This window comes from Coenobita brevimanus, chromosome 100, assembly GCF_032717465.1.
Source record: "Coenobita brevimanus isolate Jiangsu-jjx chromosome 100, ASM3271746v2, whole genome shotgun sequence".
NCBI lineage: Eukaryota > Metazoa > Arthropoda > Malacostraca > Decapoda > Coenobitidae > Coenobita > Coenobita brevimanus.
Window position 1 is genome coordinate 64,382,435 of NC_137053.1, and position 125,213 is coordinate 64,507,647.

Genomic DNA, 125,213 nt, shown 5'->3' on the forward strand with positions numbered 1-125,213 from the left:
GCAGTAGAAGCACCTTACCAAATCAGTTCTCCTTCCTGATAGTCTATTTTTCTGATTACCGGTACTTCTGGGGTGGTAAATAAACACTTCATGTGAAACCTGTTTCCCCATTGCTGAAAGCTATGTTCTGCTGTGTCAACGCTTTTGATTTGTCAGCGTAATGACGGAAAGGAGAGTCCTAACCTAAGTGTTTACATAAACCTAACCTAACCTAGCCTAACTGTACCTAATAAAATAACCCAATCTAATCTAATTTAACCTAACCTAACCTAACCCAACCCAACCTAACCAAGCATCCAGTTGGGAAACAAAATACACTTTTCAGTGCATAGAGTAAGATTCTTTTATTAAACTGAATATAAACAATCGTAGGTAGGCTATGGCTTAATGAACGTGATGATCAGAAGTGGGAAATTTTTCATCAGGAAAAGGTAATTTATCATCCTGAAAACAGTCAGAAAACTACAGAAAACAGTCTGGAGGAATGTGAACTGAAATGGTAAGGTCATCCCACTGCCTCAAATAAAGTGTATATTTAGGGTACCGAAATAAAAAACACTGAAACTTGAAAATGCAATCAGAAAATACTTTAAAAATCCCATGAAGAACTATAGTAAGGAAAATAATAGAGGAAACTGCACAAAAAGGTGGTCCTATGTCTTCTTAAGGACTACCAAATAGAGTTGTGAGCTACCATTTTCATTTCAAGCAAAGTGTTACTTCAGTCGTGAAGTTGGCATATGTGTGTGTGTGTGTGTGTGTGTGTGTGTGTGTGTGTGTGTGTGTGCGTGAGGCGGGTCTGCTCAGCCAGACAGACCGGGTTTACATAACTTAGGCCACTTCTAAACTACATAAAACCATCTGGCAGGTACCAAGAATAAACTACAGATGGTTGCGCTTTCAATCATATTCAAAGCTACAGGAGAATGTTGTTAGACCTCAAAGACAGGCAACTTCTCAGCTCAACAGTGGCTGGGAGGCATCAAGAACATGAAATTTGTGTTGCTGTCAAAATGCTAACTTGTGTCCCATTGTACTGTAGCAAGAAGAAATAGTTTTCAGGAATTATCAAAGGGACAGAGACTATTTATAACCCTTCTGAGGGATAGGGACTATGTTTAACATTTACATGATGAAAGGCAACTCCCATACTCAGTAACACGGTCTGGAGGCAGCAAGAGTATGACTGATGACATCTGTGTGGTGGGTAAAAGGTTAACTAGTGTCCTACCATGTACTGTAACATGGAAAGAATGTAATTTTGAGTCGGTTATTATAACGAAGGGTTTGAGGAAATGTTAACCATTAACCTTTACATGGCGAAAGGCAGCGCCTGTACTACACAAAATGGTTGTGATGCAGCAAAAATATGACAGATGAAGCCTACTGTAGCTGGACGTCAAACTGTTAACCAGTGTCCAAGTCCATCATGTTTATCCTGCCACTGGCCACTACATTTTCAGATCAAAACAAATCTCACACTACATTACCCACTGGCATCAAAGGACTGTCCTGTCACCCAGCAGCTGCAACGGACGTCATCAGTCTGACTCAGACTACAGGAGACATTTTAAGTGGGGAAATGTAACATCCTATCTGGCCTACTACGGAAAATGACGAGATAAGAGCACTGAAGGACTTGGACCACTCTGCTTTTTCAAGGATGCTCACTATTTTAAGCTTAGTCTTGCTCTCCTCAGGGGCTGATTCACCTTAACCACACCATACTTGCCTTACTATAACCGATCTATCCGGATGGCCGCCCTCTTTACACAAAAATCCTGTGCAAGTAAAATTTTTTTTCCTAAAATAAAGACAATTCGGATGTTTCGCTCCCTTCCATTACACTTGCTACGAAATACACACCGTTGCCATATCTCAATCTCAATCCCAGCCCAGCCAACACGGACACAGTGGGTGCTCAATTATATATTCTTCGTAAATAGTTAATTGAGATGGAAATCTGATATCATTGCATGTTTCATGCAAATTTAAAAATACAAAATTATTTTTGTGTGATGAATTCATGCAATGATGCCTAAAAGCGCCAAGGAAAAAATTATGGTACTTATTTGTGAATCCTAATATCCACAGTATTTGGATGTTTATATTGTTACTATAGTAAAAATAAGATTAATCAAACTGTGCATGTAGACGCTAAATGCAAATATAAACTCAGGATAACATTCCTATGTACTTGCATGGATTCTTAGGTATAAACTAATATCATGAATTATCAACTGCCTGTTGCATTTGTGTATATTTACTTAGGTATCCTTAAACAATTATACAAAATGCATAATCCACTACACTACTTTTATATGCGCAAGGCCGTACTACGGTTCGAGCGGCAAACTTAAAATATTATTTAAGACTTACCAGAATATTTATCTACATTACTTAATAATGTTGTTTTTGAGATTAACGAAAAGTTATCACAAACTGATGAAGTTTAAACTGTCTTCGGTTTTGCTCAGTTGTTCACTGCTGTTATTATCTAATCTTCCAGGTTCAGGAACAGCAAGCATACAGTACATATATTCCAGTATGCAGCCTTACTTTAAATGGAAATGCAATATTATGTTTCCCTACTTATGGCTTACAGCTAAGAATTTATGCTAGAAGGGGTAACCATGTGCACTTTGTAACCACTGATTGGACTACATATGTACATTTGCTGAAGGAGGTGTTTGGCAAGACCTGCCAATGTAGTGTACTCTGTATGCTTTTACAACAATAAACATTTCAGTTCAGTTCCTCATTCATGTACCCCTCCACCTCATCCTCTGTCTCCCCCTCCCCCTCCTGCTAACCCATATACACTCTTGGTCATTATCTCATTCTTCACTCTCCACTTCAGCAAACCATCTCAGAGTACCTGTAACACTTTCCAACACATTTGTGGCCAAGAGTTGTGTGTGTGTGTGTGTGTGTGTGTGTGTGATGATCAGTTAAGTCTAGCACATTATTTGGCAATAAACATGTGCACAAGTAAAGAAGGATTGTGGTGTTCATGTTGATGTGACTGGAGATGTTAAGAGCAATACTTTGAGATGGTGACCATGTGGAGAGGATGGAGAATGAAAGACTGACTAGATCAGTGTACAGTATATGAGTAAGGTGAAACAGGAGACTAAGGGTGAGATGCAGGGATGATGTGGAGAGATAAACTAGAGAGTGGTGTGTGATCTGGAGGGAAAGCAGCTAAATGGCAGATGACAGAGTGACATGGAGGTGATTTGTCTGTGGTTACTCCTAAAGGGATTAATATGTCTGGTAACTGATAAATAAATCCATTTGGTACTCTTTTTATGACTAAACTTCAGTACCACATGGTGGCAGAACACACAAAAATATTGTACACCCATCCACTGTCTCAAGTTGTGTCCCTGCTTTCTAATGAGAACCACTGCTGGTGTCATAAATGACAATTGCAGAAACATTTTGAGACTCACCAGGATAACCATCACACAATGCTTTCACCAGTCCTCAACCCCATCATCAAAGTTAAATATAGATTCAATGTTAGGAAATGGCCATTGCAGTGCCTATGTAGGTTATTCATCATAAGCCTTCTCCTATAGTGTCCCTCTCACTTGATCCCTGAACCTGTATTCAGCTTATCAATCATTCCTTCAAGCAAATCCTGCTCCAGAGACATCCTTATTCCTGACAATGCCTTAAATACCCTGCTAACTGCAGTACTCTTTCTCGCCTCTCCTTCTACAACCGCTCTCCTTACTCATCCCTTCCACCCATTATTGATCAACATCAAACTCCAATCTCCAATGCAACCTGTCCCAATTACATCCTAACATCCTACGACATCATGTAATCCACCTGTCCTTTCACTCTGCTGGAATCAGTCCAATGTCTGCAAGTAACTGACCCACAGGCTAAGTGCATTTTGTCCTTTAACCTTATTGTACTTTGTTAATGTTATCTCCAGACAACTTGATTCAGTTTTGGATAAACTTTTTAAAAGGAGGGTGATACATAGACCTTTAATGAACTCCTTCAGTTTTAGTGGTTAAAAAAAAAGAAAATTTCTGGTGGTAGCATTAAAATGAAAAATATGCCATTGGAATAAAAGGATTAATACCTACCTGGACCTAGTAGACAAACACGTCCTCCACACAGCCTGAGAGTCAGTCATAAGCACAGTACAGTCAGAAACATAAGTTTGCCTCTTACAAGATTTCCCCCTTTTAATTTTCACTCTCCTCTGCTGGTCAAATATTCCAAGCTTAGAGAAACTTGGCATGTTTCTCTGGCCATAAATCAATCCCTTTCATATAATGCAGTGGTTCTCAACTTGTTTCAGGCCATGGACCACCAGCCCAATTAAAAAAAAATATCGTGGACCATTTCATTTTTGAGTAATGATAAACAAAGCATAGACAACAAACGTTTTTGGTTAGAAATATATTTCTAATGAACAGAAGTTCGAGAAATGATATAAAATAGTAGACAGCTGACATTTTGGTCTGAAATATATTTCTTCCAAACATAATTTCCAGGAAATACATGAATACTTCTCTAACATTTTGCTGTGAAATTTATTTCTAACAAACATGAAATTATGTAGGAGTATACAACCAACATTTTTCTTTGCAACCAGACTTTTGGATTCTCTTCTCACTGACAAGCTTTTTAATGTTAGGAGTGGTACTTGGTAATGCATAATGAATATCGCTTTCCACTGCAAGCCGATTCCTCTGTTTGGACTTAATGTGCAACAAACATGAAAATCTGCTCTCACACATGGAAGCTGATGCAAATGGCAGAAGACATCTGACTGCATGTGTTGACAGATCTGGGTAAGTATCAGTCATACTGGAATAATCAATAGGATTAATACAATAAACTGAATGGCCAATTATTTATTTTGATAAAATTTTTCGTACTGAATTTTCAATAAATTTAAAAATATATGCACCAATCTCCAGTTTATTACCAAATACAGTGAACGTCCTGTGGACCACCCAAAAAGTCACCATGGACCACTTGAGAAACACTGATATAATGTATCAAGGAAGAAGGTGACTGACACGTCCAAATTGTGAAGCAGATGCAACAACTGCTCACCAGAATTGGCATTAAATACTGTGCTGCATATTTGTGCAGCTTGCCTCTCCCTAAAATCCGCAAATTATCCAATATTTCTTCACTGTCTTACATATGCCAGTAATGGAACACATTCTTGCCATTTGTCTTTCTCAGAATATCTATCCATCTATCTCATGCCAGACACCTTAATCCCATAAAGGGTGGCCACAAACAAGTCGCCTCCATGTAGCCTTGTCCCCAGGCATTTAACTGCCTTGCTCCCAGCTCACACCCCCTTCTCTCATATAACTCTCCACTCCATCCCTCCATCTCATCCTTGGCCTCCCCCTCCCTCTCCCCTCTCCACCTCACTCACATACACTTTCTTCATCAATCTCTCACTCTCCACCCTTCCACCAACCCATTCAGTCAGAAGATGTACTGTACTGTTAATTACTCTACTGTACTACCAAACAGCTCAGGGGAAAGATTTGCAACTGATAAAGGTCTGACACAGACTACATAAGTTTGTTTTCACATAACAGAACTGGGTCACTCCCACACTTTGCATGTGCACCAGTGGTGGTTGTATGAGATTTGGTAAGTCTTAAGCTGACACATACATGACTTCCCTTTGGTCACCAGTTTGCTAGTCAAATTGACTCTCCAGTCTGGCCAACAACTAAACTGAAAGGGGTTACGGATCTTTGTTGGGTTAAACATGCAATAACTACTTCACTATGTGGGGTCTCTGAAAAGCTTAATCAAATCTTCTTTTGGCAGCAAGAAGAAAGTAAAAGCAAAAGGTTAACTGGTCTACCTAATGAACAAGCCCCTGTTTTTCCCATCCTTAGCCCACATAGTGTCATGGATTTTATTTCCTTTTTTCTTGCCATCTCTTTGTGATTTTATTTTGCTTAGGATAAGCTTTTTAGGTTGGAGGGGTCAGATATAGCCATACTAGACCCCTTCCATGAAATTTTTTTTTTAGTTGGATAGATAGATAGAATAAAACCGTTGCGTAGCAGCAAGAAAACTATATAGGGTGCCACCAAGACTCATGGAGTTAGTGACTATAATCATTTTACTCTAACCTGGTCTAAAATTGTGATCTCTCCATCTTGAATGCCGAGTTGTAAGAAGAGAACTGGCATGGTCCTAGTTGCGAACTGCTGTAGAAAGGATGTAGAGCCAGAGCACTACACTAAATGAAACAAACAACAAAAGGACAAAAATCAGGAACAAGTTAAGGTGAAAGAACAATAACAGCAGCCTGGACTGTGCCCTATTTGTACCCGTAACCATTTCAAATGGAGTTCCAACTTACCTGGCTCTTTTCGTCATACCTACAATAAGACTTTGGTATATTTGGGGGATGTGTTTAGAATACTGTATTGGACTTCAGTATAACTGGCTCTGTAAACTGTGAGAAAATGGCAATTTTTTCACCCGCGATATTTCTGTAAATTTCTGTGGACTTGTAAAAACGAAAAAAAGAAAAAAGAAAAGAAAAGGCAATATATAACAAGAGCTTACTATAACTCTTCCTCTAATTTGGTGTATCTTATTTTGGGGTGAAGAGAAGATGAAAAGGGGTGCAAGGAACAGCATGGTGGAATAAAGGGGATTAATCCACGAGCTAGACCTCATCAGATCATATAGCCCTGCTAGGGTTACAAGAGAGCGCTACCTCTCACAGCACAGCAGCCACCGGGAGGGACGCGAACTCGCAACCTCATGATTATGAGCCCAACACCCTACCACCGAGCTACCGCGTTCCCCATGATGGAATGAAGAGGTGAGACAGGCTGTGCCATAAAAGAAGAAAGCATATAGTGAATGAATGAGAAACAGGGGCATGGAAGAAGTTGAGAGACAGAAGAGAGAGTTATATGTAGAGAGGAAGTGAGAGGTGAAAAGATTAGTAGGAGAGAGTAAGAAGAGAGTGGATGAGGAATTTGGAAGGAATTTGAGTGTAAAGTGGAGAGAATGTAAAGAATATGTTTTGGAAAGAGGTAAAGAGAATTAGATAGGGTGCCAAAGAAGTTAGTTGGGGAGTGAAAAATAAAAATGATAGATTACTAGTGGACAAGGGAGAAAAAGTGAGCAGAAGGAGAGAACACTTTAAGGAATTGTTGAACACAGAGAATGAAAGTAATGCGAGTGTAAGTGGCTGGAGAATGGCTGGGAGATGGAGGGATGTGAGAAGAGAGCAAGAAATCAGTGGGATGGAAGTTGTGGAAGCGGTGAAGAAAGTTAAAATGGGGAAAGCCCCAGGAATTGATGGACTGTGTGATGAAATGCTGAAGCATGGGGGAGAGACAGTAGTAGAATGGATGTGGAAGATGCGTAGATTGGCCTGGGAGGAAGGTAAAGTCCCGGAGGATTGGAAGTCAAGAATAATTATTCCCCTGTACAAAGGAAAAAGGGAAAAAGAAGTACTGTATGTGGTAATCATAGGGGTATTTGTTTTCTTAGTGTAATAGGAAAAGTATATGGCAGTACAGTATACTTATTGGTAGAGTTAGGGAAATAACAGAGAAATTAGTTGGAGAAGAGCAGGGAGGTTGTAGGAAGGGAAGAGGTTGTGTAGATCAGACATTCATTCTTAGATCTTTTAGTGGAAGCGTTTCTAGAGAAGAGAAAGAAGTTGTATGTGGCCTTCATGGATTTGGAGAAAGCATATGACAGGGTGGATAGACAAGAATTGTGGAAAGTATTAAGAATATATGGAGTAGATGGGAAGTTGTTAAATACCAAGAAGAGTATGTATGCGGGTGCTATGGCTGCAGTGTATGTGGATAGTGAACTGAGTGAATTTTTCTATTTGAAAGTTGGATTGAAACAGGGATGTGTCATGTCTCCAGGTTGTTCAATCTATATATGGATGGGACTATAAAAGATATAAGGGAGGGCAGTGGATGTTGGAGCAGCTCTAACAAGAGAGGGCAGTGTTTGGAAACTCCCTGTACTGTTGTTTGCAGATGATATTGTGTTGTTAAGTGAAGACAAAGGGGAGCTGCAAGGCTTGGTGGATGAGTCTGGGAGAGTGTTTGAGAGATGGAATCTAAAGGTGAATGTAGGGAAGAGTAAAGTTATGGTCTTTGAGAGAAGTGAAGTTATTGAATGCACAGTGAGATTGGATGAGGGGGAAATGGAAAATGTGAGTGCGTATAAGTACTTGGGTAGCGTGATGAGCAAGGATGGAAGTTTAGAGGGTGAAGTGCTTGAAAGGGTACAACAAGGAAGAAAGATTGCTAGTTCCTTGAAAGCAGTGATAGGAAACAGGGAAGTGAGCATGGAAGTGAAAAAGTTACTACATGACAGTATTGTGAAAGCAACTCTAATACATGGAAGTGAGGCTTGGACTGAAGCTTGGACCTTGTTGGAGGGACAGAAGTCAAGAGTAACAGCAGTGGAAATGAGCTATTTGAGAGAAGCATGTGGAGTTGCATGGAGAGACAGACTGACAAATGAGGAAGTGAGGGAGTGTTGTGGTGTGGATGTGATAGGAAGCATTAGGAGAAACACACTGAGGTGGTTTGGCCATGTGGAGAGGATGGAGAGTGAGGGACTGATGAGAAGAGTGTATGTGAATGAGGTGGAGGGGGGGAGAGGGAGAGGAAGGCCAAGGATGAGATGGAGGGATGGAATGGAATGGTACAGTATATGGGATAGGGGGGAGTGAGCTGGTAGCAGGGCAACATGAAGGCGAGTTGTTTGTGGCCACCCCTTACAGGATTAAGGTGTCTGGCAATAGACAGATAGACAGATTATTTTTTTTCCCCTCCACTGGACTTCTTCAGTCAGTCTTACCTCAATACCCTATCCTGTTGCTCCAGTATTGTCAGTCTGATGGCATTTTTTTTTTTCTCTGTTTCTTGGTGGATATATTCAGCTCTTGGGAGGTACCTTGTACTGAAACAATAAATGAAAGCTATATCTGACCCCTTCAGTGCAAACAGCTTATACAGCAGTCTCTCTTAAGTTGCACAGGGTAGTATGAAGACAGCAAGAATAAAATGAAAAACATTTCATCAGAGTGTAGGGGTCAAAACGCAACACCTGTTGCACTGTAACATTACAAATTGAGCAACTCTCAAATGCAGCACTTCTTTGATTTTCCCAGGTATACCTAGTGATTCCATGGCTGAGAACCCTCTGAATGTGGAATGTATTTTACCATTGAGAGATTATCCTTTTAAGTGTGGAAGCAATCATTACTTGATTTCCCTCTGACAAATTAGGATGCCCATCACCCACTCACTTGATGTAGTGCTACCATTAAGTGAATCTAATCAAAATGAAACACATCAACAAGTCCTTTGTAAGGCCACACCCAGCATATTGTATTAACTTCACCATCCTCAGTAACAATTTGTAAACCATCTTGAGGGAGAGTGATGGCCTGAAATAACTCTTCCCTGTAATGATCAAATTCAAATCAGGAATGGATGTTTATAATCGAGGCGACGTAAGTGAAATTCATTGCTGGTTTTGGCATCTGCGTTTAGCTTGCAGTCCATTATACATCAGGTGTATCGTGGGTAATCTCAGAATGAGGTTTCTTAAGCGGAAACATGGCATCATTCGATGTGCTATGATGTGCACTGGGTATGTTTTAAGTATTTATATTTCATAAATATAAACCAAACAAGCATCCACATTGAACACCTTAATTGTATTGGGTTTTAAATGTTAGGGAGCATTGTTGCACTGACATGAATGTGCTGGAGAGTGTCAGAAGTACCCTGAGATGTTTTGGTCAGGTGGTACAAATCAAGAATGACAGATTGAGTGAAATGGAGGAGGAGACTGTGGATGAGGTGGAGAGATGGAGTGAAGAGGTGTATGAATGAGGGTAGGATGAGCTGGGGGGGGGAGGGCTGTCTGAAGGTGGAGTACACAGAGATGTGAAGGCAATTTGTTTAAGGCCACTTCCTCTGGGATCAAGGCTCACTGCTATAGACAGACAGCTTGTCATTATGAGTGAGATGCTACTGGCCTTTTACAGTGGTGTTACCAAAAAAGGAAAAATCTTAGAGAGCTAATACAAGGTTAAATGAACTTTAATATCATGATATAATATACACATTTGGGATACCTATGATTATATCTATCAATCACTCCCACTTTGACTTTCTTTGCATTAAAGACTGACTACCATCTTCTGCTATTGCTATATAAGTTTTGGATTCTTGGTACTGAGCTTTCATATATGCTAAATATGCTGCGCTACAAAGAATAGCAACTCCACCAAAGGCCATCACTGCCAAATTCTGAAAAACAGGGTAAACAATATTAATTTAATGGACAAATAAGAAAATTGGGCTGTAGGTATAATACGGTATGCTAAAATACTGTAACTCATCATCATTATCATCATTCTCGCCCCCTTTATTACCCCACTTAAGAATGGAGTGAGGCTGGATCCAGAAACAAGAAAAGAGAAATTACATCCATCCATCCATCCATCACCCAATCCTACATTGCCCAATGAGGAGCGTAGGAGCCCGGGGCTAGGCAAGTTGGTCCAGACATTTAAGAAGAGAGTGACCAGCCTAACTCATCCCTGAGTGGCATTATGTGAGCAATAACCCCAACCACTCCTTGGATATAAACCTTAACTGGCTCAATCCGCTTGGAGCACCATAATTACCCACTAAACCACCAGGCGCCATAATTTGGTTATATGGTCACCTTCCAGCGTAGTAAATGGTGTCCTGGTGTACAGGAAACCATTCGGCTTGTCACTCAGTGCTGAGTCACCCACAGGCAGAAGGAACAGGAAAGAATGAAGGACAGAAAGACAAAAGAGGGAGTGTAAAGTTACCTGTAGGCAGAAGGATGTAGAAAGAATGAAGTAAAGAAAGACAGAAGAGGAAGGAAGAAACAAAGGGAGGAGAGGAAAGGGCAGACACCCGAGAGCAGCACTACATCGAGTGAGTGGATGGTGGGCGCCCCCACCTACCACAAAATTGAGAAAACTATCAACAGAATGCCTTTTGAAACTGTCCACTCATATCCTAAAATAAGGTTTATAATGTGATTGTAGCAAACTCTAAACTTACTGGTTTTACATATAATTCAAAGTTGACTGCCTTAAAGACTCCAGTTGTTCTTACTGACTTTATGCCATCACCCGGAACTGGCTCAGAAGGATGTCTGTGTGTGGAGCTGACCCCTTCTGGTACACTATTTTTTCCTCCCATGGCTGACCCTGGAAATGCATCATCATCATCATCCTGACCTCTTTTTCCCATCAAGGAATAAAGTGAGGTAACACCCACAACAGCAAAGAAAAACACAACAGAGGAAGAACTGATAGTATACCCAGTAAAATGGGCCACATTCATGCTTTCACCATGCAAGTCCCAAAAATCCTACCGCCATCTCACAAGAGTGATCATATAGTACCTTCACTTAAACAAAGTCAGTTTGCCTAAAAGTGTTTCCTCCACAAACACTGATATATAAATGTAGTCTGATAGAAAAGTATGTGACCTTTAACTGGTAAAAAAAAAAAAAAAAAAAAAAAAAAAAAAGTTCAGATTTCAATGTGGCCTTCAAAGCATGCCCCTTGGGACTCAACACACAGCCCAGTGGTCCTTCCATTGCTGGAAACATTTTATGAAGTCAGGTTTGGGGACTGGCAACAAGATCTCTGTCACATTTGCCCTTGTCTCATTTGTATTCTCAAATGTTGAACCCTTCAGTGGCATCTTCAGTTTAGGAAAGAGCCATAACTCACAGGAAGCCATGTCAGGAGAGCAGGGAACTTGCTGGACCTGTGTTTGGCCAAAAAGTCCTGGAAGAGATGTGTTGTGTAGGCTGGGGCACTATCCTGGTGGAGTTTACAGTCCTTCGTCTCCCACAACTCTCATCTCTTGCAATGCACTGCATTCCATATGCGGTGGAAAACACCCTCGTAGTACACTTATTGACTGTTTGGCCTTCTAAAGCATACTCATAATGAACAACGAGTGGAAGGCCTGCCAGAACGCTTGTCACTCTCCACTGACACTTAGCCATTTTTTAAGTGATTGTACCAGTATTTAATTTAAGTAACACCCACAGTTTTATCACCAAAAGCCTGCTGAATCTTCCAAATGGTTTCACACTGCATGTACCAAGTTTCTGACAACATCTGATGCAATAACACTGCTCGATTCACTTGGTCACTGCAGCACAAAATGAAAATGTGATGAGCATGAAGAATATGTCCTCAAACACAAGCTTCTTGGCAGTGTCTGGGCTGTGTGGCAGCACTGAACATATCTGAGCATGTGCATAACAATTCAAGATCACATTCCACTAAGTTGCATCCCCTTGCTGCAACTGGTTACTGAGAGAAAAAAAAGGTTGAATACTTCTCAATCAGACCTCATATAACACAGAAGGCACTATTTAGGTCCTCAAAGCTACTGCAGCATAAGCATAGCCACCACACAGTCAGTGAGCACAAATGTGACCAAATATGGCATTACTGTCACTGTGCAGATGTATATCCCACAAAACAGGCCATGCGACTGCTCTGAGGTTCACTGGTGTGAGGTGGTGATGTGGAGTGATGGTCTAAGTGTTAGTGTGGGATGAGGGTGTAGGTCACGGTGTGGGATGATGGTCTTAGTGTTAGTGAGGGAGTACGGTCTTGGTGCTGATGTGATATGATGGTGTGGGTCATGGTGTGGGACATTGATATGGGGTAATGGTCTAAATCAGTGCCATTCAACCGTTAGCCCATGGACCAAATCCAGCCCTTGAGCCTTTTTTTTTTTTTTTTTTTTGGCCCTTTGGTCAACTCAGAAGAATGAAAATAAACATGTAAACAAGCATAAAACAGAATGTTTTGCATTTTCCTTTTTACTGTATTTACGTATTTAGCAGAAAATGTAAGTGCAAACAATACATGAATTTCTAGTTTCTTTCTGAGTGTAAATGTTTAGATAGAGGGGAAAATACAGTAAAAGCTTGATATAATGAATGCTTGAGAAAACAGAACGACTTTTTTCCGCAAGGTACTCGCAACATACCGGAAGTTTTCCTTTCTGTTGCAAGGCGTCGAGTTTCCGTAACGGAAACAAGTCATTATTATTGTAGGTTCTGACTGCTCTGTGTGTATCATTCTGGCTAGCATAGGCAGCATGTGTGTGTGTGTGTGTGTGTGTGTGTGTGTGTGTGTGTGTGTGTGTGTGTGTGTGTGTGTGTGTGTGTGTGTGTAGCAAAAGAAGCTATTTAGTAGCAACTGTGTATAGGCTTAAGGTCCTGAGTTAGGGAAGAAATATCGGAAAAATAGCAAATTTCCGGAAAATTCCATTCCACCTATGGTTTGGGAACGGAGGCTTGAAAAAGTGGAATATTTGATAAAATGAAATAGTGGTTGGCTGAACTATTCCATTACAGTATATCAAGCTTTTACTGTATACTGTACAGGTAAAATAATGTATGGCCTTTTTGTTAATGTGGGTTTCATAATTCGGCCCTACTTCTAAAGTACATTGGAGCCCTGTGATTAACAGCATCAATGTTAGCGGTTTCATGGTTAGCGGTGGCATGCAAATATTCCCAAACACATGGTTTTGCACGAAGACCCCTCTGTTTGCAGCGAGAAAAACATAAACAAACCACATGCACAGAAAGTGCACACACCAACAGTGTCTGCTGCAGAAAATGTTGGAGTAGGAGGAGGACAATATGAACAGCAGCAGCCAGCAGAACAGCAAAAAGAATACAACGAAACTCCAACAACGTCATCACTTTCATCGTGGCTGCTCACTCTCAAGAATTTGCAGGAGGAAGTCAACTTAGCAGAGTTTGCCAGCAAGTATGAATGCCTGTTCCATGTTTCTGCATTAGCAGAGCTGGTAAATACTTTGTTCAATGAGAATGTGAATGCAAGACAGATAGCTCTGATATCCCGCTACCTTAGCAGACCCCGGGAAGTGGAAGAGGTGGAAGGCCCCGTGCAAGCAGCAGGGGCAGCTGAGCATGGAGCACAATCCAGTGAAGATGCCAACATGGATCTGCTCAAGGATAAGGAGATCTCTGGGTTTGTGCAGGAGCAGCAGACAGAAGTGATGCAGCACAGGATGGATGTGCTGCGTGGAGTGGCAGAGGCAACAGTGACAGAGGAGGGTATAGGTGCCAGAGATCTGCCTCAGAAATTAAACCTCCATCACTTTCATTAAGCATCTCACTCCAGCCTTCCAAGAGAGTTTCCTTGCCTATTACGCTATGTACTTTATATTAAAACTAGTTTCTGTTCAATGTGATCAGTAAATTTTCTATCTATCTATCTACTGCCAGACGCCATAATCCCGTAAGGGGTGGCCATTTGACTTTGAGTTATTTGTTTTACAGGGAGGGGCTATAAATGGCTTTTAAGGGGAGTTGGCATGGGACCTGGAACCAATTAGCCTATTTCCCATAAGATCAATGCCTATCATGGTTCGTGGTGCTTTTCACAGAACCAATTAGGTGCAAAACACAGGGCTCCGCTGTAGTTAAATAGCCCTGGTCTAAGTGCTAGTGTGGGATGATGGTGTGCATCATGGTGCGAGAGTGGCATGATGGTCTTAGTGCTCATGTGGGATTATGGTTTTAGTGTTGGTCTGGTATGATGGTGTGAGTCATGGTGTGGGTCATGGTGTGATTCATGGTGTGGATCATGGTGTGAGTCATAGTGTGGGGCGAAGGTGTGAGATGACAGCCTAACTGTTGATGCGGGATGAAGGTGTGAGTGATGGTTGAAGCGTTGGTGTGGGGAGATGGTCTGGGTGATGATATGGGGTGAGTGCAAGATAATGGTGTGGTTTTGGCAACAGTGTGAGGTGACTGTGTGGGATAAGGGTGTAGTTTGGATGATGGTGTGGTCCCTGTTTGGTATATCTAAGGCAAGTCTGAGGTGGTCAAGGCAGGCTTGGGGGTGGTGGTGTCATAAGTGGTAACAGTGGGGTCCTGATCATAAGCCATTTTTCCCACAGGCCCTCTGTCTGTCCAAGTAACTTTATTCAGTAGATTTTCAAACAGGAGGGGTTAAACACAGTCTTCATTATCTCCTCTACTTCTAGAGCACTGTCCGAAGAGATGTAAAATCATCTGGGTATAGATAGAATAAAATAAAAAAAGTATCACCAGTCTACAAAGTCAACACACACATGGGTGAGGCAGTTATGAAATGAAGCCAAGGATCAGAGTGCCTAATGCTTCCTAAAAGCTCTCAGTTATTAACAGTACTGTAGTTTAACAGTTGTCGCCCCAAAGTCTATTCACAATATGTGCCATTTAGGCATACACACCTCAATTCAACTACAGTTCAAGAGAAGAAGACTTTTCTGTGAAAAAAGAGGTGATAACAGAGAGGAATACGTGGCTGCCAAACATGGGGCTTGAAAAGAGATACTGTATACTGGGCAAAATCCAAGTCTCAGAGACTTTTACTGGATAACATAATTAACAATGAAAGGAAGGATGTGGTATTTCAGGTGACAAATCAAATGAAGTGGGAAAACAGGAATATTATAGGAGGGCAGTGTGTGAAGACTGATGAAGGAAAGGTAGTGGTGGACAGTGAGGACATTAAAGACACATAGAGAAAGGATTAATACTGGTTGCTAAATGAGGAGTTTGACTAGAACAGGGAAGGTTTGGAGTGAGTGGATCCAGTGTTTAGCCCTTGGCCTTTGATTGATGCTACTTCTGTGATCAGACCAATAGGCAGGATGCAATTTTTTTTTTTATGTGAGGCAGAAGGAACCAAAGGCTGTGAGCCCGCAATTATCGTTCCTTCCGAGAGAAAAACAAAATACAAGAGAGAGCCAAATTCAAGATCTGATCATTTCAAGATGCCTGGACACACTGCATTTAAAAGACTGGAGATCATAGGAAGCAGGAAATACAGACAGAGGGAGACAGTTCCAGAGTTGACCTGTTGCATAAATGAAGGACTGGGAGTAACGGTTAACTCTTGCATTAGACAGCCGGACAGAAAAGGGATGAGAGTTTGCTGCTAGATGGGTCCTACGCGCCTATTGTAGAGGTGGAGGAAAGCATGCAGACAGTTCAGAGGAGCAGTGACCACTGAAGTAGCGATAGAAAAGAGATAAAGATGCAACAGTGCGGCGAAGAGACAGAGGTTGAAGGGAGTCAGTAAGAGGACGAGAGTTAATGAAACGAAAAGCCTTTGACTCCACCCTATTGAGAAGAGCTGTACCGGGTATGTGGGGAGCCTCTCCACACATGAGAGTTGTACTCCACACAGGGGCGGATAAAACCCTGTATAGTCAACAATTGTGCAGGGGTAAAGAAGGAACGAAGTCGGCTTAGCACACCTAATCTCTTGGAAGCAGATTTTACAAATGTAATATGATCTTTCCAAGAGAAGTCCTGAGTAAATGAAACCCCAAGCATGTTCAAGGATGATGCAGGATTAAGCTGAATATTATTAAACAATAGTAGGTATACCTGTGGAAGATTTTGTCAGGTTGATAGGTGTAAAAACTGAGTCATTGAAACATTAAAAACAACCAGATTATTTTTACCCCAGTCAGAGATACGAGCCAAGTCAGACATTAGGTGTGCCATAGCCTCATCCCTTTTTTGCTGCAGTAACTGCTGAGATGGACGTTGCGGGAACTGAATGGAAAGGTGAAGGATGGAAACATCAGCATGAGAGTGGATAGGGTTAGATGTACAGCTTAGAAGGTCACTGATGAATAAAAGGAAAAGAGTTGGTGATAAGACAGAGCCCTGAGGAACACCACTGTTAATAGATCTAGGAGAAGAACGATGGCCGTCTACAACAGTGGCTATAGAACAACCAGAGAGGAAGCTATAGATGAAGGCACAGACAGAAGGATAAAAACCATAAGAAGGCAGTGTGGAAATTAAAGATTTATGCCAGACTCGACTGAAAGCCTTTGAGATGTCAAGTGCAATGGCAAAGCTTTTGCCAAAGTCCCAAAAGGAGGATGGATGACCAAGAGTCTGAAAGGTAGGTGAGAAGATCGCCAGTGGAGCGTCCCTGACGGAACCCATACTGACGATCAGAAAGAAGGTTGCGATAGGAAAGATGCTTTAATATTTTTCTATTAAGAACTGACTTGAAAATTTTTGAGATACAGGATGTTAAAGCAATTGGATGATAGTTAGAGGGTTGGGAATGGTCACCATTCTTTGGGAATGGTTGACTGAGAGCAAATTTCCAGCAAGAAGGAAAGGTACAAGTTGATAGACCAAGGCAAAAGAGTTTGCCTAAGCAGGGTGTAAGCACAGAAGCACAGTTCTTGAGAACAACAGGAGGGACTCCATCAGGCCCATATGCCTTATTAGTACTGAGGACTGTGATGGCAGAAAATACATCAGCTGAAGAAATTTTAATGTCACCCATGAGGAAGTCAGAGGCAGGAAGTGATGGAGGAACAGCACCGGAATCGTCTAAGGTGGAATTGGAGGAGAAAGTCTGAGTGAAGAGACCTGCTTTATCAGTAGAATAAAATAGCTACAAAGCCATCAGAGTAGACAAGAGGAGGGAAGGATAATGAGGTAAAGTTGTTAGAAAGGTTTTTGGCAAGGTGGCAGAAAGAGCGGGAAGAATTCGAGTTGGAGAGTTGAGAACATTTAGTATGGATGAATTTATCTTTAGCAAAGCGAAGAACAGACTTAGCATGATTTCAGGCAGAAACGTATAAAAGATGTGATTCAGGGGTGGGTTGGCTCCGGTACCTTTTATAGGCCCTCTCCTTGTTGGACAAGGCAGCTGGTGTGCCTGGATTGACAATCGAAATGCTGATGGCCTCAGGAGATACAGAAGTGGGTTTAGTTAGTGATCTGATAAATTCAGTCATATGTGAGTGTGTTGTCACAGATGACTTGCTGAAGGGTGTGACTGTCTATCCATCCATCCATCATCCAATCCTGCATTGCCTCATGAGGAGAGTATGAGCCTGGGGCTAGGCAAGTTGATCCAGACATTTAAGATGAGAGTGACCAGCCTCACTCATCCCAGAGTGACACTAGGTGAGCAATAAACCCCAACCATCCCTTGGATATAAACCTTCACCAGCTCAATCCGACTGGAGCACCACAATTACCCACTAAGCCACCAGGCACCATAATTTGGGTATATGGTTATCACCCAGCACAGTAAATGGTTTCCTGCTGTACAGGAAACCATTCAGCTTGCCCCTCAGTGTAGTCACCCACAGGCAGAAGGAACAGGAAAGAATGAAGGAAAGAAAGACAAAAGAGGGAGTGTAAAGTTACCCGTAGGCAGAAGGACAAGGAAAGAATGAAGTATAGAAAGACGGAAGAAGAAGGAAGGAAAGGAGGAAGGAGAGGAAAGGGCAGACACCCAAACGCCCAAGAGCAGCACTACACAGAGTGTAAATGTGTATAAAGATAAAGGTAATGCCCTGGAAAGAGGAAATTACAGACATAAAACTTTTGGACCAGACAATGAAGATAATGGAGAGAGTCCTAGAAGGTAAGATAAGGAAAAGAATGAATGCTAATGAGATGCAGTATGGGTTTATGCCAGGCAAAGGGATCAATGATGCTATATTAATTGTCTGACAGCTTCAGGAAAAATTTATAGAAAAGAAAAGGGTGCTGTACTTTGTTTTTGTTCTTTTGAAGAAGGACTCTGACAGAAATGCTCGGGAGGTGGTGAAGTGGGCAATGAGAAAGCTTGGGATTGAGAAGTGACTGGTTAGAGTGGTTATGGCTATGCACGTGGGCGTTTGCACCTACGTGAGAGTGACTGGAGATCTGAGTGATGAGTTTTCCATGAATGCTGGCATGCAGAAGGGGTCAGTCTTGAGCCCCTTTTCGTTTGTCATGGCGCTTAACCCCTTGGCTGCGTAGAGAATTCCTGAATTGCCAATCGACATACTGCGTCGTCTATTCTGGAAGAGTCTCATGAAATATTGTGAACTTTTTGGTTACTTTTTGCACCTACTGCACAGAGGATTCTCAAATTTCAACAGTTTAGAATTCGATGATTCAAATTTAGAAGAGTTTTTTAGTGGTCCACCTACCTAACTTTTTGATGCAAAATCGTGTATTTCGATGCTCTCGGGGACCTCATAAACAGAAACAGTCAAATATCATCACCTTCTTCAGGCCAATTACTAGGGTGTTGCAAGATATAACCATCCAAGAGGGTGAGGAGGAAGATGTTGACACTGCAGATGTCCAGATACTTGAGGATGATTATCATTTTGAAGGATTCGGGTTGGATACCTCCACAGAGGAGGCTACTTCAACTAAGTAGCCCGCCCCTGCCACACACCACCAACACCAGCCAGCCAAGTGATAATATTCCCTAACCCCAGGTTAGTACTGTACAGTTTGCTGTAGCTACTGTAATAAAAACTGTGACAGGATACTGACAAACTGTAACAAATTTTGCTGCATTCTAAACTACAGTACAGTATGGCAATACAGTACAGTGCAGAACTACAGTTACGTAACCACATTTATAGTTCATAAAGTTTACAGGGAGTGTGGGCAAAAAATCATGATTTTATGTAGTGAAGTTGGGAGGCCTTGGACCCAAACTAATTTTTCCCATAAGAAGTTCAATTTAAATTTCGAAGTTTTGAAATCTGATGCGATTTTTTGGTACATATCCCCATCGAAATTTGAGAATCCACTGTATGCTTATGCTTGATGAAGGGATCATAATCTGTCAATGTGGAGTGTAAACTTTGTCTGACTAAAATGTTATCATGTTTGGTTAGGTATAAGTGGGTCAAAACGCATGATGAAAACACGATTTTTTAAAACTGGTTTTCCCACACCAAGGACATAGGAAATGTTTAGAGCAGTCGCAGCTTAAAGCTCTCTCACATGACTTCAGAAATGAACATTCATGGAAGAAGTTGTATGCAGAAGATTTAGTGCTGATTGCAGAAAACGAATGGGAGGTGGAGGAGAGATATAGGCAATGCAGAGAAGGGATGCAGCACAAAGGTTTAGAAGTGAATGTGGATAAAATAAAAGTGATGATATCTATGGCTGATAGCAGTACTGTTAAAGCAGAGGCAGTGCGGCAATGTGCAGTTTGCCACGTGGGTATGGGAAGTAACTACATCTTGTGCAGTGTTTATGACAAGTGGCTGCATAAGAGGTGTAGTGGCATTAGAGGCAGACTGTGAAATAATGCTGATTTCTTATGTGCAGTGTCAAAGAGAGTGTGTATAGATTGTCTGGTGTGAAAGTAATGATCATCCTGGAGAGTCTCTGAAGTGTGTGGAAGAGTTATGTTATTTGGGGGACATGTTATGTGCTGGAGGTGAGGTTAGAGTTGGCTCTCTGGCTAGCATAAGGAGTGGTTGGAGGAAGGTCTGGGGGCTGTTGAGGGGTCTCCCTCCACACTAAGGGCAGTTTGTATGCAGCATGTGTTAGGAGCATAATGCTGCATGGTAGTGAGACCTGAGCTGTAAGAGAAGAGGATAATCATAGGCTGAAACATACAGAAATGATAAAGATTAGATAGACATATAGTGCATTGTTGACTGTGAGGCCTGAGGGGACTAAGATTACAACTGAAGAATTGAGGAAGGATGGGACTGGAATGTATTGGTGTTGTACTGAGGAGAGGTAGCCTGAGATGGTTTGGGCACGTTGAGAGGATGGAGGACGACAACTGGGTGTGGAAGGTGAGAAGTGTGAACACCAGGGGTAGGGCTGTGAGAATCTATCTATCTATCTATTGCCAGATGCCTTAATCCTATAAGGGGTGGCCACAAACAAATCGCCTTCATGTTGCCCTGTCCCCTGCAATTTCACTGCCCTGCTCACACCCCCCTCTCCCATATACTGTACCATTCCACTCCATCCCTCCATCTCATCCTTGGCCTCCCCCTCCCTCTCCCCCCCTCCACCTCACTCACATACACTCTCCCCATCAGTCTCTCATATACCTCTCCACTCCATCCCTCCATCTCATCCTTGACCTCCCCCTCCCTCTCCCCCCTCCACCTCACTCACATACACTCTCCCCATCAGTCTTTCGTTGTCCATCTTCTCCATATTCTCCCAATGCTTCCTATCACATCCACATCCACACTACAATGCTCCTTCACTTCCTCATTTGTCAGTCTGTCTCCCCATGTGACTCCACAAGCTCCTCTCAAATAGCTCATTTCCACTGCTCTCACTCTTGACTTCTGTCCCTCCAACAAGGTCCAAGCTTCACTTCCATATGTTAGAGTTGGTATCACAATACTGTCATATAGTAACTTTTTCACTTCCATGCTCACCTCCCTGTTTCTTATCACTGCTTTCAAGGAACCAGCAATATTTCTTCCTTGTTGTACCCTTTCAAGCACTACACCCTCTAAACTTCCATCTTTACTCATCACACTACCCAAGCACTTAAATGCACTCACATTTTCCATTTCCCCCTCATCCAACCTCACTGTACTTTCACTGACTTCATTTCTCTCGAAGACCATAACATTACTCTTCCCTACATTCTCCTTCAGATTCTGTTTCTTACATACTGTACCAAACTCATCCACCAAGCCTTGCAGCTCCCCTTCGTCTTCACTTAACAACACAGTATCATCTGCAAAACAACAGTACAGGAGTTTCCAAACACTGCCCTCTCTCGTTACACCTGCTTCAACATCCGCTGCCCTACCTTGTATCTCTTTTATAACCCCATCCATATACAGACTGAACAGCCATGAGGACATGATACGTCCCTGTTTCAATCCAACCTTCAAATACAAAAATTCACTCAGTTCACTTTCTATATCCACTGCAGCCTTAGCACCCTCACACATACTCTTCAAGACATTCAACAATTTCCCATCTATTCCATATATTCTTAATACTTTCCACAATCCTTGTCTATCCACCCTGTCATATGCCTTCTCCAAATCCATGAAGGTTGCAAGAACGAGACAGAAAATGGTATGAGGTCATAGAGTGTGGCCTCAGGGATGAGTCTACAAAGGGAGGCTGCCAGAGATCAAGCAGCATGGACAGCCACCATTAGGTGAGCAAGACCGATACATGCAAGCATGTTGGAGTATTTATAAATGATACGATTGTTCTCTGAAAGTGTAGGAAGACAAAGGCATTAATTTCAGTGTACTGTATGCTCGCTGAATGTTCTCCTCCACTTCTGTGGAACTTTGTTGCTTTAACTCTTTCAATGGACCTAATAGCTATAGATTGTTACAGAAGAGATAAAACACTCATCTGTCTTTGAGAACAAGAATTTCATTTATTTCCAAAGCTGGTCTTTGGAACATGCTTCCCCTGATTAGTTTCCCCCCAAACTTCAACCTACAGTTGTTTAAGTCTAATGGTTACAGAATTTTTTGTTATAAATGGAGAACACCTAGAATATGGTGATCATCATCCACTCACTTGATGTGGTGCTGCCTACCTCTTCCTTCACCTTCATCATTCTTTTTCTGTATCTGCTCTCCTCTCTTCCTATTTCTTTGATCTTTCCTGTCACTTTTTACTACTCATCTTTCCTTTTCAGTTGGATTTACATTGAGTGGCAAGCATAATGGTTTCCTGTAAACCAGGAAACCATTTGCAGTGCTGGGTGGTAACCATACAACCAACCCACATGTGTTCCTGACATATCAACAGGTGGGTTGGTGGAGGGTTTGTGTCCCTCCCCATAAAACAACTAACTCAAAGACATGGCTATCCCTTAAAAGGATTATGGCATCTGGCTATAGATAGATTTATTTGCACTGAAAAAAAATGTCTTAAATCAAATCAGATCAGTGGAGCCATGGTCTCCTCTTAAGAAACCCCCATATTGAACTTGGTCACAGTACAATTGATATTTTCTATGGACTGAAGAGCAAAAAACATATGGCAAATAGGCTAATTTCTTCTGAACAGTTACTGAAAATTGTGGTGAAAAAGAAATGTTAAATGTGTAATAATGTACGCAACATTGTCCGAGTCCTTTCTGCCATAGTGATTATGTACCGTAAATAATAAGAGCGCCTAATGTGGGGCCTGGTTTGGAATACAGTACTGTTCTTAGCTACTTGGTGGTAGGTGGTGGCAACCATCATCCACTCACTTGATGTAATGTTGTCTACTTCTTCCTTCACCTTTATCACTCTATTTCTGTGTCTGCCCTCCTCTCTTCCTATTTCTTCCATCTTTTTTGTGATATTTTATTACTCTTCTTTCCTTTTCAGGTGGCTTTACATTGAGTAACAGGACTAATGGTTTCTTGTAAGCCAGGAAACCATTTATAATGCTAGGTGGTAACCTTATAACCAACTCATAAGTGTTCCCTACACGTTAACAACTGGGTTGGCAATGGGTTAATGTCCCTCTCTAAAAAGCCATTAACTCAAAGACAAACAGCCACCCCTTATGGGATTATGGCATCTGCCTATGGATAGACAGATAGATAGACATAGATGTTCATTAAAAAAAAAAAAAAAAAAAATCAGTCAGGAAGAACCAATATTGACCATCTCAGACTGCCATGCAAATATGACCTCCCCTGGGTGTGACTGATGATCTCAACATTGAGGACTAGCAAGACCTGCATTCAGTATCATTCTAAAGCAATCTTTGAACTAGCTGAAATGGAGAAGTGCTTTCTCATTAGAGTGCTCTAGAAGTGAAAGGAATCTGTCCTATAAGGTTCCACTAATTCATGGCTAAAGTAAGGATTACAGAGCCAAGTTTAGCATTCACTAAGCCTTGTTTGAAAACAGGAAAATTACACATTTTACAGACTGAGTTCTAATCTTGCATCTCTGAACAAAGGATGGTGGTTGGGTTGTGAGAAGATGTCTTTGCTCATGAAAAACCTCTTTCATACCTTTTATAGTTGGTTTCCGTATTACTTTATCTAGCTCAAAAAGCCTAGTTATCCTATATGTATAGCACTGTAAGGGATAATTTCTTACAAGCCGTGCCATCTGGTACTGTATTTCATATTACTGTACAGCATTTGTCAACATCGTAATTCACCATCAGAAGCACTGGGCTGGGCTACACCTATACATTTAAGGCAATAATGACATTCCCTGCCGCCAAGACCCAAGCGGCAATGCCAGCAAATAACCTCTACTTCCACCCCATTTCAAGTGCCCTGCCATTAGTCCAGAAATCAAAGGCATAAATGACCAGTCCCTCTTCCCTGAAGGGAATTTGGTGAATAAGCCCAACAATTCTTATTAGTAGACTGGGCTAATGAGCTGGAGTCACAAGCGCAACAGCCTCTTCCACAGCATCATCATTGTGAATCATTATTCCGTGCATGATCCTCCCAGGCCACCTTCCCCAACGACCTCGGCGGCAACGGAGAGCCTGCCGTTTCGCGTTTCCAGTGGGAGAGGGGCACTCATGTTTACTCACCAGTTAATAAATTCTCTCCAAAATATTTTCAGACCTAATGATTCCTCTGAGCTGAATGGACTCATCTGATAGTGGACAGGATGAGTGGGACAGTGGACACCTGTGTGTGAAACTGTGATTGAAGTTGGCATCTTAGCAAGTTTTTTTTTTTTTTGTCCCAAATTGACAAAATAGATATAAAACTAATACAAACTAATGTGTAAATATTAATCCAGATAATTCTGGAGTAGATACAGCAGTAGTCTGTGGCAGTTCTCATCACTGAAAGGAACCAACTTTCTGCTTCCTCTATGTATAGTGTAAACATTGGTAGAGCGCGGGGAACTTGTCCAGAAGTACTCCCGGGTAAGGTGAAGGTAGATTTTATCGTTATAATTCTTTGTTCTTATGACAATGCCACCTGTTAGTGCTTCATATTAAAGTTCTGCAGAGAAAGAAAGTCAGACAGCAGCCGTTCTAGCTTTGAGGCAGTCGTGAAACGTCATAAGAGGATAAATTGTTAGGGCAAACGAACTTCTAAGACATTTTATGGCAAGTAAAATCATGTAACGGTTGATTGTTATTTTAATATTAATTTGAACGGTAAATGAGGCCCTGCACGCCACAAGGGGCAAGCGCCATGCCAGCTGAAACCTGTTAATTTATTTTCCACTTGCTGCTCTCTCAAACATTACCCTGTGACTGCACAAAGTCGCTTTGCTCATTTCTGATTAGTGCAGTAAGGGTGAAAGTCTGAAGTGAGAAAAGCGACTTTGTGCAGTCATATGGTAGTGCTAGAGGGAACAGCTGGTGGAAAAAGACAGATTTCAGATGGTATGGCACTTTTGCTCCTTGTGGCGTGCAGGGCCTCAAACGTGAACGACAGTGACACAAGAGATTCAAGCTGTTTTTCTTACAGACCTACGTTCTCAAGGGAAATAATTTTAGTACTGTACTAGAAACATCCCAGGGGTATAACTTTAGAAGTAACCAACGTTACCGATTTTCATTATATTACATCCCTGAACAATTCTAACTAAGACTTACCTTTTAAGCCTAGTTTGAGTTGGGGGAGCGAATTTTGTAGGGTTAGTCATGTAGTGATAAGAAACAGGGAAGAATAATAGTAAAAAAAAACATTGGTTACTTCTAAAAATTTACCAGCTATTATTTTACAAGTGGACAATATGCAGTTTTGGAATTTTAGCACCATTATCGTATAGTATAGTCCCTAAGGATCACAAATAACCCCCATTACCCCATTTGGAAATTGCTTATTACTCCCCTAAGATAGGTTAGGTATGTTGGGTTTGGTTTGGTTAGTTTTATTGTGTTCAGTGAGGGGCATTTCCGACAAAAATGAAGGTCAGAAACATTCGAATCGCATCAAAAACTGCCAGAAAAATATATTGCACTACCTGGGGGGTGTATTGTCCACTTGTAAAAATTTACCAGAAGCCTAATGGGTAGCGCTGAAAGCTAATTGGGGGGCTTCACCCTCCAAATCCCCCAGTGCCTACCCAACAGTGCAAACTAAAATGTGCAATATGTAAAACTTGCATCAAAACAGTATATTGTGTGCAGAGTTTGTTAATCATGGCACAATCATCACATGACTGTGTGATGGCAAAGGTAGGTGTGATCATAAAGCAAATCTTTATATAAATCATGCATCCATTAAACTAGAGGGCAGAGGCCCCCCAAGGGAGGAATCACTCCAGCTGTGAGCTGATACATATCTAGCAGTATTCGGAATGTGACCTTGACCTACTTTCACCAATTTTGAATTTGTCTGAGATATTCATCCCAACTACACACCTGCAAAATTTTGTGATGATATCTTGAGCAGTTGCGAAGTTATAGTGCTAACAGACAGACAGACAACCTGAAAACAATGCCAGCTTTGCTATCACAGCTAGTAAATACAATACAGGTTAGTATAAAAGCGCATGGGAATTAAATTAAATCACCTCAGAGTCCATAAAGTATTAGATTTGCACAGTATTACATACACTAATGGAACCTCCTATCTACAAACCTATTTAAAAAGACCAATATGAACATTAATCTACAAAAAACAGTAAAGGATTATGTCAACACTTTAGTCCAAAAGGAACTTTGGAAGTACTGCATCATTGTAGTACATAATTAATAATCGAACTTCATTGACACTGCTGCATATTTTTTTTTTTTTTTTTTTTTTTTTTTTTTTTTTTTTAAAGCAAAAGCTTGATGATTTTTTTCAGTTAAGGGCAATCCCTACCAAAGGGTTCTGGTAATGTTTCATTATAATTTGATTGCAGTTGTAACCCTTGTGTGAGTAAGGAGCCATGAAGTGTACCATCCCAGAAATTTCTTGGCACAACCGTGACCCAGTTTTGGCAGTGGACATCCAGCCCGACACACAGGATGGTGTGTGTCGTCTTGCCACTGCCGGCACAGACACACATGTGGTGGTAGGTTACTTTCTGGCCCTGGTGCTCTTTCACAACCTTGGTAGCTGATCTGCTGTACCAGTGCTAGAGAGGGACTCCTTCATGTGGTGGCACTGATATAATCAGGTGGCTCAGCTGCCTGGTTAAACAAGCATCTCTGAGCTACATTAAGTTGTAAATATACCCTTCCCAGTCCCCCCAAAGGATTTTCAATTGCAGGAGCAGGGCAGTCAGGGGGTTTGCATTGGTACCTCTCAGGGTAGCTACCCACTTGGCCTCCCCCCCCCCCCTTTTTTTTTCTCCATAGTCTAACTCCCCCTATTTTAATTTTCTTTAATATGGGCCAGAATAGTTATTTCTGTTTAAACTTGCATTTTTTTAATCTGTTGATTAAATTTACAAATTACATAAGCACTGTAAATGAATACAGTATTATAAAAAAATGTAATCATTATTACAGTATTTAATTTTAGACACTGAAAAGTTTGTTGCACATAAAGTTAAATTTTATAAAGTATTTTCTTAGAAGTGACTTGTTGAAAATGGCATACAGTAATATGCAGGGTGTGTACTGTAATACATTATCATTGTACAGTACTGTATTTCTCAACATTTTATGGCACTTATTGTACAGTACTCTATTACAAAAAATTTACAACAACCAATGAGTCTAAATTTTAGAAACTAATCAAACACTGTATTTCATAACTGTTTTTGTTTCTTGCAGTAAACACATCAACATCATCTATAAATAATACACACAGTGGATTGATATTCATAACTAAGCATACATGCTGTATAGTAAAGTATTTTCATCACCAAAACCTGGGATTTGCCTTTTTTTTTTTTTTTTTTTTTTTTTTTAATAATATGAATAAGAACCAGGTTGAAAAAAAAAAAGAAGAAGTCAGTTTAAGCTTGCAGTCTTCTGGGTTCATGTTCCACTTGAGCCTAAATTAATGCTGCTTGGATATGTGCTGTAGCACAGTATTGTGAAAACAGTAAGTCCCCTGTATAGAGCTGGATCACCACTTATGTAATTGTAAGAAGCAAACATTGCAGCACCTAAGCAAAAATGCTTATTAAGATGAGGGGTGCTTGCGTTGAGTAGAAACACGAGGTACAGTACTTGGAGATTCTTTGGTTAGGGCTGCCTCTCACAGGATATAACATCAGCTAATAGATAGATAGGTAGATCAAATATACAATTGGTGTATTGACAGATCTGGCAGTTGCGGGTGTTGGACAACGGTGGTGTGAGTGTGGAGGCACTAAGTGACCTCACCCGTCACACCCGCGCTGTAAATACCATCCGATTTTCACCCAATGGAGAGTTCCTTGCTTCAGCCGATGATGGTGAGGTCCCTCTGGATATTATTTCTATCTTCATCATCATCATCTTTGGTGCCTTTGCTCTCTCCTGGGAATCCCTGAATGGAATGGTCATGACAGTTGCCTTGAGGTTTCTTTAATTTCACACACCTCTCCTTCATTATCTCAAACATTCCTCTTCCACTTCTTTCTGTTTCACCAAGATAATGCTCCACTTTTTTTTTTTAATATAGTAATGATTACTGGTAACCATTTACAGTCACATAAGGTTCCTCCTGGGCTGAATAAAATCATGCAGCTGTAGCAAAAGTTATGATTAAAATTGTCATTGTAGTGAATGAGTTATTAGAGGTTGTTTTTAATCCCTTCATTCAAGGAAGTTACCCATCAGCTTAATGAAATCTAATTGTGGTTGCATAAATAATAGGCTAGTGAAAAATTATCATTGTCTTGTTATAAAAAAAGACACAAGGTAGGTCAGTGGATGTTGGAGTGGCCCTAATGAGAGAAGGCAGTGTTTGGAAACTTCCTGTACTGTTGTTTGCAGTTGATACTAAAATGTTAACCCGTGGATTGCGAGCCACAGCTCAGGCTGTGCTGGCCGTGCATCACCGCTAACTACTCCACCCCTACACAAAGTTACACATGGTGCTACCCTCTTTCCAGGGTATCACCCTTCCCCTTGTACACATTTATGGTTACAATGATGATTGAATTAATTCTAAGACTTCTGTGACTCAGCTGAATGAATTCATTTGGCACTACTTGGATTAGAGTATTAAAGCTGTCCTAGTCATGAGAGGGTTTGTGTGTATCACTGCAGTATTGTTGGTGTTACTCCCAATAATACTGTAATGAGACTGTTTTATCCCCCTCAGTCTGATGATGCGTTTTTAGTTTGATTCTCGCCATCTCTAGTCAGTTTTACTCGGCTTTTGGGTGACTTTGAACTGGAGCGGTTAGGTACAGTCTTCATTACCTCTCCACTGCAAGAATTCTGCTTAAATCTGAATAAAATGGTCTGTAGGTACAGTAGGAATAACAAATAATTTAAATGTCACCAGGTTGAAAGGGTTAAATAAGGAGTGACTGAGGACGTCCACTCCTGGCAGAGGATGTTTTGATCCTCTTGTTTCATCAGTAGGGAGAGTGTAGGGGAATATTTGTGGAGTTATCCAGTAAAAAAAATAATAATAATAACAAAAATAATATGAAATAGATGCCCCAGGCTCAGTGGACTAAACTGAGACAAACTATTACACCTTTTCTCCTGGCAGAGGGTGCGGTGATCCTCTGGCGTCGTCAGGAGGGGGACTGTGGGGGGTTGTTTGAGGAGGGAGGCAGTGAGGGGGGTGAGAATAAGGAGCACTGGGGTGTGGCCAAGGTGTTACGTGGCCACCTCGAGGATGTCTATGATCTTGCCTGGTCTCGCTGCTCACAGTTCCTCATCTCTGGCTCCGTTGACAACACTGCCATACTCTGGGACATTGCTAAAGGTATGCTGCTCTTAATCATCAATGTTTTCATCATTGTCTTAGTCCTCTTCTACCTCATCATCCTGACCTTGTTTCCCACCTAAACCATACTCTGGGACATTGCTAAAGGTATGCTGCTTTAAATCATCATTGTTGTTATTTATAATTCTCTGATTCCTCTTCCTCTTCTTCATCATCCTGAACTTGTTTCCCACCTAAGGGTGGAGTGAGATAGGGTCCAGAAAACAAGTGAAGAGAAAGTACTGAAGTGGGTGAACACTCAACATCATGCTCATCCATACAAATCTGGTACTTCACAAGCTGTATTCTTATGTGCTTTAAGCCTTCAGCACCTCGTCCTAAGTTATATACTGTATTTATTTTGTGTGGTACACTTCATAATCATCTAGCATGTTCATTATATGACTACCAGTGAAGTATATATAGGATACTGTAATATAAATTTTACCCATTGTCTGGCACTGTTTAATGAACCATAAACTTTTACAGGGAAAAGCACAGCTCTGCTAAGTGAACACAAAGGTTTTGTGCAGGGTGTCTCTTGGGACCCACTGGGATACTATGTGGCAACACTCTGCTCAGACAGGTTTGCTTTGTCGCATTTACTGTACATGTGCTCTACTCTGCACTCTAATTTGACGTAAAATTATAATTTCTGTATTTTGAATACAGTAAAACCTCCATATAACGGACTTCAGTAAACCGGAATTCGCTTTTATCGGACTTGAGGAGCTACCGGACTAAATTCCTATATACCGGAAAAAGTCTGATAAAGCCAGAAGCAGTCCGGACTGCCTGACCACTTCAGCTATGTTCACCACAATGCGGTAAATAAAAGACATGTTTATCAATGTAAGGTACAGTATTATTATATATATTATACCATTTGTTTAATGTTGTGAAGTTATAACACAGTACAGTACCGCAGTGGTAGTCAAAACAGTTTAAAAACCGTTCATGTGATCCGGACTAACGTCTGATATACTGTATCGGAAAAAGTCCGGGTTAGCAGTGGGAAGTCTGGATGTTGCTTTTATCGGAATTTCCCTTTTTTCGGAATGGCTTGGGCCCCAATTAGTATGTTATAGTGAGGTCTTACTGTACAGTAATCCCTTTAAGACCCAGATGCCCAAGTCTCATACATTTTGGGCTTGGGTCCTTGGACACCAAAAATGGCCAAAAAACATCAAAATGGAAAAAAAAAGTCAATATGTGTTCATCCCTACCGGTACTTTAAATTCGCCGCGCAGTGACGAACAGCTGTGTTTTGGCGCGTAGTAAAGCCCCCCTGCATCTTCCCCTCCCCAGTTCCAGTTTACCTTCTGTCGTGACTTTACTCTTGTCGCCATGGCTGTCACGTGCTCATTTTTGTGAATAAAGAGGGAACAAACTGCAATACCTCGCCACTAGACCACATGGGAATTTACAGTATTGTGCAGTGTTAAGAAATTAGAATTCAGAGTGCAAAGGATTAAGTGCAGAGTGCATCACTGGCATGTTGCAATTGGCATGGTGCAAGTAAGAACAGAATGTGCAGTGTTAAACAATTATAATTCACAATGCAAAGGATTAAGTGCAGCACAACACAGGATTACTGTACTTGCTTCAAGTGCACCTCCACCACTGTTAGAGCCTTAGAGGAGGTGCATTAATCTTTGTACCCTGTACACTGCTAAATATATTCCATACTCACATCTAATTTCTCATTCTCTGGTTCCTTTTCATTTATTTCATGATTTCTGTCCCTTATTTGTGTGCGTAGGGTCTTAAATAAATGCTGTGCATGTCCAGTAGTGAGTTATTTAGGTGGCTTTCAAAGTTGGGTTGGGGGTCTATAAGTACCTGTCCAGGGGCATTTTCCCCAAGTCCTGGACATGCCTTGGCTCTATTATGACGGATCTTGGAGGGATTACTGAGTTTTGTTGTTGGATTAAACTAAAATATGATGCCAGTTAGAAAGAAGTGTTGTGGAAGAGATGCAGAACCATAGCAATGTTCTGGCACTGAACTATGTGAATTAAGCTATAAAAAGACAAAAATATGGGTCAAGTTAAGGTGTAAAAACTATACCTTGACTTAAGTTGTCCTTCCTTGCACTGTCTTACCCTCTGTCATTGTGTTACATACATTACACTGTGCTGTTCCACACGACATTACCTTAAAACAGGTTCCTTGAGGGAAGTATATTGCCTTACTTTGTGTTATGCCTTACACTCTTCCATTAAGTGAGGGAAATACCCATACCTTGCTTTACCTCATTGTTGCATACATTATTACGATGCATTCATATCATATTGTATCGTTTATAAAGGCCCCAGCATGCTTACATGCACTGGCCTTAGTCACCTATCGACAGCTGTCCACGCTGCTTGATCTTTGGCAGCCTCTGTATTCAGTCCCTTATCCTTAAGGTCCACTCTGTGAACCCATCCCAAGGCTTTGTAGGTGTACCTCGTGCAGCCCTACTCACAGTGTTCACACTTCTCACCTTCTGCACCCAATTGTCATCCTCTGTCCTCTTAACATGCCCAAACTATCTCAATCTTCCCCTTGTCATCACAACAAATACATTCAAGTCCCATCCTTCCTCTCAACACTTCTGTCGCAATCCTAGCCCCCCCTCCCCCAGGCCTTGCGTTCAAAGACGCTCTGCACATCCAACTAATCATTGTCATTTCTGTACATTTGAGCCTACAAATATCCTCTTCTTTACTGCCAAGGTCTCACTGTCATACAGCATTACACTCCTAAGACATGGCGCATTCATTCGTTCGTTCATTTTTTATGTCTCCAACAAGCTTGCATGCATCAGCCTGAGTCGCCTGATGGCAGCTTTCCATGCCGCTCGATCTCTGTTAGCTTCCCTGTTCAGTCCCATATCTCTGAGGTCACACTCAGTGACCTAGTTCCAGGTCTTTTTCGGTCAGCCTCTCGCAACCCTACCCCTAACATTAACACTTCTCACTTTCTGCAAACAGTTATCATCCCCTATCCTCTCCACTTGCCCAAACCATTTCAATGTACCTCTCCTCATCACAGCACCAATACACTCCAGTTCTATCCCACCCCTCAACTCTTGCATCATAAACATTACATTACATTAGGGTAATACCTGTACATTACCTTACCATGCTATTAAAGGAATAATAGTTGTACAGTAGAAAATGGACCATCTTTACCTCTACATTATATACCTTACCTTGTCATTAAAGGAATACTGTAATAGTTGTACAGTAGAAAATGGGTCATCTTTAACTAGCTTTAGCCATTGATATCAAAGGTACCCTTTACAGTTCTATCCTACCCAGTACTTAGCATTTCTGACCTTGTTTATCTCCCCCAGATGCTGCCGAATCTACAGCATAACCAACAAGAAGATAGTAAACAAGATCTACAAGGCCTCCCTCCCCACACTTGATGAGAAAGAAAATATTACTGAAAAGGTGTGCCATTATTTTCTCTTTAGAATTATTGTTTGAAATTATTAATAATTTCAGTTGTTAATAGGACTTCAGGGCTTGAATGGTGGAGTACAGAGGGTGGATAGGATACAAAATAATGTGATTCATGAAAGATGTGGAGTGAGGAAGTCAGTGGACACCAGAATCGAGGAGAGTGTACTGAGATGGTATGATCATGTGGAGAGAATGGATAACAATAGAGTAGTGAAAAAGGTATATCTGAGTTAATTTGAAGGAGGGAGGAGGTGAGGTAGGCCAAGGAGGAGGTGGAGAGATATGGTGGATGGGTGTGTGAGGAAGAGAGGTTTGGAAGTCGGTGAGGCTAGGGAACTGACAAGAGATCGAGCTGGCTGGATGAATATTGTAAGGAGAACTGCATGATCAGGGATTTGGCACCCCTTTTTAACATAGCAGCGTCCAGATTGACTAAGTCGGATACGTTTATGTGAAGCTACAGAATGTGGTGAATGTTTTTGGCATATATGATAGAGCCATGATTCCGGGGGCTTGAATGATGAGTGAATGGAAGCGTGGGCCGGTGTGGCTCATTGGATTGGACAAATTTGGGCTGTCTGGACATTGCTACTTCTCACCTTACCCTAGGGTGGGAAAGAAGGTCCGAATGATGATGATGATGATGAATGGTGAGTGAATGGAGGTGTGGCTAATTCAGTTGGGTAAATTTTGGTTAGTACGGTATATTGTTCTGTCAGGTTTTTTCTGGCTCTCCAGACCCTACCTCATCCCATCTTGAGGTGGGAGAGGAGGTCTGGATGATGGTCACAATTATGATGATGGTGATTATGATGATGATATGATAATGATCATCATCATCATCATCTTTTCCTTACTCCATGTTAGTGTCTGACTCTGGGTTAGGCTGATGAAGATAATGTTTGTATTCCACATAGCATAGAAGGCTTTGTAGCATCTTAGCAGTTTAATCTGCTTAGTACACATAATCATTCTCTTACGAGTTTACCATTGTTATATCAAGGTGCTGAAGAGGAATGCCTTCACATGGTGGCATCAGTACTATTGGGTGGCCCCACTGCCCAGTTATATAAATGTTCCTCAATCTCCTCCATATCCCCCAAAAGGAGGATGGTGGACTATAGAAGATTGGCACACCTTGCAGTCCACTGGGTTCATGTCTAGATAAGGCTGGGTTTGCAACTACTCTACTACTGCTAATGTCAGTACGGGCATAGGTAACATCAGTAACATACAAGAAGATATAGAGGTGTAATGTACAGAATAAATGGCTAAAGAAGTCTTTATATCTATCTATAGCCAGATGCCATAATCCTGTAAGGGATGTCCACAAAAAAAAAAATCGCTTCCATGTCTCCCTATCCCCTGCCAGATACCTCTGTGCTTATCCCTCCATCCCTGTTTACCTCACTCACCCAGAGTCATCTACTCAGGCTCTCACTCTTCATCCTCAGCACATGGCCAGACCATCTCAAAATATTTCTTTTAATACTTTCAGTCATCCATATCAGCACCTCAGCCCTCCTTTACATCTTCATTTGTCTCTCTATCCATGTGAGTGCACATGCTTCTCTCAGATAACTCATTTCCACAGCTCTCATCCTTCACCAGTCCTTCCAGTGGGTTCCAAGCTTCTTTTCCATATGTTGTGCTAGTGTTTTGACACTAATCCCTGCATTATTATTGGAACAGTCTCCCTTTGTTACCCAGTTTACTTGCCTGGTTGTGAAGTTGTCAGAACACCGTAATTGGAGTAATGGCCTTGTATAGGCTCCATTTCCATGAGGTGACAGGAGGTTCTTTGATCTTACAATGCCATCAAGAGGAGTAGGCTGGTCATCTGCTTTTAACCCCTTCATTCCAGTGGCATATTTCTCATTATATTCTTGCTGCTTTAAGACAGTTTTATTGCCCTTAGGATTGGTTTTACAGATTGGAGGAATTAGATATAATAGAGTACCTGTATTGCCTTCATTAACCTCTTCAGTATGATAACTTCCCAGGTTGATGAAAATGGCCTGGGAGTGGAGAGTAAAAAAAAAAAAAAACCATCACTGGAAGTTGTGAGTGCAATGAAGAAAGTCAAAATGGGGAAAACCCCTGGAATTGATGGAGTGTGTGGTGAAATGCTGAAGCATGGAGGAGAGATAGTAGTAGAATGGATGTGCAGATTGGCTTGGGGGGAAGGTAAAGTCCCAGATGATGGGAAGTCAGGTATAATTATACCCCTGTACCAAGGAAAAGGGGAAAAAGAAGTGTGTGGTAATCACAGGGGCATTTGTCTCCAAAGGGTAATAGGAAAAGTATGTGGTAGGATACTTATTGACAGAGTTAGAGAAATAACAGAGGAATTAGTTGGAGAAGAACAGGGAGGTTTTAGGAAGGGAAGAGGTTGTGTGGATCAAATATTCATTCTTAGGTCTTTAGTGGAAAAGTTTCTAGAGAAGGGAAAGAAGTTATACGCAGCTTTCGTGGAGTTGGAGAAAGCATATGACAGGGTGAATAGACAAGGATTGTGGAAAGTATTAAGAATATATGGAGTAGATGGGAGGTTGCTGAATGCCATGAAGAGTATGTATGAGGGTGCCAAGGCTGCAGTGCGTGTGGAAAGTGAACTGAGTGAATTTTTCTGTTTGAAGGTTGGATTGAATCAGGGATGTGTTATGTCTCAATGGTTGTTCAGTCTGTACGTGGATGGGGTTATAAAAGAGATACAAGGTGGGGCAGTGGATGCTGGAGCAGCCCTATTGAGAGAGGGCAGTGTGTTTAAACTCCTTGTACTGTTGTTTGCAGATGATACTGTGTTGTTAAGTGAAGACAGAGGGGAACTGCAGGGCTTGGTGAATGAGTTTGGGAGAGTGTGTAAGAAACGGACTCTAAAGGTGAATTTAGGGAAGAGTAAAGTTATGATCTTCGAGAGAAATGAAGTCAGTGAATGTACAGTGAGGCTGGATGAGAAGGAAATGGAAATGGAAAATGTGAGTGCATTTAAGTGGAGGGATGGAGTTGAGAGGTATATGAGGGAGGGGGGGGGTGAGTTGGGGGGAGGGGAGTCAAATGGTGGGTGACAGAGTGACTTGGAGGCGTTTTGTCTGCGGCCACCCTTTGCGGGATTAGGGCGTCGGGCTATAGATAGATAGATATAGATTTAAGTACTTGGGTAGTTTGATAAGTAAGGATGGAAACATAGAGGGTGAAGTGCTTGAAAGGGTACAACAAAGAAGAAAGGTTGCTGGTTCTTTGAAAGCAGTGATAAGAAAGAGGGAAGTGAGCATGGAAGTGAAAAAGTTACTGCATGATATTATTGTGATACCAACTCTGACGTATGGAAGTGAAGCTTGGACCATGTTGGAGGGACACAAGTCAAGAGTGAGGGTGGTGGAAATACATTATTTGAGAGTAGCATGTGGAGTCACATGGAAAGACAGACTGATAAATAAGGAAGTGAAGGAGCATTGTGCTGTGGATGTGGATGTAATAAGAAGTGTCAGGAGAAACACGCTGAGGTGGTTTGGCCATGTGAAGAGGATGGAGAGTGAAAGACTGATGAGGAGAGTGTATGTGAGTGAGGTGGAAGAGGGAGGGGGAGGCCAAGGATGAGATGAAGGGATGGAGTGGGGATGTGGGCTCGTTGCCTTTGGTTCCTTCTTCCTCATATTTATAAAAAAAAAGAAAAAAAGGGGGGGGGTGAGCTGGGAGCAGGGCAGTGAAATGGGAGGGGACAGGGCGACGTGGAGGCAATTTGTTTGGGGCCATCCCTTATGGAATTAAGGCATCTGGCAGTAGATAGATAGATAGATAGATCACTAGATTCAAGGGATTAAGTGTATTGGACCACAGTATTGTATCCTCAAGACTGTACACTTTGAAGAAGGGAAAACTTGAATGTGTGTTACCATCACTGTTAATGTTTCAGCCAACTCGCCTATTTTACGATGATACACTTAAGTCATTCTGCCGCCGCCTATCATTCTCACCTGATGGGGAGTTGTTGCTGACACCCTCTGGTATCCTGGAGAATGAAGCAGCACCCACCACCAATGGAACCTATGTCTTCACCAGGAATAACATGAACAAGTAAGTGATGCACACTTTGTAAATTATGTGCATACATATACAGTAAACCTCACTTATCCACTGTAATTCAGCCAAGTCCTCTGCTGAATAACATGAAATGCCAGATATTGCATAGTACCTCCCGCTCAACTCAACAGTTGGCTTTGAGTGGGATATTGTGTTTTTATCCGTCTTGATCTTCTATCCTAAAAACTTTCCCATCAGTAAATGATGAAATATAAGCTTAAAATACAATAAAATAATGATACAGTACAGTAATACTGCACCGGTTGGCTACCGATTATGAGCCAGGTGATCTGCCTCAATGCTGGCTATTGCATAGCCCGTCCCGTTTCAGTGCCAGACATTGCTTTAATAGAGCCTAGCCAGCAGCTCCGGATAGTGCATTGAGCTGGATATTGCCATGACAGATAACTGAGAGTTTACTGTATGGTAGATCACTGATTCACAGCTTGGGGGGTGCATCACCCTAGGGGGACATGAGGAATCAGAAAAAATAGTTGGTTGTTTGAACAGTGTGTGTGTGTGTGTGTGTGTGTGTCACGATGAACTGTTGATTTGTGTTTGTATCACAATGAGTTATTGATGTCTGTGTGTATCATGATGAACTAATGATGTATATTCAATACTGTATTCATATTCTGTCTGTTTTGGCCTTCAAAACACATTTTTCTTTAATAAGTAGATTTCTTTACTTCATGTCTGTCGCCTGGTCATCTGCTTGCCTTTTTTCTAATAAGGTTGTTTTGAAGACAGGTCAAACCATCCATCCATCCATCCGTCATGCAATCCTATGCTGCCCCATAAGGAACGTAGGAGCCCCGGGCTAGGCAAGTTGGTCCTAACATTTAAGATAAGAGTGACCAGCCTCACTCATCCCTGAGCGTCAGCACGTGACCAATAAACCCCAACCACCCCTCGGATATAAACCTACACTGGCTTAATCCGATAGGAGCACCTTAATTACCCGCTAAACCACCGGGCGTCATAATTTAGTTATATGGTTACCATCCACCGTAGTAAATGGTTTCCTGGTGTACAGGAAACCATTTGGCATGCCACTCAGTGTAGAGTCACCCACAGGCAGAAGGAAAAGGAAAGAGTGAAGGAAAGAAAGACAGAAGAGGGAGTGTAAAGTCACCCATAGGCAGATGGAAGGGGATAGAATGAAGGAAAGAAAGACAGAAGAGGAAGGAAGGAAGAGAGGAAAGGGCAGACACCCAAAGCAACACCACATTGAGTGAGTGGATGGTGAATGCCCCTACCTACACCTCTCTCAGATCAAACCCCTGTTAAAATATACAGTGAAGGTCTCTCAACCTCCCTCTGTCCCTCAGAAAGGGGTATAATGAATTCCAGAAGGGCTGATGCATACTGTATTCAGCTGGATTAATGTCCACTTGAACCAGCAGCAAATATAAGTATAATAATTCTGAAATAAGTTTTCAGAGTCAGATATTGGCAGGAAGCAGGTGGTGGGTGGTGAATATGTTGACCAAGGCTAGGGGCACTTGTGAATATGTGAACCAAGGCTAAGAGAAGCATGGCCCCAAAAAAGTTGCGAACCAGTGCAATAGACTGTACATATCAATCTCTCTCTCTCTCTCTCTCTAAGATATTATGTCTCTAGGGTTTCATTTGTCTCTCTCTTAGGAAAGAGCACCTCAACTTTGTTGGCCTTCATCCTCACAATCCAATACACCACACTGACTTGCAATGAGAATAGTCAGATCTTGACTGATCTAATTGGGATGCAAATCAGAGAAGAGAAACCTTCATTGGAGTGCCTACATTCTGTTGTGCTGTAGGAGGTTACATCTTGCAACACAAGTGCAGGGCTATGAAGTTCCCATATGCATTACTAGTGCCTTTACAAGGAACGGAGGTTTTCATCCCATTTGTCAACATTTGCTACATGTAAGAAATCTCAGGATATTGTTAGTACTGGCTTTACCCCTTTTCCAGGGATATGTTTATTTGATATCAGATTTTAACATCTAGATGATACCAGTATGTGTTACTTTGCTGGTCATTTACCCTTAAATGTTTTGGACTTCTATAGCCTAGCCTGAGGTCTTTACACCTTAAAATGTATTGGCTGTTAACTGTAATTGTTTTTTCCAGGCCGGCGCTGTATCTTCCAACCAAGGATAAGTATACTCTTGCTGTCAGATTCTGTCCCATCCTCTTCCAGCTCAGACACAACCCTTACACCTCACTAGAGGTTAGTATTATATTTGTCATTTTAACTTGCCCTAAAAGTGCTATCTCTGCATCTTGAATGTCTAGCTGTAAGAATAGATAAACTCAAGTCACAAAGATGAGCTAAGGAAAACATGTAGACCCATAACATTGTCTTTTCTGTTACCGAGCTATGTAAAAGAAGTTGTAAAAGGCTTGGTTGAATGAAAGTCCTATTTATGAGGTAGGAATGAGTCTCTTTGGTTACTACAGTACTTAAGTCAGTTCTCCTGGATGAGTACATTTGGACTTCATCTGAACTCTAATCTGAGTACACATGACCATCAAATGAGCTGAAAGTGGCTAGGGATTTTTGTTAGGTTGGAATAAATACACTGTTACAACCCCATAAATAGGGTGCAAGTCATGAGGAGTGGGAGGAACAAGCCAACCTGTTCCAGTTGCCGTACCGGATGATCTTTGCAGTGGCCACACAGAATGCAGTGCTGCTGTATGACACACAGCAGCCTGTACCTTTTGCCAAGCTGTCCAACATCCACTACACCCGCCTCAGTGACATTGCATGGTGAGAGAACACACATTTTGTATAACTGGAAATTTTTAAATCAGTGATGATGATGGACCAATCCTAAGATAAATTAGTGTGACAGTACGGTAATAGGAATATAAATGTCACTTCAATATTTTCATGTCTACAAGTGGTTAACCCCTTCAGTCATAGGAAATCATTTATATATTTTTTCCTACAGTCATAGGAAATCATTTATATATTTCCGGACGGGAGAAACTTTGAACTAGGAGGGTTAGATAATGCTTTCACTGTCCCCTTCATTTCAAGAGATCTTGTGTAAGATGAATAAAATCAACTGGAGGTAGCACAAGAATGTGATTGTTGCATCAGGCTCATGTGAGCATGAACCCAGTGGACAGTAGGCTGAAGTTGCCCTGCTCCTGCAGTCCATTTTCCTCCTCTCAGGGAATAGGAAGAAAGTTGAGGGACATTTGCATAACTGGGCAGCTATGTTGCCTGGTTGTACTGGTGCCATCTTGTGAAGGCATTTATCTGCAGCACAAGCACAAGAATAAACCTGACTCATCACATGACTCTAGGGTTTAAGTAGAATTCACTTTTGCATGGCAGGTCATCGGATGGAAGCCTGTTAGTGGTGTCCTCAACCGACGGGTATTGTTCTCTGGTGTCCTTCTCACCAGGGGAGCTGGGGGAGGTGTATCAGAGCAAGCCAGGGGAGGACCAGCACATTGCCACACTCACACACCAGGGAACACCCACCAAGGACATGGAGGCAGCAGAGAGGGATGCAAGCAAGAAAGTGTTGGCAGTAGAGAAGGAGGCAGGCAAGGAAGAGGAGAAGTCAGAGAGGGAGGCAGACAAAGAAGCTAAGAGCAAAACAGACCAAGAAATATCAGTACCTGTAGAAGACACACCCCAAAAACCTCTGGTCATCAGGAGGGACGGGGAAGGGTATGTTATACATTTTGGAAATTATACACAAACCCTTCGAAGCCCCCCTTCCCCCCCCCACCTCACTCCCCCTTTTATTACCCGTGTTGCAAAATGAGCGGAGTGGTAATGTTTTTAGTTGTGAGGTTGACTGGCTGGCTTTGTTTGTGTGTGTTTTTCATTTAGAATTGCGTCAAATCAGAAATGGAGGTGCAAAATTATGTGCCGAGGAAAAACTTTACAGCTACGAGATGGCTTTTATAGAAGCAACATCCAGACAGCTCAAGTTTGTCCAGTCCAATGGGCCACACTTCCTTTCACTCATCATTCAAGCCCCCAGAATCCTGGCTCTATTTGATATGCCAAAAGCATTCACCACATTATTAATGTTTTTTGTGGTAGGTGGGGGCACTCACCATCCACTCACTCAATGTACTGCTGCTCTCAGGTGTCTGCCCTTTCCTTTCCTCCCTCCATTCCTTCCTTCCTCATCTGTCTTTCTTTACTTCATTCCTTCCACGTCCTTCTGCCTATGGGTGACTTTACATTCCCTCTTTTGTCTTTCTTTCCTTCATTCTTTCCTCTTCCTTCTGCCTGTGGGTGACTCAACACTTGAGTGACAAACCAAATGGTTTCCTGTACACCAAGAAATCATTTATTACGCTGGGTGGTAATCATAAAACCAAATTATGGCACTTGGTGGTTTAGTGGGTAATCACAGCACTCCAATTGGATTGAGCTGGTGAAGGTTTATATCCAAGGGGTGGTTGGGGTTATTGCTCATGTAATGCTACTCAGAAATGAGTGAGGCTGGTCACTCTCATCTAATGTCAGGACCAACTTGCCTAGCCCCGGGCTCCTACACTCCTCATGGGGCAACGTAGGATTGGATGATGGATGGATTATTATTACTGCTGTTATTGTTGATATTATTTCTCTTACTTTTTTTTTTTTTCTACCTCACACCATAAAAGGGTGGGAAAAGAAGTATGGATGATGATGATGACTTATATTATAATTATTATTATTAATTATTATAATTTTCATTGCTATTATTATTGTTATTATTAGTTGTTGTTGTGTTGGTGTCATTACAGTATTATTATTCTATTATTATAATTCCAGGAGTAAACCGGGGAAACGAGTGGCATTGATCACACTCTCAGGACCCGGGCACAAGGAAGAAGATTGTGGCATGACTGATTCACCCCAGTCACGATCACAGGTCAGTCAGCCCTTTCATGGTCAGGACAACTCTTGTATTTCATTCCGGTTAACATTAGGGAGCCTTATTCAGCAGAGTGTGAGTTATAGGAAGCTGAGAGTGTATCATTAACCCTCTTATTGTCAAGCAACTTGAGTATTTTATTTTAGCTAGGGCCAGGTAATTTTATTCCATTGAGAAGTGTGTGTGTGTGTGTGTGTGTGTGTGTGTGTGTGTGTGTGTGTGTGTGTGTGTGTGTGCATGCTTACAAGTGTATGCATGCAGGCAAGAAGGAACCAAAGGGTAGAAGCCTGCAAGATTGTTCTCTCCAAGAAAAAATAAAAATAACATAACAGAGAGCCAAATTTAAGATCTGTTTGAGATGCCTGGTATTGTATTATGGCTAATGACAGACAGTTTTATTCAGCAAAGAGTGAGTTATAGGATCCTGATAGCACTGAGGTGCTTTGTCTGTTTGAGCCATTATGGTGAGTACGCTTGCCATAATTCATGCACCACTATGAAGTCATCTTCTGGTCTTTCATGCTTACTACTGCCTTTGGCCTCACATTCTTATACTTTCTTTTAGTCACTAGTAATATCTATTGCTCTATTCATATCTTTTTATATCATCATCCAATCCTATGTTGCCCTATGAGGAGCATACAAGCCCGGGGCTAAGCAAGTTGGTTCTGATAGTTAAGATGAGAGTGACCAGCCTAACTCATCCCTAAGTGGCATTACATGAGCAGTAAACCCCAACTGTCCCATGGATATAAACCTGCACCAGCTCAGTCCAATTGGAGTGCCCCAATTACCTACTAGGCCACTAGGCGCCATAATTTGGTTAAATTGTTACCACCCAGCATAGTAAATGGTTTACTGATGTACAGGAAACCATTTGGAAGGAGGAGAGGAAAGGGCAGACACCCAAAGCAGCACTACATCGAGTGATTGGGTGGTGAGCGCCCTCACCTAGAGCCACCTGGTTATATTAGTTCCACCACAGGAATGCATCTCCTCTCCAGCATCCAGTAGAGTTGTTATGGTGGCAGCTGAGAGGCTTAGAAATTTTTTGTTGTAGCCACCCTGTAGACTTGGGGGCTAGGTGTAAGGGGATGTAATTATGAAGTATCTTAGTCATTCCATAAGATAGACAAGCCTCCATACCAGATTACCATCATCAGAAATGTTTTGCTTTTCATATTGTTTAATTTTTTATATTGTTGCCAGGTATTGATAATAATTTAATTTGATATTGTTTACTTGAAAAGGTTATGTTAGCTGTATGTGTGAAGACAAAAGAATAAACAAACAATGGTATGCACAACTAATTCTTAAGAATGTTTGTAAATATAGAACCAGCCAATAGATATGTAGATAGACTGACAGAAAGAGCACTCAGACTAATGCTTTCACATTAACATAGCAGAGATTTTTGTCCTTTTCCAGACTATTTCCCAAACCTGGATGGAAAAATAAGACAAAAATGCAATTCTCTATCCCTTTTATGGCACTCCTTTGCGACTAGCACTATGTTCTTGTGTTAATTTCTTGCTTTCAGCATTCATGATAGAGAGAGAGCAAGTTTAAGTAAAAAGTGAATTTATATCGTTTTGGTGTCTTTCTTTCCTTCATTCTTTCCTCGTCCTTCTGCTCACAGGTGACTTTACACTCCCTCTTTTGTCTTTCCTTCCTTCATTCTATCTTGTTCCTTCTGCCTATGGGTGACTCTACAGGGAGTGACAAGCCAAATGGTTTCCTGTACACCAGGAAACCATTTACTACACTGGTTGGTAACCATATAACCAAAGTTTGGCGCCTGGTGGTTTAGTGGGTAATTACAGTGCTCCAATCGGATTGAACCGGTGAAGGTTTATATCCAAGGAGTGGTTGGGGTTTATTGCTCATGTAATGCCACTCAGGGATGAGTGAGGCTAGTCACTTTCATCTTAAATGTCTGGACCAACTTGACTAGCCCCAGACTTCTACGCTCCTCATGGGGCAACGTAGAATTGGATGATGGATGGATGGAATCATCAATTAAGACAGAGAGATGGAGGTGGAAGATTAGGTGAAACAGATGTTTAAGGCAGACATCACCACTGCTGCCAGTAGATAGGGTGATGGATAAAAAAGTCATCATCATCATCATCTCCATTGCCATGTTCTCTCCTGGGAGCCCCTGAACAGATAGCCAACTCGAATTCTTCCCGCTCCTTCTGGTACCTTGCCAAAAACCTTTCTAACAACTTTACCTCATCATCCTTCCCTCCTCTTTTCTACTCTGATGGTTCTGTAGTTATTTCTTCTACTGATAAAGCAGATCTCTTCGCACAAACTTTCTCCTCCAATTCTACCTTAGACGATTCCGGTGCTGTTCCTCCACCACTTCCTGCCTCTGACTTCCTCCTGGCTGACATTAAAATTTCTTCAGCTGATGTATTTCTGCCATCACTGGCCTCAATACTAACAAGGCATATGGGCCTGATGGAGTCCCTCCTGTTGTTCTCAAGAACTGTGCTTCTGTGCTTACACCCTGCCTAGGCAAACTCTTTTGCCTTTGTCTGTCAACTTGTACCTTTCCTTCTTGCTCGAAGTTTGCTCTCATTCAGTCAGTCCCAAAGAAGGGTGACCACTCCCAACCCTCCAACTATCGTCCAGTTGCTTTAATGTCCTGTATTTCAAAAGTTTTCGAGTCAATTCTCAATAGAAAAATTTTAAGGCATCTTTCCAATCACAACCTCCTTTCTGATTGTCAGTACGGGTTCCGTCAGGGACACTCCACTTGTGATCTTCTCACCTACCTTTCAGACCCCTGGTCATCCTCCTTTCGGGACTTTGGCGAAAGCTTTGCCATTGCACTTGACATCTCAAAGGTTTTCGATCGAGTCTGGCATAAATCTTTAATTTCCAAACTGCCCTCTTACGGTTTCTATCCCTCTATCTGTGTCTTCATCGCTAACTTCCTTTCTGGTCGTTCTATAGCCGCTGTTGTAGATGGCCATCGTTCTTCTCCTAGATCTATCAACAGTGGTGTTCCCTCAGGGCTCTGTCCTATCACCAACTCTCTTCCTTCTATTCATCAATGACCTTCTAAGCTATACATCTAATCTTGTCCACTCATACGCTGATGACTCCACCCTTCACCTTTCCATTCGGTTCCCGCAATGCCCATCTCAGCAGTTACTTCAACAAACAAGGGATGAGGCTATGGCACACCTAATGTCTGACTTGGCTCGTATCTCTGACTGGGGTAAAAATAATCTTGTTTGTAATGCATCAAAGACTCAGTTCTTACACCTATCAACCCGTCAAAATCTTCCACAGGTATACCTACTATTGTTTAATAATATTCAGCTTAATCCTGCATCATCCTTGAACATGCTTGAGGTTTCATTTACTCAGGACTTATCTTGGAAAGATCATATTACATCTCTTGTAAAATCTGCTTCCAAGAGACTGGGTGTGCTAAGCCGACTCCATTCTTTCTTTACCCCTGCACAATTGTTGACTCTATACAGGGGTTTTATCTGCCCCTGTGTGGAGTACAACTCTCATGTGTGGGGAGGCTCCCCACACACAGCTCTTCTCAATAGGGTGGAGTCAAAGGCTTTTCGTCTCATTAACTCTCCTCCTCTTACTGACTCCCTTCAACCTCTGTCGCTTCGCCGCACTGTTTCATCTTTATCTCTTTTCTATCGCTACTTCAATGGTCACTGCTCCCCTGAACTGTCTGCATGCATTCCTCCACCTCTACGACGGGTGTGTAGCACCCGTCTAGCAGCAAACTCTCATCCCTTTTCTGTCCAACTCTCTAATGCAAGAGTTAACTGTTACTCCCAGTCTTTCATTTATGCAACAGGTCAACTCTGGAACTGTCTCCCTCTGTCTGTATTTCCTGCTGCCTGTGATCTCCAGTCTTTCAAATGCAGTGTGTCCAGGCATCTCGAAATGAATGGATCTTTAATTTGGCTTTCTCTTGTATTTTGTTTTTCTCTTGGAGAGAACTCTTACTGCGGGCTCATGGCCTTTGGTTCCTTCTTCCTCGCCTTTAAAAAAAAAAAAAAAAAAAAAAAAAAAAAAAAAAAAAAGACAGAAACAACTCTAGGCTGCCTTATCCTCGCACGTTTCTAACTCTCAGACACTTCTCTTCCATTTCCTTTTTCTTTGACCATTACAGCATTTCATACTGCTCCACTCTTCCAAATTTCATGCCGTAAGGTCTGCCACTACTCATACTAATTTATATCTTGATCACAAACCAGGAAGGAGAGATGGAAGTGGAGGATGAGGTGAAGCAGAGGTTTGAGACGGAGACTATTACCTCCCCAAGCAGGGCCCCCTCCCCCTCTCAAACTTCCATGCAGGACTCCTCGCTCTCTCGCACCCCAAACCGAATTCCTCGACGTGTCCCACTCATCACCCTCTCAAGCCCCAAGGGAAAGAAGAACAACATTGGGGATCTCAGATAGGAGTGCTGTACTGAAGTGTTGGGATATATTTTATAAATATACAGGCAGTCTTTGTTACAAGTCAGAGTATGCTCCTGAATATTGGGGGGGGGGGGGAGCCTTACATCTGGTACAGTTGTTATTTTTGCTTAACCCTTGTCTGTCTGGCTGAACTGACCTGTTAACCACAGTTAAGCAACTGCTTCTATGGGGCTGGCCTACTGGTACAGTACATACACCGTGTAGGGATCAGGCATCCCCTTCCAGTAGACAGCACCTCACCAGAGTCCATCCCATGGTGAGATCCAGGAAAATACTGTATGAGGAAGTTTGGCTCCTGAGTGGATGGTGCAGCTCCTCTACCCAGGGTGCACAGTGCCACCACAAGCAGGTTCCTTGTCAGTACCTCTGGTACTGTAAATTAGAAATCTGACATCAGCTTTAGAGTAACTAGGAACTTTAATGGACAATATATCTTTATTTTTGTGTGGATTCAAGAGAGAGAGAGAGAGAAAAAAAAAAATGTTAGTAGAAGGCAACTTATAATGGGGACTGTGTGTACTGTACTTCTGTCTTAATGTGTGATTATTTTTTAATTGATGGAATTTATATTATTGATATTTTTAGAGAATTCACAAATGATTTCATCTAGTGTGGTTTCAGGTTGATATTTTCTAGATTTTTTAAAGTGTAAAATTAAATTGAAATGCATAAATTTTTAGAAGAGTGTAAAAATGTATTAAGTATAATAATACAATGTAAGTTTGTATAAAATCTATAAAAAACATAACATTTTATCAGTCATCCTCTACAGCTTGTGTTACATATGCATATTGAGTGATACCTTAGTATGGTAAAATGTAGTGGTATTCCTTGTAAGGGGCATTCTGGTGACCATTAGGCTCTCAAACAGGAAATTCCCACTCATGGTTAAATATTTGTTTTTGCTTATGCTGGTTATTGACTGTGTTAAACTACTTGTATCAGATGAATATATCAGTTTATTTCTGCTAGTTCTTGTGGTAGATGGGGGCTCTCACCATCCACTCACTCGATGTAATGCTGCTTTGGGTGTCTGCCCTTTCCTCTCTTCCATCCTTCTGTTTCTGTCTCTGTGTTAAACCCCTTGTATCAGATGATAAATATATCAGTTCATTTCTGCTAGTTCTTGTGGTAGTTGAGGGCTCTCGCCATCCACTTACTCGATGTAGTGCTGCTTTGGGTGTCTGCTCTTTCCTGTCTTCCATCTTTCCACTTCTGTCTTTCTTTTCTTCATTCTTTCCTCTTTCTTCTGCCTACGGGTGACTCTACATTGGATGCCAAGACAAATGGTTTCCTGTACACCAGGAAACCATGAACTACACTGGGTGGTAACCATGTAACCAAATTATTGGCACCTGGTGGTTTAGTTGGTAATTAATGTGCCCCAATCAGATTGAGCCTGTGTATGTTTATATCTAAGGGATGGTTGGGGTTTATTGCTCATGTAATGCCACTCAGGGATGAGTGAGGCTGGGCAGTCTCATCTTAAATGTCAGGACCAACTTGCCTAGCCCCGGGTTCCTACACTCCTCATGGGGCGACATAGGATTGGCTGATGGATGGATTTCTGCTAGTGAATGCTACATCTAACCTCCCCAGTTTGAAAATCTCCGGAGCTTAGTAAAACTGAATGATAACAAGAATAAACTAAAGAAATACATCACTGGACTGAAGGCGTTAAGCAGTAACACAGAGTGGTCCATGTACATTATAACACTCCATTTCCACTCCTCCTGGCTATTTCTCATATGTTATTGGGACAACTCAGTCAACATTATCAATGTCTGTCATTCATCATTTATTCACTTCCTACTCCCACTGCCATACCCATGCCCACACCAGCAGTGTGAGCCATCCCCACAACAAAGAAGGTACCACCAGGTGAGTTTATAGTGGAGGCCTACTTACAAATCACCTTGTGCATGGCCAATGCTTGGTCATAACATAATGGAGACTGGTATAGTCAGGGGCATAAGATCTAATCCACTGTCTTATTCCCACTTATGGCATGTCTTGCCTTTCTCTCAGATGCTGGACTAGAAACCAAGGAGACTCATTTCTAATTCTAAACAGAGGCTCATTTAATTATCTATAACCACACCTTAGTGCATATATTGTATTCAGCTTGTGCAACTGACAGTTCTGTCAGGTAAAAACAAACTGACTATATATTGTAGTCAATTAACCAGTGATACTGGTTAATCAAACAAGGTGCTAAGTGGACAGTCGTGTGAAGACAAGTGGTAAGTGTGTGAAGGCAAGTGGTAAGTGTTTCCCAGATTTTATGATGGTAAACAGAAGCTTGCATGAGAGAGTTTTAGTGCCTGCTCTAACATACAGGTGTGAGACTGGAGTAGCACACACAAAAAAATGTAAGGGCTGCGGAGATAGGGGTTGTTGAAGAATGTGTGTGTGTGTGTGGAGTACGATGAGTATACAGGATAAGGAATAGCGTGATTCTTGAAGGATGTGGAGTATGGAAGTCTGTGGGCACCAGAGTGAGTCTGCTTAGATGGTGCGGTCATGTGGAAAGAATGGGTGTGAATAGATTCGGAAAAAGGGATGGTATGGCCATGTGGAAAGAATAGGTGTGAATAGACTGGCAAAAGGAGTATATCTGAGTGAGTCTGAAGGTGAGAGGTCAGGAAGAAGGATGATTGATATGGTAAATGACTGAGAAAGATAGATATGGAACCTATTAAGGCCAGGGAAATAACAAGAACAATCTGGCTGGATGAATTTTGTGTGAATGAGTGTATGAGCAGGGTTTGTCACCACTCTTTAAATTGACAGGCAACAGATTGACTCGCAAAAGTAATGTGAAGCTATCTGTGGAATAAGTGTACCTATATGCTAGAGCCAGGATCCCAGGGGCTTGAATGGTGAATGAATGGGAGTGTGGCCCATTCCACTGGGCAAACTTTGATTAGTACCTGACCCTACCCTAGGGTGGGAATTAAGGTCTAAATAATGATGATGAAATAGATGCAGTAATCTGCATGCTGAAGGTAGAGATGAAATTACTTCAGTGTTTGGGACCAAGGAAGCAGTTGGTGCTAAGCTGAACTTGATTAGTTGGTTTTAATAGTTTAAGAAAAATTCATGAAAACTGTAGAGTAAGGAAGAAACTGATATATACTGATACATGGGTTAAGCCCTCCATTAAGTCCTTCCTCAAACTTCCTCATGGCTGACATTAAAATTTTTTCCATCCATCCATCACCCATTTGTATGTTGGCCCGTGAGGAGCATAGGAGCTCGGGGCTAGGCAAGTTGGTCCTGATATTTAAGATGAGAGTGACCAGCCTCACTCATCCCTGAGTGGCATTAGATGAGCAGTAAACCCCAAACACCCCTTGGATATAAACCTGCACCGGCTCAATCTGATTGGAGTGCCTTAATTACTCACTAAACCACCAGGCGCCACAATTTTCTTATTTGGTTACCACCCAGCATAGTAAATGGTTTCCTGGTGTTCAGGAAACCATTTGGCTTGTCACTCAGCACAAAATCACCCATAGGCAGAAGGAAGAAGAAAGAATGTAGAAAAGGAAGCCAGAAGAGGAAGGAAGGAAGAGAGGAAAGGGCAGACACTCAAAGCAGCACTACATTGAGTGAGTGGATGGTGAGTGCCCCCACCTACCATTTGAAATTTTTTCAGTTGATACATTTTCTGCCATCACTGGCCTCAATACCAAAAAGGCATATGTGCCTGATGGGGTTCCTCCTGTTGTCCTCAAGAGCTGTGCTTCTTACACCCTGCCTAGGTAAACTGTTTCACCTTTACCTGGTAACTTGTACCTTTCCTTGCTAGAAGATTGCTCTCATTCAGGCTGACCCAAAGAAGAGTGACCATTCCCATCTCTCTGACTATCACCTAAAAGCTTTAACATCATGTATTTCAAATTTTTGAGTCTATTCTTTAAAAAAATAAATCATCTTTCCTATCACATCCTTCTTTCTGATCATCAATATGGGTTCCACCAGGGACGCTCCACTGGCAATCTCGCCTACCTTTCAGATTCCTGGTTATCCACCTTTCGGGACTTTGGTGAAAAATTTGTCCTTGCACTTGACATCTCAAAAGCTTTCAATCGAGTCTGGCATAAATCTTTAATTTCCAAACTGCCCACTTATGGTTCATCTCCATCTATCTGTGCCTTCATCTCTAGCTTCCTTTCTGGTTGTTCTATTTCTGCTGTTGTAGACGGCCACCGTTTTTCTCCTAGAGCTATCAATAGTGGTGTTTCTCAGGGCTCTGTCCTATCACCAACTCTCTTCCTTCTATTCATCAGGGACCTTCTAAGCTGTACATCTAACCCTATCAGTTCATACATTTTTTTAAATAATGACTCCATTCTTTACCTTTCCATTTGCTTCTCCCAGCATCCATCTCGGTGGTTACCGGTACTTCAACAAACAAGGGATGAGGCTATAGCACACCTAATATCTGACTTGGCCCATACTTTGACTGGGGTAAGCATAATCTTGTTTTTAATGCATCAAAAACTCAGCTCTTACATCTTCAACCCAACAAAATCTTCTGCAGGAGTATCCTCTAATTTTCAACAATACAGTATTCAACTCAGTCCTACATCTTCTTTAAACACATTTGGGGTTTCATTCTCTCAGGATTTATCTTGGAAAGATCATATTACTTCTCTTGTAAAATCTCTTTCCGAGAGATTACGTGTGCTAAGCCGACTCCCTGCCTTCTTCACCTCTGCACAGTTGTTGACTTTATACATGGGTCTTATTCTCCCATGTGTAGAGTACAACTCTCCTGTGTGGGGAGGCTCCCCACATACAGCTCTTCTCAACAAGGTGGATTCAAAGGCTTTCCATTTCATTAACCCCCTTCTGTTACTGACTCCCTTCAACCTATCTCTCTTAACTGCACTGCTGCATCTTTATCTCTTTTCTATTGCTACTTCAATGGTCGCTTGGTCCCTACTCCATTGAACTGTCTGCTTGCAGCCCTCAACCACTTTGGTGGGCCTGTAGCACCCATCTAGCAACAGACTCTCAACCCTGTTCTGTTCAACTCTCTACTGCAAGAGTTAACTGTTACTCCTAGTCCTTCATGTATGCAACTGGTCAACTCTTGGACTCTGTCTATAATCCCCAGTCTTTCAGATGAAGCATGTCCAGGCATCTCAAAATGAACGGGTCGTGAATTTGGCTCTCTGTTATCTTGTTTTTGTTTTTTCTTGGAGGGAACAAGTTGTGGGTTCAAGGCATTTGGTTCCTTCTTTCTTGCATGAAAAAAGTGTGTGCTCAGATTGCATTATCATACAGAGATAAGGGACATAGAAGATAGTGAAAAGGATGTATGTACTGTAAACTGAGTCTGTTGGTAGGAGAATTGGAAGGTCAAAAAGATGGATGGACATGGTACATGAGTGTGAGAAAGCACGAAACGGAAGGTGGTGAAGCAAGGAAACTGATGGGGTCAAATTGGTTGGATGAACTGTGTATGGAGGAGCACATAGCAAGGCTTGGCACACTTTTTTTTTTTTTTTAAGCTTGACAGTTAAGGGGCTGACAATCTGGCAGGTGTATATGAAATCCATATACACAAAAACAGCACAGTATGTGAAGATGGTTAGGCCTGTGAAGTGAAGCCAGCATTCTGGGGGCTGAGTGATGCATGAGTGAGTGTATATCCCATTTCACTTGGCATGTTGTTGATGACTCTCCCATTTCCACAGTTTCTCATTCTTTATTTTCTGGATTCTACATCCTCCCATCATTTGGTGGGTAAAAAGTTCAGGGTGATGATAAAATATATACTATTCAGTTTGTGTCTTGTATAATCTCTGCTGATGGGGTTGGGGCAGAGATGCATTGTTGGCCACTTGGACACACCACAGTCAGTTCTTCCCATCTCTTTCCTCCCTGTCTGCTTTGCCTGCAGCATCAACAGGATTTATTCCTCCTTCGGGACACAGGTGACCCAGCAGGTTGACTTTAGTCTAGACTGCTTAAAAGTATACATTATCTGGACATAAGGTGAGACAGGTTTTTCATGGTCAAAGTGGGAGGAGGGGGGAATGGTGGCTATGTGTGTCTCTGCCAATGCTTCCCTTACGTAATTAGTGTTTGAGTCACAAATTGCCCTATCTCTATTATTTACATGGACTAGTGGTTAGAATGTTCTAGTCAGAATAAGGTAAATGGGTCTGATTTCCAAATAGTGACGGAAGATTTTTTTTTTATCAAGTAGGCTAATACCATCAAGGGAAATCGGGTAGTAATCTACCCTTAAATATAGCCTACTGACCTATAGTAGCCTAGCCTCGCACCCCTACATTATAAAGAGGTAAAATGAGATTTTTTTTTCATCTTTGTGTCATATTGTACTGTGTGCCATTTGCACGACCGGCGGTCACAGGAGATGCCACCCCTGAAGGTGTGAGGCCTCTAACTTCCTTTCTCTCTGGTTGCCAGTGTCTTCTTCCCTTACCCTGTGACCCTGTTGAGTGCACAGTGCTTAATATGCCACTGCCTTTGCCTTGAAGAGCTGGGTTATATAATGCACACTCAATTATAGAACTTTTGGTTGGGTGCAGACCTGACCAACCTAATTTCTTCCCCCTCCTGCCTAACACCTAATTGTTGAAAGACACCGGCAACTACCAAACCTACAAAGGTCAGTGATAGGATCCTCTTCAAGGAGGAAAGGTCTAGATGGGACAGAATTTTCATTAAAAGCTAGGTGGTTTGCGGAGAAAACCACAACCACTTGTAGGATACCCAAATGCAGGACCCACTGGAATCCCTCCCAGGATTCCCGCAAGAGCAGCATTCCCTGTGGCCTGGGTGTCTCAGAGGAATCTTGTCTCTTCAGACTTAGCAGAGTGAATGCTTTCCCAGAGAAGCAGAAAAAAAGCTACCGTCAAACCACCCTCCCATGGAGGTGCAGTAGCAAACTGAAAGCACACACACACACACACACACACACACACACACACACACACACACACAGAAAATAGATATAAATGAGTGCATAACCTATGGGTGGTGCATCAGTAAGAGGACACTGCAAAAAATTACATAAACAGAGAGATGATAAAGACGTAAGGAAATTCAGTTTCCCAAGTGGGGCAACTGATCAGTGGAATGCACTACTGAATGAAACAGTGTGTGCCAAAACAATTCATAAATTTAAGGATATGTATGATAAAAATAGTTTAATGCATGGGGCAGTGGAAGCTTCACTCATTCCTGTTAAGATACAATTAGGTAAGAACACACACACACACACTCTTGGTGACTTAGTGCAGCATCACCAACAAACCTGTAATGAAATGGGCCCAGGAGTCCAGCAGACCCACATCTATCATAAATATCCTGAGGAGGGACACTAGTTCAGCAAACCCACATCCACCACAACCTGAGAAGGGGCACCAGACCTCAGCATACTCACATTCACCAATGCCTGAGAAGGGGTAACAGAACCCTACAGACCCACATCCTCCATAACATGTGGGACACTAGAGCCCAGCAGACCCACAACCACCACAGCCAGAGAAGGGAAACCAGAGTGTAACTGACACACACCAGAACCCAACAGACCTTCATCCATCATGGCCCGAAAATGGAGCACTAGAGCCCACCAGACCCATATCCACCATAGCCTAAGAAATGGCACCAGAGCTCAACAGATCTACATCCACCATAACCTGAAAAGATGCACTAGAATCCAGTAGACCCACATACACCATAGCCTGAGAAGGGACACTAGAACTCGGCAGACCTGCATCCACCATCGCCTGAGTAGGCACCAGAGTCCAGCAGATACATCCACCACGGCCTGAAAAGAGGCACCAGAGCCCAGTAGACGTACATCCACCATAACCTGGGAAGGGACACCAGAGCCAAACATATCCACATACATCATAGCCTGAAAAGGGGCACCAGAGCCCCAGCTGATGCACATTCCTCATAGCCTGAGAAGGGGCACTAAAGCCCAGCAGATACGCATCCACCACAGCCTGAAAATGGGTACCAAAGCCCAACAGACCCACATTCACCATAACCTTAGAAGGGACAATAGTTCAGCAGATCACATCTACCATAGCCTGAGTAGGGGCACCAGAGCCCAATGATTCACATCTACCATGTCACTGCCAAACTTACACATATGAGTAATGGTATATTCATATTTCCATAAGATGACCTGATTTATTGGAGCTAAAAGCGGGACACTAGCGCGCACGCGTGTGTGTGTGTGTGTGTGTGTGTGTGTGTGTGTGTGTGTGTGTGTGTGTGTGTGTGTGTGTGTGTGTATTGACTAATGTGACAGAGACCGCTGCTGCGCTACACCTCAACCTGGGGCTGCTAATCAACTACTGTCTCCTACAAACTCCGAACATACCGTATGGTACAGTGAATGGGTCGACCAAAGTTACCAGCTAGTATTACAGATTTTATATTAATAATTCGGTACTTCATTTGGTTAGGATTATGCATAATTTTTCTAATTCATCCTAATTTCATAAAAGAAGGTCATATTATATCTAATGCAATGGTAATTTTCTAAAAGCGGGACAATTAAGATTCATTCATTGCCAGACGCCATGTATCCCAAACGGGGTGGCCAAGGGCTTAGAGTTAATTGTTTTACAGGGAGGGGCACCAATCCAATTTGCTGAAAATGCGGGACATTCTAGTCACAATTTAAAAAGCGGGACTGTCCCGCCTAAAAGCGGGACTCTGATCACCTTCTATTTCCATCATCTCTCAGTCTGATATCCAGAAAGGGGAACCACAGACCAGTAGTTTTTGTAGATTTCCCCTTAAAAAAAAAAAAAAAAAAAAAAAGTGACGTACAAGTTCATCTCCTGCATCCTGCTGTTTCACAGCTTTTGAAAAAAGGAGACTGCCCAAGATGAAAAATTAAAGATTAACTCACTTGTGCCCAGCATCCTCAATGTAGAATGGAGTAGGGCAATTTTTTTAAAGTTTATTAAGGGGGAAACTCCGGGGTAGAAACCTATGAGCTTCATGACTACCGATAGGCGGAGGGCAGTACACCTACCGGCCTGGTACCTATCCAGCATAACCCCTCACACAGGCACCATGGGAGTTAATGGGTAAAGGCTATCAGAGCTCTGAAGACGAAGTCAAATGAAGGTTGCTGTATCAACTAGGTCAGTCACGATGAATGTAATTACGATCTAATACCCATGAGATTTTTGTCTTACCTTACAGTTTAGATAGGCAAGGTATGTGGAAGGTATTAAGAATATATGGAGTGGAGGGGAAATTGTTGAGTGCTGTGAAGAGTATGTACGAGGGAGCTAGGGCTGCGGTGCGAGTGGATGGTGAGCTGAGTGAGTTCTTTGATCTCAATGTGGGACTGAAACAGGGTTGTGTGATGTCTCCATGGCTGTTTAATATATACATGGACGGGGTTGTAAAGGAGGTGCAGGGTAGGGCAGTGGATGTGGTGGTGGCTCTAATGAATAAGGGTGAGAATTGGAAGCTTCCGGTGTTGCTGTTTGCTGATGATACAGTACTGTTGAGTGAAGATGATTGGGAGTTGCAAGGTTTGGTGAATGAATTTGGGACAGTGTGTAGGAGGAGGAATCTGAAAGTTAATGTAAACAAAAGTTAAGTTATGGTGTTTGAGAGGAATGAAGTCACAGAGTGTGCAGTGAGGTTGGATGGTGAGGATATGGAGAATGTGAGTGCATTCAAGTACTTGGGTAGTGTGATGAGTAGGGATGGAACTTTGGGGGATGAAGTGCATGAAAGGGTACAGCAGGGAAGGAAGGTTGTTGGTACACTGAAAGCAGTGATGAGAAATAGGGAGTTGAGTATGGAAGTTAAGAAGTCACTGCATGACAGTATTGTGATCCCTACCCTGACGTATGGAAGCGAGGCATGGACCTTGCAAGAGGGGAACAAGTCAAGAGTGAGAGCAGTGGAAATGAGTTACTTGAGAGGAGCATGTGGAGTGACATGGAGGGACAGGTTGACGAATGAAGAAGTGAAGGAACGCTGTGGGGTGCATGTGGATGTGGTTGAGAAGATCAGGAGAAATACACTGAGGTGGTTTGGACATGTGAAGAGAATGGAGAATGAAAGACTGACTAAGAGGGTGTATGTAGGTGAGGTGAAGGGAGGGAGAGGCAGACCGAGGATGAGGTGGAGGGATGGAGTTGAGAGGTATATGAGGGAGGCAGAGGTGAGTTGGGGGGAGGGTAGTCAAATGGTTGGTGACAGAGTGACTTGGAGGCGTTTTGTCTGCAGCCACCCTTTGCAGGATTAGGGCGTCAGGCTATAGATAGATAGATAGATAGATTACAGTTTCGAGCAGTTCTGTGTGGTATCTTGAACAACCCTTTCCCCAATTTATAGTTACCGGTACCGTATATCATTAAGAATTATGTGAAAAATATAGTTTTGTTTGCATGTGTGTGAATAAAAAACCTTTGTCACCAAAATTTTTGGAATATCTGTAGTTGCATGGCAAAAAAAAAAAAAATCTGTAGAAATCTGTAGTTTATTTCGTCACAAAATCAAAATAAATTTAAGAGTACAAGTAGGTTGGCAGAGGGTCCCCTTACCTTGAAACAAGTCAACCGTCGGCCACTGCCCACTCCTTGGGATTATGACGTCTGGCTATAGAGAGGTAAATTATTCACAGTATTCCCAAACTGGAGGACAAATTATTACCAGAGAAAAAAGGATCTCTAGAGAATTTAAAGAATTGCACTAAAGATAATACTGATTACTTCAGCCAGGTGAACCTCCGAGGTTTTCGGGGAGCGGCGCGACACCCTCCTCCCATGCTACTTTTTTTTTTTTTTTTTTTTTTGAGCGATTTTTAGCCGCAGCGAAACTTATAGGTATATAAGCGATACACCAAGGGAATTAGCCGCAGCGAAACTGATACGTATATAAGTGATACACCAAGGGAATTTTTTTTTCTTCCTTCAAGGAAAGTTCGAATATCTCTTGAAGAGATCTTACCGAATTTCTTTAGAATACAAAGTTGCTCCGCTTTGTTTTAACATGTCACGTCAGCTGACGCATCAGCTGACTATTAGGCTATTTTCAATTTCGGCTATAAGGAGGCATTTTAAAGACTTTCTCCTGAAATAAAGTTCCTCAGCTTGAAAATTTGAGTTGATTTGACATGTAAGTTGTTGCATCAGCCGATGCATCAGTAGTTTCGCCGCAGGTCTACGAAGTTAGACTCTTGTTACGATTAGCGACAAAATGTAACTATGAAGTGCAGTACATCTACAGTTTTATTGATATTCTAGAAACTGCAGCTCCTTTCCAAGATTTTTTTTTTCTTTTTTAGTCTGGGAAGAGGTTCGTGGGATTTGAACGCAGATTTAGTTTGAACGTTAAATAAAAACAGTTAATATCATATTTTTTATTACACCAATTCTATCCCAAAAAACAGTAATATTTCCTATTACACAATATGTAATATGATATTTTGTAGAGTGCAGACTTGAACACCATCTTTCTAGACTCCATCGCCAGCACAGGTGTTTGGTTGAAAGTGTTATCTTCAAAAATCGACGCGTGTGAGTATCATCTCCCTTTCCTGGCTACTTTAAGTTGTTTTGTATGAGCGTTATTTACTCCTCGTATACCAGAACGAGTCTTTCATTGAGTGGAAAGTTATCATTGGTGGTGCAAACATTGAGCCACTGAAGTTGGTTTTCATTTTGCTCAATGTTTTGTTTGGGATAGCAGCCACAATAGGTTAGCCTCCAGTTGCAGCTGAAGCACGAAATCATTTTGAATAGCGTTTGAAGCATTTACTGTCACGGAATTTATATTGTGTAGGATACCAGTAATGTATCAAACTTTGCCCTTAGGGTAGAGGCTGCAGGGCAGTCCATGCTAACGACTGTGACTGGCCATCACGACAATTTTACACAGAACATTTCCCAAATTTGACTATGCCAGTTTGCCACCAGTGTTGAGCGAATATTTTTGACAAAACAACAGTTTCAGGATGGACGGCTTTGGTCTGTCAGTTCAGGTTAACCAGACTTTATAGATTAACAATTTAAACGACCTGGTCACCTCATATATATCATGATTAAACTGCATTCCATCAAATAAAGCATGAATGACTAGGTTCAGTGTACATACATATGTAGTATAGTGTACTGAGTGGCTCACAGTACACCCATGAAATGTTATGCTTCTGTAACGTTTAATCTGCTCCGTGCTGGAGCCATTGTCGGCCTTTTGGCTCCTAATGCCAAGAGTTTGGGAGGCTGTGTTGAAACCCCAGTGCTGGCCACTTTTTTTTTTTTTTTTTTTTTTTTCCCATGAATAGACCTGAAAAGTGATTAAAATAAACCTAGTGATAGTAAAAGTGCTCATCTCGGCTGTTTTCTGCACGAAAACAGGTGTTTTGGTCCAGCACACCCAAATTTGTGTCAGAAGGTTACTTTCAGATACCATCAGCAGCTGATGTGGATGGTTAGTCCATTTGGGTATGGAGTGAGTGGATGTATGGAGCACTCGTAGTATGGAAGCGCAACCTGGTTTATGTAATGCGGACACTGTCAAAACTATGGGGATGGGAAATTGGAGTTCTGTGCTAATTTTAATTATTTTCACATTCACTTTTTTTTTCTGTTAAATTGGTGTAGGGCATTATGAACACTTGCCTAAGGCACTATAAACATACAGAACAGTCACATTAGTTACAGTAAATCACACATTTCTTATGTTATTTTCCTTACTTTCTTGATTTCATGATTGAGTTCTGTTTACTTTCACTATCAGTTAGTGCATTACTTAGAAGTTCTCCGGCTTTGACTGGAAGTTGAAATAAGCACAATATCCTTGGCAGCGTGGCATGTCCCAGATTTGCGTCAGATGGCTACTTGCAGATACATTCAGCGGCTGATGTGGAATGCTAGTCCCTTCTGGTATGGAGTGGGTGGATGCTTGAAGTACTTGTAGTTTGGAAACACAACCTGATTTATGTAATGCGGCCACAGGCAAAACTATGATGATGGGAAGTTGGGGTTCTGTGCTATTTTTATGTATTTTCACTTTTTTTTTTTTTTTTTTTTTTTTTTTTTTTTAAATATTATACTGGTATAAGACATGAGAGAGGGGGAGGGGTGTCCACCATCCCATTTTCTGTCACACAATAAGGGCAGACTCAAATAATCTTGCACAAATGTGCACAAAACTGTGTCTGTATGTATATGGACTAGGCATTTTGGGCCACTAAGAGTTAGTCGGTGTATATACGGATTCAGCATTTTAGGCCACTGTAGGTTTGTTCTTATATATACGGACACGGCACAGAACAGGTGAAGACAGTCTTCAGACTGGTAGTACTGGTATATCTTATTTACTTTGAGAATCGTTTTATTGAAAGTTCTGTGGTTGTTGTGAGCATCGCTTTTTGATAAGTGTTTTTTACACCATGCTAAATATTTGTTCTGAAGTTGCATTCAAATCTGGGTATCATATACACACAAACATTTGTAGCTTACACATAATCTCATACATAAACATTATCAGAAGATGTTCGCACTCCGATTTACCATATACAGTATATATACGAATCGGTAGAGAGGCGGCCTGCAGTCCTAATGGACCCAGGATCGAATCCCGACTGGGGCAGGGATCAGTTTAAGGGTTGAATTTCCTAAAAGGAAATCAAAACAACACCCAGCACACGATACCATACACAAATACTGTCCTCTCTGCCCCCTCGCCCACCTCAGACCAGCTTCCAGAAGCATATCCGCACTCAGATCACTCGCCGCTCCATTCAGTCACTTAAAGACAACACACAGCTGCATGCACGGCCTCCTGACATCCACCCATCTGAATCCTATCTTCCTCGTGAGGACAGGGTCCACTTGGCCAGGCTGAGATGTGGGCACCATCCAGCCCTCTTAAGCTACCAGAAGAGGCTGGATGACTCCGTTGCTGATGCCTGTCCAGGATGCAACACAGCACCCCATACTATTAAGCACATTATGGAAGATTGCATTGCACACAATCACCTACACCAACAACACAACATACACTCCTTGAGAGCTCTGTGGGAAAGCCCAGTCTCGGCCGTGGCCTTCCTAAGGGACTCGGGGCTGTTCGGCCAGACTGCCTAGGGAACAAATACTACTACTACTACTACTACTACTATTAGGTGAACACCCCATGAAAGTTCACCGGGGCATTCCTCAAGGTAAATATGTGTAATATATCTAGCTGGAATTGACATACAGTACATGTATATATATCGTCTTGGTAATGAGTAAATTGTTGACGTGGGGCCAAAGGGGAAGGGATTGTATACACTGACTGGGAATTGAGTAGTTGATGAATGAGTGGAGGGTGAGGGTGTGGAAGTGGGGGAAGGAGGTGGAGGGAGGGTGGGGGGTTTGAATGCTGGTGGGGGGGTGGGATTAGGGTTTGTTTGAGGGGTAAGGGTGTGGGAGATGAGGGTGTGGAGAAGGGTGGGGTATGGGTCATAAAGGGTGGGACTGGTAGGGGATGGAGGGGAGGGGGGTTTGGTGGTGGTGGTGGGTATTGTGGGGGGATTGTGGAGGGGAGTTGTGGGCATGGGGTGTGGGGGGTTGGGTTCAAAAGTAGGGGGTAGGGGGTTGTTGAGGGGTGGTAGGGGATGGTGGTGGGGTGGGGGAGTTGGGGTGGCAGTGGGAGGGTAGTAGGGGTGTGTAGGTGGGATAGGGGTGTGTGTGAGGTGGTGGGGTGGTGGTGGGGGAGATGGGGGTGGCTCACATGGTACGAAATGCCTGCTACAGAGTTGGGTGTAGGCTGTCGGCTGCCAATTCTCCCTCTTCACGGCTGCTATCCTCTTCTGTTGCCTTTACTCATTGGCTGGAAACCAGCAGAAGTTTACCCCACTTCCACTTTTCTGCCATGTCTTACAGCCGAAGGCACAACAGTGGAATACCATTGTGGAATCTGCAATTCTATCTCCCTAGATGTTCAACAATTTGCCGTCCAGTATGGTGTCGTAAACAAAAGTCACATGACCCGTGACGTCACGTGGAAAAGATCTATATACATATAGAATACCTTAAATTTATTCATTGTAACACTATGGTACACTGTATATGCCCTGAGGGATGTCAGTAGTTTTATTCATCCCAGTTAACTTTGGATATAAGACTTTGATATTCTGATGATTTCTAGGTATGATCCATTCAGATTTGATATTTCCATTGCAAATGACTCCATTTTGAAGTATGAATTTCCAAAAGTTTCATTTTTAACCCTGACACAAAATAGGGAATGGGTTGAAAAAAGTGAAAAAGAATGGTTGAATATGTTAATTGCTTCCGGTATTATCTGCTGCCATATTGAATTTGTGTATTGTTGTGAGTAAAAGATGGAAGAACATAGGAGAGTATGGATCAGTTGGCTCAAGGATTGTGTGCGTATGATTGAAAGTTGGAATACAAATGTGGGCGATTGTGTGCGTGTATGCGCCAATGCAAGATTGTGCAAGCAGAGTGAGAGAAGAGTTCTGGACAAATGTGGAAGTGTGCATGGAAAAGTTTGGAAGGAATGAGAGAGTGTTTTTGATTGTCGATATGAATGGTAAAGTAGGGAATGTGAAGGTGGATGGAATAGTTGGTGAGTGGGGTGTGCCTGCTGAGATAGATGAGAATGGCAGTGCGTTAGTGGACATTTGTGCCAGGAGGGGGATGGTGATAGCCAATACCCACTTCAGGCACAAAATGATCCACAGGTATACATGGCGAGTGATGAGAAGGGTGGGCGGTGAACTGAATGAAAGGAAGGCAATGATTGATTATGTGTGTGTGGATGAAAGGATGCAAAGATGTGTAATGGATGCAAGAGCTTAGGATGGGGGAGTGGACTTTCTGACCACTACTTGGTGGTGGCCAGAATCAAGATCCAAGTAAGATGGAGAAATAGAAGAAGGGAAGGGCGGGAGGAAGGAGTAGTTGCAAGGAGAGAGAAAAGGTTACAAGAGGATGAGAAAATGGCAGAATAAAAGAGAGAAGTGGAGGAACGATTGGGTAAATATGAATTGGAGCAGATGGGGGACGTAGATGGTGTGTGCAAGATATTCACAGAGGAAATATGTGCAGCATGTGATAGGGTGTGTGGGATGAAGAGAAGATGGAAGGGGGTGCAAGGAACATCATGGTGGAATGAAGAGGTGAGACAGGCTGTGCCATAAAAGAAGAAAGCATACAATGAATGGATGTGAAATAGGGGTGTGGAAGATGTTGAGAGGTGGAAGAGAGAGTTATATGTAGAAAGGAAGAGAGAGGTGAAAAGATTAGAAAGAGAGTAAGAAGAGAGTGGATGAGGAATTGGAAGGAATTTGAGCATAAAGTGGAGGGACTATAAGAAAATGTTCTGGAAAGAGGTGAAGAGAGTAAGACAGGGTGGCAGTGAAGTTAGTAGGGGAGTGAAAGATAAAAATGGTAGATTACTAGTGGAGAAGGGAGAAAAAGTGAGCAGATAGAGAGAACACTTTAAGGAATTGTTGAACATAGAGAATGGAAGTAATGCGAGTATAAGTGGCTGGGGAATGGCTTGGAGGAGGAGGGAGGTGAGAAGACAGGAAGAAATCAGTAGGATAGAAGTTATGGAAGCAATGAAGAAAGTCAAATTGGGGAAAGCCCCAGGAATTGATGGAGTGTGTGGTGAAATGCTGGTGCATGGGGGAGACATAGTAGTAAAATGGATGTGGAAAATGTGCAGATTGGCCTGGGAGGAAAATAGAGTCCCGGAGGATTTGAAGTCAGGTATAATTATTCCATTGTACAAAGGAAAAGGGGGAAAAAGAAGTGTGTGGTAATCATAAGGGTATTTGTCTTCGTAGTGTAATAGGAGAAGTGTATGGTAGAATACTTATTGACAGAGTTAGGGAAATAACAGAGGAATTAGTTGGAGAAGAACGGGGATGCTTTAGGATGGGAAGAGGTTGTGTAGATCAGATATTCATTCTTAGATCTTTAGTGGAAAAGTTTCTAGAGAAGGGAAAGAAGTTGTATGCAGCCTTCATGGGTTTGGAGAAAGCATGTGACGGTAGATAGACAAGGATTGTGTATTAAGGATATATGGAGTAGATGGGAAGTTGTTGACTGATGTGAAGAGTATGTATGATGGTGCTAAGGCTGCAGTGTGTGTGGATGGTGAACTGAGTGAATTTTTCTCTTTGAAGGTTGGGTTGAAACAAGGATGTGTCATGTCTCCATGGTTGTTCAATCTGTACATGGATGGGGTAATAAAAGATATACAAGATAGGGTAGTGGATGTTGGAGTGGCCTTAGTGAGAGAGGGTATTGTTTGGAAACCCCCTGTACTGTTGTTTGCAGATGATGTCGTACTATATTGTTGAGTGAAGACAAAGGGGAGCTGCAAGGCTTGAGTTTGGGAGAGTGTGTAGAAACAGAATGTAGGGAAGAGTAAAGTGATGGTCTTTGAGAGAGGTGAAGTCAGTGAATGTACAGTGAGGTTGGATGATGAGGAAATGGAAAATGTGAGTACGTTTAAGTACCTAGGGAGTGTGATGAGTAAGGATGGAAGTTTGGAGGGTGAAGTGCTTGAAAGGATACAACAAGGAAGAAAGGTTGCTGGTTCCTTGAAAGCAGTGATAAGAAACAGGGAAGTGAGCATGGATGTGAAAAAGTTACTACATGACATTATTGTGATACCAACTCTAACTTATGAAGGGAAGCTTGGACATTGTTGGAAGGACACAGGTCAAGAGTGAGAGCAGTGGAAATGAATTATTTAAGAGGAGCCTGTGGAGTTACATGGAGAGATAGGCTGACAATTGAGGATATAAAAGAGCGTTGTGGTGTGGATGTGGATGTGATAGGAAGCGTTAGGAGGAACACACTGAGGTGGTTTGTGACCATGTGGAGAGGATGGAGGGTGAGAGACTGACATGGAGAGTGTATGTGAGTGAGGTGGAGGGGGGGAGAAGGAGGGTGGTTTGGCCATGTGGAGAGGATGGAGGGTGAGAGACTGACAAGGACAGTGTATGTGAGTGACGTGGAAGGGGGGCCGAGGATGAGATGGAGTGATGGAGTGGAGAGGTACATGAGAGAGGGGGATGTGAGTTGGGAGCAGGGTAGCGAAATGGAGGGGGACAGGGCGACGTGGAGGTGATTTGTTTGTTGCCACCCCGTACAGGATTAAGTCATCTGGTAATAGATAGATAGATGGACATATTGAATGTACTGTATGCTAGGGCTGTCGTGTTTAAGATTGTGGGGGAGCTTTTGTAACAGTGGATCATGTGGAAAGTCAGTTTTAATGAAATTCAGATCTTCAGACTGTATCCTTCATCAGCTTCTGGTCAAACTTGAATTGCTTGCAACAAGAGACAACTTTTCTAACCACTTGACTGCCATTTCTGCATATCCTCATAATCTCTTATTCACCTGTTAAATTTGAATTGTTCTCTTTTGTTCTTGCAGGAGTGATGTCTGACTGGGAGTCAGGAGATGAAGGTGGTGGCAGTGTGGAGTATGGCTCAAATGCTTGTAAGTTCATACATAGGTATTTTAGTTGATTAACCCCTTAACCACGGGGCGTCACTTTCGTGACGCTTGGGAGCAAGGGATCATACCATGGGTCGACACTTTTGTGATTCTGTGTTATTTTGAATTCGCCCGGGCTTTGAAGTGGTGGCTTGTATCATCTATCGGTACTGCCAATGTCCAACACTAGTCAGCACTCCTAATCTCATCTGTACTCCCATCCATTGTTGACAATTTAACCATTTCTCCCCGTTCTTGACTCCCCTCCCTACCTCCCCTCCATTACCCTATCCTCTCTCCTGCCCGGCCGTGCTACCCTAAGTAAATCTTCCTTGGAATTTTTCACTGATTTCATCCATTGAAATAAGCCCTATGCCCTATTCTTATACTAAATAATATATACAAGACAGAAATAAGGTGAGAGTGCCATACACCTAGAATTGGCTAATTATCACCTGACAACACCTCACGTGCACTCGTTCGCTAATTTTCGCTGTTTATTTTCCCTTGAAATATGCTGTATAATCTATTTTTGTAATAAAAATATATATAAGAAAGGAAGGGAGAAGCCTAAGTGATATTTACATTCACCTGGAACTACCTAATTACAGTATTGCAGGCCACCACACTGTATTCTACACTAAGTAAATCTTCCGTGGAATTTTCCACTGATTTCATCCATTGAAATAAGCCCTATGCCCTATTCTTATACCAAATAATATATACAAAAAAGAAATAAGGTAAGTGATAGTGCCCTACACCTGGAATTGGCTAATTATCACCTGACAACAGCTCACATGCACTCGTTCGCTAATTTTCGCTGTTTATTTCCCCTTGAAATATGCCGTATAATCTATTTTCGTAATAAATATACATATAAGGAGGGAAGGGAGACGCCTAAGTGATATTTACATTCACGTGGAACTACCTGATTTATTATGTATTGTCTTGGTTTCCTGCCAGTCATTTCATTGCTATATATTAGCAGGTCTCATAGGGCTGAAGTTGGTAGTATTGCACCTACCCTAGCCAGGCGGCAGGAGGCCATCACTATCAGTTCATTGTCGTCTTTGAAAGTGGGATTATGTCTGATTTGCTCCTGCTAACTTCCGCCGCTTTATAGCCCCATGCAAAGGGCCCTGTGACCTTTACCCCCTACTAAACCTCGTGTGGAAAGAGGTAAAGGGCTGACAATTGATAGAGAGTGACTATGATCTTTTTATTGAGTAAAACAGTGCAAGTGGAATTGTAAATAAGGTGTAAATAATGTGTAAACAGCAAGAAAGCAATGAATGTAAATGTAAGTGAACAGTGGAAAATAGTTTTATAAGTTACTTCAAGTGACAGTGCATAACAGTGTAAATAAAATAGAAATGTAAATAATGTAAATAAAGTAGAGAACGTAAATAGAAATGTAAATGAGTGGTATTATAAGAATACGAGTACTGTATATATACTAGGAGTAATGAAAGTGAAAGTTTCACTCTAGCATGTATGAATACTATGAGTTATGAGAGTGAAGGTGAAAGTGACATTCACTCTCAATGCTAGTATACAGGACGAAAAAGTGAATGCTATGTATTTTACTGAAAGAAATTGAATCCCTACAGTGACAATAAACTACTATTACTGAAGGAAACTTATGGATAAAGACTGTAGATATATATAAGTGTTATATAGTTACAGAAATATAAACTGTGAGTGTTTTTATGAATAATAGACAACACTAGCGGCGAACGATCGGAAGTGGGATGGTCATACGCCCTCGTAATTTTCATTGCTTTCACAGTGTTTTTTGGGGGGAGTATGGATTCCAAACTATTTGAGAATCATAGATTAGTGTTTCTAGTGATAATATCAGGCTATGGTAATCATATTACGAGTTGTCGGGAAGTGTAAAGTGGAGACTTCGTTACCCAACTTCAGAGGTCTCCACAAGTCCTACGGTACTCGACGAAGGCTCAACAAACACCCAAGGAGAAAGCTGAAGGTATGCGCCCTAAGTATATGTGATTTTATTATTCTAGGACTAATAACTGATTTTTGGCAAATATTTTTAGAGAGTCTGTCGGAGCGCGAATACCACAAGTCAAAGCAAAACAAGCCCGCGGTTTAAGGGTTAAGCCTTTCACTGGCACTGTCATGTGTATGTTTTTACTAAATCCAGATTTCTAATACGATGTACCTCCAGTCAGGAAATTAGATACCTTGTTAACTCTGACTATTCATTTCACACACTAGGAATCTTATTTCGATAATGCTACCGCCAGTCACGATGGTTGTTGTGAGTATCATGTAATCGTTAGTTGATCTGTGGCATTCAAGATTTTCTCTTCATTACTCTTCTGCCAGTACATACTGCAATTTATGAGTCATGTTCAGTACTGTTTACTTTTCTGTATGTGTGAATATAAAAACATAATAGTCTTAGTTAAACAAGTACAATAGGTATACCTGCTCAGTTTGCGGAGGTTGGCCTCCCTGAAATGCTATGTGTACTGAAAGCCACAAATACAGTACAGATACTGTACTCCTTGCAGAAGTAAATTTACTTTGTAGTTTGTTGATAAAAATAAAGAAGCTGACGTTCTTATTTGAGTGGAACTTCAAAATTCTTTAACATACTTTGGATGCACACATGACCCTTTCTTAGCATGTGGGAGCATCTTGTGGGCTCAGTACCTTAGGGGTGTTTGTGGGTGATACCTTTGGACACCATGATTGTTGCTGAGGGCAGTCTGCAGGCAGGCCATATGTATGGCAGTGATTTGCAGTGCGAGCCCTGGCTGTGCCTCCACCTTCGCAGTTGCGGGTGTGGAGGGGCTTCACGAGACATGGGGCAGAGCTTTGGGAATGGTGGTGGGATGTATGAAGGCAACAGATTTGGAATGCATGTGCTGGAAAGCAGAGGTGCTCCTGGATGGAAGGTGCATTGCTCATTCCTTGAACACAGGGTCCCTTCAGTCCATATATTATTGTGTTATATCACTCACTACCGTGGGGAAGCAAAAAATGAACAGCCTCCCAACACAACACACGTTGTAACAACAGATTCCCTCCTTTTCCACCCAGCACTACAAATTCATAAACAAACATGTAGTAACCACAGCCATCCAAAACCTTCAGCCAAGCAACATGTTTCATGAACCCTTGTCAGACAGTCATTCCTCAAACTACCCTTCCCAGGGAGACATGATTACACCTAGCCAGGCTAGGGTGTGGCCATCATCTTTCCCTGCTTTAGTATCAGTACAAAGAACAGCTCTTAAATGGTCCACCATGTTCTTACTGCAGTACGACCACCACACCACAACTCGCTCGACTCATGCATCACATTATCACAACACAGACAATCCATCAACAAAGCTCCACCAAGATATCTCATGACTGCCTGGTTGAAGGCAGGTTTATTGCAGTGCACTGGGCTCGCATCCAGATCAGCTTTAGTCTCAGCATCAGTAACCATGTAAACTGTAGAAGTCATTCAGTCATTATTTTATGCACAGCAAAATAATATAAAAAGATACCCTGGTTTAATAATACAATTGGTTTGGTAAAAACCTATCGTTAGGTGGGTATCATATCTCGGGGTACTCATGTAAAGTAATGGGATTGTTACTGTACCACTCCTGACATTGAAGGGAAGTTTTGTCTTGGAAACTGTTACTGTACCTCTGACACTGAAGAGAAGTTTTGTCCAGGGAACTGTTACTGTACCTCTCATGACATTGAAGAGCCTTCATTTTATATTAAGGGAAAATTTTATAGTGTATGTGTAAAAAAGTGAAATGCTTTATTCTTTTGAAACTTGTAAGATTATAGGTGAGCAGTGTGTGAAGAATGATGAAGGAAGGGGTAGTGGTGAACAGTGGAGATATTAAAGATGCATGGAGAGAACATTGTAGCTGATTGTTGAATGAGGAGTTTCACTGGGACTGGGAGGGTTTGGAGCCAGCAGATCCAGTGTTTGGCCCTTGGCCTTTGATTGGCACTGCTACTGTGAGTGAGGCAATAGGCAGGATGCTAGTGGGGAAGGCAGGAGGTGTGTCTGGGTTGACTGCTGAAGTGTTGAAGGCCTCAGGAGCTAGAGGAGTGAGGTTAATCACTGACCTGATGAATATGATTTTATATGAATGTGTTGTCCCAGATGATTGGCTGAAGAGTGTAATTGTAAATATGTGCAAGGGGAAAGGTGATGCCCTGAAAAGAGGAAATCATAGAGGTATAAAGCTTTTAGATCAGATAGTGAAGGTAATGGAGAGAGTTCTAGAAGGTGTGAGTAGAGAAAGAGTGAATATTGATGAGATGCAGTTTGGGTTTATGCCATGCAGGGGGACCACTGATGCCATAGTCATTGTTTGACAGCTTCAGGAAAAATATGTAGGAAAGAAAAGGAAACTACTTTGTTTTTGTTGATTTGGAGAAGGCCTTTGACAGTCTCTGGAGAGGTGGTAAAGTGGGCAATGAGAAAGCTTGGGATGAAGGCATGGCTGGTTAGGGTGGTTGTGGCCATGTATGTGGGTGCTTGGACCCAAGTAAGAGTGATTGGAGATTTGAGTGATGAGTTTTCAGTAAATTTTGGCGTGCCTCAGGGGTCAGTTTTGAGTCTCTTGTTGTTTATTATGGTACTTGAAGCCCTCTCACGTGACTTCTGAAATGGACTTCCATGGGAGATGTTGTGTGGTGATGATTTGGTGTTGACTGCAGAGAATGAAAGGGAGGTGGAGGAAAGATTTAGGAGGTGGAGAGATGGTATGGGGCACAAGGGCCTAAGAGTAAGTGCAGATAAAACAAAAGCGATGATGTCTATGGTTGGTGGCAGTCCTGTCAAAGAGGAGGGAGAGTGGCCATGTGCAATTTGCCACAAGGGCATGGGAAGTAATTCCATCTTGTGTAGTGTTTGTGGTAAGTGTTTGCATAAGAGATGTAGTGGTATTAGAGGTAGACTGCGAGATGATGCTGATTTTAGGTGTGTGGTGTCTCAGGGAGAGCATGCGGAGATTGTCAGACGTGAAAGATTGAACTTGCTGGTGAGTCTCCTGAGAGTTTGGAAGAGTTTTGTTATTTGGGAGACATGTTATTTGCCAGAGGTGGGGCTGGCGCTAGCTCTGTGGATAGGGTGAGGAGTGGTTGGAAGAAGTTCAGGGAGCTGTTACCTCCCCTGACACTGAGAGAGCTCTCCCAATGTGGTAAGAGATCTTTGTATGCAGCATGTGTTGGGAGTGTAATGCTGTATGGTAGTGAGACCTGGGCAGTAAAGGAAGAGGATAGTCACAGGCTCAGATGTACGGAAATGACAGCGATTAGGTGGATGTGCAGTACGTCCCTGTGTGCAAGGCCTTGGGGGGGGGGGGACTAGCTTTGCAATGGAAGAGTTGAGAGGTAGGATGGGACTGGAGTGTATATGTGCTGTGATGAAGAGAGGGAGATTGACGTAGTTTGGGCATGTGGAGAGGATGGGGGATGGTAATTGGGTGGAGAAAGTGAGCAGCATTAATAATAGGGGCGGGGTTGTGAAGGGTAGACCAAAAAAGATGTGGGACGTGATCATTAAGTGTGACCACAGGGTTAAGGGAGTGAACAGGGAGTCTTCCACAGATTGAGCAGCATAGAGAGCTGCCATTAGGTGACCAAGGCTGACACATGCAAGCATGTTGGAGCCTTCAAAAATGAGAAATGAAAACAAAAACCAAACTTTGGCAGTGAAGGGAGAGAATGTTTAGGTTTGATCACACAGAAATGACAGTGGCCAAATAGACTTGTCATGCTTTACTGGATGACAGCTGCTAATGGGCACCTAAAAGCTCATCAGGGAATGGAATGCATAATGTGTTGCATAGAGGGAGATTGAGGTGGTTTGTACATGCAGGGAGAACTGAGGATGAAAACTTATTATGAATGTAGAAGGTAGAATATGAATAGGCAGACTTCTGAAGATTTGTGATAAAGTCCTGCAAAATGACCTCAGGGTTAAGAGATTGAATTCGTGCCTCCATAGATTGTGTACCAGGTAGAACCACCGTTGGGTGCACAAGACATGCAAGTATAGGTATACCCCAGTTTAACAGTGTAGTTGGTTTAGTAAAAACCCATTGCTAGGCTTGGTATTGTATCTCAGGGTAGATTTAACATGTACAGTATCGGGATGCATTTTTGAACCTTGGGTTACCCCCCCAGCCATGTTCTAAGCCCACCTAAATGAGTCCAAAAACAAGTTTAAAGCCACTCTAAATGGCCTAACAGCTGTAAAAGAAGCTAACCTAAGCCTAACACTTGTAAATAACTCACTAAAACCAACAAATAAAATTTGATAATCGTCATATAAATAAATAAAATCAAGCTTAGTAACGTGTATCCCAAAATGACAATGTTCGCCGCACCTGTGGCTAGAACACATTAATCTAAGTCTGAAAACAGTTTATAAATCAACTTAAACACACAGTTTTAGCCTAAAATATAATCAAAATCAGTTTTAAAAAGTCAAAAACTAATGTTAAACCGGGGTTTGGCCATCGTTAGGGGGGTATGGTGGTATTTCTACCCCCATCGTTAAGCCAGGGTATTGCATCTAGAGGTATCGTTTACTGAGGTATACCTGTACATTTAAAGCCTTTCAAAATAAAATGATCTTCTGTCACTCCACAAAGTATTTAAAAATCTAATTCTGCTTGCCACAAATACACAGCTTTCTCCCAGTCATGACTGTAATACTGTACTTACCTTTACAGTTGACAAGGCAGCATTGGCATGGTGTAACCAAGACCATCCAACTGGTTTTGGATCTAATAAAGCTGCTGCTGATTTCAATTTGCCTACGAGCTTTAGATCCAGTGAAACTGCTGATGACAAGAGTTTGCCCACTGGGTTTGGATCCAGTAAGTTTGATGATGGAGGATTTGGGGCAGACAGTGATCTGCCTACATCATTTGGATTTGGAGATGGAGGAGGAGGGGATCGTGACAACCAGAGGCGGGGCAGGGGCAGAGGGGGTGGTCGTGGTGGTGGTCGAGGTGGATCCCAATGCTACAAGGTGAGACTTTGCGTTTTGTTGTCAGTTGGTATCATCAGTATTATAACCTAGAAATATTATTAAGAGGATAGTTCAAGGTTAGTCATTCAGGTTTACTAAACTGTATTTTATTGTAAGTTGGGACTATCAGTATTACATGATAGGAAGATTAGTTAACCATTTACAGGCTCATAGTGCTGTAGGATGAGATAGCCAAGCTTATACTCGGTTCACTTTAACTTGGCATAAAGTTGCCGGCTCTCCCTCTTTAGTACTGAGCTGTAATGAGATATCAGTGCTAAAATATGTTTGGAACATAAAAAAGTTTTGTGATAATGAAGTAGAGCCATCATGTCATATTCTACCATTGAGATAAGAGAAATATGCTACAACAGAATGAAAACTTGTGTGATGTTAATATTAATGAAATATAGCTTCAGTATAATTCTGTGCATAGTATTTCCTCGGTGGGAGCATTAGTTTTGCATCATAAATTACTATAATGAATTATTTACACTGGTAAATGTACATTCATGCAGCATATTGGCGGCTACCAGTTGAGTGGTTTATTATTGCCAAGGTTTTCCAGCATACATGACCTAAAATTTTTTATGACAGCTGTGCTGTGTGTGTGTGTGTGTGTGTGTGTGTGTGTTTACCCAGCTTTATTTACATAGTTGTGATATACAGGAAATGAGCTATGCTCATGGGGCGCTGTCTTTGTTTCTCAGTGAGTCAGATTTTGCTTTGAACTTGTTTAAGTTTTTAGACTGGACGTTCTCTTTGTCCAGGCTATTCCTCTGGTCAATGCATCTATATTGAAAAATACATTTCTTGATAATGTTCAAGCAACTTGCCTTTTTCAGTTTCATTGCATGTTCTCTTGTTACTATCCCATTCGAACAGATCTTCCCTGTCGGTGATTTCTACTCCCATCCTATCCCTGAACACTGCAGTCATGTCACCCTTCTCTCCTTTCTTCTAAGGAAGGCAGGTCTAGTTTTTCCAGCCTTTCTCTGTACGACAGGTTGCTGTTCTTTGTATTCTCTTGATCTTGTTTATATATATTTTTTTTATGTGGGGACCACACTACTGCCGCATATTCCAACATGGGGCGGATCATGGCCATTATCAATTTTTTTTTTTTATCATCTCCTCATCCATGTAATGAAGTGCTACTCTTATGTTAGGCAAGAGATTATGTCTCTCTAACTACTGTATCTTGTTAATGTGTTTTTCAAGTGACAAATTATCCTGGACGAGCACTCCCAAGCCCTCCTCTTCTCTCGCTTTTGTGATTGGCTTATTACCCATCAAGTACATCAGTGATGGTCTCTTGGTACTTTTACCCATTTCCAATATTTTACTTTTTTTTTTTTTTTTTTTTATTCCACATCCGGCTCCAATCATGATTCCTATCCAAGTCCTTGTGCATCATTTTACAGTCATCCTCAACTTCTGCTCTGCTCATGATCTTTGCATCATCAGCAAACAGACTTGCATAATTGTTCATTTCATCTACCATATCTATCTATCTATTGCCAGATGCCTTAATCCTGTACAGGGTGGCCGCAAACAAATTGCCTCCACATCGCCCTGTACCCCGCCATTTCACTGCCCTGCTCCCAGCTCACACCCCCCTCTCTCATATACCTCTCCACTCCATCCCTCCATCTCATCCTCAGCCTCCACCTCACTCACATACACTCTCCATGTCAGTCTCTCACCCTCCATCCTCTCCACATGGCCAAACCACCTCAGTGTGTTCCTCCTAACGCTTCCTATCACATCCACATCCACACCACAACGCTTCTTTATATCCTCATTTGTAAACCTGTCTCTCCATGTGACTCCACAGGCTCCTCTTAAATAACTCATTTCCACGGCTCTCACTCTTGACTTGTGTCCTTCCAACAACGTCCAAGCTTCACTTCCATACGTTAGAGTTGGTATCACAATACTGTCATGTAGTAACTTTTTCACTTCCATGCTCACTTCCCTGTTTCTTTTCACTGCTTTCAAGAAACCAGCAACGTTTCTTCCTTGTTGTACCTTTTCAAGCACTTCACCCTCCAAACTTCCATCCTTACTCATCACACTTCCCAAGTACTTTAACATACTCACATTTTCCATTTCCCCATCATCCAACCTCACTGTACATTCACTGACTTCACTGCTGTCAAAGACTATCATTTTACTCTTTCCTTCATTCACCTTTAGATTCCGTTTCTTACACACTCCCAAACTCATCCACCAAGCCTTGCAGCTCCCCTTCTTCTTCACTTAACAACACAGTATCATCTGCAAACAACAGTACAGGGAGTTTCCGAACACTACCCTTTCTCACCAAGGCCACTCCAATATCCACTGCCCTACCTTGTCGTTTATGTAAATCAGGAACAATACGGGCGCTAACACTGAGCCCTGTGAAACTCCACTTGTTACTTCCCTCCATTCAGGCATCTTGTCTTTTATTATTGTCCTCATTTGTCTGTCTCTCAAAAAGTCTCTCATCCACTCTGAGAGGTTCCCCTTCAGTCTTCCTGTGTGTTCCAATTTCCACATTAGCTGCCTGTGAGCTACTTTGTCAAAGGCTTTCTCCAAATTTAAATACACAGTCCACCCAACTCTCTCTCTCTATTGCCCTTGAGTAGAAGTTCTACAAGTTGAAAGTACACAACCTTCTACTTCTGAAACCAAACTGACTTCTGCCAAAATGTCCATCTCCTCCAGATATTTTATCCACCTGTCTTTCAGGATTCTCTCGCACAGTTTTGCAACCTTGCTGGTCAGGACACTGGTCTATAATTCAGGGCTTCTTCCTTGTTCCCTCCCTTATAAATTGGTACCACATTGGCCGTTTTCCATTCGTGAGGCACTTAACCTTCTTCCAGAGAACACGCAGTTAAACTATGAATCTTATCTTCCATTTGTTCTCTGCATTCCTTTAGTATCCAGTTAGAGATCCTGTCTGGTCCTGGGGCCTTCCTCACATCTTGAGTTCCCAGTAATTTGTATACTTATTGCTCTTCAACCTGTACATCATTAATGCTACATTACTAGTCACTTCCTCCTCCTTCACAAAATCGCTTTCTCTAATGAAGACTGATTGGAAGCATTTGTTCATTATTTCAGCTTACATAACTGCATCTTTATGGACATTCCTTCTACTTTCAGCTTATTGATTCCTTCCTTTTGTTTCACTTTGCCGTTAACAAACCTGTAAAACAATTTAGGTTCTTCCTTACATTTGTCAGCAGTACATTTTTCTAAGTTTCTTTCTTCCTGTTTATGTATTCTTGTTTATTCATTTCTAGTTCTTTTATATTCTTCTGTTGTTCTATCATTATGTCTCTTTCTCCATTTGTTCCATGCCTTATCCCTTTCTTTTTTTGCAGTCATACACTTATTGTTGAACCAGTCATTTCTCCAGTTCTCTTTCCCACCAACTTTTGGCACATACTTTTCCACACCCGTGTTATAGAAGTCTAGAAAGATATCCCACCTCTTCTGTATCTCTCTTGTTTCCCAGAATTCTTGTCAATCCGCTTCTACGAAAAATTTTCTCAGTCCAGTAAAGTTTGCTTTCCCAAAGTTGTATCTTCCATGCCAGTTTAGTTTATCTTCTATCTCCTCATTTCCTTCTATCGTTTGGAACTTTATCACTACATCATCACTTTTTCCCATAGGACACAGATATTTTGTGGTAGGTGTGGATGTTTGCAGATGATACTGTGTTGTTGAGTGAAGAGGAAGGGGAGCTGCAAGGCTTGGTGGATGAGTTTGGGAGAGTGTGTAAGAAACGGAATCTAAAGGTGAATGTAGGGAAGAGTAAAGTGATGGTCTTTGAGAGAGGTGAAGTCAGTGAATGTACAGCGAGGTTGGATGGTGAGGAATTGGAAAATGTGAGTACGTTTAAGTACTTGGGTAGTGTGATGAGTAAGGATGGAGGTTTGGAGGGTGAAGTGCTTGAAAGGATACAGCAGGGAAGAAAGGTTGCTGGTTCTTTGAAAGCAATGATAAGAAACAAGGAAGTGAGCATGGAAGTGAAAAAGTTACTACATGACAGTATTGTGATACCAACTCTAACGTATAGAAGTGAAGCTTGGACGTTGTTGGAAGGACACAAGTCAAGAGTGAGAGCAGTGGATATGAGTTATTTAAGAGGAGCCTGTGGAGTCACATAGAGAAACAGGCTGACGAATGAGGATATAAAGGAGCTTTGTGGTGTGGATGTGGAATCGATAGGAAGTGTTATGAGGAACACACCGAGGTGGTTTGGCCATGTGGAGAGGATGGAGGGCGAAAGACTGACGAAGAGAGTGTATGTGAGTGAGGTGGAGGGGGGAAGAGGGAGGGGGAGGCCAAGGATGAGATGGAGGGATGGGGTGGAGAGGTATATGAGGGAGGGGGTTGTGAGTTGGGAGCAGGGCAGTGAAATGGCGGGGGACAGGACGACGTGGAGGCGATTTGTTTGTGGCCACCCCAGACGGGATTGAGGCGTCTGGCAATAGATAGATAGATAGATAGATAGTGTGGTAGGTTTACAATGGAAGAGTTGAGAGGTAGGATGGGACTGGAGTGTATTGGTGTTGTGATGAGAAATGGTAGATTGAGGTGGTTTGGGCATGTGGAGAGGATGGGGGATTATAATTGGGTGCAGAAAGTGAGAAGCGTTAATATTGGGGGTGGGGTTGCGAGGGGTAGAGCGAAAAAGAAGTGAGACGAGGTCATTAAGTTTGACCTCAGGGTTAAGGGACTGAACAGGGAGGCTGCCATAGATTGAGCAGCATGGAGAGCCACCATTAGGTGACCAAGGCTGATGCATGCAAGCATGTTGGAGCCTTCAAAAACGAAACGAAACAACACGAAACGTGGGGGCGCTCACCATCCTCTCACTTGATGTAGTTCTGCTCTTGTGTGGCCGCCCTTTCCTCTTTTTCTTCCTTCCTTTCCTGATTAGCACCCTCATACATACTCTTCATGGCATTCAACAACTTCCTGTTTACTGTACTCCATATATTTTTAATTCATTCATTCATTGCCAGACGCCATGTATCCCAAACGGGGTGGCCAAAGGCTTAGAGTTAATTGTTTTACAGGGAGGGGCACTAATCCTCCACCAACCCCACTTGACACGTAGGGATGCCAACAGCATCTGGTGTTCCCAGGCGGTCACCCATCCAAGTACTAACCAGACCCAACGTTGCTTAGCTTCTACTTTCCACAATTCTTGTCTGTCCACCCTGTCATATGCTTCTCCGAATCCATGAAGGCCGCATAGGCCTACAACTTCTTTCCCTTCTCTAGAAACCCACTAAAGGCCTAAGAATGAATATATGAACTACACAGCCTCTTCCCTTCCTAAAACCTCCCTGTTCTTCTCCAACTAATTCCTTTGTTATTTCCCTAACTCAGTCAATAAGTATCCTACCATGTACTTTTCCTGTTATGCTAAGAAGACAAATGCCTCTATGATTACCGCAGATTTTTTTTCCCCCCTTTTCCTTTGTACAGGGGAATAATTATACCTGACTTCCAATCCTCCGGGACTCTACCTTCCTCCCAGGCCACTCTGCACATCATCCACATCCATTCTACTGCTCTCTCTACCCCATGCTTCAGCATTTCACCACACAGTCCATCACTTCCAGGGGCTTTCCTCATTTTGACTTTCTTCATTGCTTCCACGGCTTTATCATACTGATTTTCTCTCTTCTCACATTCCTCCTCCTCCCAGCCATTCCCCAGCCACTTATACTCGCATTACTTGCATTGTCTGTGTTCAACAATTCTTTATATTGTTCTCTCCATCTGCTCACTTTTTCTCCCTTGTCCACTAGTAATCAACCATTTTTATCTTTCACTCCCTGACTTACTTCTTTAACACCCTGTCTAACTCACTTAACCTCTTTCCAGAACATTTTCTTACATTCCCTCCACTTTAAGCTCAAATTCCTTCCAAATTCCACATCCAGTCTCTTCTTACTCACTCTCATTAATCTTTTCACCTCTTCCTCTCTTACATGTAACTTTCTCTTCCATTACTCAACTTCCTCCACATCCCGGTTTCTCATCTACTCCCTATATGCTTTATTTTTTTGTGCCACAGCCTGTTTCACCTCTTTATTCCACCATGCAGTTCCGTGCACCCTCTTTCGTCTTCTCTTCACCTCACATGCTGCACAGAGTTCTTTTGTGAACATCTTGCACACACCTTCCACAGCCCTCATCTGCTCCAATCCATATTTACCCAGTTGCTCCACTTCTCTCTCATATTCTGCCTCTTTTCCATCCTCTTGCAACCTTTTCGCTCTCCTTGTATCAATATCACTGGATGTAAACAATGAACTTCTCTCTGCCATGGTGCAATCGTACAAAATTTAAAACTGTCGCTCTGTTTTACTCTTATTTGATCAACACCTCTGAATTTCACTCACAGTCATGCATTCATATCGCATATTCATAATAGGCATGCTTCCTTTGCGCCGCCAGTTTTGCGTGATTTTCCCACGCTCTGCATGGAGCTCCGCCTCTGATGATTTTGTGTGTGTGTTTGTGTTTGTGGAGAGAGAGGATTTGACAACAATACATTGAACTGCATAATAACATACATACCGTACCTAATGTCTCAATCCCCTCGATCTGGTGGCATCTCTCTCTCTCTCTCTCTCTCTCTTTTTTTTTTTTTTTTTTTTTTTTTTTTAATATAGGTTTCCTTTATCTCTCTGATACAAGAGGTCTTTCTTAAGTTAAAGAAGGTTATTGTTTTTGCAGTTTCTACAGTAGGTAGCACTATTTAATGTATCACTAATTTGAAGGAGTAAAAATTGCTGGTGTAATCAAAATCAGTCAATATTACCCTATTCACCATACTCTTCAGACACTAAAGTACTTATATGGAGGCTATATAACCATAGCTATCTGAATGCTGTTTGAGTAGTAATTTAGTGAAATCCATGTAGTGTTGCTTAAAAATTCAAGAACAAATGCTTATACAGTCCTTTGGAGTAAGTTACTGCAAATTTGTAATTCATTTTTATCAGAGTCAGGATTTGGAGGTCTTGAGCAGTGAGTGAATGGGCATGTGGCCTTTTTCACCAGGCGTGATGCTGCTCTTGTGTTTATGTTTTTGCATTCTGAACCCTATCTAACCCCAGTGTTAGGTGGGAAAATGAGGTTGATGTAATGATTATATGGCAGGCAGGATTCTAAAGAAAGGCTCACTTGTGAATCGTGTGATATTTTACAGTGTCAAGAGGAAGGACATATGGCTCGGGACTGTCCTAATGCACAGGATTCTTTCGGTGGGAGGGGTGATGGTGGTTGTGGTTTCGGCGGTGGTACCAGTGGCAGGGGATGCTACAAGGTGAGTGCTTGTACTATACAGGTGGTCCCTGTTTTACGAACGGTTGACTTATGAATGTTTGACTTTACGAAGGTAGAAACCATACTTTGAAATTTGAATTTTGATCTTTTCCCGGCATAGTGATATTAGGTACAATGCAATGGCAGCAAGCCGAGTCCTAGTCTACCAGGGTAATCATCAGTGTAAACAGTTGATGCTCCGATGCTCTACAGTGTTCTGTGTTGACAGCTTTTTTTTTTTTTTTTTTTTTTTTTTGTGGGGGTTACCCCCTGTATCTGTGTTGTGTTTTGTGCACCCTTCATGTGTACAATATGCCTGTCTGTCTCTCCTGCTGCTGGCGAGAAGAGGAAGGCAATTACTCTTGACCTGAAACTTATTTGCACTGCATGAAGACGGCAAGCCAGTAGGTTCTGGGAGAATTCTCCATCATTTATTTACATACCAGTTTACTTAGCAAGTATACTTGTTTTTGAGTAACCATATATGAGTTGTAAAAGTGATGATGGTTTATTGGCTGCATCTGTAGTGAGGCAGCCTGCAGTCCTAATGGATCCAAGATCACAGCTGGGGCAGGGAACAGTTCAAGGATTTGATTGTCATAAGAGCAGACTTTACTGATCTACCAGAAGACCTGCGGACATGCATACATACTTCATGTAATCCTGTGTTGCCCAATGAGGAGCATAGGAGCCTGGCGCTAGGCAAGTTGGTCATGACATATAAGATGAGAATGACCAGCCTCACTCATCCTTGAGTGACATTACTCTAGCAATAAACCCCAACCATCCCTTAGATATAAACCTACACAGGCTCAGTCCAGTTGGATTTTAATTACGCACGAAATCACTAGGCATCATAGTTTGGTAGCCTAATATGGTTACCACCCGGCATAGTAAATGGTTTCCTGGTGTACAGGAAACCATTTGGCTTGTCACTCAGTATAGAGTCACCCATTGACAGAAAGAAGAAGAAAGAAAGAAAGAAAGAAGGAAAAAAACACAAGAGGAAGGAAGGAAATGAGGAGAGGTCAGTCATCCGAGAGCAGCACTACATCGAGTGAGTGGATGGTGAGTGCCCCCACCTACCACATGTAAAAATATCCCTGTTAATACCAGTACATTAGTTCTGTATGAGATAGCCCTAGCATATACAGTATTTAATATGGATGGTGGGTGTTAGCGCTGAAGTGGTGTGTGTAGGAGGACTACTGAGCCTTGAGAGAGGCCTCGAAACCTTTGCTCTCTCTCTCTCTCTCTCTCACACACACACACACACACACACACACACACACACACACACACACACACACACACACCGCTCGCTGGTGCAGTGGTAACGTTCCCGCTTGACGACTTGTGGACGGGAGTTCGCGCCTCGCTCAGGTTGCGAAAAGTTTCACTGACGAAGTGGGTGGTTACTGTCCCCCTTGAGCAAGGGGACGGGTGTGTGCGTGTGTGAAGGTCACAGCCTTGCCCTTAGATCGGACTATATGAGCTCTCAGCTCCCTTCCGGGAGGGTAAAAGCTGACCATCACGACCATCAAGTGATCCTGACCGACCCGGTGAATTACACACACACACACACACACACACACACACACACACACACACACACACACACAAATTATTGCTGTCTGAAACCCATCGATCTCTGTCAATAAGTATCCTACCATACACTTTTCCTATTATACTAAGAAGACAAATGCCCCTATGATTACCACACACTTCTTTTTCCCCTTTTCCTTTGTACAAGGGAATAATGATACCTGACTTCCAATCCTCCTGAACTCTACATTCCTCCCAGGCCAATTTGCACATCGCGCACATCCACTTTACTACTATCTCTCCCCCATGCTTCAACATTTCACCACACACTCCATCAATTCCTGGGGCTTTCCCCAATTTAACTTTCTTCATTGCTTCCACAACTTCTGTCCTACTGATTTCTTCCTGTCTTCTCACCTCCCTCCTTCTCCCAGCCATTCCCCAGCCACTTATACTCCCATCACTTCTATCCTTTATGTTCAACAATTCCTGAAAGTGTTCTCTCTATCTGCTCACTTTTTCTCCCTTCTCCACTAGTAATCTACCATTTTTATCTTTCACTCTCCTGCTTACTTCACTTCCACCTTGTCTTACTCTCTTCACGTCTTTCCAGAACATTTTCTCACAGTCCCTCCACTTTACACTCAAGATCCTTCCAAATTCCTCATCCGCTTACTTCTTACTCTCTCTTACTAATCTTTTTACCTCTCTCTTTCTACTTATAACTCTCTCTGCCGCCTCTCAACTTCTTCCACGCCCTTATTTCTCATCCATTCATTGTATGCTTTCTTCTTTTGTGCCACAGCCTGTCTCACCTCTTCATTCCACCACACTGTTTCTTGCACCCCCCTCTGTCTTCTCTGCATCCCATACACCACATCACATGCTGCACATATTTCTTATGTGAACATCCTGCATACACCTTCCACGTACCCCATCTGCTCCAATTTATATTTGCCCAATCGTTCCTGCACTTCTCTCTTATATTCTGCCTTTTTCTCATCCTCTTGTAAACTTTCCACTCTCCCTGCAACTACTCCTTCTTCCCGTCCTTCCCTTCTTCTATTACTCCATCATATTTGGGTCTTGATTCTGGCCACCACCAAGTAGTGGTCAGAAAGTCCACTCCCCCTACCTCTATAGGCTCTTTTATCCATTACACATCTTCGCATCCTTTCAGCCACACACACACAATCAATCATTGCCTTCCTTACACTCAGTTCACCACCCACCGTTCTCATCACTTGCCATGTATACCTGTGGATCATTTTATGTCTGAAGAAGGTATTGGCTATCACTAACCCCTTCCCAGCACAAATGTCCACTAACGCACTACCATTCTCGTCTATGTCAGCAGGCACACCCCACTCACCAACTATTCCATCCACCTTCACATTCCCTACTTTACCATTCATATCACCGATCAAAAACACTCTCATTCCTTCCAAATCTAAGTACCATGTATAATATTGTTGATGGGTTAATATCTAAGTTAGGGGAAATTGGAGACTATATAAATGAAAAGAAACATGAAATTGTTTCTGTGGTGTAGATTACATTGCTCCAAGATGTTGATACAAAATTATTTGAATGAAACAGTTATAATATTTGGAAGAAGGATAGAGAAAGCAAATTTGGGGGGAGGTGTAATGATTTTAACCCATACTGACTTAAGGCTATGGCACACCCAATGTCGGACTTGGCTCATATCTCTGACTGGGGTAAAAATAACCTTGTTGTTTTTAATGCATCAAAGACTCGATTCATACACCTATCGACCCGACAAAATCTTCCACAGGTGTACCCACTTATGTTTAATGATATTCGGCTTAATCCTGCATCATCCTTGAAAATGCTTGGGGTTTCATTTACTTGGGACTTATCTTGGAAAGATCATATTACATCTCTTGTAAAATCTGCTTCCAAGAGATTAGGTGTGCTATGCCGACTCTGTTCCTTCTTTACCCCTGGACAGTTGTTGACTCTATACAGGGGTTTTATCCACCCCTGTGTGGAGTACAACTCTCATTTGTGGGGAGGTTCCCCACATACAACTGTTCTCTATATGGTGGAGTCAAAGGCTTTTCATCTCATTAACTCTCCTTCTCTTACTGACTCCCTACAACCTCTGTCTCTTCGCTGCACTGTTGCATCTCTGTCTCTTTTCTATCGCTACTTCAATGGTCACTGCTCCTCTGAACTGTCTGCATGCATTCCTCCACCTCTTTGACTGTCAGTAGCACCTGTCTAGCTGCAAACTCTCATCCCTTTTCTGTCCAACTCTCTAATGCAAGAGTTAACCGTTACTCCCAGTTCTTCATTTATGCAACAGGTCGTCTCTGGAACTGTCTCCCTCTGTCTGTATTTCCTGCTTCCTATGATCTCCAGTCTTTCAAATGCAGTGTGTTCAGGCATCTCGAAATGAATGGATCTTGAATTTGGCTCTCTCTTGTATTTTGTTTTTCTTTTGGAAGGAACAGTTATTGTGGGCTCGTGGCCTTTGGTTCCTTCTTCGCATTAAAAATAAAAAGCTGCGTCCCGGCAGATTTTTCGCCAGTGACTCCCACCAATCTCGGCAGATTTTTAATTTTTTTTTGTCTTTTTTTGGCTAAAACCTCTGCTTTTTATGAGAAACATTGAGAATTCAGAGAGAAAGTGCTCACCTGAGCTTAGAAATGCCTGGTAGAGGCGACTTTCCCCTCACCTTGTACCATCTTCTATCGAGCCTGGCTTCAGAGAAGACGTTTTCTATGGGAGGGGTAACTATTCCAAACCACTCAATAGGTATTTATTTATTTGGTATGAATTTATATGTAGTACAAGAGTATAATGGTTTTCACACAGTAATATAGACATTGTAAGCGTTGTTTCACTCACCATATACATCAACTTACTGCACCTTCCTTGGTGATGTTACCTCCTCATCACTTGTGATCGTTTCTTCCTTTGGCTTCAAGTACACTTTGTCCCTCACATTGTCATCAATTGGGGAATCACTCTTGCCATGAATTTCATACCGTGGCGCGGCATGTCTTTACGGCCAGGTCACTGGTAACAGGTGAGTTGCCAAGACAATGGTGTATGGGGGAGTGGGAGGTCACGTGGGGTAAGGCATTGCCCCTGCCTTGCCTCAGGTAGAGAAAGGTGTCCCGCGTGTATGTACCAAAAATCATGTGCAAAATTTGAAAAATGTGCAAATAACGGACCTTGCAATTGCAGGGCGTTTATATACGTCAACAGGACTGAGCTTTGCAAAATGTTTCGGTGCATATATACATCAATGGCACAGGGCGGGTTAAGAACAAAAAATATAGAATTTGAAAATACTATGGCTGAACTTTTGAGATTGGAAATAAAGGCCTGTTATGGAGAAAAGATTAGATGTAATAGTTTTTTATATCCCCCCCACCCCCAAAGTAGGGCATGGACAAAAGATGATTATGAACTATTGATAAGAGAATCCAATATTAAGCTGAAGATGTTAATTGAACGAGGAAATAGAATGATGAATGTGGGAGTTTTTAACTGTAGAGAAGTTGATTGGGAAAGTATGGATGCTGGGAACGGTGAGGCATCAAGGGGAAATAAATTAATGGCATTGATGATGGAAAACATGTTAACTCCGTTAATTAAAGAAAAAACAAGAATTAGAGGAGACGATGAACCATCAAGGCTCGACTTGGTTTTCACAAAGGACCCAAATGATGTGAACAGCATAACCTACCAATGCCCCTTTGGTAAAAGTGATCATCTGGTTATTGAGATGGAAGTGGTGGGAGTAAGGGTAGGAGAGATGAAAAACACAGAGAAAATATACAGTACAAGTATTTGGAATGACTTAGACGAAGAGGTTGTTCAGGCAAAAAACATTCATGTGTTTAAAACTAGACTAGATAAAGGCTGATATGGAGACAGGACAACATGAGCTTAACTCAATTCCTGTATACAACAAATTGATAAATGCAAATTGGTAAATACACACACACGGCATCAAATGGTCAATATTAATGGAAAAAATATAATGCTGTATTGAAATGCGAATCAGGCATTGTATGATAACTTCCACTTCATTGTTTAACATTAGGCTACATTTGAGACATTAGCATTTATTTAATTGTCCAATAACTTTAAGTGAACGATTCGTATACAGTGCATTAAAATTATACGAGTAACCTACTCATGTTACATTTATATAAATATGCAAGTTTGAGATTCTTAACGTACTGACGGAGACTCATCCATGATTTGGTGGGGAATTGTCCAAGGATGAACTGTATAGACGACGACTTGTCTTGTTTTTATTGTGACGGGTTTGTCCATGAACCAGCCTGTAATGGCCATTGCACATGAACTTGGATTTTGCGGTCGATGATGTCGGTACAGAATTTAATAAATAACATGAGATATTTAACACTTTATTTTAAAATAAAATAGGCTTTGTGTTAATGATTTTGGCCAGCTGTAGGTTAATGAGTTGTTCTGATTACATTTAAGGTAGGCTTGACTAGGTTATGATGTTTAGTTGGTTGGGTGTATTAAGTGCATTTTCAACTTTAGAAAAATTCCATTTATGAACAGTTTCTCAGAATGTAACCCGTTCGTAAGTAGGGGACCACCTGTACTTCTTTACACCACTTACATCCAAGGCCTGTGTTTGCATCAGCAAAGGAGGCTTTCTAGCACTACTGTCGTAGCAGTTTATTTTGCTTATTACAGTACACCTTATTATTACGGGTATCTTTTAAGATGTAATTAAGCTTCTGTGTTATCAACGTGTGGTACTGTGTAAGTAACATGGGAGGAGTTATGAAAGCTCCATGTTCAGAGACAGAGTGAGAAGACTTGTAGTAAACCATCTAAGTTGATACAGATATGATCCCAACAACATTGTTCATAAAGTCAACATGATCATTATCAGCATAAAACAGTGTCTGGTCTCACTCCACACTATCCTACATATTCCAGTTTGGCATATTTGCATTTGCCATCTCTGCACACTGTTCTCTGCTGCTGCCCTTCATTGTCTCTGGGCAGTCCCTCTGACATCCAGATTTTCCTTTTACAGTAATGTGTTATGTGAAAGGGATGACTTGTTCCAGTCATATCTGCTTTTTAGTCAGTGTTCCTGTCTCAGTTTTATCAGGGCCCCTATACATGATGTGCACTGCTTATCTCAGTATGTGATACCTAACAGTATCCTTTCCATTCCTTTCTGGAGTCTTCTATAATTTTATTGAGTACACTTTTGGAATATATGTTTTTGATTCAGAAGTTAGAGGAGTATGTGTGTTGGTGTTGTTATGCAGTCATTAAGTTTTATAGTGACAGTGCCTGAATGATAAAGTTATTGTGGTTGTGAATGTGTTTCAGTGTGGGGAGGAGGGCCACATCTCCAGGGACTGTCCTGTAGCTGGTGGCAGCAGTGCCCATGGTGGTGGCAGGGGAGACAGTAAAGGTAAGGTGGAGGTGGTGGCAAGGGAGACAGTAAAGGTAAGGTGGTGGTGGTGGTAGGGGAGACAGTAAAGGTAAGGTGGTGATGGTGGTGGTGGCAGGGGAGACAGTGAGGTTAAGGTGGTGGTGGTGGCAAGGGAGACAGTAAAGGTAAGGTGGTGGTGGCAAGGGAGACAGTAAAGGTAAGGTGGTGGTGGTGGTGGTGGCAGGGGAGACAGTGAGGGCAAGGTGGTGGTGGTGGCAGGGGAGACAGTGAGGATAAGGTGGTGGTGGTGGCAGGGGAGACAGTATGGTGGTGGTGGCAGGGGAGACAGTGAGGATAAGGTGGTGGTGGTGGCAGGGGAGACAGTAAAGGTAAGGTGGTGGTGGTGGTGGTGGTGACTGTGATGGTGGCAGGGGAGAGACTAAATGTAAAATAAGGTGGTGTGGTGGTGGTGGTGGCAGAGAGAACAATAGTAAGTGGTTGTAATGGTGGCAGGAAAGAGAAAAATAAAGGGAGAGTGTGATAGTGGTTGTAGGGGGGAGAGAGAAAAAAAAGGCAGGGTAGGAGCTGAGGTAAGGTGTCACAGGGTAGGAGAGAGGATGAAATATTAATGTTCAGCATAAGTTTTGTCATGATGTTGACCAGGCAAATGATGGATGATGAGTGCTATAGTAACTTTGTTTCTCCAGCAGAAGTGGATTTCTCCGACAGTATGAAAACTTAGTTGTGCTTGCATGAAATTTGCTGAGCTATAAATGTGAGGTTGGAATGAGTGTCCTAGGTTAGTCATATTGATTCTCCATTCTGATTACACTTGGCCATCACTTGATTAGAAAGGGACTAGGTAATTTAAGCAGCCTGGAATTAATACACTGAAATGGGTATGGTTTAAACACCTAAATGGAAAGGATGCTGTAGAATGTTTGTTTTTGTTTATAAAGGCTGCAACATGCTTGCATGTGTTGACTTTGGTCATCTAATGAGAGCTGATCATGCCACTCAATCTCTGGCAGTCTCCCTATTCAGTCCCTTATCTCAGAAGTACCAGTAGCACTCTGATGACCTTGTCCCAGGTCTTTTTCAGTCTGCTTCTCACAACCTTACTCCCAGCATTCACACTTCTCACATTCTGCACTCAGTTGTCATCTCCCATCCTCCCCACATGCCCAAACCACCTCAATCTACCCTTTCTCATCAGAACACCAGTACATTCCAATCCTGTCCCTTCTCCCACCCCTTCAGTCATAAACCTATCTCCCCCCAGGCCTCGCATTCAAGGACGCACTACACATCCACCTAATCATCGTCATTCTGTATGTTTGGGCCTACAAATATCCTCTTCCTTTACTGCCCAGGTCTCGCTACCACACAGCATTGCCCTCCTAACACATGCCACAAACGAAGATCCCTTAGCATGCAGGGAGAGTCCTCTTAATGTCAGGAGAGGCAATGGCTTCCTGAACTTCTTGCAACCACTCCTCGCTCCATCCAAAGAGCTAACTTCAGCCCCACCCCCAGCACATAACATGTCTTGCCAGTAATAAAACCTTTCCACACACTCAAGAGACTCACCAGCAAGGTCAGTCCTTTCATGCTTGACAGTATCCTCATGCTCTTCCCGACACACCGCACACACATAATTTGAATTAATTGAATTTCGCATTAATGGTTGTAAGGTTCAGTTGCATTGAATATATCATTTGGAAGCAAACCTCATTGAAAATATGTAATCTTTAGAATGAGCATTTGGTTGACTATATTTGCACCTCTATGTCAGAATTGTTGTCAGCACTGAGACCTTAGCCACTATTTCAGTTTTCATTAGTTTGCGATAATGTACTTAGCTGTAAATGCTTTTATATTCATGTGACTTGGAATGGTAATGATAATTGGTTCATTTGTAGTGGTTAAAATCTCTTCAGTTTGATTGAAGGGGCTTTGGTTGTGAGCAAAGAACACGTTTTTATAGGATGTGTAACCATATAACCAAATTATGGCACCTGGCAGTATAGTGGGCAATTATGGCGCTCCAGTCGGCTTGAACCTGTTCAAGTTTATATCCAAGGGATGGTTGGGGTTTATTGCTCACATAATGCCACTCAGGGATGAGTGAGGCTGGTCACTTGCATCTTAAATGTCAGGACCAACTTTCCCTGCCCTGGCCTCCCACACTTCTCGTGGGGCAACACAGGATTAGATGATACTGGTATATATCTATCTATCTTTCTCTCTCTCTCTGTCTCTGTCTCTCTCTCTCTGTCTGTCTGTCTGTCTCTCTCTCTATAGCCCGACGCCCTAATCCTGCAAATGATGGCCGCAGACAGTACGCCTCCAAGTCGCTCTGTCACCCACCATTTGATTACCCTCTCCCAAACTCACTCCCCCCTCCCTCATATACCTCTCAGCTCCATCCCTCCACCTCATCCTCGGTCTACCCCTCCCTCTCCCTCCCTCCACCTCACCTACATACACCCTCTTAGTCAGTCTTTCATTCTCCATTCTCTGCACATGTCCAAACCACCTAAATGTATTTCTCCTAATCTTCTCAACCACATCCACATCCACCCCACAACGTTTCTTCACTTCTTCATTTGTCAACCTGTCCCTCCATGTCACTCCACATGCTCCTCTTAACCCCTAAACCGCGGGGTTGTTTTGGCTTGACTTGCGTGTCTTGCGGGCATATTCGCGCTCTGACAGACTCTCTAAAAATATTTGCCAAAAATCAGTTATTAGTCCTAGAATATTAAAATTACATATGCATATGGCACATACCTTCAGCTTTCTCCTGGGATGTTTGTTGAGCCTTCGTCGAGTACTGTAGGACTTGTGGAGACCTCTGAAGTTGGGTAACGAAGTCTCCACTTTACACTTCCCGACAACCTGTAATATGATTGCCACAGCCTGATATTATCACTAGAAACACTATTCTGTGATTTTCAAGTAGTTTGGAATCCATACTCCAAAAGAAAAAACACTGTGAAAGCAATGAAAATTACTAGCGCGTATGACTCCGTCCCTGATGCCTGTCCAGGATGCAACACGGCACCCCATACTATTAAGCACATTATGGAAGACTGCATTGGACACAATCGCCTATGCCAACAACACAACATACACTTTTTGAGAGCTCTGTGGGGGGGCCCGGTCTCGGCCATGGCCTTCCTAAGGGACTCGGTGCTGTTCGGCCAGACTGCCTAGGGAACAACTACTACTACTACTACTATTAGCGCGTATGACCTTCCCACTTGCGCTTGTTCACCGCTGGTGTTCTGTCATTTATTATTCATAAAAACACTCGCACTTTATATTTCTGTTACTATATAACACTTCTATATATCTGCAGTCTTTATCCATAAGTTTCCTTCAGTAATAGTAGTTTATTGTCACTGCAGGGATTCAATTTCTCTTTCAGTAAAATACGTAGCATTCACTTTCTCATCCTGTATACTAGCATTGAGAGCGAATCTGTCACTTTCACTTTCATAACTCCCAGTATTCATACATGCTAGAGTGAAACTTTCACTTTCATTACTCCTAGTATATATACTTGTATTCTCATATTACTACTCATTTACATTTCTCTTTACATTCTCTATTTTATTTACATTATTTACATATCTATTTTGTTTACACTGTGTTATGCACTGTCACTTGCAGTAACTTATAAAACTATTTTCCACTGTTTACTTATATTTACATTCATTGCTTTCACTTGCTGTTTATACATTATTTACATTTCCACTTGCACTGTTTTACTCACCAGAAAGATCGTAGTCACTGTCCATCATTTTCATTGATAAATTAGCCAGTACACATTCCACAGCAGCCACTTAGCCCTTTACCCATTTCCACACGAGGTTTAGTAGGGGGTAGAGGTCACAGGGCCCTTTGCATGGGGCTAGAAAGCGGCGGAATTGGACAGGCGCGAATTCGACGTGGTTTCACCTTGAAAGACGACAGTAAACTGAATACAATGTGGTGGCCTAGGAGGAGTGCAGTGCTACCAGTGTCAGCATGGTGACAGCTGCTAATATATACGCTATGAAATGATTGGCAGGAAATCTAGACAATACATGATAAATTAGGTAGTTCCAGGTGACTGTAAGTATCACTTAGGCTTCTCCCTTCCTTTCTTATATGTATTTTTATTACGAGAATAGATTATACGGCATATTTCAAGGGGAAATAAAGAGCGAAAATTAGCGAACAAGTGCACGTGAGGTGTTGTCAGGTGACAATTAGCAAATTCCAGGTGTATGGCACTATCACTTACCTTATTTCTTTTTGGTATGTATTATTTGGTATAAGATTAGGGCATAGGGCTTATTTCAATGGATGAAATCAGTGGAAAGTTCCAGGGAGGATTTACTTAGCGCAGCATGGCCGGGCAGGCGAGAGGAGAGGGTAATGGAGGGGAGGTAGGGAGGGGAGTCAAGAACAGGGAGAAATGGCTAAATTGTTAACAATGGATGGGAGTACAGATGAGATTAGGGGTGCTGACTAATGTTGGACATTGGCAGTACTGATAGATGATACAAGCCACCACTTGAAAGCCCGGGCAAATTCAAAATAACGCAGAATCACAAAAGTGACGCCCCGCGGTATGATCCCTTGTTCCCAAGTGTCACGAAAGTGAAACCCCACGGTTAAGGGGTTAAGTAACTCATTTCCACTGCTCTCACTCTTGACTTGTATGTGTATATATATATATATATATATATATATATATATATATAGGTAGATAGATAGATATAGGTATAGATATATAGATAAATTGATATGTATATCTATCTATCTATTGCCAGATGCCTCAATCTCGTTCGGGTTGGCCACAAACAAATCGCCTCCACGTCGCCCTGTCCCCCGCCATTTCATTGCCCTGCTCCCAACTCATAACCCCTTTCTCATATACCTCTCCACCCCATCCCTCCATCTCATCCTCAGCCTCCCTCTCCACCTCACTCACATACACTCTCTTCGTCAGTCTTTCACCCTCCATCCTCTCCACATGGCCAAACCACCTCAGTGTATTCCTCCTAATGCTTCCTATCACATCCACATCCACACCACAACTCTCCTTTATATCCTCATTTGTCAGCTTGTCTCTCCATGTGACTCCACAGGCTCTTCTTAAATAACTCATTTCCACTGCTCTCACTCTTGACTTGTGTCCTTCCAGCAACATCCAAGCTTCACTTCCATTTGTTAGGGTTGGTATCACAACACTGTCATGTAATAACCTTTTCACTTCCATGCTCACTTCCCTGCTTCTTATCACTGCTTTCAAGGAACCAGCAACCTTTCTTCCCTGCTGCACCCTTTCAAGCACTTCACTGTATATACAGTATATATAATTTGTATCAATTTTTTCCTAGGTTTCTGGTCCTTACCTCACCCCACCATGAGGTGGAGGAGGAGGCCTTAATGATAATAACTCAAGTGTAGAGAGAAAGACCACAAGGCAAGGGACTGTGCTACTTCAGCTCAGGGTCCTGATATTGCTTCTGCTACTACTATTTATTTTGTATAGGATGTTTCAAGTGTGGAGAGACGGGCCACCAAGCAAGGGATTGTACTTCTACCACCTCCACCCAGGGTCCACAAGGCCCAGATGACAAGCCTCGACCTCCACTTTACATTCCAAAGGATATTGATGACGACAAGCTTTTTGATCTTGGCATTCGCACTGGGGAAAACTTTGAAGCAGTTCAGCATATGGATGTTAAGGTGTGTTTCTTGAAGAGGAAAGTAGTGTTGATTATCTTTGTATTGCCTGATTATGACAGGACCACTGATTCTTTAGCTGTTTAAAAGTTAGCAATTGACGTGTGTGTGTGTGTGTGTGTGTGTGTGTGTTTGTTAATGGCTTTGTATTCTAATAATAAACAGCTCATGCAGTTCAGGGATGTCATACTTATGCTTAACCCGTAGGCTACGCAATTTGATTGTCTATCTATCCATCTATCTATTGCCAGACGCCTCAATCCCGTTTGGGGTGGCCACAAACAAATCGCCTCCAAGTCGCCCTGTCCTCCGCCATTTCACTGCCCTGCTCCCAACTCACACCCCCCTCTCTCATATACCTCTCCACCCCATCCCTCCATCTCATCCTTGGCCTCCCCCTCCCTCTTCCCCCCTCCACCTCACTCACGTACACTCTCTTCGTCAGTCTTTCACCCTCCATCCTCTCCACATGGCCAAACCACCTCAGAGTGTTCCTCATAACGCTTCCTATCACATCCACATCCACACCACAATGCTCCTTTATATCCTCTTTCATCAGCCTGTCTCTCCACGTGACTCCACAGGCTCCTCTTAAATAACTCATTTCCACTGCTCTCACTCTTGACTTGTATTTACCTATTTGTAGTATACAGGAATTGAGCAATGCTCGTGTTGTCCTGTCTCCATATCCACATTTATCAAGTCTACCTTTACACACATGAATGTTTTTCTCATGTACCACCTCTTTGTCTAAGTCGTTCCAAATATTTAAGAATATACCTAATTGTGATATACACGGAATGTACTATGCTCGTGGGTTTCCGTCGCTGTTTCTCAATAAGTCGAATTTAACTTTAAACTCGTTTAAGTTTTTAGACTGGACGATCTCTTTGTCCAGGCTATTCCATAAGTCTATACTTCTGTAAGGAAAGCTATATTTCTTGATATCCTTCAAGCAGCTTGACTTTTTCAATTTCATTCCATGTCCTCTTGTTGCTCTCTTATCCCATACAAACAGATCTTCTTTGTCAATTTTATCTACTCCCACCATGGTCCTGAACACCGCAATCATGTCTCCCCTCTTTCTCCTTTCCTCTAACGAAGGCAAATCCAGTTTTTCCAGCCTCTCTCTGTATGACAGGTCTGTCAGACTGGGGACCATCTTGGTTGCTGTTCTTTGTATTCTCTCAATCTTGTGTATATCTTTCTTTTTGTGTGGGGACCACACTACCGCTGCATATTCTAACCTGGGGCGGATCATGGCCACTATCAATTTTTTCATCATTTCCTCATCCATATAATGAAATGCTACTCTTATGTTAGTCAAGAGCTTATAAGTCTCTCCAACTATCTTGTTAATGTTGTGTCCTTCCAACAATGCCCAAGCTTCACTTCTGTACATTAGAGTTGGTATCACAATACTGTCATGTAGTACTGGCGTTAAAATCTGTATATGGAGCCGATTTTTCGACTTACAGAAGTAAAAAGTGTTATGTCCAAGGTTTAGAGCTTGAATTTACACACCGTATTCTGCAAACCTGAGCATTTTAGACATCTGGTTCATGAGCTATAGCCCGTCCCCTCCCATGACCTTCCTCACCCTCCCGTATCACCTCCCCCTCTCTCTTCCTCCCCTCCTTCCCTACCCCCCTTCAGAATTTTCCAGCTCAATTTTTTTTTTTTTTTTTTTCCAAACAATAGCATGCAAAATAATTATGTCGGTGTTCCTCACTCGCTCCCAACACCCTTCCTCCCCAACACTTCTCCCCTCCCCACCTTCCCTCCCCTTATCCTCTTCTCTCAGGTGTGTAGCTGTCAAAAAAAAAAAAAAAAATGAAATAAAATAAATAAAAAAGCAAAAACATGCAAAATCTTTTTCTTGGTGTTACTCACACACTCCAGCACCCACTCCTCCCCACTCCTTCCCCCCCATTCCCTCCCCTCAGAGCTGTCAAATCAAGTCAATAACGATAATGGTGTAAGAGAAAGACAAACACACAGTTTATTATAAAAAACAAACATTACTAACATTTACAGGAAACATTACGGTATATAAACCGAGATTCATAACAAAGCATGAAAAACGGTCTATGTTTCGTGTATTGGTGTATAGTTACACAGACAATAATCTGGTATTGAATGAAAACACCCGACATGAATAGGAACAATGACGTATAATACTCTAGGCATGGGGGGAGGAGTGAGTTGTAAGCAGATGGCACCTATAGAGGATGGGGGTGGGTGGGGAGAGACCTGGAGGGGTGGTATGGGGGTATAGAGGTGGGTGACAGACACTGCATGACAAAGAGGACAGGCAGAGAGGGAGTACAAGGGAGTGGAGGTGGGTAGGGGGGATATAACCCTCCCCAGGGAGACAGGGAGGGGGAGAAAGGGGAGGATCCTTGGCGGCATGATAGTGGATGGTAGGGGAAGGGGAGGGAGGGAGAAAGAGCCAAGAGGTGGTCAGAGACAAGGGAGGGGGAGAGGGAACAAAGGTATTGGGGTAGAGGAAGACGTTGAGAGGGCGGTGGGGGAATCATCCCCCCTACCATGGGTATGGGCCTGGATCCTCCCTCCTCCCTACTCAGGACTTAGCTCTCATTGGTTTGCATCGATATATTGTACAGTACATCACCATCAGGCTGAAGCCTAGTGTCTGCAGTTTTTCCCCAGAGCCCCTCTATTGATCACATTCATTATCTTGCATAATGCTGAAAAAGGGTTGATTGATCCTGTTAACATTTAAAGGGTAATAGAACCACTTGGTATTAAGACATGGCATGCTTGTTACAGTGCAAGCTGTATATTTGGGGAAGTTCCAACTACAGCTCAGGTTATGATGAAGAAATCTGCTTTTCAGAATTGTACTCTGGAGGGGGCTCATGTGATGGGTAATTATGCAATTCACTGATCTAATAAAAAGGAGAGAGGGGGCAGTTGATGTCCCTGTTCAGCTCTGGTTGTCCAACCTAAGCTGAGTAAAATAAGTGATATTAACCAGAATGAAGTGAGGTTAGCAGGGGAGTGAAAGATAAAATGGTAGATTAATAGTGGAGAAGGGAGAAAAAGTGAGCAGCTGGAGAGAACACTTTAAGAAATTGTTGAACATACAGGATGGAAGTAATGCGAGTATAAGTGGCTGGGGAATGGCTGGGAGAAGGAGGGAGGTGAGAAGACAGGAAGAAATCAGTAGGATAGAAGTTGTGGAAGCAGTGAAGAAAGTTAAATTTGGGAAAGCCCCAGGAATTGATGGAGTGTGTGGTGAAATGTTGAAGCATGGGAGAGAGATAGTAGTAGAATGGATGTGGAAGATGTGCATATTGGCCTGGGAGGAAGGTAGAGTCTCGGAGGATTGGAAGTCAGGTATAATTATTCCCTTGTACAAAGGAAAAGGGGAAAAAGAAGTGTGTGGTAATCATAGGGGCATTTGTCTTCTTAGTATAATAGGAAAAGTGTATGGTAGGATACTTATTGACTGAGTTAGAGAAGGAACAGAGGAATTAGTTGGAGAAGAACAGGGATGCTTTAGGAAGGGAAGAGGTTGTGTAGATCAGATATTCATTCTTAGATCTTTAGTGGAAAAGTTTCTAGAGAAGGGAAAGAAGTTGTATGCGGCTTTCATGGATTTGGAGAAAGTATATGACAGGGTGGATAGACAAGGATTGTGGAAAGTATTAAGAATATATGGAGTAGATGGGAAGTTGTTGAATGCTGTGAAGAGTATGTATGATGGTGCTAAGGCTGCAGTGCGTGTGGATGGTGAACTAAGTGAATTTTTCTCTTTGAAGGTTGGGTTGAAACAGGGATGTGTCATGTCTCCATGGTTGTTCAATCTGTACATGGATGGAGTAATAAAAGAGGTACAAGATAGGGTAGTGGATGTTGGAGTGGCCCTTGTGAGAGAGGTTAGTGTTTGGAAACTCCCTGTACTGTTGTTTGCAGATGATACTGTGTTGTTGAGTGAAGACGAAGGGGAGCTGCAAGGCTTGGTGGATGAGTTTGGGAGAGTGTGTAAGAAATGGAATCTAAAGGTAAATGTAGGGAAGAGTAAAGTGATAGTCTTTGAGAGAGGTGAAGGCAGTGAATGTACAGCGAGGTTGGATGGTGAGGAATTGGAAAATGTGAGTACGTTTAAGTACTTGGGTAGTGTGATGAGTATGGATGGTGGTTTGGTGGGTGAAGTGCTTGAAAGGGTACAGCAGGGAAGAAAGGTTGCTGGTTCCTTGAAAGTAGTGATAAGAAACAGGGAAGTGAGCATGGAAGTGAAAAAGTTACTACATGACAGTACAGTATTGTGATACCAACTCTAACGTATGGAAGTGAAGCTTGGACGTTGTTGGAAGGACACAAGTCAAGAGTGAGAGCAGTGGAAATGAGTTATTTAAGAGGAGCCTGTGGAGTCACATGGAGAGACAGGCTGACGAATGAGGATGTAAAAGAGCATTGTGGTGTGGATGTGGATGTGATAGGAAGCATTATGAGGAACACACTGATGTGGTTTGGCCATGTGGAGAGGATGGAGGGTGAAAGATTGACGAAGAGAGTGTATGTGAGTGAGGTGGAGGGAGGAAGAGGGAGGGGGAGGCTGAGGATGAGATGAAGGGATGGGGTGGAGAGGTATATGAGAGAGGGGGTTGTGAGTTGGGAGCAGGGCAGTGAAATGGCAGGGGACAGGGCGACGTGGAGGCGATTTGTTTGTGGCCACCCCAAACGGGATTGAGGCGTCTGGCAATAGATAGATAGATAGAAGTTTTTAACAATTTTGCTGGACTGGAGGGCAGACATGGGGTAATAGTAATATGGAATAGTAATAGTAATAGACTATTACAGGGTTCTCAGAGTAATAGTAATAGATCACAAGTTCCTTGCTGTAATAGTATTTGTAATAGTAATAGAAAGCAAAGTAATAGATAATTGTATATTACTTTCCCATTACAGACACTTCTTGAATACCGTTTACCATAATCAATAAAAACAGCCTTTTCACCTTGGTTGCCTGTTGGCTGCTTTCCAAGCTGCAGGTACACCACAGGAGACCGTGCAGAATGGGGAGTGGTCAACAGGCCATCAGGTTATCTAGACACACTTGTGCATTCAGTGGAACAGCCTCCCAACGATAATGAAAATAAAAACCATTTTCAATTTAATTAATACCGTTATCATAAATAATATATTGATAGTAATAGTAATACTAATAGATGACCAAGTAATAGTAATAGATGACCACTAAAGTAATTATAATAGTAATTCTCATCTTAAATCACTCTCATCATAAATGTCGGGACCAACTGCCCAGCCCCGGGCTCCTACGCTCCCCATGGGGCAATGTAGGATTGGATGATGGATGGATGGATGGATATAATAGAGAGCAACTGAAATTAATAGTAATAGTAATAGACCCCATGTCTGCAGTGGAGAGGTTTATTTTTATGAAAGTGTTGGGTGTTGTGTTAAATGCTGGAAAAGTGTTGAGCAGGACTGATAACCAGCTGATATTATGAAAGTGTTAATCAGCATTTGTGATCCAAATATACAGCAGTTTGAAACCAGTAGCACTGTAACAGGAACCATTATTGCATCATAACAGATGTCAGGAGAGGAACCAATTGCACCGATGGTTAATAGCTTCAGTGAGATGGGCCTGCGTGATTTGCTGCTGGAAAACATCAGCCATGCTGGCTACACCCACCCCACGCCCATCCAGCGCTCTGCCATCCCAGTGGTTATGGCTGGAAGAGATGTCATGGCCTGTGCTCAGACGGGCTCAGGCAAAACGGTAGGTCAGGCTGTTTGGATCATCATCATCATCATCAGTCGTTGATCTAAGGTGGAGATCTTTGTTTCCATCATTATTTTATTATTATTATTATTCTGTCATTTTCATCTCCGATTTTTATCATAATTTTTGAGGATGTACAGCACCAAAACTGTATTACACAGACCCAGTTTCATTGACCTTGACCTATGTTTCTGGGTCACAGGTCCAAAAATGTCCAAAGAGTCATGAATATTCAATCTCAAATTACTCCAAAACTATTATAGATATATGAACATGGAAGGAAATCCATTCATAATCTATCATCCAATCCTGTGTCTCCTCATGAGGAGCATAGGAACCCGGGGCCAGTTGGTCCTGACATTTATGATGAGATTGACCAGCCTCACTCATCCTGAGTGGCATTATGTGAGCAATAAACCCCAACCACCCTTGGATAAAAACCTCCATAGGCTCAATCCAATTGGAGCACCTTAATTACCCACTAAACCACCAGGTACCATAACTTGGTTATATGGTTACCATGCAGCGTAGTAAATGGTTTCCTGGTGTACAGGAAACCATTTGGCTTGTCACTCAGTGTAGAGTTACGAGTAGGCAGAAGGAAAAGGAAAGAATGATGGAAAGAAAGAAGAGGAGGAAAGAGAGACAGAAGAGGAAGGATGGAAGAGAGGAAAGGGCAGGCAGACACCCAAAGCAGCACATCATTGAGTGAGTTGATGTTGAGTGCCCCCACCTACGGAAATTATTTTCCAAACATTTGTATGGAAAAAATTTAAAAGTCATTCATTCGTGATTTTGTGACAGTTTGGACATACAACTTTTCAACAATTTTCAATTGCTTTTCCATACAAGAAAAAACAAAACATAAATGAGTCACTTTGTGGCCCTAGAAATTTTGTCTGGGTCCTGGACCAGGTCTGTATACCTTTGGTAGCAGTTGGACCTACAGTTTTTGAGTTATTGGAAACAGTGTGAGTTCAGGAATATTCTCATATGTGGAGATCAGTAATTGTCTCTATGACAGTTACAGTCTTCAAGTTATTATAGTAATCCCTCGATTATCCGACATAATCGAGCCAAAGGCATGTCTTGATATGGGCAAAATCCGGATATGGAGCAATATCCTCAAATGTACCCATACCGTACCTGTACCCAGCCTGTACATACAGTGCCCCCCTCATAACTTTGGCAGTTTTCTCTCATCTTTCATCTGTATTTAGACATCAAAACACACATGGGAATATCCAGTGTAATGCTAGACACTAATAAAACAATGCATAAAAAATCCACAAATACCTTACCTGCAGTGTATGTACAGTACCCCTCCCAATTGTGACATCATCTTTGGTCATTTTGCTATGTAGATATCAAAATACACATGGGAATATCCAATATAATGCTAGGCACTAATAAAATAAAGCATAAACAACAAAAATCCACAAAAAATCATTGAAGATGATGGTTGCAAAAATAATTTTAACCCAACCAGGAACCGTTAGTTTTCATTAAGAGTCTGGGATACCAAAGGAGTAGAGAACCCAGCTATGGCTGTATCTTTGGCACGAAGAAGAACATTTCCACAACCAAATTTGCCTTTGGAAATTGGTTATACAGTATTGATATAAATTGTATACCATCATCTTTGCAGGTGTTTATACTGTCCTATAAGCTATTAAACACACACACAAAACTAATGAGTAAAAGTACAGAAATGCAGTGAGAATAAACTTGTTTTTAAAACTTTTTTTTGCAGTTCAGGGGGGGAGGGGGGGTTGAGCGGATTACAGACTTTAGGGGTTAATTTGTATCCCTAAGGAGAGGGAGAAAAGCCAAAATAAGCCCGATGTCTAAGGGGTAAAGAAGGCATGTAGTCGGCTTAGCACACCTAATCTCTCGGAAGCAGATTTTATATGAGAGGTAATATAATCTTGCCAAGATAAATTCCGAGAGAATGAAACCCCAAGTACTGCATGTTTAAAGATGATGTAGGATTGAGTTGGACATTGTTAAAATTAAGATATCGGTACTTCTGCAGAAGATGTCGGGTTGAAAGATGTAAGAGCTGAGTTTTTGATGCATTAAAAACAACAAGATTACTTTTATCCCAGTCAGAGATAAGAACCAAGTCCGACATTAAGTGTGCCATAGCCTCATCCCCTGTTTGTTGAAGTAGCTGCTGAGATGGACGCTGCATGAAGTGAATGGAAAGGTGAAGGGCGGAGTCAGCTTATGAAGAGATAGGGTTAGATCTACATCTTAGAAGTTCATTGATGAATAAAAGAAAGAGAGTTGGTGATAGGACAAAGCCCTGAGGAACACCACTATTGATAGCTCAAGGAGAACAGTGGCCGTCTGCAACAGCAGCTGTAGAACAACCAGAAAGGAAGCTAGAGGCGAAAACGCAGAAAGAAGGATAGAAACTGTAAGATGGCGATTTGGAAATTAAAAGATTAATGCCAGACTCGATCAAAAGCCTTTGATATGTCAAGTGCAGCGGCAAAACTTTCACTAAAGTTCTGAAAGGAGGATGACCAGGAGTCTGAAAGGTAGGTGAGAAGATCTCCAGAGGAGCGTCCCTGGCGGAACCCCTACTGACGAACTAAAGAAGGTTGTGATAGAGATGGTGCTTTAAAATGTCGTTGTTAAGAATAGACTCATAAACTTTCAAAATACAGTATGTTAAAGCAATAGGACGATAGAGGGCTGGGAATGGTCACCCCTCTTTGGGACAGGCTGAAGGAGAGCAAACTTCCAGCAGGAAGGAAAAGTACAAGTTGACAGACAAAGGTGGAAGAGTTTAGCTAGTTACGATGTAAGCACAAAAGCACAGTTCTTGAGGACAACAAGAGGGCTCCTGTTAGACCTATATGCCTTGTTAGTATCGAGGCCGGTGATGGCAGAAAATACATCAGCTGAAGAAATTTTAATGTCAGCTGTGAGGAAGTCAGAGGGGAGAAGTGATGGAGGAACAGCACTGGAATTGTCTAAGATGGAATTGGGGGAGAAAGTCTGGGAAAAGTGTTCTGCTTTATCAGTAGAAGAAGTAGCTACACCCAAAACTGTGAGTTAGTGAGATGTGAATGATGCAATGATTTATGGTAATTTCTCTCTGTTGCCTATGTTATGTCCATATCATGGCTTAATTTTAGACCGTAGACCATCAGTCCATTTCAGGCAGCTCAATAATCACTTTCTATCTCATCCACTTCTCCTTTTCATATTTATTTCATTAACTTGCTTAATCATTATTCAGTTACCTATGAATTTCCTATTGGTAAGTGATGAAAGTTTTGCAGGCTGCCTTCCTACTGCCAATCCTGCAGTATGTGGTTGAGAACAGCGTAGACGCCCATGCGTATGAAGACTGTGCATTCCCAGTAGGTTTGGTGTTGGCTCCCACCAGAGAGCTGGTTAGCCAGATCTTCTGTGAAGCTCGCAAATTTGCCTGTGGATCCATCGCCAAGTGTTGCAACGTTTATGGTGGCACAGCTGTACAGTATCAACGCAGGCGGCTTAAGGTCTGTCTTGACTTAGTTAAAATGGTACATTTTGGGAGCATACTAAGGTTTATATGTGATAGCCATCCTAAGTTGTTGCTGTATTGATCTTCATTCAGTAAGGTTAGGTTAGTGTAAGTTGCCTTATGCAGTACTGAATGAATTCAGGAAAACACTTGAATGAGTCAACAAACCTGATGTGTATGTGTTCCTTGCTGGAATTATCATGGCACAGTTTAATATGGAAGTACATCACAGTACTGTACTTACTGAAAGTATCCAGTGTCATTAACAGATACTGCAGTTCATTCTTTGAGGCCCAGCCACTTCTTCCAGACACTATTATGTGACATGAGGGTTCTAGATTGATCCCATTCATGACTGCTTTAATGGTATTAGAGTTTGTGTTTGCTTATGACACAACAGTCATGTGAAGAAGCAGTAAAGCCATTTATAATTACATTCAGATTCTTCAAATCGCCAGGCTCACATGGGATTGTTCATGCAATCCTATTATCAGTAATGTACTCCGCCACATGATCTCCTCCATTCTTGATTCCTTAGATAGGAAATTTGTCAAAGAATTGATTTATGTAAATCGCTCATATATGACACTTATGAACTGGTTATGATGACATTCAGTGACGTTATTACTGGATTTGGCCACAGCAGGTAAATTTGTTTGTATATTATAGGATTATAGGTATGTTGTTTGATCGAAAGAGGTTTACTTTAGGGTGGTGTGGTTTAATTGATGTGGACAGAAAGTAGCCTTTGTGCTTGTACAAACTGGAGCCCTTTTACTTGTACAAACTGGAGCAGTACTTTTTTCTTCACACAGGAGTGTGGTTGTCACATCTTGGTGGGGACCCCGGGTAGGCTGAAGGACTTTATTGACAAAGGGTATGTGTCCGTTACATCTGTCCAGTTTCTTGTGTTTGACGAGGCTGATCGAATGCTGGATTATGGCTTCATTGATGAGATGGAGGCACTTGCGAACCATCCTGACATGCCCAGCAAGGTAGAACGCCGCACCATGATGTTCAGTGCTACTTTCCCAGATGAGGTGAGCTCCTCTTAACCCCATCAGGTGAATTATGTATAATTCATTTTTGTTACTGCAGTACTTCTAGATTATTTGCCTTAGTTTGGATGAGACTTTTAAATTGAGTAAGGAAAAATAAGTGAATTAAAAAAAAAATCATATACCAGATTACTGGTGTCCAGTCATAAAAAATCTGTAACAGGTAGACTTGAACAGCTGTAGGTTGAAGTTTGGGGGGAAACCACTCTAGGGAAGTGAGTTCCAAAGAGATGCAATTCTGGGAATAAAAGAATTATGATGTGCAGAAGTTCTGCTCTATGGCAGTGTGACAGTTCAGTCATGTGTGCTACCAGATGGTCATGTAGTGCGGGGGAAGGTGTGGAGAGGTCGCGCACTGGATACAGCTTCGTCTGAGCATTTACCATAAAAGTATCTATAAAATAAGCAGGGGAAGCAACATGCTGTCTGACTTGTAGGGGAGGTAGTTCATTTGTAATTGCAGGGTTACTAATAATTCTGACAGCTTTGTTCTGAATTTTGTCCGGTTGTTTTAGTGCAACCTATCGACATCCATTCCATAAGGGTGAGCAGTATTCGAGCTGAGAGTGCACTTGACTCTTGTAAATTATAGGTAACTGTTGTCAGTGACGAAGTTACAGACTCTGTACAATAATCTAAGTTTCTTTGAAGCGGTTTTAGCAAGTGATGTAACGTGAGAAGTCCAACTGTGGGTATTGTTAAGTGAAACGCTGAGAATTTAAATACTGTTAAGAGATGGGAATGGTAGTAGCATTGAAGGTAGTATAGGAATCGGGTAATATATGTCTCTTTGTAAACTGTATATATTTGGTTTTCCTAGCATTAAATGAGATACTGTAGTGTTATTTTGTTCCCATTCAGTAATCTTAAATAAGTCTTGATTTATGGAGATTGCTGTGCTGAGTTGTGACTTACTGATATTAAACTTTGTGAATGGGCAAATTTGGGCTGTCTGGACGTTGCGACTCCTCACCCTGCCCTAGGGCGGGAAGGGAGGTCCGGATGATGATGATGATGATAATGAATGGGTGTTTTAACCCCGAGGTGCTGGGCGGTTTTTACCACCTCCAACCTCTTTGAATGGACAATTTTCCCAAAATTGCTTGTTTTCAAACCTTCATATCTCGGAAAGTATAGCAGTTAGAGAAGCGATTAAAAACCATATTACTCACCAACTCTTCTTGCTAAGGAAAGCATCCCCAGTCTGTAGGTGGTCCTGTTGATGAGTAGGAATGTAAAGAAAGGTTACTTGCTGCGTGTAAGTCGGGATGTGTCCGTCTTGGAGCACGCGGCCCAGACTTAGGGTTCGGCGGCTGCACTCTGGCCAATGTTTGTAACACTGACTTCCCAGGGAGAGTGGTGCGGTTGTAACGCTGCCTGACCTCTCGCTGTGGAATTTTCCATTTAGTAACCAATCCCCCTCACTTTCCCTACTCACAGCTATGGGTACGAGTCATCACCTGGTACATGTGGCTTGCATTTGTGGTTTTGCAACCGTAACAGCGTTGCACATTACCCAGTTTGTGTGGGGGAGAAGATGAAGGACATAATACTTACCCATTTTTCCCTCACAGTCTTACAACTTTGCACTTTGGAAACACTTTGAGAGGAAATTTTCTTCATTCTGTTTCACTTTTTTTGCAGGTAGCACACACTTGTGTAATGAATACCTTATTCTAAACCATGAGACAGATGTTTGTCATCATCGTCACCATCATCTGGACCTCCTTTCCCACCCTAGGGCAGGGTGAGGAGTATCATTGTCCAGACAGCCCAAATTTGCCCAATCCAATGGGCCACGCTTCCATTCATTCATCATTCAAGCCCCCGGAATCCTGGCTCTATCAGATATGCCAAAAATATTCACCACGTTCTGTAGCTTCACACAATCGTATCCGGTAGAGTCAGTCCAGACGCTGCCTGGTTAAAAATGGGTGCCAAAATTCCTGATCATGCACTTCTCCTCACAACATTCAGCCAGCCAGCTCGATCTCCTGTAAGTTCCCTAGCCACACTGACATCCAAACCTCTCTTCCTCACACACTCATCCACCATATCTCTCCACTGTCTCCTTGGCCTACCTCGCCTCCTTCCTCTTTCGAATACGCTCAGATATACCTTTTTCACCACATGACCATACCATCTCAGTACACTCTCTTTGCGTCTGGTGTCCACCGACTTCCTCATTCCACATCTTTCACGAATCACATTATTTCATATCCTGTCCACCCTCTGTACTCCACATACATTCCTCAGCAGTCCCATCTCCACTGCTTTTACTCTTGACTTTTCATTTTCATGCCTCACCATAGTCTCACATCCGTATGTTAAAGTTGGCACTAACACTCCTTCATGTAAGCCTCATGCAGCTGCAACATTCAAGCCTCTGTTTCTTATCAAGATCTTCATTGCACCAGGTACTTTTCTTCCTTGTGTCTCTGCTTTCAACTTCTTTTGCACATTTTCCTCTCTTTTCTATCACCATACCCAGGTATTTGAACTCTCACTAATTCCAGTCTCTCTTCATTCACTGTAACATTGCACTGGGAGTCACCTTCTCTCTCATTAACCATCACTTCACTTTTTTCTACATTTACTCTCAAGGCACGACACTCACACATCAGCAAAACTCTGCACTAGCCTGCTAAGTTCTTGTCTGGTACTTGCAAGCAGTACTGCATCATCAACATACAACAAATCTGAGATGTTCCTTCCATCACCATTCATTACCAAAACTATCCCTTTCTCCATTACTCATATTTTTAGTTCTCTCATCATCCCTTCCATATATATATATATATATATATATATATATATATATATATTGAACAACCATGGGGACATCACACAATCTTGTCGCACGCCCACACCGATCGTGAACCATTCACTTAGATGTCCATTAACCCTTACACATGCTTCACTACCATCATAAAAACTCTTGACGGCGCCTAGCAGCTTATCCTCTGCACCGTACATGCGCAAAACTTTCCACAATCCTTCTCTGTCCACTTTGCCATATGCTTTTTCCAGATCCATGAGTGCTATAAACACCTTATGGTCCTTCTCACAAGCCTTCTCTACTATCTGTCTCACTGCAAATATTTGATCCACACATCCTCTGCCACTCCTAAAGCCACCCTGTTCATCACTCACTAGGACTTCTGATATCTCTCTTACTTTCTCCATAATAATTCTTCCATATACCTTCCTTACCACACTCAGTAAACTTATGCCACAATAATTCTTACACTCACTTCGCTCACCTTTATTTTTGTACAGGGGTACAATCACAGCCTTTTTCCACTCAGCAGGCACAGTTTCACTCATCCATGCCTTCTTACATATCTCCAACAAGCACTTCATTCAACTCTCCCCACTACACTTAAGCATCTCTGCATACACCTCATCAACCCCAGCTGCATTCCCATTTTTCAGCTGCTTCACAGCACTCTTCAGCTGTGCATGTGTCACGTCTCCTGGTGCTGGATTCCTCCTCTGCGCACCCCCAGAACCAATCATGTTTACAGCCGCTCTGCTTTCTCTATTGTCATTCATCAGGCTTTTGAAATATTCCTTCCATCTCTTCCTTACTTCATCCCCGTGGGTTAATAATCTAGCACCTACATCTTTCCCATTATCACATTTCTTTCCACTTTCACCTTTACGTTTCCGCACCTCTTTCCAGAATAACTCTATTTTCAGAGTATTTTGGATTCATTTTTCTTCCTGGATCCTCATTTACCTCCTCCTTTTTCCTTTTCACTTGTCACTTTACGTGCTTCTTGCTCTCAGTATATTCAGTTCTTATTTCAACTGAACCCCTGTCCTGTAACCGCTTTAGCCACTTCTTCCTTTTTTCCTCCACCACTCTCTTTACCTCCTCATCCCACCATACCGTACCTTTCATCTTTGTTGTTACTCTTGCCACACCACACACCACTTTAGCATTCCTAACTAAGCAATCCCCATATGCATTCCACAGGCTGTCCAGATCCATTTCATTCTATCTATCTATCACCAGACGCCTCAATCCCGTTCAGGGTGGCCACAAACAAATCGCCTCCACATTGCCCTGTCTCCCGCCATTTCACTGCCCCGCTCCCAACTCACACCCCCCTCTCTCATATACCTTTCCACCCCATCCCTCAGTCTCATCCTCGGCCTCCCCCTCCCTCTTCCCCCCTCCACCTCACTCACATACACTCTCTTCGTCAGTCTCTCACCCTCCATCCTCTCCACAAGGCCAAACCACCTCAGTGTATTCCTCCTAACGTTTCCTGTCACATCCACATCCACACCACAACGCTCCTTTATATTCTCATTTGTCAGCCTGTCTCTCCATGTGACTCCACAGGCTCCTCTTAAATAACTCATTTCCACTGCTCTCACTCTTGACTTGTGTCCTTCCAGCAACGTCCAAGCTTCACTTCCATACGTTAGAGTTGGTATCACAATACAGAAAACAGTGCCAAAATTAGGAAGGGTACTGTACTGTACATACAGTAGTGTATAGGTAAGGTGTTTTTTGGTTTACAATTTTTATTTTTTTAATGGTTTTCTTGGTGTTTAGCATTACTTTGGATATTTCTCCGTTTGTTTGGATGTACAAATGTTGGAGACTGACCTGAAAACAGTGCCAAAATAAGCATAGGTACTGTACAAATAGGTTAGGTGTAGGTTGGAGGTTGGGCATTGGTAGGGTCTGAGTATAGTAGGTGAATAGTGTTCATTATCCTGATGTTGCCACTACCCAGACATGCCTTTGGCTCTATTATGTATAGATAAATGAATGATTACTGTATACATCATCTACTTTTACTCATATCTTTCTGTCACTTGGGTATGGGGAAATCAGAGGAACATATGATGATAGGCCAAAGTAAGGGAGTTTCGATAGCAGGGTTAATGAAGGCTGTAGCTGTGTACTTCAGTTTGAAGTTTTTACTGAGCTGAATCAAATGGTCTAGTTACAGCAATATAAAAGTCAAAAATACATCACCAGTACTAGATTGAAAGGGTTAAGCGTCGTCTTAGTTCGTTCCAAATTCCAAGGGTTAAGGCTTCATCATTGAATATTCCTTTCTGGGGTCTTTTTGTTATTAGCTTCCTTTTGATGAACCATCCTCCCCTTTTTATTGTTATCATTATTCATTTGTTTTTGTTTTTAAAAGCTCCAACATGCTTGCATGTGTCCACCTTGTTCACCTAACGGCAGCTCTCCATGCTGCTCAATCTCCGGCGTATCAGCTTCCCTATTCAGTCCCTTATCCCGGAGATCACACTGAGTGACCTTGTCCCAGATCTTTTTCGGTCTACCTATCACAACCATATTCCCAACGTCAGCACGAGTATTCCTCTTCGTTACCACCCCTTTTCCATTCCTGGAGAAGCCATCTTTTCTCCTTAACTGCAGCTTCTACACCCTTGTCCCACCACGAAGTTGCTTTATCATCATCATCATCATCTATTCCTGTGTTGCCCCAAGAGGAGCGTAAGAGCCCGGTGCTAGGCAAGTTGGTCCTCACACTTAAGATGAGAGTGACCAGCCTCACTCATCCGAGTGACATTATGTGAGCAATAAACCCCAACCACTCCATAGATATAAACTGACACAGGCTCAGTCTGGTTGGAGTGCCTTAATTATATACCCATTAAACCACCAGGCACCATAGTTTGGTTATGTGGTTGCCACCCAGCATAGTAAATGGTTTCCTGGTGTACAGCAAACCATTTACCTTGACACTCAGAGTCACCTGTAGATAGAGGGAAGAGGAAAGAAAGAAGGAAGGAAGAGAGGAGAGGGCAGCCATCCAGGAGCAGCACTACATCAAGTGAGTGGATGGTGAGTGCCCTTACCTGCCATAAAAAGTTATTATTATTATAGCTGGAATGGTTAGATATAGCCTTCACTAATCCCATTAGCACAAAAAGGCATTCCTTAGTTAAATCATTTTGCCTGGAGAGAGAGAGAGGGAGTTTTTTTTTTTTTTTTTTTTTTTTTTTTTTTTGTAGGTGGGGGTGCTCACCATCCACTCACTCGATGTAATGCTGCTCTCGGGTGTCTGCCATTTCCTCTCCATCCTTCTTTCCTTCCATTCTCTTCTGTCTTTCTTTCCTTGTCTTTCTGCCCACGGGTGACTTTACACTCTCTCTTCTGTCTTTCATTCCTTCATTCTTTCCACTTCCTTCAGGCTGTAGGTGACTCTACACTGAGTGACAAGCCCAATGGTTTCCTGTGCAACAGGAAACCATTTACTACGCTGGGTGGTAACCATATAACCAAATTTTGGCGCCTGGTGGTTTAGTGGGTAATTATTGCTCTCCAATCGGATTGGGCCGGTGAAGGTTTATATCCAAAGGGTGGTTGAGGTTGATTGCTCATGTAATGCCACTCAGGGATGAGTGAGGCTGGTCACTCTCATAAATGTCGGGACCAACTCCCTAGCCCCGGGCTCCTACGCTCCTCATGGGGCAATGTAGGATTGGATGATGGACGGATGGATGGATTTTTTTTCTCTCCAATTGTAGCACATGTAGCTTCGGGAGGACATTGGGATTAAGGAATTGGGAAAAGTTATTAAATGATTAATGCCAAGGATGACTTCTTTATTTTATTTTGGGAGATACCAAGAGAATTATGAAATGTAAGAAGGATGCTGTTAGGCTGCGGAGTCAAACATACATTGTCAGTGAAAGGTTTCAGGGAGTGCAAGTCACAGCTCGGGCAGTACCAAGAATGGGTTAAAGAGAGGTTTGGTATTATTTGATTTGAATTGATCCCCCTTTCAGATCCAGAAGTGTGCTCTACGTTTTTTGGATAATTATGTCTTCGTAGCTGTAGGTGTGGTGGGAGCAGCCAACAAGGATGTGACACAACAAATTGTCAATGTGCCAAAGTATGAGAAGCGTGACAAGATTGTGCAGTACATCAGTGAAGTTGGAACACGTGAGTGCAAGTTTATTCACTTGGTATTTGATTTACCAGATTGCAGGCTGTTCTTCTATAAGTAGGCTTTATTTCCCCCCTCCTTCCATCTCTCTCTCTCTCTCTCTCTTTTATATACTGGTATATATATATATATATATATATATATATATTTACATATTTACACACACACACACACACACACACACACACAAAACGCATATTTATTTATACAAACAGGCAAACCATATTGTACGATACCCCTAGATGTGATACCACGACTTATTGATGGGTTTTGATTTTTTAAACCGATTTTGATGATATATTAGACTAAAGCTGTGTGTTTAGGTTGATTTATAAACTGTTTTTAAAGTTCGATTAATGTGTTTTAGCCATACGTGGGGTGAGCATTGTCATTTTAAGGTACAGTTTTCTAAGCATGGTGTTTTCCAGACCAGTATTTGACGATTTTCAGATTTTATTTGTTGGTTTTATTGAGTTTTTTTTTTACAAGTGTTAGGCTTAGGTTAGCTTCCTTGACACCTGTTAGGCACTTTAGATTGGCTTTAAACTTGTTTTTGGACACATTTGGGTGGGTTTTGGACTCGGTTGGAGGGGAAACCCAAGGCTGAAAAATGCATCCCATTACCCTATGTGTTAAACCTACCCTGATATACAATACCCCACCAAACAATGGGTTTTTACCTAATCAGTTGCATCGCTAAACTGGGGTATACCCGTAATATATATATATATATATATATATATATATATATATAAGGTAGAGTCCCGGAGGATTAGAAGTCAGGTATAATTATTCCCTTGTACAAAGGAAAGGGGGAAAAAGAAGTGTGTGGTAATCATAGGGGCATTTGTCTTCTTAGTATAATAGGAAAAGTGTATGGTAGGATACTTATAGACAGAGTTAGAGAAAAAACAGAGAAATTAGTTGGAGAAGAACAGGGAGGCTTTAGGAAGGGAAGAGGTTGTGTAGATCAGATATTCATTCTTAGATCTTTAGTGGAAAAGTTTCTAGAGAAGGGAAAGAAGTTGTATGCGGCTTTCATGGATTTGGAGAAAGCATATGACAGGGTGGATAGACAAGGATTGTGGAAAGTGTTAAGAATATATGGAGTAGATGGGAAGTTGTTGAATGCTGTGAAGAGTATGTACGATGGTGCGAAGGCTGCACTGCGTGTGGATGGTGAACTAAGTGAATTTTTCTCTTTGAGAGTTGGTTTGAAACAGGGATGTGTCATGTCTCCATGGTTGTTCAATCTGTACATGGATGGGGTAATAAAAGAGGTACAAGGTAGGGTAGTGGATGTTGGAGTGGCCCTGGTGAGAGAGGATAGTGTTTGGAAACTCCCTGTACTGTTGTTTGCAGATGATACTGTGTTGTTGAGTGAAGACGAAGGGGAGCTGCAAGGTTTGGTGGATGAGTTTGAGAGAGTGTGTAAGAAACGGAACCTAAAGGTGAATGTAGGGAAGAGTAAAGTAATGGTCTTTGAGAGAGGTGAAGTTAGTGAATGTACAGTGAGGTTGGATGGTGAGGAATTGGAAAATGTGAGTACGTTTAAGTATTTGGGTAGTGTGATGAGTAAGGATGGAGGTTTGGAGGGTGAAGTGCTTGAAAGGGTACAGCAGGGAAGAAAGGTTGCTGGTTCCTTGAAAGCAGTGATAAGAAACAGGGAAGTGAGCATGGAAGTGAAAAAGTTACTACATGACAGTATTGTGATACCAACTCTAACGTACGGAAGTGAAGCTTGGACATTGTTGGAAGGACACAAGTCAAGAGTGAGAGGAGTGGAAATGAGTTATTTAAGAGGAGCCTGTGGAGTCACGTGGAGAGACAGGCTGACGAATGAGGATATAAAGGAGCGTTGTGGTGTGGATGTGGATGTGATAGGAAGCGTTACGAGGAACACACTGAGGTGGTTTGGCCATGTGGAGAGGATGGAGGGTGAAAGACTGACGAAGAGAGTGTATGTGAGTGAGGTGGAGGGGGGAAGAGGGAGGGGGAGGCCGAGGATGAGATGGAGGGATGAGGTGGAGAGGTATATGAGAGAGGGAGGTGTGAGTTGGGAGCAGGGCAGTGAAATGGCGGGGGACAGGGCGACTTGGAGGCGATTTGTTTGTGGCCACCCCAAACGGGATTGAGGCGTCTGGCAATAGATAGATAGATAGATAGTATATGTATGTATGATTGGATGATGAATGGATAGATGAACATTTATGATGATGATGGGAGGAAGGTAAAGTCCCAGAGGATTGGAAGTCAGGTATAATTATTCTCCTGTACAAAGGAAAAGGGGAAAATGAAGTGTGTGGTAATTACAGGGGCATTTGCCTTCTTAGTGTAATAGGAAAAGTATATGGTAGGATACTTATTGACAGAGTTAGGGAAATAACAGAGAAATTAGTTGGAGAAGAACAGGGAGGTTTTAGAAAGGGAAGAGGTAGTGTAGAGCAGATATTCATTCTTAGATCTCTAGTAGCAAAGTTTCTAGAGAAGGGAAAGAAGTTGTATGCTGCCTTCATGGACTTGGAGAAAGCATATGACAGGGTGGATAGACAAGGATTGTGGAAAGTATTAAGAATATATGGAGTAGATGGGACGTTGTTGAAGGCCATGCAGGGTATGCATGTGGGTGCGAAGGCTGCAGTGCGCGTGGATAGTGAACTGAGAGAATTTTTCTGTGTGAAGGTTGGATTGAAAAAAGGATGTGTCATGTCTCCATGGTTGTTCAATCTGTATATGGATGGGGTTATAAAATAGATACAAGGTAGGACAGTGGATGTTGGAGTGGCCCTAGTGAGAGAGGGCAGTGTTTGGAAACTGCCTGAACTGTTGTTTGCAGATGTTACTGTGTTGTTCAGTGAAGACAAAGGGGAGCTACAAGGCTTGGTGGATGAGTTTGGGAGTGTGCGTAAGAAACGGAATCTAAAGGTGAATGTAGGGAAGAGTAAAGTTATGGTCTTCGAGATAAGTGAAGTCAGTGAATATGTACAGTGAGGTTGGATGGGGAGGAAATGGAGAATGTGAGTGCGTTTAATTACTTGGGTAGTGTGATGTGTATGAATGGAAGTTTAGAAGAAGAAGTGCTTGAAAGGGTGCAACAGAGAAGAAAGGTTGCTGGTTCCTTGACAGCAGTGAAAAGAAACAGGGAAGTGAGCATGGAAGTGAAAAAGTTACTACATGACAATACTGTGACACCAACTCTAACATATGGAAGTGAAGCTTGGACCTTGTTGGTGGGACAGAAGTCAAGACTGAGAGCAGTGGAAATGAGTTATTTGAGAGGAGCATGTGGTCACATGGAGAGACAGAGTTACAAATGAGGAAGTGAAGGAGTGTTGTGGTGTGGATGTGGATGTGATAGGAAATGTTAGGAGAAACACATTGAGATGGTTTGGCCATGTGGAGAGGATGGAGAGTGAGAAACTAATGAGGAGAGTGTATGTGAATGAAGTGGAGGGGGGGCGAGGGAGGGGGAGGCCAAGGATGAGATGGAGGTATGGAGTGGAGAGGTATATGAGAGAGGGGGTGTGAATTGGGAGCAGGGCAGTGAAATGGCGGGGGACAGGGTGATGTGGAGGCAATTCGTTTGTGGCCACCCCTTATCGGATTAAGGTGTCTGGCAATAGATAAATTTCTTTGGTGTGAGTTGGAGTGAGAGCAGTCAGATGCGATGGTGACTTGGAGGAGACTTACTTGTGGTCGCCTCTTCCAGGATTCAGGTGTGTGGCTAAAGATCGATTTCTGTACAATATACTGCATATTTGAAGTAGTCATTACATTATTAACATTTACCCTCCAGTACAAAGACACTTGTTATTGTGATTACGATGAAGTAAGCAGATTTCTTAGGAACTTACTCAGTGACTCATTGAAACATTAATATATTTTTATTTTTGAAACGACACTTGTTTTTGTGATGATGGAAAGACAAGTAGACAGCTTTGGGACATATTTAGTGGCACTTTGGATTACTAATATATTATTAGTTTTTTCTTTACTTAGATGAAAAGACACTCGTTTTTGTGGCAATGAAGAAACAAGCAGACTTCCTAGGGGCGTACTTGGTGACTCAGGGTTTCAATGTGATCACCATCCATGGCGACCGGTTCCAGCGCCAGAGGGAAGAGGCACTGGCAGGTTTTAAGGCTGGCATCTACAATATCCTTGTGGCTACATCTGTTGCTGCTCGAGGCCTTGGTTTGTGCATGATTTGTTTGCTTATCTGCTTATTAGAGTACTGGTATACTTTTTTCATTGTAACTTGATCTAAAATTTTCATCTCCTGGACTTCTTAATTGTAGTGAGATTAAAAATAGAACATAATGTTAGTCACTAAGTAGTAGTATGGCAAGGCCGTAGAGTCATAGCACTGTCTTTTTCTCCTACTGAGCAAGCTGCAAAAAGACAAAATTCATGTGTAAATTTACTTGCATATGTGATTTCATTGTCATCCTTCTGACCATTTTTCTCCACCTTAAGGTGGGGTGAGGTTAGATTGTGCTAAAATTTAACCTATGCTTTTCTGGTTTTAATTCCTCCCTGTGTACAGTTGCAGACAAATATGTCATTGCACTCCCAGTGGAGTTTTTATTGCATAAAAATAATGTCACATTTCACATTTCCTGTAAAGGTGTAGACTTGTTTTGAGCACTACAGAATTCTTTTGGAAGAACTGGTGCTTTTGAGAAATGAAAGACTTATATTGATGATGATCATTATTATTATAATTATTATTATGACTTATTAATATGAAAATGTGGTGAGTTATGAAGACCACTGGGTTTGAGAAGTCATTTCTCACTGCCTAGTTATTGATTGTCAAGAAGTGCTTCAATGTTGATGTGTGCGCGCGCATGCATGCGTGAAAGAGAGAGAGAGATCGTAGATTAGATAAGACAAAGTGAGATTAAATTGTGCTGAAATATGAACCATACTGTATTGATATAAATTTTTAGCAGTGTACCAATATTTGTGTGTGACTACTTGCCAGACATCCCAGGCGTGACGTGTGTGATCAACTTTGACCTGCCTCAGAGTGTGGACGAATATGTTCACCGTATTGGACGTACAGGTCGTGTTGGCAACTTGGGTAGGGCGCTTTCATTTTTTGACCCAGACTCAGATGCTCCGCTTGCCAAGGATCTTGTCAAGATTCTCAGTGAGGCAAGTAAAGTTAATTTAAGGAGGTTAAAAAAAAAAAAAAAAAAGCCCCTGTTTTATGTTGCACTTCCATTTATTTATTTACTTAAATTATTATTATAATTGTTATGATTTATTTTTCTGTTCATTCATCATCTAATCTATTCATCTATTTAAATATTTTTGCAGTAGTGTAAAGAATCATTGCCTACTAAACGTCTTTATTGGTAGGCGGGGGTGCTTGCCATCCACTCACTCAATGTAGTGCTGCTTTGGGTGTCTGCCCTTTCCTCCCTTCCTTTCTTCCTTCCTTCCTCCCTTCCTCCCTCTCTTGTCTTTGTTTCCTTCATTCTTTCATCTTCCTTCTGCCTACAGGTGACTTTACACTCCCTCTTCTGTCTTTCCTTCATTCTTGCAATAAACAAATTAAAAGAGAATAAAGCACCAGGACCGGACAATATATCGCCACGTGTATTGAAGGAACTACAGAATGAAATATCAAAGACTTTAGCTGAACTTTTTAACTTATCACTTAAGAGCAGTAAGGTGCCATTTGAATGAAAGCTTGCTAACGTAATCCCAATATTCAAAAAGGGCAACAGAGCCCAACCAGAAAACTACCGCCCAGTTAGTTTAACATCAGTGGTTTGCAAATTGCTTGAAACTATTATTGGAGACAAGTTTGTAAAACACTTAGAAACAATCTCAAAAGATTCACAACATGGTTTTCGTAATAATTGCTTCTTCCTCACGAATCTGTTGGACTTTTTCAATGATATACTGAACATATATGACGAGACTAAATCTGTTGATGTGGTCTACCTCGATTTTCAAAAGGCTTTTGACAAAGTTCCACACAAAAGACTCCTTCAGAAGCTAAAGGCACATGGTTTCAGCGGCAGTGTTCTCGAGTGGGTAGAAGATTGGCTCACCAGACGAAAGCAAAGAGTTGTAATAAATGGAAAAGAGTCAGACTGGATAAACGTTACAAGTGGAGTGCCGCAGCACCCAGTGTTAGGTCCTATTCTTTTCTTAATATATGTAAATGATATTGATGAAGGATTATGTTGTAAGATTTCAAAATTTGCTGATGATACTAAAATAGGTAACAGAGCAGATACAGAACTACAAAGACAGGCAATTCAGAGAGATCTTGATCAACTGTTTATCTGGGCCCAAGTCTGGCAAATGGATTTCAATGTTAATAAATGCAAAGTGTTAAACATTGGCTGTAAAAATGTAAGAGCAAGTTATAGCATGAATAATGTCTAACTTGATAGGGTAAACCATGAAAAAGACTTAGGAGTTATAATAACAAATGATTTGAAACCAAGCAAACAATGTACAGAATCAGTGAAAAAAGCCATTAACTTGATTGGATTCATATGCAGAGCATTTGAACATAAATCCGATAATATCGTTCTCACTTTGTATAATTCCTTAGTACGCCCGCACTTGGAATATTGCATTCAGTTTTGGTCACCGTATTATAAAAAGGATATGGAAAAGCTTGGAAGAGTGCAGCGAAGGATGACTAAGATGATACCTAGATTGAGAAATAAACCGTACGAGGAACGTTTAGAAGCCCTGAATCTCTTTATTTTAACAAAACGGAGGATACGAGATTTAATTCAAGTATTCAAGATATTCAGAGGACATGATAACATGGCTCTCGATAAATACTTCACAGTTGATCACTCGAATTACACTAGGGGCAATGGGCATAAAATAATTGGCAAATGATTCCAGTCGCATGAAGCTAATAATTTCTTCTTCAACAGAGTTGTAAATATATGGAATAAATTGCCCTCCAGTGTAATAAAATGTATTACGTACAAACCTTTAAAGGTCGCCTGGATAAGTATTTGTCGTCTAACCCCCAGTTTAATACGTTTACTCCTGAATAAAACACTTGTGCATGTATAATTTTCTATTTTATTTTAGTTTAGTTTTTTAGAGCCTGGATCAATTTATTAAATGGAAATATAGTATAGGCATAGACGAGGATGTGCACAGATAGCCCTGAGTTAACGGTCACTACTCATACTTTCGACCTGTGATGGGCTGTGGATCACTTAGGGTTCCTGTTAGTTACGTGGCCACCATCGGGATTTTTTTAATGTACCAGGGGTCACTGCTTCAGGAGGTGACTTGTTTGCTTGTCCCGCATGGGAAAGTTCCTAGTCTCAGTGGAATGAATGAAGCTGGGGCCTGATTGACTGCAGTCAGGGAAGGCTGCCACACCACCCCTGAATATCCACACTGTGTCCGCAGACGATTCGTCAACTTTACGTACCTGTACATAGTGACCTGCATTAGTTATTTATTTATCTGATTATTCATTGTACTTCACTACTTTCTCTTTCAGGTTATTCATACCGGTAGCTTATAGATAATGTATTATAGAATGTAGCTTTTCCTTTTCAGTCTTTCCTATGAAATTTCCATGTCAGGTTTTCCATGCTGCATGGTGGTTTTCTCACTTTTTCTTGCCAGTTTTAACTGCAGGGTTTGGAGGTGGGTGAAGCCTTCTTGCTTTACTATCCGTATCCATCAGCATGTAGAGTTAGAGCTTATAGTCATAGTCTGCTCTGCAACAAACAGTCTCGAAAGGACCATAAAGTCTGCTGTTGTTTGGTTTCCTTTGTACTCCTTTGTACTCTTCCTTCTGCCTATGGGGGACTGTACACTGAGTGACAAGCCAATTGGTTTCCTGTACACCAGGAAACCATTTACTATGCTAGGTGGTAACCACATAACCTAATTATGGAGCTTGGTGGTTTAGTGGGTAATTAAGGCACTCCAATCGGCTTGAACCTATGCAGGTTCATATCCAAGGGGTGGTTGGACTTTATTGCTCACATAATGCCACTCAGGGATGAGTGATGCTGGTCATACTCATCTTAAATGTGAGGACCAACTTGCCTAGCCCTATTTTTCTACACTCCTTGTGGGGCAACACAGGATTAAATGATGATGATGTCAGATATCCAGTACACTACTGGGGTGTGATAGTTGCTTGCTTGGTTTCAGCATAAGGTAAACCTGGTTTTGTTTTTTCAGGCTGGACAGGAAGTGCCTGATTGGCTGATGTCTGCTGCAGAGGGCAGCATGTGTCCTCAGACATACCATGGCAGTGGGAAATTTTCTTCAGTAGACATCAGAGGGACAGTAAGATCAGAGTTTTGATATTTTACTTTTTCTACAATGCTGAGTGGTAACCATATAACTAGATGACGGGGTGGAGTCCACTTTGGATCCCTTGTTAACTGGGTGGAGAGATGCAAACATGACATCCACCCAGGAACCAAGCGTGCCTGGCTATTGGTGGGTTTGCCTGGCCAGACATACTGAGGTTGATCAGCAACAATAAAACTTGGTCTGTTTGTCAGTACTTTCCTATGTATTGCTATTGGGTGAACCTGTCTGGCCCATGCTGCATTGAAAACAGACATAAAACTAATAATGAGTATGAAAATGAATTCATGTTCACCCAAGGGGATCAGTGTGGCATTGTGGAATGTGGGAAGTTTGAGGGGTAGAGTGGAGGAAGTAGTTGAGGCATTTAGCAGGAGATGGGTGGATGTGGCAAGAGCTTATAGAGGTTGGGGGAGTGGACTTTCTGACCACTACTTGGTGGTGGCCAGAATCAAGGTCCAATTAGGATGGAGAAACAGAAGAAGGGAGGGATGGGAAGAAGGAGTATTTGTAAGGAGAGTGGAAATGTTACAATAGGATGAAAAAAGGCAGAGTATAAGTGAGAAGTGGAGGAACGATTGGGCAAATATGAATTGGAGCAGATGGGGGACGTGGATGGTGTGTGCAGGATATTTACAGAAGAAATACGTGCAGCATGTGATGTGGTGTGTGGGATGAAGAGAAGACGGAGGGGTGTGCAAGGAACAGCGTGGTGGAATGAAGAGGTGAGACAGGCTGTGGCACAAAAGAAGAAAGCATACAATCAATGGATGAGAAATAGGGGCGTGGAAGACGTTGAGAGGCAGAAGAGAGAGTTATATGTAGAAAGAAAGAGAGAGGTGAAAAGATCAGTAAGAGAGAGTAAGAAGAGAGTGGATGAGGAATTTGGAAGGAACTTGAGTGTAAAGTGGAGGGACTGTAAGAAAATGTTTTAGAAAGAGGTGAAAAGATTTTTGTAAGACAGGGTGGAAGTGAAGTTAGCAGGGGAGTGAAAGATAAAAATGGTAGATTACTAGTGGAGAAGGGAGAAAAAGTGAGCAGATGGAGAGAACACTTTAAGGAATTGCTGAACATAGAGGATGGAAGTAATGTGCGTATAAGTGGCTGGGGAATGGCTGGGAGGAAGAGGGAGGTGAGAAGGCAGGAAGAAATCAGTAGGATAGAAGTTGTGGAAGCAATGAAGAAAGTGAAATCGGGGAAAGCCCCAGGAATTGATGGAGTGTGTGGTGAAATGCTGAAGTATGGGGGAGAGATATTAGTAGAATGGATGTGGAAAATGTGCAGATTGGCCTGGGAGGAAGATAGAGTCCCGGAGGATTGGAAGTCAGGTATAATTATTCCCTTGTATAAAGGAAAAGGGGAAAAAGAAGTGTGTGGTAATCATAAGGGCATCTGTCTTCTTAGTATAATAGGAAAAGTGTATGGTAGGATACTTATTGACTGAGTTAGAGAAAGAACAGAGGAATTAGTTGGAGAAGAACAGGGAGGCTTTAGGAAGGGAAGAGGTTGTGTAGATCAGATATTTATTCTTAGATCTTTAGTGGAAAAGTTTCTAGAGAAGGGAAAGAAGTTGTATGTGGCTTTCATGGATTTGGAGAAAGCATATGACAGGGTGGATAGACAAGGATTGTGGGAAGTATTAAGAATATATGGAGTAGATGGGAAGTTGTTGAATGCTGTGAAGAGTATGTATGGTGGTGCTTAAGCTGCAGTGCGTGTGGATGGTGAACTGAGTGAATTTTTCTCTTTGAATGTTGGGTTGAAGCAGGGATGTGTCATGTCTCCATGGTTGTTCAATCTGTACATGGATGGGGCAATAAAAGATACAAGGTAGGGTAGTGGATGTTGGAGTGGCCCTGGTGAGAGAGGGTAGTGTATGGAAACTCCTTGTACTGTTGTTTGCAGATGATACTGTGTTGTTGAGTGAAGACAAAGGAGAGCTGCAAGGCTTGGTGGATGAGTTTGGGAGAGTGTAAGAAACGGAATCTAAAGGTGAATGTAGGGAAGAGTAAAGTGATGGTCTTTGAGAGAGGTGAAGTCAGTGAATGTACAGTGAGGTTGGATGGTTAGGAATTGGAAAATGTGAGGACGTTTAAGTACTTAGGTAGTGTGATGATTAAGAATGGAGGCTTGGAGGGTGAAGTGCTTGAAAGGATACAGCAGGGAAGAAAGGTTGCTGGTTCCTTGAAAGCAGTGATACGAAGCAGGGAAGTGAGCATGGAAGTGAAAAAGTTACTACTTGACAGTATTGTGATACCAGCTCTAACGTATGGAAGTGAAGCATGGACATTGCTGGAAGGACACAAGTCAAGAGTGAGAGCAGTGGAAATGAGTTATTTAAGAGGAGCCTGTGGAGTCACATGGAGAGACAGGCTGACAAATGAGAATATAAAGGAGCATTGTGGTGTGGATGTGGATGTGATAGGAAGCGTTATGAGGAATACACTGAGGTGGTTTGGCTATGTGGAGAGGATGGAGGGTGAAAGACTGACGAAGAGAGTGTATGTGAGTGAGGTGGAGGGGGGAAGAGAGAGGGGGAGGCCGAGGATGAGGTGGAGAGGTATATGAGAGAGGGGGGGGGGTGAGTTGGGAGCGGGGCAGTGAAATGGCGGGAGACAGGGCAATGTGGAGGCGATTTGTTTGTGGCCACCCTGAACGGTATTGAGGCGTCTGGCAATAGATAGATAGATAGACATGCATTCGACTGTAGTTTGTTAAACATCTCAAACTTTGTTTGACTAGTATTGTTATACTTTTGGGTTTATAGTAGCACTAGCTTGTGTCTGTCAGTGTAAGCTACAAGTACTAAACTTTGTGATTGAATTTAAATGTTACACTGCTTCTGTCCATCTTATTAGTTTTTAAAAATAGTCTGTTGATCTGCTCTATATTTCACTTCAGTGTACAGTATTGTATTAGCATTGTCCCATTTTTGTTCCTTACATTTTCCCAATTTCCCACACTCATTCCAACACACTCACATCCTTCCAGTAGTTACCCATCTTCATAATAATGAATTCTCTCTCCAGGGCCAGAGTCTAAGCTGGAACAAGAATGAAACAAGTGTGCAGCTGGGCGGACCCATTCCTGTACTGCCCAATGATGATGAGGACTTCTGGGATGAGTGAAGGGTTGGTAAAAGAACCTAGGTATTGTTATATTCTGTTTGTTTACAACATGTTGCTTTTTTTCAACTTTGTAGATAAATTATTAACCTTAGAAGTAAAGTTACAAACCTTAAGTACCTGACTGAAAATCCTAGTGATATTTCACAGCATGTAGTAAGAAATGTTGCACTTCCATGTGTGGTCTACCATCATCAAAAACATAGCCCCTTGCTGCCATAGTTGTGCAACCTGAGCTTGACATTAAATAATAAAACTGAAGTGGATATTTTGTGTACTATTTTTGTTTGTATTCATGTTGAGTGAGTTCATTGATACTCAGTAGAAAGCTGGCTACTCAGATTCCAATACCCCTCCTCCCCCAAAGTTCTGTTGAGTTATCTCCATTACCCTCCACCCCACCTCTATTGATTTCCAGCATAGCCTCATTCCCTGAGGCTTTTCTCCTCCCACGTACCAGCAGATGATACCATACCCTTATATAATTCATGGACTCTGATGCCTGACTCTGTATGAGGATATACTGGAGTTCTGTCATTTGTATTTGGATCATGTTGCACCTTGTGGATGAGTATTGACATGTTTGAAGATTTTTCTTCTTTTTTTTTCTTATGTGGTAGGTGGGGGCACTCACCATCCACTCACTCAATGTAGTGCTGCTCTTGGGTGTCTGCCCTTTTCTCTCCTCCATGCTTCTTTCCTTCCATCTTCCTCTATCTTTCTTTCCTTCATTTTCTCCTAGTCCTTCTGCCTGCGGGTGATGTTACACTCCCTCTTTTGTCTTTCATTCCTTCATTCTTTCCTCTTTCTTCTGCCTGTGGGTAACTGCACTGAGTGACAAGCTAAATGGTTTCACGTACACCAGGAAACTATTTACTACGCTGGGTGTTAACCATATAACCAAATTTTGGCACCTGGTGGTTTAGTGGGTAATTATTGTGCTCCAATTGGATTGAGCTGGTGAAGATTTATATCCAAGGGGTGGTTGGGGTTTATTGCTTATGTAATGCCACTCAGGGATGAGTGAGGCTGGTCACTCTCATCTTAAATGTCAGGACCAACTGCCTAGCCCCGGGCTCCTATGCTCCTCGTGGGGCAGCTTAGGATTGGATGATGGATGGATTTAACTGATACAGGCTGCCATATAGCTTCAGCTTCACCAGTGTGCCCCTGGCTACTAGCCCTCTGGGATGTGGATGGTGATACTAGTTATGTAGAGGAAAGAAAAGGGATCTCTACTTTTTGTTGACTTGGAGAAGGCCTTTGACAGAGTCCCAAGGGAGGTGGTGAGATGGGCAACAAGAAAGCTTGGTATCGAGGAATGGCTGGTTAGAGTGGTTATGGCTGTGTATGCGGGTGCTTTCGCTCAGGTGAGACAAGGAGTTTTGAGTGATGAGTTTTCTGTGATTGTTGATGTACATCAGGGGTCAGTCTTGAGTCCCTTATTCATCATGGTGGTCAAAGGTCTCTCATGTGACTTCTGAAATGGACTCCTCTGGGGGACTTTTCACTGCTTTGAAGGAACCAGCAACCTTTCTTCCTTGTTGTATCCTTTCAAGCACTTCACCATCTAAACTTAGTCATCACACTACCCAGGTACTTAAATGCACTCACATTTTCCATTTCCTCCTCATCCAACCTCACTGTACATTCACTGATATCAATTCTCTCGAAGACCATAATTTTACTCTTCCCTACGTTCACCTTTAGATTCCGTTTCTTACACTCTCCCAAACTCATCCACCAAGCCTTGCAGCTTCCCTTCATCTTCACTTAACACAGTAATATCTGTAAACAACAGTACAGGGAGTTTCCAAGCACTGCCCACTCTCATTAGGGCCGCTCCGACATCCACTGCCCTACCTTGTATCTCCTTTATAACCCCATCCATATACAGATTAAACAACCATGGAGACAGAACACATCCCTGTTTCAGTCCAGCCTTCATATAGAAAAATTCACTCAGTTCACCATCCACACACACTGCAGCTTTAGCACCCTCATACATACTCCACGGCATTCAAAAACTTCCCATCTACTCCATATATTCTTAATACTTTTCCACAGTCCTTGCCAGTCCATCCTGTCATATGCTTTCTCCAAATCCATGAAGGCCGCAAACAACTTCTTCCCCTTCTCTAGAAACTTTTCCACTACAGATCTAAGAATGAATATCTGATCTACACAACCTCTTCCCTTCCTAAAACCTCCCTGTTCTTCTCCAACTAATTCCTCTGTTATTTCCCTAACTCTGTCAGTAAGTATCCTACCATATACTTTCCTGTTACACTAAGAAGACAAGTGCCCCTGTGATTACCACATACTGTACTTCTTTTTCCCCTTTTCCATTGTTCAGGGAAAAATAATCCATACATCAGATTATTGGCATCCTCCATTCATAAAAAATCTATAACAGTTGGACTTGAACAGCTTTAGGTTGAAGTTTGGAGGGAAACAGTTCTGGGGAAGCGAGTTTCAGAGAGAGAGGCAGTTAAGGGAACAAAAGACCTCTGATATGCATAAGTTCTGCAATATGGCTTTGTGACATTCCAGTCATGAGTGCTACCAGATGCCCATGTAGCACGAGGGAAGGCATAGAGAGGTAGCACAATGGATGCAACTTCGTCTGCGCATTTGCCATAAAAGTATTTGTAATATTATGCAAGGGAGGCAACATTCCTTCTTACTTGTAGGGGAGGTAGTTTATTTGTAATATCAGGGTTATTAACCTGTATCATCCCAGGAATTTTTGCAATTTTACACCCACCCAGTCCTGGACCAAAAACAAAAAAACAAAATTATTGCATAAAACAATCCAAAAGGACATACAAAATCAAGGAAAAGCAAAAAAAAAAGTACTCTTTATAGGAGAAACAAGCAGGATGGCCCTCCGTCATGTTTTTATCCCAGCTTCCCAAGCTGCGAGCAACATTTTCCCGCCCTGCTGGGAGGGATGAGAGAGAATGGGGGATTCCCCATTCTTAATATCCTCACCAGAAGAGTCATCCAGGTCTTCCTCTTCTTAAGAATCACTGAATGAAGGGACAGAAGAGTCTGTGTGACCATTTCAACAGCCTCCTCCAGCCCAGTGAGACAGAAACCTGGCATGATTTTCGTGACATCCTGATGATATCGCAGACAATGGCACACTGATGTTATCCACCCACACAGAACCAAACTCAGTGCTGCAAGTGCTTGGGCACAGTGTTGCTAATATGTTAAGCTACCCCTTAGCAAAAATTTAGCTAGATTGAAGCAGTTTGAGACATGCTACATCGGTCAAATTTAGCTGTCGGCATCATCACGTTGGTGGGATTAAGCAAGACTTTTTGTACTGTTGGCACCATGCTGATGGCGGAATGTTACGGGTTAATAATTCCAACAGCGTTGTTTTGAATTTTGTCTGGTTGTTTTAGTGCAACTTCACATCCATTCCACAAGGATGAGCGATGTTCTAGCTGAGAGCGCACATGGCTGTTATGAATTATAGCTAACAGCTCGTCAGTGAAGAAGTTACGGACTCTGTACAATGATTCAAGTTTCTTTGAGGCAGTTTTAGCCAGTGATGTGACATGAGAGGTCCATCTGAGGGCATTATTAAGTGAAACACCGAGAATTTCAGTATGTGTGGAGCCTCCCCACACATGAGAGTTGTACTTTACATGGGTGAATAAAACCCATGTATAAAGTCAACAACTGTGCAGGGGTAAAGAAAGCACAGAGTCGACTAATGATTTAGTGTTGATTGCAGAGAGTGAAAGAGAGATGGAGAAACAAAGGTGATAGTGTCTAGGAAGTGTGGTGGTACTGTCAAACAAGAGGGATATTGGCCACATGTGGTTTGCCACAAGGGCATGGGAATTAATTCAATCTGGTGCAGTGTTTTTAATAAGAGAGTGCATAAGAAATGGAGTGGTATAAGTGGTAGACTGTGAGATAATGCTGATATCATGTGTGTGGTGTGTAAAGGAAAGCATGTGGAGATTGTCAGGCTTGAAAGGATTGGTATTGCTGATGTCTTTAGTATGTGGAGGAGTTTTGTTTTTTTTACTTGGGAGGTATGTTATGTGCTGGAGGTGGGGCTGGAGTTAGCTTTGTTGCTAGAGTGAAGAGTGGTTGAAAGAAGCTCAGGGAGCTGTTGCCTCTCCTGACATTGGTAGGGCTCTCCCTTCATGCTAAGGGATCTTTGTATGCAGCATGTGTTAGGAATGCAATGCCGTATGGTAGTGAGACCTTGGCAGGAAAGGAAGAGGATTTTTGCAGGCTTAAAGGCTCAGACATACAGATATGACAGTATAAT

General features: G+C 42.2%; 4 protein-coding genes across 4 annotated transcripts in view; 2 read left to right on the top strand and 2 right to left on the bottom strand.

The window, feature by feature from the left end:
• drk (growth factor receptor-bound protein 2 drk) overlaps nt 1-1,888 on the bottom strand; it is a 38,974-nt gene extending 37,086 nt beyond the window's left edge. Inside the window, exon 1 of the mRNA XM_080284034.1 lies at nt 1,867-1,888. The gene's annotated coding sequence lies outside the window, so the exon portion shown is untranslated. The remainder of the gene's footprint in view (nt 1-1,866) is intronic.
• An 8,205-nt stretch (nt 1,889-10,093) lies between these two features.
• On the bottom strand, nt 10,094-24,543 carry LOC145414578 (small integral membrane protein 8). Its single transcript, XM_080284096.1, has 3 exons — nt 24,415-24,543; nt 11,121-11,269; nt 10,094-10,328 (listed from the first exon to the last, which is right to left on the bottom strand). The coding sequence occupies exons 2-3, from the start codon at nt 11,259-11,261 to the stop codon at nt 10,173-10,175; spliced, it is 297 nt and encodes a 98-aa protein (XP_080140222.1). The 5' UTR covers nt 11,262-11,269; nt 24,415-24,543; the 3' UTR covers nt 10,094-10,172.
• Nucleotides 24,544-26,700: 2,157 nt separating this feature from the next.
• Caf1-105 (chromatin assembly factor 1, p105 subunit) lies at nt 26,701-46,531 on the top strand. The gene is made up of 11 exons (XM_080284043.1): nt 26,701-26,849; nt 28,052-28,184; nt 29,438-29,656; nt 30,146-30,242; nt 33,000-33,099; nt 37,028-37,188; nt 39,313-39,412; nt 39,786-39,955; nt 40,532-40,873; nt 41,978-42,077; nt 46,325-46,531. Exons 1-11 carry the CDS (start codon nt 26,724-26,726, stop codon nt 46,529-46,531), a joined length of 1,755 nt encoding a protein of 584 aa, XP_080140169.1. The 5' UTR covers nt 26,701-26,723.
• Nucleotides 46,532-54,659: 8,128 nt separating this feature from the next.
• LOC145414685 (putative ATP-dependent RNA helicase vasa-like) lies at nt 54,660-120,916 on the top strand. Its single transcript, XM_080284203.1, has 15 exons — nt 54,660-54,702; nt 64,999-65,064; nt 71,790-72,091; nt 79,323-79,439; nt 86,354-86,438; nt 86,622-86,651; nt 91,951-92,147; nt 97,732-97,920; nt 101,220-101,441; nt 102,262-102,486; nt 109,294-109,450; nt 113,454-113,648; nt 114,442-114,623; nt 117,663-117,761; nt 120,818-120,916. Exons 1-15 carry the CDS (start codon nt 54,660-54,662, stop codon nt 120,914-120,916), a joined length of 2,208 nt encoding a protein of 735 aa, XP_080140329.1.
• Nucleotides 120,917-125,213: the final 4,297 nt, after the last annotated feature.

What these genes read in the sequence shown, in the direction of transcription:
- LOC145414578 (XM_080284096.1), bottom strand. Translation starts at nt 11,261, where the DNA reads ATGGGAGGAAAAAATAGTGTACCAGAAGGGGTCAGCTCCACACACAGA. An exon ending in TTGAATTATATGTAAAACCA is followed by an intron (nt 10,329 to 11,120) that starts GTAAGTTTAGAG and finishes CCTGTTTTTCAG; the next exon opens with AATTTGGCAGTGATGGCCTT.
- Caf1-105 (XM_080284043.1), top strand. Translation starts at nt 26,724, where the DNA reads ATGAAGTGTACCATCCCAGAAATTTCTTGGCACAACCGTGACCCAGTT. An exon ending in AAGAAAATATTACTGAAAAG is followed by an intron (nt 33,100 to 37,027) that starts GTGTGCCATTAT and finishes TTAATGTTTCAG; the next exon opens with CCAACTCGCCTATTTTACGA. An exon ending in CGCCTCAGTGACATTGCATG is followed by an intron (nt 39,956 to 40,531) that starts GTGAGAGAACAC and finishes TTTGCATGGCAG; the next exon opens with GTCATCGGATGGAAGCCTGT.
- LOC145414685 (XM_080284203.1), top strand. Translation starts at nt 54,660, where the DNA reads ATGATTCACATCTACCATGTCACTGCCAAACTTACACATATGA. An exon ending in TGCCAAACTTACACATATGA is followed by an intron (nt 54,703 to 64,998) that starts GTAATGGTATAT and finishes TTGTTCTTGCAG; the next exon opens with GAGTGATGTCTGACTGGGAG. An exon ending in TTCAGCATATGGATGTTAAG is followed by an intron (nt 92,148 to 97,731) that starts GTGTGTTTCTTG and finishes GCATCATAACAG; the next exon opens with ATGTCAGGAGAGGAACCAAT.